This window comes from Dipodomys merriami, unplaced genomic scaffold (assembly GCF_024711535.1).
Source record: "Dipodomys merriami isolate MVZ:Mamm:240054 unplaced genomic scaffold, mDipMer1.0.p SCAF_201, whole genome shotgun sequence".
Taxonomy (NCBI): domain Eukaryota; kingdom Metazoa; phylum Chordata; class Mammalia; order Rodentia; family Heteromyidae; genus Dipodomys; species Dipodomys merriami.
The window spans coordinates 1607909-1729804 of record NW_027203394.1 but is presented as its reverse complement, the minus strand read 5'-3'; the positions used below and the strand labels follow the sequence as shown (position 1 = coordinate 1729804).

Genomic DNA, 121896 nt, shown 5'->3' with positions numbered 1-121896 from the left:
TGAAAATTCACATATATGCATACCATTTTATACTTATCTACACATTTCAATTATTTTTATTCCCACCTGTTGTGAATAACACCACCTATTAAGTAAAAGACTAGAAAAGAAACAAGGAACAAGAGGGTCTTTGAGGAACTACCTTGGTGAAATGTGAACATAGAAACTTTCCATTTGAAAGTGTCACATACTCAAAGTCAACTAAAGTGGCACAAGTATTACTTAAAACAATAGCATGCCAAAAAAGTAACTGCATGATTATTTATTTAAAATATTATGACTCTGAATGTAAATACATATGATCTTACATAATTTATGGTTTATTCATATAAATCCTCATTAAAATGCTTCATAGTTTCTTTCCCAATGCCTTTTGTTCTAGCAAGCACAACAGTAAAATGTCTATCTCATTGAACAATAGTGTTTAAAGCCTTTTGAATCTTGATTTGTGAAGAAATCACAGAAAAATACCTTAAGCTAACTACAGCAAACAGCAGAATTGTTTGCGATGTTGTCACAGATTTCCCCATGGAATATGCTAGTGCGTGACCCACAGGTGCAGCTTTTTCTGTGCAAATGAACTCTCTGTATAATGACAGTGTTATCACTGCAACCTGCTCAATACATTTAAAATTATGAAATACAATTTACAAAATCTTTAGCAATATACTTTTATAACAAAAGTATCCTGAGGATATTACAAAATTCATTTTGCCAGCCCTTCATTTCTTTGCTTTATTTGACTCTTTCATTTTCAATATAACAACTGTCCATATTTCATTACATAAAAATGCTCTTAATTTATAGTTCCAACTAAACAAAATAAATTTAGGCTAAACAGCATACAATACTTCCATATATACTTAGTTGTTTCTACCTCAGTCTCCTTTGTTAAGATCAAGTATTTATCAAGTTTCCTAAAATTCTGAATCAGAAAGGGAATAGCACAAAACAGACAGAATAAGCATAGTTAAGTTAAAAACATTGTGCATTTTAAATATTTTGGTCATATTTAATAATAAAATAATATATTTTGGCAAAATAATAAAATATAAGGTTTATTTTCTATTAATGGTAGCTCTGGGGGGCATTTTACATTTGTGAATACTATCTACTGACTCTTTTCACATTTGTTTCTAAAAACACTGCTATAAGGTTTTCAGAACTGTGAGAATAAAAGCACCTAAAAATGTGAGAAATAAGGTAAAAATAAAATTTAAGTGTTTGATGCTCAAAACTCTGACAAACTCACAAACTTACTTGTAAGTATAAGTATCAACAGAAAATATTTCCTAGTAAGATTTGTTTTACTCAATGTAATCTTTAAAATAATACTCTTGGAAGTCTGAAGATTTATTTTAATAAAATTAGGATGGGAATTCAAAAAAAGTAATGGAAAAACATAGTTGCTAAAGAAGTTGTTATTCTGATAGCAGTCATTATGGCACAAAAACACATGAAAATCTTGTAGATCTGTATATATAGATATACACACACGTATATATGTGTGTGTGTGTATATATATATATATATATGTGTGTGTGTGTGTATATACTATATGAAACTAAATTCAAATAAGATGTGTAACACACACACACACACACACAAACATTTACACACATACAGCTGGGCTCCTGAGGGCACTGGTGAGAACCTGACACAATAAACCATTTGGCTCCTTAATCACCGAAGTCCCAAGGACAGTTTCAACAGAGATTTAATTATGTGTTTGATTCTTACTCAAATATTGATCCGTCACTAATCAAGGGAAGAGTTAGAGAGGTATAAGTCCGATAAAAGAAGTGAGAACATTGCAAATTAAGTGATATGGATTATGTGCAACTGCCTTTACTTAATGTCATGCAGAGGTATTTGCAGAAGTGTGTCACCAGTAAGAAAACAGAATTCCTTTAACTCTAACACACTATAATAGACTATAAACAGGAATGGTTACCGCACTGCTTATTCATCCTATGTTAGGCAATATGATCTAATTTGAGTGACTTTGTTAATTGTTAAGGCATCAGTGCGTGGGAGAAAGCTCCATAGATACAGAAACACGGAAGCAGTGGCTTATCTGTGGCACAGTGGACATTACTTTTGTTGGCCACATCCATCAAACAAGTAATAAGTTATAAGCTTTTCTGCTACAGCACAAGTTTTGCATCATTTTTTAACACCTCATTAAAGGGACTAAACTGGTCTGGCAGTATCCTCATCTTCATTGTCCCATCAGCTCCACAAGAGAAAATGTGATTTGCTGGTCCCGTCTCAATCTGCATCACACCAGTCCCAATATTCCTAAAAATGGACTGCCGAGCATGTTCACTGATAAAAGTGTGGAGAAGACCAAAGGTAGAAAGACTCCAGATCTGAAAGACATAAAAAACAAAAGGAGAACTGACTTAAGGATCCAAATGAAAACTTAAGCCTGCCTTTCTGTGCGGATAAACAAAGACGGAAGAAAAATCTGTACAGCTTTATGATGACACCTTAACTGTGAACAGGGTGTTGCAATTTACCAATTGCTTTAATATTAAATACTTAAAAATACCCATTCAGTGAAAGAGTACGTTAATATTAGCGCAATATTGGAAATGAGAAAGACACAAGGAACAAAATCTTGGAACACTGCAGGGACATTTTCTCTCTCAGCAGAGCTTTTGCTGAGAGGATGCTGCAGCCTGGGGTACAGTGGGATGATCCTCTGCTACAGGAGGGAGCACGCACGCAAGAGATCAGAGCAGCTGCCAGAGGCTCTACCTGACATCTAGAAGCCCTGCAGCCTAGAAAAGCAACGTTCTAATCACAAGACATGTCAACTTCAGAATGCTTAATTTACTAAGAGTTTCCTGTTTTCAGCTCTATCAAAATAAATGTCCTCTCCTCTCCCTCTTTCTTTTTTTGTTGTTTTTGGCAGTTAACGGCAAGAACTCTGTACACCTTGAACTTTCTCGCCAAGTGGTATTCATTTGAGCCACACCTCCAATCCCATTTTTTAACATAGGTAGAAGATCTATGCCTTTAGGACGCTGGCTTCAGGTTTATCAAGGCCTGTTTATTTCCTAATGATATTTACAACACTTGGAAGGAAACTTGTCTCTCCAAAATTTTTTTACTCATACTGCTCTGTATATGAATTTGTGAAATTATAGCTTCTGAATACATTGTGTATTTTCTATTTTTTTTTTTGCATGGTAAAAGAATGAACCTCAGAATCAGTATACAAAAACTAAAGAGTTGATCTATACCAAACTACATTTCATTCTAAAGGCCAGATACGAAACTTGCTGCAAACCAAAGAACAATAACTGTGCTAACAATTGTATTTCATTTTGAGAAATGCCTTTTCAAAATTCTACAATTTTAGGTTTTCTGGGCTAAGAATTATGAAAACAATATGCCAGTTATAACAAAGAAGTCCACCTAACTGCACTAAATACGCTACTAGTGCTTAATGAATTCTAAACGAGAACCCCTCAAATCCAGGGCTGCTGACCTTAAAATAGCATGGAGAATCTACTCATCATCAGAGTAGTCTGCTCTGACCTAACCCATTAAGAGAGTATTCTACCCTGCCCTACCCTTGATCCCATTAGGAGAGTAGTCTTGCCTTACCCGTCAGAGGAAAGCAGCATCCACTGTCCTACCTATTACCTGACAAGGTCAAGGGGCCCTCCATCCACACTACTGTGTGGGCATACTGCAGCCCTGGACTTCACAATCCAGTGTTTCTTAGGTGAGATCCTTAGCAGTTTGTTAACATTTTGAACAATTTCTCTAAATCTTAAACACAATAGAGTTTGAAAAAGCCTGCTATAGGCAAGGCTTCTCCAGGTACAGATTTCTTGAATAGGGAAGAATATGGATTAAAATTAAAATGATAGCATACTATTCAGTACACCAGAAAATTAAATTCAGTAAATTATATAAGAATATGGAGTCAAGACTTTTTTGGCATACCAGGACTTGCTCAAGAACTTGTGCCTGGTAGGGAGGTACTTTACCACTTGAGCCAAGTCCCCAGACCTTTTTGCTTTTAGTTATTTTGAATAGGGTCATGAATTCATTGCCTGTGATAGACTCAAACCATGAGTGATCTTCCTGATCTTTGCCTCTCAAGAAGCTGGGATTACAGGCATGAGCCATCATGGCCAGACTAAACTAACATCTGAAACATCTTTATATCCATGAAAAATTTTGTCCTTAAGAATGAATAAAACATATTTTAAAACAATTGAGAAATAATAGAAAGTTTTCAAGTTAAATATAATCACACTCAAGCAAGGCACTGGTGGCTCACACCTAGAATCCTAGCTACTCAGGAGGCAGAGTTCTGAGGATTGAAGATTTGAAGCCAACTTGGACAGGAAGTCCAAGAGACTTATCTCCAATTAATCACAGAAAAGACTGCAGGTGGAGCAGTGGCTAATGGAGCTAAGGAATAGCACCCAGCACCCAGGCTAAGTTCAAGCCCCAGGGCTGGCAAAAAATTAAAAAAAAAAAAAAAACCCAATTACTTTATATGTATGTATGTATATATAAATATAAAAATCATACTCAGAAGATTTATTAAATAGCAGTTAGTACTGCTGACTACAATAGTAGACTAGTGTCATTAACATGACTTAAAGGCAAAGTTTTCTGAAGAGGTTTTTTGTTTTTGGCATCAGTCCTGGGGCTTAAACTCAAGGCCTGGGTGTTATCCCTGAGCTTTTTTGCTCAAGGCTGGCACTCTTGAATCAACAGTTCTACTTCTGGCTTTTTTTGTTGTTCAACTGGAGATGAGTCTCACAGAGTTTCCTGCCCAGGCTGGCTTTTAACCAAGATCCTCAACTCTCAGCCTCCTGAGTAGTTAGGAAGACAGGCGTGAGCCACCGGTGCTGGGCCTTGAGTCTTCCAAGTTGTAGACACTGGGATATCAATTGTGTTTACCTTTATATTGCCTTCTGCCGACCCTGTAACAAAGTACTCTTCAGTTGGATCAATAGCAATAGCTTTAACAGGAGAATCATGACTCTGAAAGAGTTGCCGTTGCTGGCGTTGTCGAAGGTCAAATACACACGTGAAGCCTTTTCTGCCACCGGATATCAGTAGTTGATGTTTGGGAGCATATGCTAAAACAGTGGCTCCACTATCATGGCAGGTAAAAGCTGAAAAATTTTAAAATGAAGTTAAAACCACTGAGCAGTAAATGAAACAGACTTCTGTGCTTGTGGGTGAAACAGAGTAATACACCAGGTTTACTTATGCGCGTGAAACAATTTAAAAACAAAACCAAATGAAATCTGAAGAAGCATGGTGTGAGATACAGGACACTAGGCACTGAAGAATGATCTGTGGGAGGTGCCCAGAGAGCTTGCTGGCAATAGCACAGGGGGGCCTGGCTGAACTGCAGCTGAGCAGTGCTGCTACAGGTAAGTGTTGTTACATGCAGCTTCCTGAGGGACAGCTGTGTTGCTGCCCATCTTTTGTCTGCAACAAATAAAGCCTACATAAGCCTTTTCTTAGCACACATTTTCATTTATCTCAGGTACATGTAACACTTTACGCAGGTGTATCACGCTCGGTTTCTCTAACTTTACTAGAAGTTTCAAAGTAACTACACCAGTTTCTGATACTAAATCCTGGTAAGGGTTTTCAGGGCTAGAGGCATGGTTCAAGTGGTAGAACAATGGCCTAGCAACCACAGACCCCATGTTCAAACCTCAGTATCACCACCAAAACAACACAAAACACTTTAAAAACTTACCATGAACTAAGCTATTGGCAGGTGCTACAAGAGTATCCCACAAACATATGTTTCTGAAAAAAACAACAACAACTTTTTGAGAGCTATATCAAATTCACAGAAAAACATGTCTCATTCTTATTTTTATAGTGATAGTATAACATTTGAACCTTGCTCTCAAAGAAAGATCTTAAATTTATGGAAGCTCCCAAGTACAATTAATCAACAAATTCATATATGAATTTTACCCAAAATTTAAAAACTAGTATCCTACAAAACAACTTTAGACTAATGTCACATGTAGTTTATTTAGTAATACCAAATGAGGGCTGAATACAGAAACTACTTTTTGTATTCACTCACTGTCTAATAACTGATCGAAACACCCAAATGACAGAAGACACTGAATTTTCCTGAGTATGAAGGAAACTGATTTGTATTATATGTATGGAATTTTTATGGAAGATGGTTGAAGACTTCAGAAGTCAGTTGTCTGTATGAGGAGATGGGGGCTGGAAGACAGACACTGTTTCCAAAACCTGGCCTTTGTTGGAAAGATGAGGTTGCTGTTAACCTGCCACTGTGTAGCTAATAACTCATCCTGAGTTTGTTTTCTTGTAAAAGCAATAACATGGACCTAATTAGAGCCATAGTGAGAATGAACTAAGTTAACTAAATAGTATATCCAATAAATAATAATTCCTTCTGGGCCCAGGCTTTTTGAATACCTATGAAATAATACCAAGAAACATTCGGCCCACTAACAACCATATTCTTCCCTTTTACCCTGAAGTCTTAACATTAGAACATTAAACTACAGAAAGGATGCATATGAATTTTAGTGGCACCAGAATTTCTTTAGCCTTGCAATCAGGACACTATAAATACTCTAGTGAACAGGTCTTTATAGAAAAAAAATCCCTTAAGGCATAATTTTCTTTCTTTTTTTGGTCGGCCGTGGGGCTTGAACTCTGGGCCTCGGTGCTGTCCCTCAGCTCTTCAGCTCAAGGCGAGTGCTCTACCACTTGAGCTACAGCACCACTTCCGGTTTTCTGGTGGTTTATTGGAGATAGGAGTCTCACGGTCTCTCCTGCCAGGGCTGGCTTTGAACCACGATCCTCAGATCCCAGCCTCCTGAGTAGCTAGGATTACAGGTGTGAGCCACCAGCGCCCGGCCATAATTTTCTTTTTCTTTATTTCCTTTTTTTTTTTTTTTGTCAGTCCTGGGGCTTGAACTCAGGGCCTGGGCACTGTCCCCGAACTTCTTTGACTCAAGGATAGCACTCTACCACCTGAGCCACAGCTCCATTTCCAGCCTTTTCTGTTTATGTGGTACCGTGAAATCGAATCCAGGACTTCATATGCATGCTAGGCACGCAGTCCAAGGAATAATTATGAGACTCAGCTCTCCATGGGTGCTTCAGTGTCTTACCTGTTGTCGGTGGAGAGGCCAGCTGTAGCTATCAGAGAGGAAGAGCTAACGAAGACAAAGTCATTGGCCGTCTTGTTATGACACTGCCAGGTCTGAAATAGTTGTAAACACACTGTCACAAGAGCTCTCACACCCAGTATATGTTCTATGTGCTCATACACTTCATGGCTTTCTTACATCCTTTGTGTCTCTTTATTGCCTGAACTTCAGAACAGTTGCAGAGGTAATACAGAGCATTTCCCATAAGTTCTGTCCAGATTTGGCAGTCTTATCATGTTGCTGCGTCTGTTTTGCCTAACCACCCTCCCTTCTTCCCCACCCCTCCATCCCTGCCACCTCTCTGCCTGGGACTGAACGCCACCCAGGTCCTCAACATTCTGAGAATGTGCTCTGCCATGGGCCACACCCCAGATCTTTCCTCTGTCAAACAGATGTACATAAACACACACACACACACACACACACACACACACACAGTGTTCAGAACCACTTCAATGAAGTGGCTGCCTACATCGCCCTTCTTTACAAAGCTCTTCACTTTCATTCAAATGGAACTTCAGAGGAGAACAGGAGGGTAGCTAAACTTCAAGTATTTCCCTTGGCATATTCAGTACAAATTCTGTCTTAGGAGATGACAGAAACCAGGATTTTACATTATTTTAGACTTCATTTTTTTGTTGTTGAACTCATATTTACCTTTTTTTTTTGGTCCTGTCATAGGGCCTGAACTCTGGGCCTGGGCGCTGTCCCTCAGCTCTTCAGCTCAAGGCTAGCGCTCTACCACTTGAGCCACAGCGCCACTTCGGCTTTTTTCATTTTGCTTATGTGGTGCTGAGGAATCGAACCCAGGGCCTGAGGCATGCAAAGCAAGCGCTCTACCACTGAGCCAACTTCCCAGCCCTTACTTTTCTCTCCAGTTTTGTTTCGTTTTGTTTATGCTAGTCCTGAGGCTTGAATACAGGGCTTAGGCGCTGTCCTTGAGCTTCTTTATTTTTATTTTATTGTGAAAATACTGTACAGAGGGGTTACAATTACATGGGCAAGATAATGAGTACATTTCTTATCAAGCATTGTAGCCTCCTCCTTTGTTTCCCCTTCCCATCCTCCTCCCGCCCCCCTTACAATCGTCCCCTCACCCCCTTGAGCTTCTTTTGCTCAAGACTAACACTTTACCACTTGAGCCACAGCACCACTTCTACCTTTCTCTGGGTAGTTTAATGGATATGAGTCTCATGGAATTTCCTGCCCCAGTTGGCTTCAAATTGTGATCCTCAGAGTAACTAGGATTATAGGCATGAACCACAAGCAGCCTGCTGATACTTACTTTTCAGAAATAAATTTGCATATTACTGTTCAAATATGTAAGTAAAAAATGAGTTATCAATGTTAGAATACTTATGGAACTTCCCAATATTTCAAAGTAACTTAATAAATTGATATATTTAAGTAAATTTAGAAAAAAAAGAAAGGCAGTGTCTTGGGCAACATGAGCTTGCATTTAAACTTGTTGCTTTAATGAAAATATGAGAAATACGCTTTAAAGGTAACCTAACCTTGCTCTCCCTTAGATCAATCTTATATTCTAGCATTTACTCATAGGTGAATTCCTAGAATCATAATCTATACCTGTTACTTCTCCCTGATTGGTATTGCTTAGCTCTGCAAAGGAGAGACTTCCCTAGAGAATATATTAAATATTATGTCACTATTCACTGAAGCCAAAGAAAGTTGACTAAATCTGAAGAGACTTAAACCAATCTATGTCTAGCTGAAAAAAATATAGGTAAAACCAAAACCAAAAGCCAGTATTAATAATACCAGGTACAGGATGTCCTTTCTACTTTGTTCATAAAGGTTTAAGGCTAATAGCAAGAAAACAGCCTGTCAGGAGCCAGTGACTCATGTCTGTCATCCTAGCTACTCAAGAGGATGAGATCTGAGGATCATAATCGAAAGCCAGCCCAGGCAGGAAAGTCTGTGAGAGTCTTATCTCCAAGTAATAACCAAAAAACAAGCAGAAACAGAGCTGTGGCTCAAGTGGTAGAGGGCCACCCTTGAGCAAAAGAAGCTCAGTGACAGGCCCAGGTTCAAGCCCCAGGTCAGGACGGCACCCTCTCCACACCACCCCTCCCCCCAAAAAAGACAATGATTTCATATATTGGTATGATCATTATTTTCTTCAGGGAAAGAGCTGACTCCCAGCTCAGTGAAGGTTGCATGGGAAGTCCATACACAGGTCAACGTTCCAAATTACCAGAGTCTAGGGATTCTTACGACCCCCTGGCGAGTTTTCATTGAAGGCTAGACAGACTTACTCAGGTGCTTTACTCTTTCTTGCTTCCAATACTTTCTTGGTTTCTTTAAAATAAAAAATTAGAATGTATAACAAATTGAATTGGCTTACCAGGTATGGCTTAGGCATGCTCCCAGTAACCGGACAACATTTCCAGTTTGTTTGATACAAACTTAAATATCCATCAGCATCCACTATTCCAAACTTAAAGAAAGACATACTTTAATGTAAATGCAAAAGCCCATTTTTATTCCTACCCACACTGTAACACCACACTTTCAATCTTAAACATTCGGATATATGACTTTTTACTTCACTTGTGCATGGATCTAGCTCACAGAAACATTTAGCTGCTGCTTAAAAAGAAACTCCAGGGTAGATGTAATGGAAGCAAACATCAAATAACCCTTTAGTGACAATAATCTGCATCACTGGTAATCTACATCACATGTGCTCTAGAAGTATTTCAAAAGTAGAATACTGGATTAAGCTATGCATTAAACTATATAATAAAGCTTTATCAAGTATGATAAAAAAACTTCAATCATTTTGAAAAAAAATTAACACTCAAGAAGAAAAATACATAAAGATAAGGATTATCTTGGCAAAACAATTCAACTGTAGAAATGAGGTTATTTTGACTCCATTATAATTTCTATGAATATTCAAGCATTCATATATAGCTCTTTTGTACAAACAGGATCATAATAGATCCATAGTTACATTTTAAACTTATGGTAACTATCCATGTCAAAACATAAATTTAGCTCATACTTTAAAAAAAAATTTTTTTTGGTGGGTAATGGGGTTTGAACTCTGGGGCTGGGCACTAATCTTCAGCTCTTCAGCTCAAGGCTAGTGCTCTACCACTTGTGCCACAGTGTCGCTTCCAATTTTCTAGTGGTTAACTGGAGATAAGAATCTCATGGACAGTCCTGCCCACACTGGTTTTGAACTATGATCCTCAGATCTTAGTTTCCTGAGTAGTTAGGCTTACAGGCATGAGCCACCAGGGTCTGGCTAGCTCATTCTGGTGCTGTATAGGATTATACTATACCGATTAAGTTTTCATTGGTAAGCTGTTTTTACTTTACCCTAAAAGAGATGAGTTGAACATTCTTATACATATAGTTTGCATAATTATATAGTATAAATATCTAGAAAGGGGAAAGCTTGGGCAATGAACATTACTTAAAATTGGCAGATGAAGGCAAACATAAACTCAAAGTAGTAATACACATTTTGTACCCACTTTACTTACACATTAACTTTGGATACTACTAGAATTTAAATTACATGCTAATTTTTAATTTTTTTTTGTTGTAAAGATACTGTACAAAGGGCATGAGTAAGGTAATATATTTGTTAATTTTATTCAGCAAAAGTTTTAATGTAATTTCCTCAATTACTAGGAAAGATTAATGACCTAAGACTTTTGGCTGGAGGCGTGGCCTAGTGGTATCATACTAGCCTAGCAAGAACAGATGTTTGGTAAAGTGTTCATATCATTTGTCTTAAAAATGTCTTTTGGAAAATTGAGTAGGGTTAATATGAGAAATACCAACCTATTATTTGTGTGTCTCTTATGCTTTTCCAATATAGGTTTGTTTTTCTTGTTTGTCCTACATTCTCTGAAATAGACCTACGTATGTTCTCCATAGAAGAGATAATCATGGAATGTACACCTAAGAGGGTCTGTAACAGTTTGGGCAGATAAAACTCCGTTCCCATTCCTGGTCCATCAGGACTCTGTGGATACTGCTCTACTGCTTGTCATCTTTTTCTTTTTTTTTCTTTCTGATGGACTTTGATTCAACTCAGGGATTCAGGCTTTCTGGGTTTGCTTACTCATCCAGCACTCTACCTCTTGAGCCCATGGCTGGTTGTTGTTGTTGTTCTTCTTATTATTATTTATTATTATTATTACTAGCTGGTTATTTTGGAGATGGAGTGTCAAGTACTTTTCTGCCTGGCCTGCTTCAAACTGGACCTCCCAGATCTCAACCTCTTGTATTACAGGTGTGAGCCACTTGGGCCCAACATCATCTTAATTTTTGAGTCGAGTCATACATGAATTTGAAAGAGGGGGTTTTAAATAACCTATTCCTTCCTAGTTTTTAGGCAGGACAAGCACAGTGTAAAACACAAGCACCTGACAGAACATGATGGTTTGGGTTGCGTTTCCCTTCTAAAATCTGAAACTTCTTTTTTTCTTTTTTCTTTTTATTGTGAAGATACTGTACAGATGGGTTACAATTACATGGGCAAGATAATGAGTACATTTCTTATCAAGCATTGTAGCCTCCTCCTTTGAAATCTGAAACTTCTTGAGCTTTAAAATTGTTCAAAAGTACTTTGAAAGCATTTCACATTTTTAGATTAGGTTCACTAAACCAGTATTATCAAACTCTAAAGGCTTCTGTGTTAAATCTCCTTAATATCCATTAAGGAACAGACCTACTAATTAATGTTGTTTTGAAATAAACTCTCAAAATTTGGTTTTATAAGCAAATGAGAAAGCATCCACTTTTGTGAAATGCAAACTGTGCATGTGATAGAAACAGTCAGTGGGATGCAGCACACCGTGACGAGCAACACGTAAAGAGGGGAGGAAAGGCAAGCTGCACCACCGCTAAGACCTGCGACGGAGAGGCAGGCACAGCATCAGGTAGGCTGTGTGTGTGAGGGAGAGGCAGGCACAGCATCAGGTAGGCTGTGTGTGTGAGGGAGAGGCACAGCATCAGGTAGGCTGTGTGTGTGAGGGAGAGGCACAGCATCAGGTAGGCTGTGTGTGTGAGGGAGAGGCACAGCATCAGGTAGGCTGTGTGTGTGAGGGAGAGGCAGGCACAGCATCAGGTAGGCTGTGTGTGTGAGGGACAGGCACAGCATCAGGTAGGCTGTGTGTGTGAGGGAGAGGCAGGCACAGCATCAGCTAGGCCTTATGGGGGAAAGGAAAATTACACCATCAGCTAGACCATGTGAGTAACTTTCTGTGCAAAGAACAAGTGGGTGATTCACTATTTAGTCATTGTTTAAAGTGGTAGTCGATGTGACGTGCCTCGGGAAACAACCTGAAGAAAGCTGGAATATGGTAAGCTAAGAGAGAGAGATGATCGCAAGCAGGGTCAGCTAATGTTTCCCGTAAAGAACTTTTTTTGGCTTGCTCACTCTAAGGTCTTTGTACTGTTGTAGTGAGCTATACCCAAAGAAAGTAGGATGAATGCAAAAAGACAACAGGGAGCCAGGCTGTACTTTGCATCCAAAACAGGTACACAAATCTCAAATGGAGATGCTGGTTTGGGAGGTCTGCACATTGAACAAAGCTTCCCGGTGTGATTTGCTGGGTGATTCTGAATCACAATCAGAGTACATTCCAGGGATAAAGAAGTTGACACTTGTCATTCAACTATGAATTACAGTCATTTGGTCCTTAAGCAATATTTTAACCTAATTTTAGTGGAGACATACACTTACCCCACTGCGTGATAACCAAATGAATTTAAATGTATTTTGAGACACATTTTAAGAAAATAATTTGTATGAATTAGACACTTTACTGTCAGCCCACTGAGCTACTCTTAAAAGCCCAAACAAGTAATAATTATAACTTTCAACACAGTTATCTTTTCTCATTAACATTTTTACATAGTACCTTGTTTCCTTGGTAGTTGAATCTCATTCTTGTAATTCTTGAATTGCCACCAGACCGAAAGCAAGTTATCTGCTGAGAATGTCCCCATTCAAACATTCTGACACTGCCATCCTGAGCTCCTGTCAGGTCTACATCATGAGAAGACAAATTATACATTTAAGATTCCTTGGGAAAATTTATTTCCTTTTTCTTGTTGTTTTTTTGTTTCTTTGTTGGTCATGGGGCCGGCCTGAACTCTGGGCCTGGTGCTGTCCCTCAGCTCTTCAGCTCAAGGCTAGTGCTCTACCACTTGAGCCACAGCACCACTTCCAGCTTTCTGGAGACAAGAGTCATGACTTTCCTGCCGGGGCTGGCTTTGAACTGTGATCCTCAGATCTCAGCCTCCTCCTGAGTAGCTAGGCATGAGCCACCTTTTCCTTTTTGAAAAACTTTTTTGTAGTGGTATCAGGGCTTGAACTTGGAGCCCTGAGCTTGACCTGTTATGTCCTGGTAGAATGCTGTCATTTATTCTTTTAGCTATATTACATTGTTGTACATTGTAGAACAATCAAACCTCAGTGACAAGTACTAATAACTATTACAATGAGTTGCCAGAGTAACTATCCACATTGTAATTGTAACTATGACAGTGAGTCATCATAGTAACTATTACAATGATAACTGTAACTATTACAATGAATTCTCATCTTTAACCACAGCCATGTTGGATCTTTTGCTATCAACAGAGTGATATTACTCTGATGCTGTTCTGAAAGCTTTAAAGGTATCCTATTGGCAAAGAAATTTATGGAATAGACTGAAAAGCACAGGCTTCTGAAAACTTCTTACTACTGGAGTAGGAGAGAATGACTAGAATTCTAACCAAGATCAAACAGAATGAGAATTAAAATAGATTGACTAAAGAATTTTAATTTATATATTTTGTTTGAAACTGTTTGTACTCTTTAATGACTTGTTTTCAGGATTTAAGGCAACCTTTCATTTCTCTCAAGCTATTTACAACATAAAACAATTTGGTAATTGGTGAGTAAAGATAAAAATAATTATTATTTGTGTGTGTGCCATTCCCGGAGTTTGAACTCAGGCCCTGGGTACTATCCCTGGAGGTTTTGTGCTTAAGGCTAGTGCTCTACTACTTGAGCCACAGCGCCACTTCTCTTTTGGTAGTTAATTTGGAAATAAGAGTTTTACAGGCTTTCCTGCCCAGTCTGGCTTCAATTGTGATTCTCAGATCTCAGCCTCCTGAGTAACTAGGATTACAGGGAGCCAACAGTACCTAGCAAAAAATCATTTTTCTTGTTATCTGACTAGTCCAGAATTTGGACAGTTCTTAATGAGCATTTTTACTTTAATTTGCATGGTAATATAGTTATTTACGTATGTTCAGTAGGAACTCTGTGAACCTAGTGATGTGACTCAGTGGTACAGCACATGTCCAAATAAAAGTAAAAAATATGTAGTTAAAATACTAAAACTTTATTGCATTAAGTTGGTCTTCTCTATTAATTCAAGCAGGTTTTTTTCTTTCTTTTAAAAATCTAATTGTGAAATTAAGATTTTATTTAGTAACATTCTTTATGAAAAATGTAGAAAAATTGCTGCCTTCTAATAAAAATGAAAAATTTACCATAAGTCCCTTATATTAAAAATCACTAAGAGTAGATATTAAAAATGAGAAAAAATCATTGCTAATTGTTATTAACTTACAGTAAGGAAGAGTTGGGTGAGAAGTCATTCTTCTGACATTATTAATGGGTTTCTTAATCATCTGGTGAAAAGAAAAATTATTTTAGAGTCACGGAAAATAGGATTAAATATTTAAAATGTAGGGTGGAGGTATATGCATAGTTCAACACTGGAGAACTTGCCTAGCATATACAATACCTTAGGCTGAAGCTCCAGCACTACACAGAAACAACGAAGTTATGATAGGAAACTTATGTAAGTACTACACACACTAAGTATGTCAATAGAAATTGAATAGTGCAGCTCTCCTAGTTAAATTGGTATCCATTTCCTGCTTCACTGACTAGGATGTAAAAACTAATTCTCCTTAAGAATGTAGTCTTAACTCCTTTCTTACCATTTATTTTCTGATCCCATTAAACTTACTGGAATCATAAATGGCATTAGGTTAGACAGAAATTAAATACAATTCTTAGGACTGGGAAGGTGGCTAAGTGGTAAAGTGCTTGCCTCACATGCATGAGGCCCTAGGTTCGATTCCTCAGGACCACAGAAACAGAAAAAGATGGAAGTGGTGCTGTGGCTCAAGTGGTAGAGCACTAGCCTTGAGCTGAAGAGCTGAAGGACAGGGCCCAGGCCCTGAGTTCAAGCCCCACAATCGACAAAAAAAAAAATATTAAATGCAATTTTAATAGTGTATGACTGTTTATTCTTAATTCATTCACTGAAAGATTTGACGAGCCAATCAATAAAAGTAAAGAAATACACTAAATTAAGGGAAAAGTTGTGACTTATAGAATATTTTGTTTATATAGCAGTGCAGAACTAGCTTTGTTATCTTAAATTTAAGTACAAATCTCAAGGTAAGCCTTTTAGCTATTCTGGGAATCTAACTTTGTGAAGAGCATGAACTTGTAGAGAAGAAAGAGCAGGTGTGGGGAGGAGAGGTCAGACCAGTAGAACTGATTAGTGATAGAAAGACTGAAAGATACATGCACATGCAGTTATCTTAAGCAATAGCAAGTATATTGCTTCCAAACAAGTCTACTTGTTATACTACTAGTCATCAATCAATAAAACGATGGGACAATAAAATGTTTAGCCAGGCATGATGGAAATGCCTATACCCCCAGCACCTGGGAGGCTCATGGAGGAGGATCACTAGTCTACTGGGCTACTTAGTCAGACCCTGTCACACACAGGAGGAGAGGGAGGGAGAGAGGGAAGGAAAGAGGACAGAGAGAGATAGGACAGAGAAGAGGGAGAAGACAGAAACGAATATTTCAAATACATTTTCAAGTAAATTTCAAATAAATTTTCAAATAAAATTTTAAAAGACAATATTTTATCCATTTCCAGAAAGAAAAAAAAAAACCTGATGAAGATTAGTTGCATCAAGCTCAGAAATTCTTTTGTTCTAGATATGCCTTTCTTTCTTTGTGTCCTGGTGGCAGGCATTGAAATCAGGGCCTTGAGTCCTCACCATTGGTACCCAACTTAACTAGGGAATTTTTTTTTTAATATTTTTTGTCAGTCATGGGGCTTGAACTCAGGGCCTGGGTGCTGTCCCTGAGCTTTTGTGCCCAAGGCTAGCACTCTACCACTTTAAGCCATAGCTCTATTTTTGGTTTTCCACAGGCGCCTGGCTTGAAAACAGTTTTTGTTCCTTTTCAAATGAAGATGTTATTGCTCATGATCAAAATATACAATTCCAGAATGTAAGACCTTCCTAAAACTTTAGAAATTAAAAAAGTTTTCAAGTAAGGCACCAGTGTCACGCCTGTAATTCTAGCTACTCATGAGGCTAAGATCGAAGGATTGTGGTTGGAAAACAGCACAGGCATCAAAGTCCGTGAGACTGTTATCTCCAACTACCACCAAAAGGCCAGAAATGAACTATGCCTTAAGTGTCAGAGCATTAGCCTTGGGAAAAGAAGCTTAACAGACAGCACTCAGGCCCTGAGTTCAAGCCCAGGATTGGTACATACATACACATACACAGTTTTCAAACATCTTTTATCCAGTAACTTAACAGGAAAAGTACAATAGCAGACAAACCCAGGCATCTTTAACCTTACATACCACCGATGCTCCTCTGCCAGTCTGGGTACTACCAAGCCATGGCATGTTGATTGGGGTGCCAGGATTGCTATGTGTATATGGAGTTGTACCTTGAACAGCTGTTAAGTCATCATGAGCATGGATGACCAAGAAATCTTCTGACCTGCAATGGATTATTAACCAGAATAACAATTCCTCAGTTCTTTATTCAATCCTTAACATTCAAACATTTGATCTTATTAAATTAATTAATCTTTTAAACATTCTTGAACTCTTATTGCTAGTGACTGGTAAATTTCATATCCAAATACTTCTATTATCTTCACTTTCTAGATCTCTCATTTTACTTTTCTTTTGTGCAAGTCCTGGGCCTTCAACTCTGGGCCTGGGCACTGTCCCTAAGCTCCTTTTGCTCAAGGCTAGCATTCTACCACCTGAGCTACAGCACTACTTGCCCCTTTTTCTGTGATTAATTGGAGATAAGAGCCTCACAGACTTTCCTGCCTGATCTGGCTTCAAACCATGATCCTCTGATCTCATCTCAGCCTCCTGAGTAGCTAGGATTACAGGTGTGATCCATTAGCATCTGGCTAGTTTTTTTTTTCCTCTCAAGGCTAGCTCTACCACTTGAGCCACAGTTCCACTTCGAGCTATTTTGATAGCTTGCTGAAGGTATGAATATCACAGAATTTCCTGACTGGGCAGGCTTTAAACTGTAATCCTCTGATCTCAGCCTCCTGAGTAGCTAGGATTACAGGTGTGAGCCATTGCCACTTGGCCTCATTTTACTTTTTAAAGTCCTGCCATCCCTTAGCCACATCAGTGTATATTCTGTTTATAATTTAGATCTTTTAAAGAATTTTCTGACAGTTATACATCCTTACATATGTGCACACACATACACATATATACATATACATATATAGGTTATATATGTATATGCACACAAACATTTGTAGGTATAATCATTTGCAATATCACTGAATAAAAACAAAGTAAAAGTACCCTTTGGGTTCCATTTCTACATCATCATCTACCCAAGTATATATCTGTGTAGCCAGAATTCCAGAAACATCCAGTTCTTGAACATCATGGCTAGAGGCGATAGCTATGCAATTTCTATTTGCCTGAAAAATAATGCATGAGACAGATTTTTAACAAGGAAAGCCACAATGGATATATTCTGCAAATAATCTCCAGAGAGCTAAGGTACAAAACATATTGAACTTACAAATTAATATTTTAAATTAACTTTACCAATTAAATTGATAATTTGATATTTTTGAGATATTTTTATACTCTAGAAATTATAGAACAACTAGAGATATTTTTATGCTCTAGAAATTGTAGAACAACTAACAGGAAGCTATTAACAACAATGCATATACTATTTAATATCACACTACCTTTTCAATCTAATAAAATCCTATGATTTCTCCAAGATTTGTACCAGATACAATAGCTCACATTTGCAGTACTAGGTCCCTGGGGGGGGCTGATGCAGAACAATCACTTGAGTCCAGGGGTCTGAGGCCAGTCAGACCATCTCTCAAAACAAAACAACAAAAAATGCAGAGCAAGATATTGAGGAAGCCAGAAGCCAGAAAAGCAGAGGAATGAGAGGGAGATAATAAACTCAAACTAGTGAGAGAAATACACCAGAATAAATGAAAAACTGGTCAGATTAAATGACATAAAATTTTAAGTATAGATGGAATTAAAAATATACATCTTGACCTGAAGATGCAGTTTAGAAGCAGTGACTAATTGACATTAAAAATATACATATTTCAAGCTGGGTGCTGGTGGCTCACGCCTATAAATCCTAGCTACTCATGAGGGTGAGATTTGAGGATCGAGGTTCAAAGCCAGCCTGGGCAGGAAAGTCTGTGAGACACTTATCTCCCATTAACCACCCAAAAACCGGATGTAGTGCTTGATGTGGCTCAAGTGAGCTGAAACGCTGAGGGACAGTGCTCAGGCCCAGAGTTCAAGCCCCACAACTGACAAAAAATTTTTTTTTTAATTTTAAAAAATATACATTTCAAACTGAAAAGATACTGACAGTGAAGAAAAACGTAGAATATTACTATTATTTAAAGTGCTATAATTAGCTCTCCAGTTGGTTTACTGGTTGGGTTGTTTATTACAGACACAAATGTAGTCTTTGGTTAATAAGAAAGGAGGCAATTCTCTAAAGGTGTCTCCAATAGGTATGTCTTGTGAGCCACTGACTATACTTTGCTCCAAGGATGTCTGTGTAGCTAGTCACTGGAGCCAAGAACATGCATGCTTACTGTCCATTAGAAGAGAAATGGTTCCCAACCTCAGGGATCCCTTTCTGCACCATAACCTTCTGCAGGTCATACGACTGGGCCTTCGCTGTCTCTCTGGAAGCTGGTATGAAAATACTGATCTGGCTGCTGCTCTTGCTGTTAGTAATACACTGCCTTGGTGGTCTAGGATTCTTGTGTCTTCAAACAGTATCCATTACTGTTCTTGTTGTTAGTAATAAATACATTGCCTTGGTGGTCTAGGATTCTTGTGTTTTCAAACAGTATCCATTGAGCTTTGAAAATTAACTGTTAGCTTGAATGTAAATTTTAGATCTTTCACAATTCTTGATACAGATAGTTCCCAACCATACAAATGGGAAAAAGTTCAACCTCAATGGTATTTTTTTTTTTTCCTGCTGGTTGTGGGGCTTGAACTCTGGGCCTGGGCGCTGTCCCTCCGCTCTTCAGCTCAAAGCGAGCACTCTACCACTTGTGCCACAGCACCACTTCTGGCTTTTTTTTTTCTGCTTATGTGGTGCTGAGGAATCGAACCCAGGGCCTCATGCATGTAAGGCAAGCACTCTTACCATTGAGTCACCTTCCTAGCCCCTTTCAATGGTATTTTAAAAGAAATTTTCAAATTTTAAATATTTTAAAAGAAAAAAGGCAGTATTTCCTATCTATAAATTTAACAAGGATATAAAAACATCAAATCTGAGAAATAATTAAGTGTACCAGTAAAAAGCAGATTTTATATATTTTGATTATTCTTTTATAGTTACTTTTATAAGATCCCTCCCACAAAGAAAAAAGGCAGTTTTATAAAATATTTAAAATGGTATTTTCTTCAGAGGAAAGGAAGTACTGCAGATATGACAATTTGGGGCTAACTCCAGATCTGCTTGCATTAAAAGCAGAGCTCATCAAGCATGTCTATGAGGGAAATGAGATGAAGGATACAGAGAGATCTGAGGAAGAATGATAAAAGAACTGTTTGGAAGATATCAAGAGAATACAGGCATAACATACAAAGATGAATTCAAGATATACACCTGAATAATACTGTAAAACTTCTGCAGGGTGTGGTGACATGCCCGGGGTCACGGCTACTTAGTAGCTTAGAGTAGCAGAACATTTTAGTTCAGGAATTTGAGACCAGCCTACACACAAGATACTGTCTCAAGAAAACAAAGCAAACCATGAAACAATGTTAATTAGAAACATATGTATACGAACATATACACATGGACACACACAAATGGATATATACACCCCTTCTTTAAAATGTCCATTAGAAACACACAAGAAACTGTAACTTCTATATTTTGTGTTATAGAAAGAAATGTAGGGGCTGGGAAGGTGGCTCAGTGGTAGAGTGCTTGCCTTGCATGCATGAGGCCCTGGGTTCGATTCCTCAGCACCACATAAACAAAAAGAAAAAAGCCGGAAGTGGCGCTGTGGCTTAAGTGGTAGAGCGCTAGCCTTGAGCTGAAGAGCTGAGGGACAGCGCCCAGGCCCAGAGTTCAGGCCCCACGACCGGACCCAAAAAAAAATGTAAAAAAAAAAGAAAGAAATGTAAACAAAACGGAAGTGGTGCTGTGGCTCAAGTGGTAAGGTGCTGGCCTTAAGCTAAAGAGCTGAGGGACAGCACCCAGTTCAAGCCCCAGGACCAAAAAAAAAAAAAAGAAAAAAAGAAATGTAAACCAAAAAAATAATTAGATGTCACTAGAAATTATGCAGTAAAGAGATTAAGAAGCAGGAAATTATTAGCAGAAATTTTAACTTAAGACTATTAAACCTAAGGCAACCCTCTTTTCTTAGAGCTTAGATGTATCTCTAAGGAGGCTGTTAACATAAGAGTACAAAAAAAATAAAAAAATAAAACAAAACCTAACACATTATGTAGCTACTTAAGGTCTAAGTCAATGAGGGAGAATTCCTGAGTCACACATAAACTTAAGTTTTTATCAGATATTAGGAATCATACCCAATGTACTTGAATAGGGCATACAAAAAACCTCTGAGTTAACTTCTATAATATCTTATATATAAATTCTAAAGTGATTTATATGTAATTCCTTATTACTTTCCTTGTGTAATAAGAAAACATTGTACTGGCTAAATTGCCCAAATTACATAATAATAAAAACACATTATGGTTTAATCACTCATAAAATAGGAAAAATCTTATGCAGGTGGTAATTTAAACAGTGGGAAGCCACTTTGGGAAAGAGAAATACTGACACAGGATAAACTGGTAAAACAAGATATTCTCCACCCATGAGTTATTAATAATCAAAGAAAAGTACTTACTTTATTAACAGCAAAGGCAGTAATGATATCAGATTCCTTATGGATAATTCTTGCTTTACCTCCAGGATATCCCAAGTCTGCTTCTATCTAAATGGAAAAAAATGAAGTCTGAAAAATAATGCTTTTAGTAATAGAACAAATAACAGTTGTCACCAATCAGTGAGCACTTTCATAAGTTACTTAAAATTACTATTAAAAAGCTATTTCTATCCTAAAGGTACAGAATATATTTCACAAGGGAAATGTAAATTTCTGAACTTGGCTTTTTCATGTATCAAAAGATAGTTGAAATAATATATAACTTCACTCATTATTTACCCTCCAAGCAACACTAAATTAATTTTAAAGATCTAGGCACTTTCATTATTGAAGTTAGGTTTATTTACCAGGTTTCCATGTAGTACAGTTTTGCAGAGGGTGGCACTAAGGTTTGAACTCAGGGCATTTTGCCTGCTAGTTAGACTTTTATCGTCTATTTTGCTTTGGTTATTTTTTGTGTATGTATGTGCCAATCCTGGGGCCTTAGCTCTGTCCCTGAGCTTTTATGCTCAAGGCTACCACTTCAACCACAGCTTGACCTCTGGCTTTTTGCTGGTTAATTGGAGATACAAGTCTCATGGACTTTCCTGCCTGGGCTAGCTTCAAACAATAATCCTCAGATTTCAGCTTCCTGAGTAGTGAGGATTACAGGCATGAACCACTGGTACCTGGATGCTTTGGCTATTTTTGAGATAGGGTTTCACTTTCTGCTTATGCCACACTGGACCACAATTTTCCTATTTATGCTTCCTGCATAACAGACATTTAACACTATGGCCCAGCCGTTTCTGTTGAGATGGGGTTAAGAAATTTTGGTTGGGCTGGGAAGGTGGCTCTGTGGTAGAGTAGCTTGCCTTGCATGCATGAGGCCCTGGGTTCAATTCCTCAGCACCACATAAGCAGAAAAAGCTGGAAATGGCGCTAGCCTTGAGCTGAAGAGCTGAGGGACAGTGCCCAGGCCCAAAGTTCAGGCCCCACGGCCAACCAAAAAAACAAAAAAATAAAAAACTTTTTGTTCATGCTGGCCTTGAACCATGATCCTTTCCAGCTGCTAGAATTACAGGTGTAAAAGCTATTCTTCACTCACAGGCCATATAAAAACAGGTAGAATTTGACCAATTCATGTCATATATTTATGACAATCATGCATAGTAATTTAGCCAAGGCAGTGCTCTTTGTAGAAACAAAGTAAAGCTTTATTCTATGTAGTTTACATGAGGAACAAACATCTGACATTCTGCCCTTCCTAGAGAAGGTACATGCATCTCTGAACGAAAGTACTAAAATATACTGCAAAGAGGAAGGAATAATCAAGAACTAGACACATTGCTCAATGTAGAATATTACTTTATTTACCATCTTCCTTAACCCTTCAGCCTATTAAAATGAATTACTATGCTTCATAGTTCATTATGAAATGTAGAAATTATTAATCTGAAAGTCATACAAATTTGTTTCCTGTAAAACTTAAAGAAAACCAACATTAATGCCTGTCATGGACACAGAACCCACCAGAATTAGCAATGTTTTTTTAAAATAGCAATTAAGGTAGCTTCTATTGTAGAGTTGAAAAAGAGGCTTATACAGTAACAAAAACAAACAAGAATCAGCAACTGGATGTAAACAGGTCACTATTTACTTATTTATATATTTGGTGCTGCTACTAAATGAACTTATAGCCTCACGCTTCTGCTTGGCCTTTCTGCTCATCTCCACTGGTGGCCTGCTACAGGACTCATGCCTCCAATTCCAAGAGAATCAATTGTCTAAGGACAGTTTTAACTCTAGTCCATAAAGAGGCTCGTCATGCAGTAAGAATGTGTAAGTCAAACTCCATAATTTTTTTTTTTTTTTTGGTCCGGTTGTGGGGCCTGAACTCTGGGCCTGGGCACTGTCCCTCAGCTCTTCAGCTCAAGGCTAGCGCTCTACCACTTGAGCCACAGCGCCACTTCCGGCTTATTTCTTTTTGCTTATGTGGTGCTGAGGAATTGAACCCAGGGCCTCAGGCATGCAAGGCAAGTGCTCTACCACTGAGCCACCTTCCCAGCCCCAAACTCCATAATTTTTTAACAATATCCCACTTTATGCGCCCATTTACTAGGTGTCCAAGGTACACTGTGTTCACTACAAAGTTTTGAAGAAAGGGAGAGAGAGATTTCCATGCAACAGAGATATATTATTTGCTGGTGATGGTTGGAGGAAAGATGTCAGTTTCATGTGGGGAGTTTTTCAGACTTTGTATGTATATGAAGTAAGCCCATGTAGTCATGAACTTCAAAAATCTTTATGAATGCAGGAATACATTCTTGTCCTCTCGTCAAAAACAACATTTCTTGATGGTGTGGTATCAAGATGACCTGCATGAGAATCAACTGAGGTGACTTGGTTTCCCCTTCATCCTAACTAGGTAAACACTTTATGACTTAATTCCGATCACTAGCTCAAAGAACGGATTTTATCTGAATCCTATGATAAACAGTTAGAATTCCATAGTAGTAAGGCAAATAAATTCCAAAGAAAGAGTGGTTAGCCTCTCAATAGTTTTTGTTTCACTAAACTTGAGAATGAAAATATGCTATAAGAGGACTGCATAAACAGGCAGGGTTCAGTTCACACACAGGCTTCCGCTCACTATAGCATAAAAGCCATAATCAAGAGTTCAATATTACTCTAGGCTGAGAAATCATGGAGGAAATTTAGAAAATTCTGACTGTTGTGAGCTAAAATATGAAAGGTGGATAGATGTAGTGGTACACATCTATGATCCTGACGTCAGAAAGCTGAGGCAGAAGTACCCAGAGTGCAGTGAAGGTAAGGTAAGGTAGGCTAAATAATGAGCTGTAAAACAAAACCTTGTGTCAAAAAGCCAAAAACCACTGGGCACTGGTGGCTCATGCCTGTCATCCTAGCTACTCAGAAGGCTGCGATCTGAGGACTGCCAGCCTGGGCAGCAACATCTTATCTCCAAATAACTACCAGAAAACCAGAAGTGGCACTATGGCTCAAGTGGCAGAGCGCCAGCCTTGCGCTGAAGAGCTGAGGGACAGCACCCAGGCCCAGAGTTCATGACTGACAAAAAAAAGGAGGAAAAAAAAGCCCCTAACAACCTCTCCAAACAAAACTAACAAAAGAAAAAACAAAACAGGATGTGAAAATGGCTGCCAGAAAAGCAGGCAAGCTGAAGTAAGAGGTGGTGGCGATACTGATAGTGGATGGAACCAGGACACTTTCTGCTAATGAACTGTAATCTGAGTGTGACTAATACTAAGGATGGTTTCCTAGCTTTTAGGCCAGATAAATGGTAAGTGAAGTACTGTTTACGGAAACAGGCACAAGTGAAGCAAGAGTGGTTTTAGGTGGGGATCAGGGAATGTCTGGAGTGCAACACATGAGCTGGAACTCAACGGAATTCAGTTACCATTATATAGGTTTTTGTTGTTGTTGTTGGTCATGGGGCTTAGACTCTAGGCCTGGGCACTGTCCCTCAGCTCTTCAGCTCAAGGCTAGCGCTCTACCACTTGAGCCACAGCGCCACTTCCAGCTTTTTCTACTTATGTGGTACTGAGGAATTGAACCCAGGGCCTTATGAATGCAAGGCAAGCACTCTTACCACTGAGCCACCTTCCCAGCCCTATATAGGTGATATTTAAGCCATAAGACAAACCAAAGAGAAAGTAAGGGCAGGGAAGAAAAAAGTTAGAGAAACAACCTCTGGACACCAATATTTTTAAGGACAGATAAAGATGTGGCAACCCAGCAATTGGCTGACATCAGAAATAAAGAGTTTGATGTTACAGAAAGAGAACACTTGTAAGAAAATATGAGGGGCCAATCAATTCACACAAGACTGAAAAGCTAAATCAGAGCTCAGAACTCACTACTGGGTTTAGCTACTAAAGCCACCATGACAAGGACTGCTTCAGTGGAGTGGACTAGAGACAAGACCCACGGAGAGAGGACATGACATCGGGGTCTTCTCCAGGGTGCTTGAAACATTAATTTTTAAATCTTGTGTGACTTACAAGACAAGTCAACGAATATATTTCTCTCCACAGAAGAATAGGAAATATACTTGTTGTTAAGGTATATATCGTAAAATGTATTTGCTCCTGCCAATACTACTACCACTACTACTACTAATCTTAAAAAAGGTAAAAATTTTTGAAGCAGCCAGGTGCCAGTGGCTCACACCTGTCATCCTAGCTACTCAGGAGGCTGAGATCTGAGGATAGTGGGTTAAAGCCAGCTTGGGCAGGAAAGTCCATGAGATGCTTATCTACAACTAACCAGCAAAAACTGGAAGTAGAACTGTAGCTCAAGTGGCAGAGCCACTGATCCTAAGCCAAAGAGCTCAGGGACAGCTCCCAGGCCCTGAGTTCAAATCCTAGGACTGTCCCTTTACCCTGCAAAAAAAAAAAATATGAGCAGGAGTGGTGGGTAGAGGGGGGATAAAAACTGGAGCAAAGACCCAGGGTAGGAAAGAAATGACAGGGACAGTGCACGAGTGAAAGGAAGATCTGGATCCGAGTGGCAGCTCCTCCACGGGGCAGGACAGCTGCCAGAAGCCAGATCTGGTGGTGAGAGTAGTAAGTGACATCTGTGCTGACTACGTTTATTTTGACAGCAAAATATGATGAGCTTGAAGGGAGTGGGAAAGAGATTGAAAAATAAAATTCACCATAAAATAATTTATTAAAAAGAAGGTTAACTTGAGATCTGTGCTTTCTTCGTGTTTAACTGCTTAGAGAGACATAAAGAGGTGTGTTTAAACAGATGTGGAGATACTCACGGAAAGTACAACGCAGTAAGCACAGAGCAAGGGGCTGAGGACGTTTGATCCTAAGAGTCTAAGCAGCTTGAGAAAGGAGACCGACTTTAAGACTGACTGCCAGGGAAGATCAGGAAATATTTGATGGAATTAATTCCTGGCATCAAAGCAGAACCCATTCTGTTCACTGCAGGCCTCAGGAGTCTGCCTTCAAGGGACAGACTTCACATGTGGGCACTCTTCCTGAAGTGGCGTCAGTAACAGCACAGGTTCACTTCATAAATACATCTTCATAAAACAGTTGCACTGGGAAGAATATGTTTAGATATTTTGGAAGACAACCTGTCCCCAGGATCCACAATTCGGCCACTAATCCAGGCCAAGTATTCTAATTCAAATGATCCCGCAGCAAATGTTGAAACAGGACAGGGGAAAATCAACAAAACCCAAGCCATAGTGATATTCGGAACACAGACTAGGGCATCTGCCACAAATAATATTTAAATCAATCTTTCATCACACACACATCACTTCTGCTCCACAGTGAGTTTTTTGTACACATTTCATATAGTCTTAGAAATATTACAGAATAGAAGCTAAGACAGCCTCTTCTGTTGATTAAACACACATTAGAAAATCTATTACTTGTCCGCATCAACTTCTGCAAAGCATGAACAAAGGCTAGAATTATTTGGATTGTTGTGAAAGGCTTAAAAGCAACCCTGGGGAAATATGGCACAGTGTGTGGAGATGAAGAATAAAGCACAGTAAATGAGGGTAGCTGTTAGGGTAAGTGGCAGACCAGTTTTCTCTATTTTCCTGGTTTTGAGGGTATAGGCAGAAATTTCATGGGCTCCTTCCCTACTTTCTATGTTGATCTAATTACACTGATTACAAACAGTGAACTAGTTCTTTAGAATATATTCTCTAGGTAAACCTAACTTTATTAAGAAACTGTAAACAAACAAGTGTGATTGTTTGAACCAAAATGGTAACATTAAACAAAATCCCTTCCCTAATAACACTGTGACAAATAGAATGACTACATTTTAATGTAGCATGGACATGATTTTAAAAATAAATGTTGCTGGGCATCAGTGGCTCAGGCCTGTAATCCTAGCTACTTAGGAAGCTGAGATCTGAGGACTGTGGTTCAAAGCTACCCTGGCAGGAAAGTCCATGAAACTCTTACCTCCAATTAACCACAAGAAAATGAGAAGTGGCGCTGTGCATCCCTGAAAAAGTTCAGGGACAGCACCCAGGCCCTGAGTTCAAGCCCCACAACTGACAATAAAACAAACACACAACAAATAAAAAACACAACACTAATTATTTACACTGCAGAAGCGGCATTAAAAGCAAAGTCTTTGGGACAAGAATGACTAATAGTTTATAGAAAGTAATTAGTGATCAAATCCAAACAAAGAAATGTTTACATTAATATTTGAATTAAAAATGTGGATATTTTCTCAAAACCAAAAACCATTAGGAAATTTCAAAGTATAGACCACATGTATTTATTTTATCAAATATAATGTATACTTGATATCAAGTCAGTCTTTTTTTTTTACTAATTGCACAGAATTATTTCTTCTATTTTACCAAAAGATTCCTTTAGGAAAGAATAAGAAGTAGGGGCTGGGAAGGTGGCTCAGTGGTAGAGTGCTTGCCTTGCATGCCTGAGGCCCTGGGTTCAATTCCTCAGCACCATATAAGCAAAAAGAAAAAAGCCAGAAGTGGTGCTGTGGCTCAAGTGGTAGCGTGCTAGCCTTGAGCTGAAGAGCTGAGGGACAGCGCCCAGGCCCAGAGTTCAGGCCCCACGACTGGACCCAAAAAAAAAAAAAAAAAAAAAAAGAAGAAGAAGAAATGGCATTAGTACACTCATTAAAAAAAAATCTTTTCAATTACTTAAAAAAATTAAAAAAGCAAAACTTTTGAGCAATTTCTTGCTTAAAGATCACTCAGCCTGTGGATTGAAAAATTAGTTAAATATCAGTCATATTCAATGTACCTAAAAAGTCTAAGAATTTTTCATGAGTATACTAATTCTTACCCTTCTTGTTTTAGTTCTCAAGCACTCTGTATACATACATGTATAGGCATTATGCTAGATAGTTCTCCCAACAAAACAAATGCTCCTTCCTTCCTTCCTTCCTTCCTTCCTTCCTTCCTTCCTTCCTTCCTTCCTTCCTTCCTTCCTTCCTTCCCTCCCTCCCTCCCTCCCTCCCTTCCTTCCTTTGTCAGTTGTGGGACCTCAACTCTGGGCCTGTCCCTCAGTTATTCAGCTCAAGGCGAGCACTCTACCACTTGAGCCACAGTGCTACTTCTGGCTTTTTCTGCTTATGTGATACTAAGAATCAAACCCAGGGCCTCATGCATGCAAGGCAAGCACTCTACCACTGAGCTACCTTCCCAGCCCCAAACACTGTATTTCTTAGGAATTAATATCATAGGAGAAATTCTAACTTCTAAAATGACACTGGCAGAAATGGAATAATGTATTATACTTTTATAACTGCTAGTGTAATCACATTTACTAAGAACTTTAGTTGTATTTACTCAGAAAAATCTGTAGCCAGCACAAGACACATTCAACTCCCTTTGAAACTGCATTCTTTTATTTGACAAAAGAGAATCATTTTTATGACTCCAATACAAAAATTTTTTTAATAAAAGAAGAACTTAAGGGAATAATATTGTTAACTCTACTGGAAACATATCAAGTAAAGAACTAAAATGTAACTTTTTGTTCTGGTTAAGAATGCAATTTCAAGTTTCAGTTGAATGATATTGGTACCTTATTGATGTTTGGCTCCTCCATCATAGAATTTTTGATGGTTTCACTGTTGTCCTCTAATGACTTCATCAAGAAAGAATAACCACATGACAAAGAGTAAAAGATGAGATACAACATGCAGAATACTGGGGTTACTTTTTAAAGTTTTATTTTTGACAAAATTTACTAAAAAGGAGTAAGGAACTGAATTACTGTTCTTAAATTTCATATACCATAGAAAAGTATATGTAAGAGTGGATGGAGAGGGGTTGAGAAAACTTAATAGCTCAAACGTATTTAACTACATATGGGTTTTTTTTTTTCTTTTTTTTTTTTTGCAGGTCGTGGGGTTTGAACTCTGGGCCTGTGCACTGTCCCTCAGCTCTTCAGCTCAAGGCGAGCGCTCTACCACTTGAGCCACAACACCACAACACTTCTGGTTTTCTGAGTGGTTTATTGGAGGAGATAAGAGTCTCATAGTCTCTCCTGCCTGGGCTGGCTTTGAACCGAGATCCTCAGATCTCAGCCTCCTGAATAGCTAGGATTACAGGTGTGAGCCACCGATGCCCGGCACGTATATATATATTTTAACTACATAAAAAATTTTTAGTCACTTATTTTGAATGTTGACAGCAAAACTAAACCTGTTAAAGGTTGAGTCTAAGGTACTTTATATTTAAAAAGTCAGAGCTACTGGTACCAGAGTACAATATTAAAAATCAGAGTCAGATTTTCTTTCATATACTACTGTCTTATTTCCACAATGCATGACCCCCTTTAGGAAAACCTTCTGATTAGAAATTTCTGTTTCTATTTAATTCTCTCTGCTGATGTTGCCACTAACAATCAAAAATGGGTTAATGTCCCCTTTTTATGAGGGGACACTAGGATTTGCTAATTCTCTGGGATTTTTCCACAAAATGAAAGCAAACAGAGAAGCAAGTAGTTACAAAGATAGAAGCTGTCAGATACACTCTGTTTGGGAATGGCTCAGATAGTCTATCTCCTCATCTGTCATTAATTTCCAGATAAATATAAGCAGGGAAGACATTTTATTTTTTTAATGTATATAACAGTAAGCTATAATATATATGAAAAGAAAATATCTAAAGATACATCAAGATTTTAAAGTATGTTTAGGAAATAAAGCCAGATTGAGAAAGGATAAAATTTCATTCTCGAGACATAAAGGAATAATGAATCAGAAATCGTAGAAACATTACCCATCACGTCCCATCCAAAATATACAACTGTTATAATATGGCTATCTCGTAATTGGCTAAAAAGTACAATGACTTCAACATAGTCATGATGTTATAAAAACAAGAGATGAAAGGAAGTTTTGTTAATCCAACAGGCTACTCAACTTTCTAGTAGACATTAAACAATTTTATAACAACTCTATAACATTAAGATTCTATTGCATACCATCTATTGTACCACATAAAAATTTTCATTTCAAAATCCCTTTACAAAAATTTTGTCTCTTGTAAGAGTATTATTACAGCTGGGCACCAGTGACTCATGCCTGTAATCCTAGCTACTCAGGAGGCTGAGATCTGAGGATCGAGGTTCAAAGCCAGCCTGGGTAGGAAAGCCTATGAGACTCTTATCTCCAATTAACCACCAGAAAACCAGAAGTGGCGCTGTGGCTTAAGTGGTAGAGCGCTCGCCTTGAGCTGAAGAGCTGAGGGACAGTACCCAGGCCCAGAGTTCAAGCCCCATGAGTGACAAAAAGGATCATTAAATCAAGTAGTACCAACAAATTTCTCATAACTACTAATGATTAGGCCAATGTTTAAGAAAGTTAAATCAACTAACTAAAAAACATCTGAGCCAGGCACTGGTGACTCATGTCTATAATCCTAGCTATTCAGGAGGATGAAATCTTGAAGATCATGGTTTGAAGCCAGCCCAGTCAGAAAAGTCCATGAGACTCTTATCTTTAGTTAACCACCAAAAAAAGGTGGAAGTGGAGGTGTGGCTTAAATGATACAGTACTACCTTTGAGTAAAAAAATCTCAGTGACAGAGCCCAGGCCATGAGTTCAAGAACCAGGACTGGCACTAAAACCAACCAACCAACCAACCAACCAACCAACAAACAAACAACAACAACAAAACCCATAAGGAATGAAATAGTTATTTTGCAGATAAAAATCACTAGTAGTTTTTGCAGAGAAAATCACTAGTAGTTACAAAGTTGTTCATGAACCGAATTGTTCAAAACCACTTAGGTTCATGCTTTTGTTTAAAACAATTGGCAGTAACAATAATTTAAATTTTTTTTCTAAAAGTATCATGAAACTCTGAATAAAATAACAAATAGGAACTCATTATCTGTTATTCTGCACTCTGGCTTGGTTATATAGTACTCTGAAATCACCTAGATAAAATTTTAACATTCATATCAAAAGATGCATTAGAGAAAGCACAGTAACAAGCAAAAGCAAGCGTTTTTGTATAGAATAACACATCAGTGCTTTGTGTATAACATCAGAATACTGTAAGTTGTAATAAATTACTGTAGGCAAAGCCATATTTTAAATAAAATAGGGAAAATTACTTTTCCATTGCACATATCCTAATAAGTCTTTTACTTCTAGAGCTCTAGCACATTAATGAATGATATATTTCCTTGAATTGTTTAATGTTAATTCACACACTAAATATTATTTTAATAAATTTAAATGAAATACTTTCAGATTCCCCAGGTTTCAATGTAACACCAAGGGACACGAATCCCTCTTAAATCAGCCATAATAATATATATTCTGCTTCCTACTGTGGTCAATCCGAGTGTATGTACAAAATCAGCAAACAGTAAATAATAAGACAGTTAGTTGCCTACTACAAATCAATACTTAAACTGAAAGACAACAATGTATGGGTGAGAAAACAGTTTATATGTGTATGTGTGTGTAGTCTTCCTTTTATTCAAGAGTCTGAAACCATCTTGTAACATAGTTTGCATGTGTACATGTGTGTAGTTTTCCTTCTGATGTCATCTTGCGTTTTGCTTGTCTGTTGTGAAGGTACTTATTTCCTTACTTCCCCAACTGAAACAGATCTCCTCCTACTTGAAAAATAGTACAAAACTTGCTTTCAGAATAGTACTGTGCTACTCAAAATGTGGTTCACAGGCTAGCTGCCAGTTCTTAACTCTGTTATTGATTCATGGGAGATAATCAATTACACAACTATGTCCACTTTTTATATTATCTGCTAATTTTTAGTAGCAAACTTCCTCAATAAAGAAAGCAAGACATTCATTAACATTTAGATACAAGTTTCCCATGTTACTAACCCGGTACTTTTTATCACTGAACTAAATGACAAAAAAGTTACAATTATAATGATACTATCAAGAGATAATCAATCTGCTACAGTATAATTATTAGTCTGTACATTTCAATTATTTAAACCTAATCCATGTAAAAAGAAGAAAATGTACATTAAGAAAGTATCTTCACACCCCAAACTCAGTCAACCAGGCTGTCTGTCTGTCTCCCTCTCTCTCTTAGCTTCTTGTCAGTAGTGAGATCTGAACTCTGGGCCTTGTGCTCTGGCTTGACTTTTTCTGCTCACGGTTGCTCTACCATTTGAGTGGCTCCAGTCCCATCTTTTTGTTGGTTTAATAGAGGTAAAAGTTTTGTGGTTTTGTCTGCCTGTGTTGACTTCAAACCTCGAATCTTGAATCTCTGCACAGCTAGTGTCATAGGCATGAGCCACCAGCACCTGATCCCAGTTTCCATTAAACTGCTAAGACATCTTTTTACTGTCACTTGAACGTAACAGGAATGTCACTTATACAATGATCACAACAATTCAACACACAAGAAATAAGATGCAGAATCTTAGCTCAAACAATATTCACTTGAGAAAAATGTCAAGCACATCGAATTACAATAAATGAGACTGAATAAAAATATACTGTTTCGTTCTTTTGAACCACTTTTCTAATCATTAACGGCACATGGATATAATATAGAAATGGGTTTCAAAGTCTGTAAGATACATCTCATCATGATAAAAGATATCAATAATAAAGTACTAACGTTTTAGCTTATAAAATTTAATAAAATATTAAAGTTTTAGCTTATACTGACCTCATTCAGACATCGTTTCTTTGTGAATATATTTCTGATAAACGTTTCTTGAACTTCTTCCTGCTTCACCAAATACTGCCAAAGCCTTTTCACAGACAGTGCTAGATGATGTTTGGATCTACAGAGGGATAGTAAATTAAATGATGTGCTTTGAGATTTCTGACTTACCTGACAAGTCCTGGGTTCTATACCAATGTTTACTGCAATTAAGTAGAACCACAGTCATCCAGTAGAACAGTTCACAAGCTTTTTCTTTAAAGGACCAGAGAGTAAGTAAATATTTAGGCTTTATAAACAATATGGTTTCCATCACAAAAACACAGCTCTCCGGTGTATTGGGAAAAGCAGCCATACAGCCCTGATGCAAAATGCTCCAAAATATGAAACTGTTAAGTTGCTGACATAGTACTTGGAAACTTTCTTTCAGATTCTGGAGCACTCTGGATTTTTGATTAGGGTGGTTCACTAGTAAAGTCTACAGAAATATCCCCAAATCCCAAGCATTTTGGATAAGGACATCCAATCTTAACATGCAAATGACCAGTATGGATATGATAAAACAAACAAACAAAAAGCTTTATTTGCAAGAGCATGAGCAAAAGGGCTAGACTGGGCCTGAGTGGCCGGCCACTGTGTGACGACCCCTAAGATGGACATGGGATGTTCTAGGCTTCCTACAAGTGGGTCAGAATCAGAGCTGCTCAAAAGTGCTTTTGGTAAACATACCTCCAGGTTGTCTAATATTTTATCATTATTATCTCAAAATATTTCATCTAGTTTTGAGGATATTTCAAGAAGGAGGGCCTCAAAATATGACTTTATAATAGCATTTTGTAGCAACACAAATGTAGGCATTCTATTCAGTATACATTATGTTAAAATTGAACTTTGTAACCTGAGGATAGAAATGGAAAGGGGAATAATGGGAGAGAGTGATGGAAGGAGTGATGTTGATCAAGGTGCATTGTACACAGAATTGACATGGAATTTTAACCTCTCTGAACAACTTCTAAATCATAAATTATTTTTTAATTAAAAAGTATTTTCTGTAGACACATAGTAGTCCAGAAACTCCGCCACTAATCAGCAGTGAGTTGACTTGGGCAACAACATTGACTATAACATTAAGAGACTAGACACTGCTTAGCTTTTTTGGCACAACTTCCTAGAGGAAGCGATTACTGTACTGATTTGACTTTTGCTTCAAACTTTCTCTTTTATGGACAGTAAAACACTTGCTGAATGGCTATATTCCTCTACCAAAAGTGTCAATAAGCTGTGGCCCAAATGCCAAATAGAATCTGCCTCATTATTTACAAAGAATAAAGTTTAATAGACTATAGCCCAGTTGCCCTCTTTACATACTGTCTACGTTTGCCTTAATCCTACATTGGCAGAGTTAAACAGAAAGGAGAAAGATGATCCTCAAAGCCTAGAATATTTACACTCCACCCTTGCCAGGAAAGCTTGTACCACATTACACAAAGGCACAAATTTGGACCTACAATTGAAAATTAAGCATGATTCTTAAAAACATCTTTTCTCTCTTTTTTAGCAGTCACCTGGTTTAGTAAAGTTTCTACTTAAGAACAGTATCTACAGGAAAACATACTTGAAAGGAGTATTTGTAGGTTCCAGTAAAGCTTTATGGCGGAGAATTGCAGGGCCTGCAGACAAACTCTCTTCAGACGTATGACTCGAGATATAGTTTTGAGGTGGTCCACCATGAATTTCAAGACGTCGGAGAAGAACCTGTTCCCAACACTGAAGAGTTTTCAGAACTGCGTGACAAAGAGGTGAACTGACTGGAAGCTCTGAAAAGGTAAAATATAAGTGAATCAGTTATTTTCTGCAGTAAAATGTTAATTCAATGGTTAGAACCTTGAGATAGGAAACTAACACAATTTAGCGTGGAGAAGTGGACATAGACTCTTGTAGAGGGATAAAAAGATGTCATAAATCTGTATAAACATTTGAACACTACTGCCTCTCACTTTAGTTTCAGATAAAATGTACCTGAAGATTGCAAAAATATATGTGCAAGGAAAATTAATTACCTGAAACTGTTATATCAGTCCAGAGGCTAAGAGGGGGAAAATGAATCGCTTTCACTTTTGGATTAGTTATGACATATAGATCTTCTATCTGTAACTTTAAAACTTGATTAGAGGGGCTGAGAAATGGCTCAGTGGTAGAGCGCTTGCCTTCCATGCATGAGGCCCTGGGTTCCATTCCTCAGCACCACATAATCAAAAAAAGCCAAAGTGGCGCTATAGCTGAAGTGGCAGAGCACTAGCCTTGAGCTGAAGAGCGCAGGCCCAGAGTTAAAAACCAAAACCAAAACCAAACTTGGTTAGAAAATGAAAATAAACTTTTGTGAAAAGTTAAAATAAGGGTGCATTGTCCAAAAGGAAATGTACTCTTTCCCTAACCTACGTATCCTCTGTGTACATCACCTTTATCCTTTATAATAACAAATAAAAGATTAAGAAAATAATTTTTAAGAAGTTAACAATATTTGCCATGAAACTCAGCACTTTTCATACTTCTGACTTCTGGTCCACTTTCAACTTTAATTTCTACCTCCTCATATCTAAATATGCTTATACTGTTAGCTCTTGTTTTTGTTTTTAGTTCTGAAAATGATCTGCTGATTCATTACAATAGAACAGGATTCTTTCCATCATTCCAACACAATCACAAAAAATTTCTGGTTGATGTGTTAGTGTTTAACTCATTATATGTTCATTATACATATGAAAAAACAGTTCTCAGCTGAATCTCTAAAAAGGTAAAATGTAAGTGAGCCAGCTGTTTTCTTCAGTAAAATGCTCTCTTCTCCTATATACCCAGTTCCTCCTTTGCAGTTAGTAACTACGTTCTAGGTCTGCTTAGTTTCTGTGTCCTCCATTATGAAATCTCCAAACACTGAAAGAGATGAGAAAATCCTACTATCATTATCCACATAAGATTCAGTGTCTGATTTCAGACATTATCTTCTTCATGTATCTAATATTACAATGCACTAATTTAAAGGTAATTTCTTTAGTTAAAAGAAATCTGTCTCTTACTATAGGAAGTTTTTAAGCTTTTCCTTCAATATTTAACCCAAATCACTATCACATTATTCATATAAAGGCATTTATTACCTGCAAGATCATGACCTGCAGAGGGATAGAAAGTCTTCAAATTGTTGAGCACCAATTGTACCATAGCCAACCGCATCAAAGACCAACTACAAATAAAAAAAAGGTAGCTCGATGAAAGATCTAGGGACTTATAAGAAGATGCCACCCTTTCAACTAACAATTTCACTTCTAGACTGTACTCTAAAGAGGAAACATACATACACAAAAAGAAAATAATATATACATACAGTTATTCATGCCAGCATTACCTAAAATAGCACAGTAATAAAAAATATAGGTCAAACTGTCCACCTACCAGTAGAGTACTGGCTAAATGTAATTTTAAAGTATGGAATTTTAAGGTAATCATAACTAAGAAAGCTCTAAGTGTTAATATGGAAAGAATGATGAATTAAATAATTTTTATTAACTATAACAGGTTTCAGAAATTATGTATGGTGTGACATTTTCTATGCAAGAAAACAGGAGAAAGCTGAGCACTGGCAGCTCCTGCCTATTCTCCCAGCTCCTCAGAAGGCTGAGACTGGAGGATAGAGGTTCAAAGCCAGACCAGGCAGAAAAGTTCATGAGACTCCATCTTCAATTAACTAGAAAAAAAAGCCTGACTGGAGGCAAGGCTCAAATGATAGAGTATCAGCCCTAAAGAAGAAAGCTAAGCAAGATCATGAGGCTTTGAAGTCAAGAACAGAACTGGCACAAAGGAAGAAAAGAATGGGAGAGAGGGAGGGGAAACAAAATCACATAGATACATATATTTATTTTTGCAACCAGAAAGACAGCCACAGCCAGGAAATAACTAACTATCTGTAGAATTCTGTAGAAGCTATAGAGAAAAAAACCTGAGTGGAGAATACAAAAACATAACACTTTTTTTTTTTTTTTGGTTGGTCATGGGGCTTGAACTCTGGGCTTGGGCGCTGTCCCTGCGCTTGAGCCACAGTGCCACTTCCAGTTTTCTAGTGGTTTATTAGAGATAAGAGTCTCATAGGCTTTCATGCCCAGGCTGGCTTTGAACCGCAGTCCTCAGATCTCAGCCTCCTAAGTAGCTAGGTTTACAGGCATGAGCCACTGGCACCCGGCAAAAATATAAGATTTTTTATTTCATATTTCTACACACTGATGTGTTTTAAGAAGCAGGCAACCAGGGAGATTGACTGAGTGGGTGAGCTTGATAGGTTGGTTACACTGTATGCATGTAGGGAAAAATGTCATAATAAAATTCCCCTTGTACAACTAATATATGCTAATAAAATCTTAAGTAAGTTAAAAAGTTTTTATTTCCATTTCTCTTTAATTTCGAGTGGAACACACTGCTTAAGGTATGGGCTTTTCTTTCTTAATTGTGTTTACATTTACCATTTATTTCCCACCTTATTTGCAACATCTTCAACATCTTGCAAAACTAAAATCTACATTAACTCAATAATAACCACCCTCTTCCCTCTAGTCCTGCTCTTGGCAACTGCCATTTCACTTTTATTCTCCATGCATCCAGAACCATATGAAACTTTTTAGGACTGGCTTTCTTCACTTAGCACAATGTCTTTCAGACTCATCCTTGTTGGACCATGTGTTAAATTTTTTTCTTTTTTTCTTTTTTCTTTTTTTTGGTGTCAGTACTAGGGCATAAACTAAGAACATTAGCTTTTTCTATCAGGGCTGATATGCTACCATTTAAGCCTCAGGAAATAAAAGTCTCAGACTTTCCTGCCTGGGCTGGCTTCAAACTACAATTCTCCGATCTCACATACCTGAGTAGATAGGATTACAGGTGTGAGCCACTGGCATCTGGTACTTACTAATATCTTACTGTACTATTGTTCTATTAAAGACATTAGATTTTGTAGGCTGAAATCATTTATCTTAGGCCCAAATAGCAAAGCACAATCCAAGAGCAAGATTTGTGGGAATTGATACATATGCAAACAATCTATTTATCAATAATCAAAACTTGAGAAATTACTAAGGAATTTACAATTTCAACTATATAAATGTTGAGTTATATTATAATTCACCAATAATTAATTAATTTTACATGCATACATTATATAGGCCATAAAGATGTTTAAAAAGTTATGAAATATTCCATACCTATATGAATTTGAGTTAGAATGCTCTTGAAGGTGAAAATCTGAAGCTAACACATCATCTTCGTTATCATCATCATCACTTTCCAGACTCTCCTCTGAGTCATATTCTGGTCTACTTTGGGAAGGGGGTAGAAAAGGCTGAAACAAAAAAAGTTAAGCAATTTATCTAAACATCTGATTTAATACATTGAAACACCTAGTGTAATAGTAACAGTTCACTCCATCTACAGATATTTCAATTTAGGGAAGCTGCCTTTGATGTAACTTAGTTCTACTTCTTTATTCACCCTGAAATTCAGCAAAAACTTTAACTATCCATTATGTACCACAAAGTGTACTTGATATGAAGAATTTTTGTTTGTTTATTTCAGACAGGGTCTCTCTATGTAACCCAGCTTGGTGTTTTACCCTGTGATTTTCTTCCCTCAACCTTCTAGTTTTATGATTACAAACCTCTGAGATGTAAGAATATTTTAGATGGATACAGCCACTGCCCTAGGAGAGTTTTTACTGGAGTGGTAAACAGAAACAAAAAACAAAAAACTAAATAAAAATTACATTAAATACTATGAAGAAAAAAAAAGTAGAGATAAAGAAAAACATGAACTAAAATATGCTCATCATAGAAACCTTTTTGAAAAGTGGCACTTAGTGAGACCTAAAGGAGCGAACAAGCCGTATAACAAGTAGGAAAAAAATCATTTTAGGCAATGGAAATAGTACACAGAAGCAGTTTGGCAGAAGAGGACAAATGTTAAAGCTAATAGTAGATGAACACACCAGCAGTGTCACGCAGGCCATGGTACAGAAGTGTAATGTGTTGCCAATACTGAATTTTAGAGAAAGGGTATTGAGACTTATCATTCAGATATACTAAAATCACTTTTTTATGAGAAAAAAAGTCATATATCAAGAGTAGAAATAAATAGCAACTGATTCAAGATCTAGAAAGCAAGAAAATGTAAGGAAAAATCCCAGCACTCCAGAGACTGGGGTAGGAGGATTTCTGAGTTGAAAGCCAGTTTGGACAATATAGTGTGACTCTGTTAAAAAAAAAAAAAAAAAGAACAAACAGTGATAGAGGCAATTAGGCAAAGGAAGGGAGAAAGAAAGGGAAGAAAAAGAGAAAAAGCAAATCACTCCTAGGCTTCTGGCTTAAGCCAGCTATAAAGATGAGGCTACCATTATTAAAATTAGAAGACTTTGGACATGAAAAGGGAGATTTTGCTGGAGGCATGGTTCAAGTGGTAGAGTGCCAGCCAAATGAACAAACAAGCTACACAGCATAAGACCCTGAGTTCAAACCCCAGTTCCACAAAAAAAAAAGAAAGAAAGAAAAGGAGGTGTTAGGGAAAATGAATATCAATAGCCTGCATCTGAGGCCAATATTCTTGGGTCAAGTAGAAGAGGAAAGATAAAGAGAAAATGGAAAATTAAGAAGGAATAAACAGCGGGGTGCTAGTGGCTCACGCATGTAATCCTAACTATTCAGGAGGCTGAGATCTGAGGATTGTAGTTCAAAGCCAGCCCGGGCAGGAAAGTTCCTGAGACTCTTATCTCCAATAAACCATTCAGAAAACTGGAAGTGGCTCAAGTGGTAGAGTACTCCCCTTGAGCTGAAGAGCTGAGGGACAGTGTTCAGGCCCATGACAAAAAAAAAAAAAAGGAATAAACAGTAAACGGGAGAAAAAAAGTAAGAAGACACAGACATCAGTGGACAAAAGTAGAAAAAAATTTCAAGGAGAAAACGGCAAACACATTAAGTATTACTAGGAGGTCAGATAAGAGTGATAGTAAAAAAAAAAAAAAGGGAGCTGGGCGCCAGTGGCTCACGCCTGTAATCCTAGCTACTCAGGAGGCTGAGATCTGAGAATTGCGGTTCAAAGCCAGCCCAGGCAAGAAAGACTGTGAGACTCCTATCTCCAATAAACCACTAGAAAACCAGAAGTGGTGCTGTGGCTCAAGTGGTAGAGCGCTCGCCTTGAGCTGAAGAGCTGAGGGACAGCGCCCAGGCCCAGAGTTCAAGCCCCATGACCGACAAAAAAAAGGGGGGGGGGCTATTTGCCATGGATATCACCTGAATCTCATAAAAGCTGTTCCAGTGGGAGAAACACACTGTAAGTTAGAAAAAATTAGGGAAATATTGCGAGGTAGTAGGAAGAAATGTGGATGGCTGGAAAAGCTGACTCTACATAGAAAGCAGAAGTCATACAGGGAGGGACACAGTTTTGGAGTCAAAGCAGGTGATCAGAGGGAGAAATCATGCACACCTCTGCCCTAATGGAAAAGAGCAAGAGCGAGAGAGAGAATGTACTGAAACAGAAGAGAACAGAAAAGAAAAATGAGAGGATTCGGAATAGACTGAAGTGAATGGTCTTTGATAGGAAGAATTCTTGCTCCACTTTTACAGGAGGAAAGAGCAGGATGGGAGTAAATGCAGACTGCATTACATACAGCTTTATGATGCAATGATAAAAGACTAGTGTGATTGCTGTGAAGTGACTTCCGAGTGAGGTCAAGTTGAGGGTAACGGTCTGGGGTGTGGCTCAATGTAGGGCATTTGCCTAGCATGCAGGGCCCTGGGCTCCAGCCCAGCACCAGAGAGACCATGGGGGAAAGGCTGGAGAAACGCTGTGGGAATTTCAAAAGAACATTATAAAATCTTGGCTGTAGGCAAAACCAATAAAAACATACAAGAAACAGCAAGGAGGGTGGAACTTCAGCAACAGCTCAGAAAGAAACTTGGAAGTCTTCCACTCGAAAGGCAATGAACTAGACGGTTTTCAAAACAACTTGGTTTATAATAAGGAAGTCTTATTATTCCCAATATTAATTGAGGATTCTTACTACTACCAATATTAATAAATTTTATTGAAAATATAAAAATGCTGGGAATTAGTGTTTTTATTTTTTTTATTTTTTTTTTATAGAGCCTGGGTGCTGTCCCTCAGCTCTTCAGCTCAAGGCTAGTGCTCTCCCACTTGAGCCACAGCACCACTTCCGGCTTTTTTCTTTTTGCTTATATGGTGCTGAGGAATCGAACCCAGGGCCTCAGGCTTGCAAGGCAAGCGCTCTACCACTGAGCCACCTTCCCAGCCCCAGTGTTTTTATTCTTAAATTATTACCAATCTGTTGCTTGAATAGTGTTTGTGTTGTAACTGTATCTTAGATAAGAATATATTCTTTATATGTATTAATAAACTGACAGACATATCTGTTTCTATCAGCTTCTACCTTTGCTCACTTTGCGTTTTCAATTCTGAAAAATCTAATGTGGTTTTTGCCAAGGTCACAAGCTAAAATATCCTCATGCTTTGTCCGTAACTTTGTGAATTTATGTTGGCACGCTTAGGTTCACTAAATTCATCTATTTATAATTCTATATTCTTTCACATGGCAGTAATAGCCACATTTCCAGTTAGCTATTTTCCCCCACAATTCCATCTATATTCAACATGAATTTCCCTCATAGTACTATCATTTTTTTCTTTTTGTTGCACTTTTTCTCTTTCGATTATCCAATTTTGTAAGGATCACAGGTTTACTGTGGAGACAAGAGAACAAAAATTATGTGCTATGTTGTGTGTAAATGAAGAGCAGGTGCTAAATGACAAGTCACAAGCTGACTTGGAAAGAACCAATGTCACTTGACTCTTATCCAAGGTGTATCTGTTACTGACACAGTGATCTGTGAATGAAGATAGAGCAGGGAACCTTGCATTTTATGCAGGTACTTACACTTAGTATACAGTACTGGTAACTTAAATCTGAGCCACACTCTTGAGGGAATGATGCTATTTAACTCCAGGAATAGAAATCTGTGCCTATCCAAACACTGCCATTGTGTTACACATGGTATAACACGGCACGCTGTATTACACACCAGAAGGGGCTGGGGATGCAGTTCAGGGGCACAGTGCTTTCCTAACATGGATGAGTCTCTGGATTTGACCTTCAGGGTCTACAATATTCAACCCTAACAACATTGTTCTGCTTAAAACACAAAACTCAAAATTTAGCAAAAACATTGTCAAGGTTCATGTCTATAATCTTAATTACTCAGGATACTAAGACTTGCAGGATTAAAGTTCAAATCTAGCCAGAGAGAAAAATCCAGGGGACTCCACTACAGACACTGCTCACATTTGGTGAGCTCAAGCCCCAGAACTGGCACATTAAAAAAAAAAAATCCCCTCCCCAACAAAAACCAAACATGTTGACCAACCAACCAACCAACCAAATAAATGCATGGCTTAAGTAGTAACTAGATATATGATCAAAATATCTCGCGGTTGTTTTATTTTCCTCACCAAAATATGGCCTGATACAAATGATAATTCTCTAAATCCAAGTGGAGAAATATTTGGAAGCACTAATAACTGGAATTAAGTTCCTTCATTTACACTTGGCTAAATGTACTCTTATTACCTTGGCTATGAAATAGTCCCAGATACTGAGCTCTGGGGGGATGAACTTCTCTTTAACGGCCGGTGACTCTGGGTCTATGGGTGGTGAGGATGAGGTCAGAAGAGCAGATTCTTGGCAAGGTGTTTTGGATGGCCTAAAATGTTTGTTTTGTTTTTCTCCTTCTTCCACCAGGGAGGACACTAAGTAGGAAATAAAGCATTATTAAACCATTATTTTCCTTATACTTATCTCATCGGCCTTTATACAAAATCTAAGGTTAACTACAATTAAGTACATACAAAAGGCTGGGACAGGATTATAGAAGGTAAAACAAAAATAACTTTGTAAACCAATCTCTGCTTTTATATCTAATTTCTCCAACTTTTTGTTGTTGTTGTTGTTGTTGGGCCTGAACTCTGGGCGCTGTCCCTCAGCTCTTCAGCTCAAGGCTAACACGCTCTACCACTTGAGCCAGAGCGCCACTTCCAGATTTTTCTGCTTATGTGGCACTGAAGAATCAAACCCAGGGCCTCATGCATGTGAGGCAAGCGCTCTACCACTGAGCCACCTTCCCAGCCCCAACTTCTTCAACTTTTTGAACACTGACTTACCTGTGGTCTATGTAAGATAACAACATATAATGTCTACCTATATGTCATCCATATTTTAGCTATGATCAGGATAGGAAATTTTCTAAATCCTTATACTTGGGAGTTTTGGGGGGAGAAATGGATGCTGAGGAATGAACCTAGGGCCTCACATTAGCTAATAAGCATTTCTACATTATTAAATCAGTATTTCTCTGCATGTTAACCTTGAACTCTAAAGATATTTAGCATTTAAAAAGTCATAAATACTTTAACATTACAGACACAGGCCTTATTTGATAAACTTACAAACAGTTCACATTAAGGAACATCAACTTTTTTGTTCAATGTTTCCAATCAGATGCAAATATTTGTGCTATAATACAATTTTGTTTTGTTGAAAGCTATTCAGCTTGTAGACTCAACATACACACACTACATTTATCCAGCTACAATAATGCCAAATTCATTTGGTTGTTTCAGAATAAAACTGCTTCTAATAGGACTCTTACATATGATGACACACATTCTAAAACTAAAGTGAAAAGAGGGCTGGATAAAGAGTTTATGAATTACAACAGTAGGGAGAGGGTAAAAAGTGTTTAAGAAGACTGAAGGCATGCATACTGCAGACTGACAGAACCAAGTCTTGCTGCCCTGATGCAAAGAAATGATCTTTAAAAGTAGGCTTCAGTGTAGCATCTCAGAGGCAGACTGGCAGACGAAAACATCTTCCCAAGAACCCCCTCCTCACCCTTACCACCTCTCCACTGTGGCGTTTTTAGAGCTAGGCAAGTGGCTCCAAAAGAGTTCAGAAGGGAAACGAGAGGTCTTTAACACACTTCATCTAAGGAACAAAAATGGGAAGTGCAGAGGAGTAAGAAATTCACTGTTGCTTTTTATAATCTTTCTCTGTATTACTGCACTTGTTAATTTGAACAAATTACTCACTAAAATTAAAATCCAAGAAGAGAAAGGTTATTAAACTAGCATTTATTGTTTCAGTTTACTACTTAATGCTAATTTAATTCAATTGCTTGGTGGTTGAACTACAGACACTTGTGAGAGGCCCTTGTTTTGGGGCAGGGGGTGGGGGTGGGGTTGTTTGTTTTGCAGGTCCTTGGGGCTTGAACTCAGGGGCCTGGGCACTGTCCCTGAACCTCTTTGTGCTCAAGGCTAGCGCTCTACCATTTTGAGCCACAGTACCACTTCTGACTCTTAATAGTTTACTGGAGATAAAAGTCGCGCAGAATTTCTGGCCAGGACTGGCTACGAATCACAATCTTCAGATCTCAGCCTCCTGAGTAGCTAGAATTACAGGTGTGAGCCACCAGTGCCCAGCTTAGAGGCCCTGGTTTTGATCCTTATTACTCACCACCGCCACCCCCCCAAACCTAGAATGCTGGAAATATATTCAAAATACTCTTCATATAAGACTTGAGACTACTACAACTATTAGAAAAGAAGACTGGAGAGAGATCATGTGCTTAGCTTCAGTAAATTACATAGAAATTCTGAATGAGGGAATCTTGGTAAAACAGAAGACATGCTTCTTATAGTTAACTGCTTTGTTATTAAAAGCTTTAGGAGTGACATAAAGAAAAAAACTATCCGTAGGACATACATGTGAATTATTTGGAAGGTTTAAGTCTGTGCTTTCTCTATTTTTTTGGGGGGGGGGGTTGGGGCTTGAACTCAGGTCTGGACACTGTCCCTGAACTTTGAATCATAATTTTTCAACCTGCTGAGATTATAGGCATGAGCCTCGAGTGCCCAGCTTGCTTTCTCTGCTTTTTTAATAGAAAACTATGATTCTGTAGTAATTAACAAGATGTATGAATGCTTTTTAATTTTATCATATAGTCCTTAACAAACAGTTAAGACATTAACAAAAATGTATTATATTATCCTTGAAAGAAAAACGTTCCATTAGGATCCACAGCTTTTTGCAAGGTCTTTAATAAGCTACAGAACCTGGAAAAGCCATTGATTCATAACACAGTCCTGGTTTTGGTCTATATACATACAAACATAAATACACTATGTATAAAACGTAATTTTTTTGGGGGGGTCCGGTCGTGGGGCCTATACTCTGGGCCTGGGCGCTGTCCCTCAGCTCTTCAGCTCAAGGCTAGTGCTCTACCCCTTGAACCACAGTGCCACTTCCGGCTTTCTTCTTTTTGCTTATGTGGTGCTGAGGAAGTGAACCCAGGGCCTCAGGCATGCAAGGCAAGCGCTCTACCACTGAGCCACCTTTCCAGCCCTAAAACATAAATTTTTTGAAATTTAGACATGCTGCCAACTTTGGGGGAAAAAAAAGAAACTGAGTTTATGTTGTTAGCTGGCAACACACAGAAATTAACAACTATATTGGTTTAGAAATGTTAAATTTAGCCAGGTGCCGTGGCTCACGCCTATAATCCTAGCTACTCAGGAGGCTGAGATCTGAGGATCACAGTCCAAAGCCAGCCGAAGCAGGAAAGTCCATGAGACTCTTATCTCCAATAAACCACTAGAAAACCGGAAGTGGCGCTGTGGCTCAAGCGGTAGATCACTCGCCTTGAGCTGAAGAGCTGAGGGATAGCGCCCAAGCCCAGAGTTCAAGCCCCATGACCGACAGAAAAAAGAAATGTTAAATTTAATTTTTTTTCCATTTGTAAGTACTCCATCAAATATGAAAGGTCTTACCTACATGGGTCTATTACAGAAAGTGCTAAAATATTCTCTAACTAATGAAAGAAGTTCTCTACAATTAATCACCTGTAAAAAAGTGTTTGGAATGGCTGGGCACTAGGGGCTCACATCTAGAATCCTACCTATTCAGGAGGCTGAAATCTGAGGGTCGCAGTTAGAAGGTAGCTAGGTCTGTGAGACTCCCAAAGCTGGAAGTGAAGCTGTGTCTCAAATGGTAGAACACTATCCTTGAGCAAAAGATCTCAGAGACAGCATCTAGGCCCTGAGTTCAAACCCCAGTACCACCCTTCCTCCCCCTCCTCTCTCTCTCTCATACACACACATATACACAGTGTTTGGAATGTTTGGTTACATTATAAATACCTAACTCTTTATTTTTTAAATTTTTTGCAAAGGTGACTACAGAGGAGTTACAGTTACATAAGTCAGGTGTTGAGTACATTTCTTTTTGAACCCTGCCACCCCTTCCCTCATTTTCTTTCCCTCCCAACTCCCCCCCACCAAGTTGTACAGTTCATTTCCAACATAGCACCTAGTGAGTATCACTGCTGAATTAGTTCACCCTTTGTCCCACCATTTCTGTACTTCCCCTTCTAATTTTGTTTTTTATTTTAACTATACTCATCTTACCTTTTCAAGCAAGACATTTTGCTATTTTGCTAAAGAAATTATAGCAATCATGTGATAATCACTAAATACTAAGCACAGAGCTCCTTATTTTTATGCATCTTGCATAACGGGAACACTATTCATAATGAACACATTGAGTCTACGTTTAGCACAAATAATAAAATGTCAGAGATATTTAAAAATGTCTTTAAAATATGTCATTAGCAGCCTTATGACATAAAAGCTGACATACCAACTGCAAACAAAATATTCACTTTTTATTTCATTCCTCAATTTGGAAAGAAACAGTCTTTACTGCAAATCTATTAAAAGTACAGCTACAGTTCTGCAAATCTATTAAAAGAATAGTTACAGTTCTTGTAATAGAAAATATTCTCAAAAATGCAATAAAAATTCTTGAAACAAAGTTATTTTGTCTTGCTTTAAAATATGCAATGAAAAGCAAAAGTATGGATTTCTAACTGTTGGCAGAAGTGTATTTTTTGAAAATTGCTAATGTTTAGCTGATTCTCAACTTAAAAAGTTAACCGTAACAACGTAATTTAGAACACCATGAACATCCACAAAAATACTATGGTTTAGCTATTAGAAAAAGCAAATTCTTCATTAATATGTGCTGTAAAATTCACAAACAAAATTAAACTTGATTAAACAGGAAACTGCAAAAAGAAATGTACTATTTACTGTTTTATGTAACTGTAACCTCTCTGTATATCACCTTCATAATTTTTTTTAAAAATACAAAAAAGGAAATGCTAATTTCTGTAGTTTTACATTTTTGTTAAGAATTCTGACCTGCAAAGCTATGCTTTATTGTTTTTTTTAAAGTACTGTTTTTAAAGCTCAAAGTACATTTTAAAATCATGCCACTGAAAATATTTATTCAATGGATATGAGGTAAAATATAATGTAGTTTAGAGGCTATTGTTACAAAGAAAATTTAAAAATCAGAATTTACACCAGGAAAAAAAACCCAATATTATCTTTCAAACTTATTCACTAGCATTAAGCTTTCAAAAACACTTTTCTATACAAGTCAGTTTTCATTTAGCTAAATTGGTCTCCTTGGACGTTGAAGGTTTTTCTTGATTTTAGATATCTGAAGTGTACAGTTTATACTTATTTTACAAACGTAAACTAATCTTGACTGAGTTTCATTACTTTTTCTTTTTTATTAGCACATGTTAATTATACCAGATTTCTTCCATACAGGTAAAGGTGGTGGACAATGTATATTGTTGGTGGACAATGTATGCTGTATATTTACTGCACCTAGACTTGTAGGGCATTGTGATTGTATATACAGTGTTGTTTACCTACAACCTATAACATCAGTCTGCTCTGTAGTATTGGTATCTTTAAAAACATAATCATGCCTAATTTTACTTAACATTGAAAGGCACCACTGCTAGTCCAGGATCCGAATAATTACATTCTCAGATTTTTTTTCTCTCGTTTTCAGTGGCTCTACTTCATAGAACTGCTGCTTCTAGCCGACACTACTGCTGACGCTCTCTCCTATCATATCCCCTTCTCCCTCTCCTGGCTCTCTCTCTCTTTTGGAACCAAGCATCTGGCTTCCTCATTCACCGGGGACTCTTTCTGGCTAGCCAACGGATGAGTCAGGTTGTGCACATTTTCTGAGAGTACCTTTACCGTTACTTTCCTGATCATATTCAGGTGACTTCTGGGTTCTCACAGACAGGTATTATAACTACATCCAGCCCTACCAGGGAAGTGAAAGAGCTTTAAAAATTCAATAGCTTAAAAGAGCCAAAACTGCATCAGCTCCAGACTTTATTCAAGGAACAAGGAGCCATGGAGGGAAGACTGCAAATTATTCCTCTGCTGCTACTTGTCCAATTTTACAAGTACTGCTTTGTGCGCAGCTCACAAACTGATAAGGGACCCAATGTGATGCCCATGCTAGCCCTGAAAACGGTATCTACAGTCCTTATAAACTAGAATTTGTCTAATAGAAAAGGCAAATGCCCTATTCCAAATGAAGCAACAACAAACTGATTCTACCTCTAAAGCAGAGGTTTTTCACAATGTGACTTATTTCTGTAATTACTATTTTACTGGAACAGAGCTATGCTTTTGTTAACATATATTATCAATGACTACTTTTGTGCCACAGGGACAGAATAGAACAGTTAGGAGACGCCAAAAGCTCTTAAGTCCCAACAAAACTGAATGATTTTGGCTCCAAACTATAAACTAAATCTATTTGACGTATTCTAAGCATTAAACAGAAGGGATTGAATCTATGGTCTGTTTTTGTTTGATGAGCGAAGTAAAGGACTCTGGACTAGAAATAAGAACAATGCTTGATAACTGAAGGAACAGTTTCAATTAATGTAATGCAAACTATGACACCAGTATTTGATTGTAAAAACCTCTGCAATTAATGGTTAGTAGAAACAGCTTTTAGAATGCATAATGCAAGCCAGTGGTGCTCTTAATAATTTTTTTTGGGTGGGTCTGGTCCTGGGGCCTGACCTCTGGGCCTGGGTGCTGTCCTTCAGCTCTTCAGCTCAAGGCTAGTGCTCTACCACTTGAGCCACAGCGCCACTTCCGGCTTTTTCTGCTTACATGGTGCTGAGGAATCGAACCCAGGGCCTCATGCATGCAAGGCAAGCGCTCTACCACTGAGCCACCTTTCCAGCCCGCTCTTAATAATTTTTCAGTACTTTAACAAGATAATAATTTTTTAAACTTTTTTTTTGGTCAGTCATGGGGCTTGAACTCTGGGCCTGGGCACTGTCTCTCAGCTCTTCAGCTCAAAGCGAGCGCTCTAGCACTTGAGCCACAGCACCACTTTTTCTTGCCAAGGCTGACTTTGAACCGCAGTCCTCAGGTCTCAGCCTCCTGAGTAGCTAGGAGTACAGGCATGAGCCACTGGTATCCAGCTAAACTTTGTTTTAACGTACTTTTACTTAAAGAACATTGGTCATTCCTGGTATAGATTATGGCAATATTTTCCTATATCACAAAACTGAGTGTAAGTTGTTCTTAGCTATTCTCTGCCAACCATCTGACTTCTCACACAAAGGTACTCATATCTTGTAAAAAACAAAAATACTCTCATAGGTAACATGTTATCCTGAGTGTATATAAGAGGGAGGAAGTGTAATAAAGTTCAAAGAGATAAAGCATCTTGTTGGGCTCCTCAAATGTATGCATAGAGCTTAGTTTTGGAAAAGCATTTAAAATACTTTTAATTTAGTCTGTCTGTATAGAATACAATGGCCTTTCTAGTACTACATACTAATTCTTACATCTACTCCATATCATCTTAAAAACCTCGAAACCCAACATTACCATGTATGGGTCAATAAATCACTGAAACAGGTACAAAGCATAATGGCAATTCTTTTCTTTTCTTTTCTTTTTTTTTTTGGGGGGGGTAGTCCGGTCGTGGGGCCTGAACTCTGGGCCTGGGCACTGTCCCTCAGCTCTTCAGCGCAAGGCTAGCACTCTACCACTTGAGCCACAGCACCACTTCCGGCTTTTTTCTTTTTGCTTATGTGGTGCTGAGGAATCGAACCCAGGGCCTCAGGCATGCAAGGCAAGCGCTCTACCAATGAGCCACCTTCCTAGCCCTGGCAATTCTTTTCAAGTTGAGAAAGTTTGCTGTTTCAATTTTTTTGTTTTTTTGGTGGGGGGTGGGCGCCTTGGTCAAGGGGCTTGAACTCAGGGCCTGGGCACTGTCCCTGAGCCTCTTTATACTCAAGGCTAGTGCTCTCTACCACTTGAGTGCAGCACCGCTTCTGGCTTTCTCTGAGTATTTTACTAGAAATACCAGTTAACTCATGGACTTTTCCTGCCTGGGCTGGCTTCAAACTGTGATCCTCAGATCTCAGCCTTCTGAGTAGCTAGGATTACAGGTGTGAGCCACCACCAGCACCTGGTTGCTGTTTCAATCTTTAAATAAACATAGTATAGTTTTAGCAGTAGTGGATAGATTTTAATATTAACTTTCATGGCATTATGAACACTTAGAAATCCAAAAATTCTCACAGCCAGTCATTATACACAAATCACAAAGCAGCCTTTTAAAAAATATTTTCAAGACACTTCAAGCCATAGTCTGATTTCATATGATCAGCACTGACATCTTTATATTTTCCATACTTAAAAATGTAAGAGTTAGAACACATTTTAAAATGGAGAATTTCAAAGCAAAAGTAGTTTTGTAAAATGCAAATCATTGTTATAAACCAAAAGTATGGCTTGGTTAAAGGCAATTTGTCAATTTTCCATTAAGTGCCAGGCAAAATAAAATCATTCCACTCTTCCAACCCCTTGAAACAAACACACAGCAAGGAAAATTGTAAAAGCCTATTTCTAAAGCTAGTATCTTGCCTGCAAAACTGGGAGGACTATGGGAACTGATGGCTGAAAGAGCTTTGGAAAAGCCCACACATTCCATGGAGAACACCACTACCTGGTGGGGGCTAGGCATAGCAAATGGCCTTCCTGCCAAAGAAAGAAGAGAGAATGTGTATTTGGCACAGAACAAAAAGCGTAGTTCAAAGAAATAAAAATTATGATAGCAAAATATTTTAAAAAATTAAAACTGATTTTTTAAATCATTGATACTGGAATACCTTACAGATTAAAAACCACACCAGAAACTTTTAATACTTCATTTTCACCAGAAAACTATTTATTAAAAAAAAAAACTCCGGGACAAGAGCTTTCTATGACTAAATTAAAATTAATTAGATATGATAAAGTTACCACTCACATGAATAAAAGGAAAAAAAAAAAAAGATTGAAAACTGACCATGTAAAGCTTTTGCATGAGTCTGTTCTTTGCTGGACACACGGGCCCCGCCACCAAATACTGCAGACCACATTTTTTCATTTAGAGGATGGGCCACAATCCGAAAGAGTTCATTGCTGGAATGTGTGGCCAGGCCATGGATGAAGAGACTAAGGTAGACTGCCGTGAGAATTTCACAGAGCAAGATCGTAAGTCCTGACTGGGCTTCCTCACCAGAAGAGGTCAAAAGGCGAATTAGACAAGTTATTCCTAAAATAAACAACAAACACAGAAGCTATTGACTATACATTTTGTTTTGGGGGGAAGTACTAGGGATGTAAACTCAGGGCCTTGGGCTTACAAGGCTCTACACTAGAGCCACACCACCGACCTTTTTTTTTTTTTTTTTTAATGGTTATTTTCATCATAAGATCTCCCAAACTGACTGACTGGGCTATTCTTGAACCATGATTCTGTTCTTAGTTTCCCAAATAGCTGTAATTTTAAGGGTAAGCCAACAGTACTTGACACAAATACATTTTTGTCTGTCTCTCTGTCTTGATTAGGTTATATTAGTTAAACAGAAGGGAATTTCATATTTACATTTCCATGTTTACATTATGTTCCAATCAATCAATCTTACCCCCTCTATCATTTCACTTCCTAATTTTTGAAATTTTCTTAGTTTTTGAGAAAAAAAGACTATACTATATCCATTAGGATTAAGTCTTTTCTTCTCAAGTGTCATAACTAGTAGTACATACTAGAGTTAATGAGTAAATGTTGAGCTATTTGTTCAACTAGGTAAACACTGAAAATTTGCAGTTTGTCTCAAATCTCATATGTAAACTTTTTTTTTGGTAGCACTGGGATTTGAACTCAGGGCTTTATGCTTCCTCTTACTGCTGGATCCTAGCCTTCAGCTCTTTTATAGGCCAGAGCAAACAGGCCCTGCCTAGGAGCCTGTCAAAGCACAGCCCACTTTAAGTTAGGCTTTCTGACATTGACAGGATAATTATGTGCCACAGTGCCCACCTCTCCACTGAGAAAGGGCCTCCAAATTTTTCCTCCCACTTCAAATAACACAAACTTTTGACGCATGCTTTAAAATTTTTAAATGTGACAAAACACTTTGATATAATCAATATAGTTTTAGAGAATCAAGGAAATAATACAGAATTAAGTAATTACAGAATTTGTCATTATAGACGAATACAGAATTGGTATCAATTCTAGCAACATTAAGTGATTACTATATACTAAGCAATAATTTAAAAAAATCAAGCTTTTTGCTTAATATTTTCAATAAACACTGAAGAAATTAATATCAAAGAATATTAAGAAGACCTCATATACATTACTTATACCTGGCCATTGAGCTGGTGCTGTGTTGGGAGTGACTGCTTCTTCTAAGCTTCCTGTTCTCAAAGAATGTCGATGGGGAAGCAGTACTGTTTGATAGACCATTCCAGTAAACTGATTTGTCTGAAATGAACTAAGAGAAGAATGCAATACGTAAATCTACCATGAATTTCACATGAATATTTCTAAATTTGAGATCTAATTTCTAGGGTAATTTAAATACTAATATTTACTTATTATTATATTTAGGTTGTATATTCTGTAATTTGGCGCTATTTAAAATAAACTATCCTATAAAGTATAAATACATACATCTTTTTAAACCAAAACACACTTAAAAGACTAGGAATATTCATTAGTAGTGATTACATAGAACAGGTACAAATGGAATAAAAACTACATCACCATGAACAAGTAGCAAACTCATATATAGGACTTGGGGGAGGGGTTGGAGGGGGGAGGGGAGAGGGTGTTTGATGGTTCATGAACTCAGGGCCTAGGCACTGTCCTTGAGCCTTTTTGCTCAAGACTAGTGCCCTATCACTTGAGCCACAGCTCCACTTCCAGCTTCTGGGTAGTTAGCTAAAAATGGACTTTTCCTTTCTGGGCTGGCTTTAAACTAAGATCCTCAGACCTTTGCTTCCTGAGTAGAAAGGATTACAGGTGTGAGCCACCAACACTTGGATTTACTCATAGGACTTTAAAACAGCCTATCTGATGGGGGCAGGAGGTAAGCACATTCAGTTTCAATTCCATATTTAATGGCACTGAACAAGGTGCCAAGCACACAGGCTCCTGTAAGAGAATCAGGCAGGTTGTTCTGAAGATGAAACTATGCCTATGGCATGACTAAAGTTACCCGTTTGAGTTCAGGATAAGTCTCACCAAGCAAAGGATACAGTGAAGCATGATCTCATTGGAGGTACTACACCACAGGAAGTTGGGAAAGGAAACCCCAACACTGTATCTCTTGTGGAGAGGACTATTTAGACCTCATCTATAAGGCCCCAAACCTAGTTTACCTATTAAGCCTAAATAGAAAGCAAGACATTGCAGAAGAATAAACCAATGTCAGGAAAACAAAGCTAGGATTTTTGTTTGAATGAAACAAAGAGATAAAGAAAAATGAGATGGACTTACAAGTTCCAGTGTCTGGACAGAAAACTTCAAAGAATTAAAGATAGATACAATGTAGACAGAATGACAGCTATTAGTTGAGAAGGGGGTCTCCTGAAGTTATTTTCCTGGGATTGCCTTAACCCAGGACCTTCCTGATTCACGTTTTTTTTTTTTTTTTTTGGGGGGGGTCCGGTCATGGGGCTTGAACTCTGGGCCTGGGCGCTGTCCTTCAGTTCTTCAGCTCTAGGCTAGCGCTCTACTGGTTGAGCCACAGCGCCACTTCCAGCTTTTTTTTTTTCTGCTTATGTGGTGCTGAGGAATTGAACCCAGTGCCTCATGCATGCAAGGCAAGCGCTCTACCACTGAGCCACCTTCCCAGCCCCTGATCCACGTTTTTAAGAATAACCTTTCTCTTCTTATTAGCAAGGGGCTGAGGGGGGGAGGGGTAAAGGAGGGAGGTCAGAGGAAGAGGAGTGGATGAATGAAGACGGAAGGAGAGGAGAACACTTTTAGATAAGAATCATTGTACATGGCACAAAATTAAGAAAAGTAAGGGGAGTGAAAATGCTGAAAGGGTGACGCTGATCTTGAGGCACTGCATTCATAACGTGCTGTATTAAATGGTTCTTCCTTTGTACAACTACTTAAGATAATAAGAATATTGAAAAAGAAAGAAAAAAGATAGCTATAAAAAGACTTCACAGAATATCAAACAGTATTTTTAAAGCCTATATTATGGTGAAACTTTACAAAATAAAGAGAATACCCTAAAAATTATACTGTCTGTGAAATTCCTCTCAATTCCAAGCCAATCACTTCCTATCCTGTGCTCCTTAGGTTCCTAACTACCAAATTACAGTGCTCAGTTTAAATGCTATGCCTTGTTGTCATATATCAGTTCATATTACTTTTCTCTAACCAAACTGGTCTTAAGGAAGGAGTTCTTACCCTATTCATTCTAAAATTATCAGCATCTCTCACAATGTCCAGCAAAAGCCAGTGATCAATAATAAGATGCTAAATAAGTTATACTGACAAGGTTTACTTGAGATCGTTTATTATGAAGTCATATGCTAAATTTCAAAGATTAAAAACAAGTACTCAATACCTCAGCCATATGTTTTTTGCATTATTGAAAGGACTGCTATATATAGTTCTAAATTAATAATGTATAAAATATGATACCTCAGAGGTTACAGTAAACATTCTTACATTTCAAAAAGACATTTACCTGTAGTTATGACTACCACAAAGGCACTGATAAATACAAGCAGAAAGTGAGGCTGCTAAAGTATGCATTACATATACCTGGAAAAAATAAAACAAAATTAAGTATAGGATTTTAAAGTACAATTTTTATTAAGACTAAATATAACATTTTTTATGGTAGTCCTGGGGCTTGAATTCAGGGCCTGGGCACTGTCCCTGATCTTCTTTTGCTCAAGGCTAGTACTGTACCACTGAGCCACACCCTACTTCCAGCTTTTTCTGGTATGTGGTACTAAGGAATCGAACCCAGGGCTTTATGCATGCTAGGCAAGCTCTCTACCACTGAGCCACCTTCCCAGGCCCTAGTTGGCATTTTTTTTTTAAGTAAAAAAAAAAAAAAAATCTTTTGCTTACACTGATTTCCACCTAAAGAGAAATTTTTTTTCAAAAAAAAAACCCACAAAAAAACAAAAAAACAAAACTCAGAGTCTTCTGGCAGAATTATAAAATACATAGGTGCTATGTATAATTATTTTTCAAGAAGGGAATAAAGGGAAAATGTCAGCTCTCAGCTCTCCAGTAGAGAATGAGCCACATCACTAAAAGCATGTCCTTTAACACTAAAGCTGCTCTTTCCTTAAAATATGGAAGCACACACTAATAATTGCCAGTTCACCTATAGACAATTCATAGAGGAAAATGCACCATGTATTCTAGCTACCATAAAAAACAATGGCAAGAGACTAATACCGGGGCTGGGAAGGTGGCTCAGTGGTAGAGCGCTTGCCTTGCATGCATGAGGCCCTGGGTTCGATTCCTCAGAGCCACATAAGCAAAAAGAAAAAAAAAAGCCGGAAGTGGCGCTGTGGCTCAAGTGGTAGGGCGCTAGCCTTGAGCTGAAGAGCTGAGGGACAGCGCCCAGGCCCAGAGTTCAGGCCTCACGATCGGACACCCCCCCCCCCAAAAAAAAGAGACTAATACCTAGAAAGGAGTGTGGAAGACAGTAATCAAAAGGCACTGGAGCCAAGCATTTGTTTTAAGCAAGACCTACAGTAGTAGACCCAATGACTGGAAGAAGCTTAAGCTAGGTAAGAAAGTAGACCAGATGAGAATATTGACTCTCAACTGTCAATAAAATATGTGATTACAAGGTATCTTATAACTGAAAATGGTAAAGATCATGGATGAGAGATCACAATTTGTTTTTTCTCCAATAAGAATTCCATTTCTATTGCTCTTAAACCCCTGCAACCATCATATGAAATAACAGCAACAAAATAGGTGTGCCTGAGTGACATGTACAGTCAAACATTATTCTGAAGGGGTTTCTGGTTTAGCTTAATATTGAGATGAGCAGACTAACTGAAGCAGATTGGGGGAGGGGGGCACCCTCCCATCAACTAAGAGGCCTGGAGAAAGCACGAGGCTGACCCAGAGGAAACTGCTACCTAATTGCACTGAGCTGGGACACAGTCCTTTCTCATGTCCTAACTCAGATGGAAATACGACCTCTTGTTGGGTCTTAAGCCTATTTACCTTTAGATTAAAATTTACACAACAGACTTTCATGGTTCTTGGGACCTTAAACCTGACGTGGAATTAGACCAAATGCAAACACTGGAGCTTTACAGCCTCCACAGTCACTTGAGGCAAGCCCTTATACTCAAGCAATCTGTCTGTATGACTCTCCTTTCTCTCACTCCCTATATATACTATCCAGCCTGATATGGGGGGCTGGTATGCTGGAGGAAGAGATACATAGGATCTGGATTTTCCTGTCATACTTTATCAACCATCACTGCCTAGGATGAATGAGTCTAGAGATGAGCCAAACTGCCCAAACCATGGAACTGATAAGCCAACTCATGAAACCACAAGAAAAACAAATGATGTTTTTTAAAGCTAGCTATGTTTCAGGGTTTTTTGTTTTGTTTTGTTTTTTGTGGGTTATGGGACTTGAACTCTGGGCCTGGGCACTGTCCCTGAACTCTTCAGCTCAATGCAAGTGCTCTACCTCCTGAGCCACAGAGCCACTTCCAGTTTCACGGACTTTTCTGCCCGAGCTGGCTTTGACCCATGAGGAGACCTCAGCTTCCTGATGGCTAGGATTACAGGCATGAGCCACCGGCACCCGGCTCAGGGTAGTATTGAAGCAGCAAATGCTACTTACTAAGAGCTAGTGTGACATATCGTAACCATGCTATAATTTAAATATGGAATATGATTTTCTAAAATGGGCACAATATGAAGGAAATTAAATTTCAAACTGTGTAATATGCACTATGGACACATAACTATAGAGCAATACAGCAAAAGAAATGACAAAATTAAGTTACAAAAGTTTCCTGAGAGGACAAAACTATGGAAGTAGTATCCACTATCACACAAACAGAATCAAACTGGTGTGACATCATAACCTGTGACATGAACAAGAACCACATGATAGACCATGAGGGAAAAATCCAAAAGATATAAAAATGATCAAATTCAAAGCCATATTTCAAAGGACAGTAAAGATATCAACTGATAAAGTGGAAGGATATGGGGCATGAGATTGATAATTTTTTTTGTCAGTTGTGGGGCTTGAACTCTGGGCTTGGGCACCATCCCTGAGCTCTTCAGCTCAAGGCGAGCGCTCTACCACTTAAGCCACAGCGCCACCTCTGGTTTTCTGGCGGTTCAGTGGAAATCAGAATGTCTCACAGGCTTTCCTGCCCGGGCTGGCTTTGAATCGCAATCCTCAGATCTCAGCCTCCTGAGTGGCAGGAATTACAGGTATGAGCTACCAGCACCCAACTTTCCTTTTTTTTTTTTTCAGTTGGTCATGGGGTCTGAACTCTGGGCCTAGGCGCTGCCACTCAGCTCTTCAGCTCAAGGCTAGCACTCTTATCATTTGAGCTACAGCGCCACTGCTGGCTTTTTCTATGTATGTGGTGCTGAGGAATCAAACCCAGGGCCCCATGCTCTACCTTCCCAGGCCCCACCCCCCAGCTTTCCATTTTTTTAATACAATTTTATTGTTATTATTATAGTCAGAAAATTATTCTACTGAGTTTAAGTAACACAATAAGATAAACCTGATCCATAACTGGCTTTCTTTAAACAGAATATAAAGGTAGTAATGGAACAATTGGCTCTCTACTCTGGCCATAACTGCTTTCAACCAAGGTTAAACATACATCTTTTAGGCTTTTTATCCTATATAAGCAAATCAAAAGTATGAAGCCAAACATACTTACTTTATTGCTTTGGCTATCCGGATGAGGTGGTGAATCCAAGTTTATAATGGCATGTAGAATATCGTGTGTCAGATTACTAAGGTGCAATAATGGATTGGCAACTACTGTTTTGGCACTGGCTGTACAAGCAAAGAGGAGAGGCACTGAGGTTTGCTCTGACAGAGGGCTAGGAAACAGTGGGTCTGATGTTTCCTTAAAAACATACAAGAAAAAAAGTCGATAATCCATAGGTTAAACAATTCAGAAAATTCTTTGAGAAACTCCAAAAGTATTAAAAACTTTCTATTTTTATAAATATAGAAACTTAAAAACCTAGAAAGGATCTTAGGAGCTCAACATTTTATCAAACACAATTTAAAACACAACAAGGAGAAGCTCCACCCATTACAAGGCATTCATTTAACGCTATAGCAGAGTGAATTAAGCAAGGCATACAGCCTGATACAGAACTGCCCTCCAATGATAATACATACACAACTCTACAAGTTCCTAACACGATGGGCTACGTACAAAGGAGAATGCTTTAAAAAGCAATGGTCATAAAGAAAATCAAGTTTTAGTATTTAAAACAGGAAGATAGAACACCAAAAGCTGCTTCATGCATGTTCTATAATTTTTTTTTAATTAGTACAAGTTGCATACCTGCTGACATTCTTGTAAAAGCAAAATCAATTCCATTCTTACAGATGCAAGACCCCCACCATGGGAGCCGTGAAGTATACAGTAACTAAGAAACATTCTCAGGAGTGACTGATATTTCAAGAGCCACTGTCTCTTTTCCTGAAAACTCTCTCTCAGTTGTTTCGCTTTTGTTTGGTGGTGCAGACCATCAGCGTCCTTGCTGAATCCAAATTCATCTCTATTTCTGCCATCTGCGGTGGGCAGCTCTTCCACATCTGAGCAAAAGTCACATGTCCTCTGAAGAGCTACCACCTCTTTCTCAAGCCAGTGGTATAATTGGTAACGTAATTTTCCACCATCTATTTCATAGCCAGTAGATAAAGTACGAAGTTCTACTGTGAGAATCTTTAAACATGCTCTAAATTTTAACTGAACAGCAATTATATCTTCAGATGGATTTAAAATGTCATTTTCATCTAGGGTGCTAAAAGAGTCTGTATAACTGCTTACTTCATCTAATTTTGCATCTACTTTTCTCTGTAATGGTTTCAGTTCTTTCATGCAAATAGGGAGATCCTCATTTTCTTCATCATTATCACTGTCCCATTTTAACTCTAAAGAATCATCCTGAAATACAACACTTGGCTGGCTCCAATCAAAAGAAAGAGTGGAGTTGGATTGCTTCTCCGAAGAGCCCTCTGAAGAAGAGTCAAAACCATTTGTCAGTGACTGGGACCAGTTAATTGCAGAAGATTTATCTTCTTTTGCATCCAGTTTCACTGGAGAAGAATCTTTACTACTATCCAGAAAACCAGATGCTCTACAAAAAGGTTTTATTTTCTTGATGACTCTGGGCATCTTTGATAATACTTCCAAGGCCAACATAGGACAGCCAGCTTTTAGATGAGCACTAGCAGTAGTAAAGAATAACCTTCTTTCACTCAAACTAATGGTTCCTGCCAATCCACTCTGTCCTGGTAAACCCAGCTGTGCGGAAAACGTATCAGATGATCCAAAATGACGTCTCAGCAAAACAGGGTGTGTCCTTAGGTAATTATAAAAATTAAAAACTGCAGGATTACAGGCTGACACCAAGACTTGATCTGAAAGTAAATGTAAATTCATCTTCAGAATTGAAAAGTTTAAGATCTGAATTGAGTGTATTATATTGTACTTTATCTCTACTATGTTACCTTTATCCATCTGGTCTTCTGACCAATTTTATAATAGGCCACACCAATCCATAGCATTGAACAAACAAGAACACATTTATAAAGAAAAGTGTTTCAACAAGATAGGAAAACAAAAGTTATGCTTTTTTTCCCCACTGCAACACATCTTTTCAGGTAACATTCTTAATTCTTGTTCTGTCATTTATCTCATGATCAAAACACTTATGAATTGAGCTTTCACATAATTTTTAAACCAGGTGCTGCTGCCTCACATATGTAGTCCTCAATACTCAGGAGACTGAGTTCTGGAGGACAAGTTTTCAAGCCAGCCCAGGTAGGAAAGTCAGCGAGACTCTTATCTCCAAAGAGCCGCAAGTGGAACTGTGGCACATGGGGTAGAGTTAGCCTTGAGCAAAAAATGCTCAGGGACGGTGCTGAGTTCAAGCACCACAACCAAATACCCAAACACACACACCCAAACACACACACCCAAACAGACACACCCAAACAGACACACACACACACACACACACACACACACACACACACACACAATTTCTAATCTTATCAACTTAAGTCAACCTTCTTTAAAAGTGTGTATAAGTTTTACAGTAAGAATTATAAAGTTTTTTAAACAGCAATAGATAGAACCTAAGGTACAAAGCTGATTTTATATTAGTATTTCTTCAAACTCTTTTAGTCAAATGTTAGTATTATTTATGTTTAAAAAATCTATGTCAGGGCTGGGAAGGTGGCTCAGTGGTAGAGCGCTTGCCTTGCATGCCTGAGGCCCTGAGTTCGATTCCTCAGCACCACATAAGCAAAAAGAAAAAAAGCCGGAAGTGGCACTGTGGCTCAAGTGGTAGAGTGCTAGCCTTGAGCTGAAGAGCTGAGGGACAGCGCCCAGGCCCAGAGTTCAGGCCCCATGACTGAATCCCCCCCCCCAAAAAAAAACAAAGAAAAACTATTTCATAACAGTAGAAAACTCTGAATTCTTCATTTTCAAATGATTTAACACTCTGAAAATAAATTTAAATACATAGCCTATATTCCCAATCCACAAAGCCACAAAAACTCTAAATTCAAAAAAAAAAAATTTTTTTTTTGTCAGTCATGGGGCTTGAACACTGGGTCTGAGCGCTGACCCTAAGACACTTTGTGCTAAGGCTAGTGCTGTACCATTTGAACCACAGCACCACTTCCAGTTTTTGAGTAATTAATTGGAGATAAGAGTCTCAGGGGGACTTCTCTGCCTGGGCTGGCTTCAAACCGCTATCCTCATAATTCAGCCTCCTAAATAGCTAGGATTATAGGTGTGAACACTGGTGCCCAACTATAAATTCAATTTTTTATGTATCACCCTTGATACCCAACAATTGTCTGCACAATTAGCAAGCATTAATATACTTATTCATTAACCACTTGGAAATACAGCTTACCATCATCTTCTCTCACTGGTTGCTTTATTAATGTTTCCAGAGCATCACTGTAATCTTCCAAAATCCAGTATGCCATACTCCGAAGGAAAGGATCACAATGCACACTTATGTCCGATGAACTGAGTTCACTGACACGAGAATCAATGCCCAAAACTTTTTTCCGTAAAATTGATTTGTATGTTGTAGATTTATCAAATTCAGACTCATATAGTCTTGCTATTACAAGAGCTAACTGAATGTCATTCAGTTTCTCAAGACATACCTTAAAAAAATATTACCCATTAATAAGCATCTTTCATTGCAGTATAAATTTAATTAGCTTACTAACAACTAGTGTAACACAGGGCTTTATTAGTCTCCAAAATTAACAAACACAGGTATGAGAATCAAATATATACAGCTTGGCTTACTTTAGCCAATTTGCTTGGGAACATTTATACTAACATTTGCAAATATGCTTCCAAATATTAAATATGTGTTTCCAAAAACATTTAGACTAATAAGGATATATCAGATAAAAACTCTAAACAGTGTCAGTTTGAGCAATTTTATTTTATTCCTGAACCACTAGTCTTTTCTATCAGTGGCAGCAAGTATGGCATTTCCAAATTAAAGGCTGTTTTGAATTTCCTGTTATGAGAATGTGAACAAAGGGCAAATTGAGGGCTGGGAAGGTGGCTCAGTGGTAGAGCGCTTGCCTTGCATGCCTGAGGCCCTGGGTTCGATTCCTCAGCACCATATAAGCAAAAAGAAAAAAAAGCTGGAAGTGGTGCTGTGGCTCAAGTGATAGAGCGCTAGCCTTGAGCTGAAGAGCTGAGGGACAGCGGCCAGGCCCAGAGTTCAGGCCCCACGACCAGACCCAAAAAAAAAAAAAGAAAAGGGCAAATTGATGCAGAAATGTTACATCTGAAATGTTCATAATTTTTTTCACACTTACTGAAAAACAATCACCGAAAAATTTTCTAATGTTCATTAAGACAAAGCCAGACATATTCAACTATGTTTAAACAAGCAGAACAAGCCAGGCACTAGTGGCTCACACCTATAATTCTAACTACTCAGATGTGATCTGAAGATCGAGGTTCAGAGCCAGCCCGGAAGGAAAGTCCCTGAAACTCTTATCTCTAACTAATAAAAAAGCTGGGAGTAAAGGTGTGGATCAAGGGGGAGACTACTAGCCTTGAGCCCAAAAGTAAAGGGACAGCACGCAGGCCCTGAGTTTAAGCCCCAGGATCTGCACAAACCAAAACAACAACAAAAAACAACAAATAGAACAGATCTTTTTATTTTTTAACTTGTTCATGAAAAGAGTCATGAACTATCATTCTACCAATCATTCAAACTAAATGACAGCTTTTAAAGGCTACTATATTAACAGATACTTCAGATATTTAGCCTTGTTATTTCTAAGGTGAAAATAAAATTAAAACTAAGAGCTTAGAAAGATGATAGTGCTATTTTTAAAAGTTTTTTTCATTACCTCAACTGCATCTCTCAGACAACCAGCCAAAAGAAAAAATGCTGCAGAATGTTCAAATCTTTGTTTGCCTAGCAAAGAAAATGCATTCTTCAGAGCTGCTTTACGCCACCTCTCTTCCTCAAAATTGTGTCCAAAAAATTGTGTCATTCTAGTGTCCTTTTGAGATCTATAAAGAAAAGTATAAAAAAGAATAAATTTTTGGAATTAATCTCCTAAAAGTTATGACTTAAAAATTAGGACTGAGGCAGGTGGATTGCAAATTTGAGTCCGGCCTACACTAAATAACAAAATCTGTTTCAAAATAACCCCTAAACTATACCCCAACCCAGAGTTGGGACTCAACAGAAACATTTGCTAGTTCATAAGTTATTATATATCCACTAATTTTTCCAGTAAAAGCAGAGTAATACTTCCCCATGAAAATCTCAGAAGTTATTTAAAATCTGTCAAATTAGAAAGAGAAATTACTATTGAACTCATGCAAAACAATTATATCAATATACTTAATAAAAAATAATTTATTGATAACACAGATAATATCTGTGCTTCCAATTTAAACCTCACCAATAACCTTTCCTTCTTGCCTATTGAACATGATTTTGGTGATCAAAGTAATTCCTTGGATCCTGAATTAGTCTTATAGAAAACTGATTTGGAAACATGAACCAAAAACAAATGACAAACTACCTGTTTTGTTCATCAAGTACTACTGAGGAAAAGAGAGAAAGGAATGAACTCAGGGCCCCAGGAGGAGACAGCTTTGGGGAAGTCTGGTCCATGGGCTCTCAATAGAGCCAAAGATGGGTGCTTATCCTAGACTCCGCCAACTCATCTTCTTTCCCAACTCAAATGCCAGTTTCTGGTTTAGTGACTTTTGTACAGAAACGTCGTAAGAAACTCTTAATGATATTATCTGGAATGTTCCCCTGTGGAAAACACCCAAGCATTCTCCCTATAAAATCATTCGTTAATCACAAAAACAGGCAAGACTCTACATAACTCAACAGCAAGTAAAACACATCTTACTATACACAGTTATGCCTATAATATCATTCCTTAATCACAAAAACAGGCAAAACTCTATGTAACTCAACAGCAAGTAAAACACATCTTACCATACACAGTTATGCGTTATAGAAAGTTTTTAACCTACCTGTACAATCCCCAGATAACAGCTTTCTTTTTCATTGCAAGGTAAAAAATGGCAGCATCTAAAGGATCATTATTTCTATAAAAGGCTGCTTTGGCTACCTACAATTAGAAAATACTGGTCAAATTTTCATAGAAAGTCTCTAAGTGAACAAATAATTTTATGTCTATTTAGCACTGACACATATAGAGAAGAATACAAAGAGAAGGTAATAATAAGACTACCTTTTATCACAAGCTCATCTATACTGATTTACTTTGCTATACAAACTTCTCTTGGTAAAAACCAGAAATATATTATTAAATGAACTATAATTTTTGGAGTTACTTTTAAAAATTCCTTCACTGTTGTAAAAATTAAAACTCCCAAAGCAAATTTCTGCTCCAAAACAAAAGGGAGTAAATAACAACAGAGGAGATATGGTATGAAATTTAAACAAACATCCAAAATATATTCTGTTTTTACACCAAAATAAATACACTCACTTTTTCTATGCATGTGCGTAAGATTCGCTTATTCCGGACCCACCACCCCACACCCATGGCTCTTAATTCAGACCAGGTGGGGTCATGCTTCTGCATTGCAGGCAACATGGTCAGCAGTTCTTCTTCTGCTACCGAGTGAAATGCCCAAGCAAAATGACTGGTAGACAGGCCTGAAAAAGGGGAAAAAGTAATGTTAATAATGATTACCACAAACTAGTGCTACATCTATTTGCAATGAAAGTACATAAACTTTTATAAAATACACAATCACACTTAATTTTTAAGTTTCCTGAAGGGCTACTTTTTAATCGTTGGTTCTCCAAAGAACTCTACTACTTTAATGTGCAATATATCTTGTAGAATTAATACACATTTACTTGAGAAGATATGCAAAATGCTTATAGCAAATGCCACTGTGATGAAGGAATTCTATTCTCTGGTTGTAAACTATGACTCACTTTAGGAGATGAGAAATACTTGAAGCATTCCTACAGAAGGGAAGGCATTCCTCTTGAAGCTGCTTCCCCTTCCTTTGGCCACTATTTGTTTTATGGATATAACTCCCATGAATTAAAGAACATCAAAAAGCATAACTGAATGGAATAAGTGCTAGCACTACAGAACCTCCAGAACCAAAACATATATATTCAATTTCACTCGCAAAACTGAAATATATAACTTCAGACTAGTTTTTTAGTTTCCTAGTGCCTGTTTTTTCATTTGTAAAATGTGAGTCATCCAGCCGGGTGCCAGTGGCGCATGCCTATAATTCTAGTTACTCAGGAAGCTGAGAGATCTGAGGATCGCAGTTCAAAGCCAGCCCAGGCAGGAGAGTCTGTGAGACTCTTATCTCCAATAAATCATCAGAAAACCGGAAGTGGTGCTGTGGTTCAAGTGGTAGCACGCTCGCCAAGAGCTGAAGGACAACAACCTAGGCCCAGAGTTCAAGCCCTACAACCGCCAAAAAAAACAAAAAAAAAAAAAAGGGGGTTTGGGAATTTGGCTTAGTAGTAGAGTACTTAGCTAGTATGCATGAAGCCGTGGGTCTGATTCCTCAGTACCACATAAACAGAAAAAGCCGGAAGTGGCGCTGTGGCTCAAATACTAGAGAGCTAGCCTTGAGCAAAAGGAGCTCAGGGACAGGGCCCAGGCCCTGAGTTCAAGCCCCAAACAAACAAAAAAAATTACAGAAGATAAAATAATACTAATTTCCCTCAAATATACAAAATATTCAACTGTCCAATATACTTCTTCCTTAAGTCTATTTTTACAATTAAAACTTCCAATGCCCCGGGGTGCTGGTGACTTACACCTGTAATGCTAGCTAAATTGAGTTAGGATATGGTTCAAAGCCATCTTGGGCAGGAAAGTCCGTGAGATTCACATAATTAACCACCAGAAAACCAGAAGTGGTGCTGTGGCTCAATGTGGTAGAGCATTAGCCTTAAGCAAAATAGGTAAGGGACAGCACCCAGGCCCTGAGTTCAAGACCCATGACAAAAAAAAAATCCAAGGCTGTATGAAAGAAAAATGAGGAAAGTTAAAAAATAAACTCTGAATGTGTCAAATTTGTCAACATTCTCACATGTGCTTGCCTTACTTCTCCTGGAACAGACTAATATAAAAATCACCTTGGCGAAGGAGTTGGGCTCGACAGGCTGGAAGGGAAGTTGTAAGGAAGGTATGGAGCCGAACAGCCAGAAGAAACTTTAACCCACATTCATCAAGCGTTTCTCCACCTACAATCAGGAGATAAGTATTATTTTCACACATAAAAGCATTTTATAAGCAAATCACAGAACTAAGTTTCTGATAGCGCATAGCATAGCATAGCATAGCATAGCATAGCATAGCATAGCATAGCATAGCACAGCACAGCACAGCACAACACAGCACAGCACAGCACAACACAGCACATCATAGCATCACATAAAGGATAAAGCATTCTAAAACTGACAGAAGTGGTTATAATCCCAAATACTGTGTAATATTAATCTTACCTACACAATTTTAAAAAGGGAAAAAGAGAATATAGGTATATAATTTAGAAAATGAAGGTTAGGGAAGTAGAGCTGTAGCTCAAGTGGTAGAGCACTACCCTTGAGCTGAAGAGCTGAGGGACAGCGCCAGGCCCAGAGTTCAAGCCCCACGACCGACCAAAAAAAAAAAAAAAAAAAAAAGGTTTAGAATGAATTGACTCCGTGTCTATTAACATTATAATCTGAATTCATCTGAAATGACTCAAACATAACTGAACTTTCAAACTATCTTTTCTACAATATATGTTACAGTGATATTTTCTTTTCTTTTCTTTGTTTTTGGTCAGTCATGGTGCTTGAACTTGGGACGTGGGTGCTGTCCTTGAGCCTCTTTGTACTCAAGGCTAGCACTCTACCACTTGAGCATAGCACCATTGCTGGCTTTTTTCTGAGTAGTTTACTGGAGAAAAGAGTCTCACAGACCCCTCTGGTGGATTCAAACCACAATCCTCAGATCTCAGCCTCCTGAGTAGCTAGGATTACAGGCAAGAGCTATCAGCATCTGGCAGCAAGATTTTCTGTATTGATTGAAATCATGTATCCATCCCAATAATCTGTTAATAATGGTTAAATAGTACTTGGACCTGATTTTACTTCATATGATCAAAACTATAAAATATCTCTACCAAACTCACCTCAAAAATAGTTACCCATAGTCCTCTTAAAAGGATCAACTAATTTTCTGAAAAATGATAACTTTTTAAATTATATTAGTTTTGTCTTCATTTTCCTTTTAGTTCCGTTAATTTAAAGGGTACAAGGCTACTGACCTATACCTTCTATGACCAGTGTTTCCTTCCATTTAATTTTACCTTGGCTTTTGTCTCTGCTTTCTCCAATATCAGTGCTTGTTGTTGCAATTGTGTCAGCCAAGGCCATCAGAGACATCTGCTCCATCCGGCTGAGTCCTGGTAGACTGGAATGCAGTAAGTGGCCAGAAAGAACCTGAGCATGCTCAGGTCCAAAGTAAGTCGGATTGTACTGCGAAAGGTCAATGACTCTGGGCTTTGTATTTTCTTCCCCTGATTCTAACACATGAATATCAGGCATTAGAGCGGAAGTCTGAAAAAGCTCATCATAACTTTCTTTGGACAACTGGTTTGATTTATTGAAGGAACTCTCATTACTGGATTTCTCCAAAGATGAGTAACATCGATCATCATCTGCTGCAAGCAAGGCATATAAAGGAAGTGGAGGAACAGAATCTATTTCTGTGTAATCCGTACTTTCAGTCTTGTTGAACGCCTGGGGGTCTCTGGTAGTGCTTCCACTAGCACTGATGGTGAGAGACCTTAGACGGCGATCATGATTGGACTCAGCTTCACTCAGAGCCACAACCTCCCCAGCAATGCACTTGACCAGATGTGACAAGATGGCCTTTGCTCTCCGAACCTTGCCAAGGTCCATGAGTTCCAAAAGCTGCAAGGGATGGTACTGAGGCAAGGTTGGGGAAAGTACATGAGCTGCTTCAAAGAGTCCTGAATCTTCCATATCCACTGAAGGATCCAGGGCAGTCTTCTTCCCACAGATTTTCTGAGCAAGACTAGTCATGGATCGAGTCAGAGTTTTCTTTGTAGGCTGTAGCCCAGAACTTGATGAGTTGCTCTGTCTGACTAAGCTGAGTACAGAAGGAGTGCTCCCACCGTACGAATCTGTCCTGGCAGGTTCTTGTTTAGAAGATGGCTGCCACTGGGAATATACATGCATTTCACAATCCATTCCTACCACCAGGATGCCATCCCGGACCCACGACAAAGAAACAGGAAAAGGGGGGGAGCCCTCCACAGAAGAAACCAAGTCCACACTTCGTAAGAGGACAAATTTAGAAAGAGGCACAACTTTAGTACTCTCCCACAGAGGAAATGCTAGGCTCTCCTTACCAATATGTTCTTGTACCTTGCCAGACAGAGGTCCATACATAAAAAGTTTTGATCCAATTCCAACAGTCAGGATATGAGAACCATCTTCTCTAGACATCCAGTCCAAGTGAACTAAATGTTTTGTGTTTGTTGTGATACTTTCTTTACTGAATAAATAGGTCTCTTGCTTATTATAGGCCACTAAATTGCTATCTATGCTAATGCCAGAATCCAACATTGTGCTTAAATCATCTAAATGAATTGTCTGTTCAAGGACCCAACATGAGCCTCCAGTAGACTCACATTCAAAAATACTCACGTGCATCACAACGTCCTGAGAAGATCTACTATTAGATGCAAGATGCTTATATGCCACTGCTAAACGGTTTGTATGTGCACAGCTAACTTCTACAGGCCTACCCGGTACAGATATACTACTATTGCTCTGAAGTCCATCTTCAATAAGCAATGGCCATTCTTCCCAAATGTACGTAAGATCTATTTTTCCATTCTTTGAGGTAGCAGGTTCTCCATCTGTTACTCGGCATCTCCAAAACCTTACTTTCTCATCCGAGCACGAAGTGGCCAATAAGTAAGGGGCACTGCATACAGGATATATAGAAGAAGAACTCAGATGTCCTAAAAGGAAAATAATCCATTAACAAAACATCAAATGTTGTTGAAGAATTTTTACAGGCTGGGCTTTAGTCCTTTAGTATGAACTACTAAGAATATGACTATCTAAGGATACAATAAAATCGGAAAGAGGCTTTTAATGATATCAAAAAAGTATATAAAAGAAAATATTTACTAGGGAAGGCATAGAATTAGTACCATATCCAGGCGCCGGTGGCTCAGGCCTATAATCCTAGCTACTCAGGAGGCTAAGATCTGAGGATCAAGATTCAAAGCCAGCTTGGGCAGGAAAGTCTGTGAGGCTCTTATCTCCAATCAACTACCAAGAAACCAGAAGTGGCCCTGGTTTGAAGTAGTAGAGCACTAGCCTTAAGTGAAAAAACTCAGGGATAGCACCCAAGCCCTGAGTTGAAGCCCATGACTAATTAAAAAAAGAAAACATTGCCAAAAACTATAGCTAAAATCTAACTGCAATAACAGGTACTTTAATTTCTGCATTTTACAGGTAGGGATACTTTACTAGATACACTGCCTTGTGCCTAAGTAAAAAGACTAAGACAATTAAAAACCTGAATTCTGGATCAGTGGTGGAGCGCTTGCTTTGCATGCAAGAGGCCCTGGGTCTGATTCCTCAGTACCACATAAGCAGAAAAAGCCGGAAGTGGTACTGTGGCTCAAGTAGTAGAGCACTAGCCTTGAGTTGAAGAGCTGAGGGACAGCACCGAGGCCCAGAGTTCAGGCCCCACAAGCAACAAAAAGACAAAAACAAAACAAAACAAACTGAATTCTTTGCTAGTTTATCCAATTCAACACATCTGTAACAATGTGTCAGCTTTCCCTGGCTTCTCTGTCTTTCTGATTTTTTATACAAATGTGAATGGCCTATTTCACTAAGTATTGAATGGTACTTTTAAACATCCTACACAACTAAGGTGTGTGTAATATCACTGATGCTGAGATGATTCCTCAGTGGACCTTACCAATTGTGCATGCTCAATCATATACTATCAACTTCCTAGAGTGGGTGAGCGAGTGAGAACAAGAGAGAGATCACCACCTCAAGCTCTGCGAGGTGCGCTGTGGTCGCAATGCTCTGGAGCACTGCTGAGTCTAGTATGAACACACAGGTATGGCTCTGTTCTAATCCAAGTATCTCTGACAAGTGTACTTCTGTCCTGAACTATGACAATAAAAAATGCTACATGAACACTTGAAAGAACATGTTAAAAGTAAATCTTATGTACATTAAGTTTCCCTGAATTAAAGTTCTCATTATATTAATAGGTTGAATAAAAGTTACGTATGCTACTTTACATATGCTATGCTTTTTGTCAAACAAACAAAACCATATGTTTTCACAGGAGTTCTTTCAAACAACTTTGCCCAAAGTTAAATAGAGTTACCTTGATAAATATTTTTGGATTCTGTACAATTATTGTGTTATTTTCTTTAGAATTTAGTAGTGAATACCAGCTAATAACAATAGCTCCTTTCTTTTGCCCTTACTTTTCATTTGTTTTGTGACAGAGTATCTATATATAGACTAGTTTGGCTTCAAACTAACCATATTGGCCAAGTGAGACTTGAATTCACGATCCTCCTGCCTCAGCTTTCCAGTGCTGGTTTTATAGGTATGTACAACACCTTGCTTAGCTTTTCAACAAGCTTTACTTTTCCCAGTATTTTAAATTAAAATATACAATGGAACCAGAATTTAAAAGTTGGAACACTGTCAATACTCCCAACTCCTGTGAACTTCACCATTCAGAAATTCTTAAATACTTAATAACAACATGGGATTCTGAATAGCATTCAAAGCCATCCAGAAAAATAATTAAATGAACAGACTGTCAGATGCCAGTGCTGCATATCTGCAATACTAGCTACTTGGGAAGCAGTTCGATCCCAGCCCGGGCAAAAGTAAAAAGTTATTGAGACCCCATCTCAACAATACCAGGTACAGTGGTATGCATCTGTTCTTGCAGCAATGACAAAGGTTGAAACTGGGAAGATCACAGTTCCAGGTCACTCCAGACAGACAAGACCATGCAACACCATCTCAAAGGGAAGAGGCTGGGTCTAGTGGAGCACACTTGTTATTCCAGCTATGATGGGAGGTCCAAAATAGGAGGATCACAGGCTAAGTACAAACCTGGACAAAAAGTGAGACCCTGGGGCTGGGAAGGTGGCTCAGTGGTAGAGCGCTTGCCTTGCATGCATAAGGCCCTGAGTTCGATTCCTCAGCACCACATAAGCAAAAAGAAAAAAGCCGGAAGTGGTGCTGTGGCTCAAGTGGTAGAGCGCTAGCCTTGAGCTGAAGAGCTGAGGGACAGCACCCAGGTCCAGAATTCAGGCCCCACAACCGGACCCCCCCCCAAAAAAAAAAGTGAGACCCTATCTCAAAAATAACCAGTGCAAAAAAGGGCTAGGGGTGTGGCTCAAAGGGAAAGGACCTGTCTAGCAAGTCCTCACGTTCAAACTCTAGGATATCAAGAAAGAAAATAAGACAGAAAAGCAGAAAAGAACCAAGACACAGTTGACCATGAAAATAAAATAATCAGTAATAAAGAACATGGATGCTATATTTGTATTCTTGATACCCTAGAATAAGTGGTTCTCGATCTCTAGTGTATACAAAAATCATCTTGTTCACTAATTAGAACAAACTGCTAGCCTCTATCCTAGAGTTTGTGACTAACAACCACATTTTGGCTATGAAAATGAAATAATTCGGTGATATGAAAATTGAAGTTTCAGAGCCTAGTCAGGGTACATATTTTTAGACCCAAGGCAGAAGGAATGTTTGAACTCAAGTTCAAGACCAGCCTGGAGAATATAGAGAGAATCCATCTCAAAATCGTAAGTAACAAAAGATTTCTTTATTTCTTCTCTGTATTCTTGACACGAGTGCATGAGAACCACCTGGAAGGCTGCAGATTTCAGGGGTACTAGAAACATTCATGGCTGTAAAGTATCTTTGCATAAAATTCACACACCTGCTGATGGCTTCACACTTATGATCTCAACTCCTTCAGGCAACTGCAACTCCTGGCTGTACACCATTTCAGAACACAGAGACAACTTGCTGGTGCTCTGGAGATTGGCTCTGCAAGCCTGAAACTTCTGTGCAAATGGAGTTGGGATCCTCTCCGGAGAAGAAGAATAATGTTCTTCTGGTTGCCAAACTACTTCAGAAATTTTCATATCTATTCTTTCATCTACAAAACATAAGAAAAAGAGCAAAAACTGGGAGGGAACCCTATATAGATTACAATAGCTACTTAAAAATCCAGTAAGGCACCAGTGGCTCTTGCCTATAATCCTGGCTACTCAGAAGGCTGAGACTGAGGATCACAGTTTGCAATCAGTCCAGGCAAGAAAGTCTATTAGTTTGTTATCTCCATAACTATCCCCAAAAAGCCACAAATGGAGCTCTGGCTCAAGTGGTAGTATATTAGCCCTGGGTAAAAAGAAAGCAAAAAGACAGCACCCAGGTCATAATTTCAAACCACAGAACCAGCATGCATGTGTGCGCGTACACACACACAGTTCAAAAGATAAACTTGTAGACATGTCAACACAATTCTTTTTTTTTTTTTTTTTTTGGGTCCGGTCGTGGGGCTTGAACTCTGGGCCTGGGCGCTGTCCCTCAGCTCTTCAGCTCAAGGCTAGCGCTCTACCACTTGAGCCACAGCGCCACTTCCGGCTTTTTTCTTTTTGCTTATGTGGTGCTGAGGAATCGAACCCAGGGCCTCGAGCATGCAAGGCAAGCACTCTACCACTGAGCCACCTTCCCAGCCCATCAACACAATTCTTTACAGAAAGAAAATGAGAGAATTATTTTGTTTCTTACTGAATAAACCATAATAATCACTACTACATAAAATGACTGTAGGTAATATGCCCTGAACTGTCTAATTATGCAAAATTTGTTAGTAATTAGGCCAATTTAAAGTTAAGTAAAAAACCCAAACTCACCCAACGAGACAGGAATTGATTTTAAATGTAAATTCCACATGCGTAACAGTGAACGGTTGTCCTGAGTACACTCTATCACAACCAGGTAGAATTTTTCAGAAAATCCATTAGATAAGCTGCCTGTTGGCATCAGTGATATTTTTCATGTTAGATAATAGAGACAATTACTAATATTAACATAAATGGCTCTTTTAGAGAAAGAAAATGATAATTTTATCTAGAGTTCTAAGTGGACAGTGACATTATAGAGTATGTTCAACTTCTTCACCAAATGAATTTGTATTAACATTTTAACAATTATATGCAGGCTATGCTTAAATTTCATTTTTATCTGATATGCTTTAAAAGTCACGTATTACAGTTATCACTACCAACTATTCAGAGAGTAAAACATATTAACCAAAAAATGTCTAAAAGGAAAGGAACCATATGATAACATACATATCAAAATATATCACGATGGAAATTATGTGGCCAAAGTCTTTCAAAGTAATTAACTTTCGTAACAGAAACACTTCTATTCATGTTTCTTATCTAAGGATCAAAATATAAGTATTCATAACAGATATTATTCAAAAAGATCTTAACTCATACTACATAATTTATACAACATTAATGTTGCACAAATCAAAAAATGCACATAAAACCACTATTTCATTATTTCCTTTTAACAATAAATTTTAGTACAAGTTTTTTTGATTATATACAAAACTATGTAAAAAAATTATAAAATGATATAAATCAAAATATGTAAAAACTGAAAGCAACTAATATTAGGGGAAAAAGTTTTGAAACAACATTAGAAATGATAACCATATCTTAAATTACCTTGTAACAAGAGATTTAAATGAAGAGGTAAGTTTGATAATGCCTTCTAGATGGGTCAGGCATTCAAATCATAAGAATTAAGAGGAAGGAAGAATTATGGGAAAAGAAAAAGACCAATTCAATCTACTTGTGATAACTTCACCAAAACAAAATACCTTAATAATGTCTGTAAAGTACCTTTCTTCTTGACAAAAGAACAAAAGAATATAAAAATATAACTCCATGGGAATTTTCTGGGAAACTCTAATAATAAAATAATGGTAAGATGGGTACTAGTGGCTCACGCTTGTCATCCTAGCTACTCAGCAGGCTGAGATTTGAGGATCATAGTTCAAAGCCAGCCCGGAAGCAAAGTTCATGAGAATCTTATCCCCAATGAGCCACCAGAAAACCAGAAGTGGCACTGTGGTTCAAGTGGCAGAGCACTAGCCTTGAGCAATAAAAGCTCAGGGACAGTGCCCAGGCCCTGAGTTCAAACCCCAGAACTGGTACATATACACAAAAAGCCAAAACCCTACACATTAGTAATAAACACATGCAACTAAGAAAATACTTTTAATTTTTTTTCTACTTCCTGGTTAAGAATAAAAAGATGAGCTGGGTAGGCTGGCACACACCTTTCACACCAACTGCTTGGGAGGCTAAGATTAGAAGGATTGTGGAAAGTCCACAAGACTCAGTTTCAAGAGAAAAACGCTGGACAGGGTGGTATATACTAGCTATAGTGGGAAGTACAAACAGGAAGAATGCAGTCCGGTCCAGCCCAGGCTACACAATGAGACTATGTTTCAAACAAAAACAAAAAATAGCACAAATGCCAGCTCAGTTGCTCATGCCTACAATTCTATTTGCTTGGGAGGTGAAGGTCAGGAAAAGATTGTTGATCAGGGCCAGCTTGGTGACAATCAAGCTGAACATGGTGGCTGATGCCTGTAATGCCCTCTACGAGTAGTGCAGGTTAGAAGACTACAGTCAGACACTAGGCCAGGCAAAAAATGTACCCTATCTGAAAAATAACCTAAGAGCAAAAAAGCCTTTACAGGCATAGCTCAAGTGGGAGAGTCTCTGCCTGCCTAATAAGAGCAAAGTCATGCGTTGAAAGGCCAAAAATAAAATTAAGCATATACAGAACAATTTTAAACTTCAATACATTTTGAAACCATCTTTATTAACTTTGATCCATCATTGTTAACCATCTTTATCAGCATGGATCCATCTTTATTAATTGCCTAACATACTCTGATATTTTTCTTTACCTGTATCAGATGGAATGCTATCTTTCCCCAGACTTTTCTTCTCCAAGTTATTCAAAATGAAGTCTTCTTGAAACACATGAAGAAGCTGGGTTTTTCGGCCATGCTGAATGTAAATAAATAATACCATAAGTTGATGTGATGTGTGTACTGTTTACCTAATGCTACAGAGCAGCATATAATACTTACAAGTTTGGTAATGGGATCTAATGCAATAATGCATCCTGGCCTGGCTGTTGACTGCTGACTGACAATGTTAAACACTTCACCAACATATTTCTATTTAAAAAAATAAAACAAATGAAAATGTTAATTCAGTAAGTTAAGCATAAACATGAAATTTCAAGCACAACAATAAAAATAATTTTCAAGTGGGCTGCACACAGTTCAAGTATTAATACTCTAGGATTTTACCTCACTAGGAATTAAAAAGGCCTGAGTAATAGTTACATCTCAGCTGAGTACTGACATCCCAAAGCTACCATCCTAGCTAATGGGGAGGCTGAGAATGAGATGTTGGATGAGACTTCTTTTCAACCCTAGGTGAGTGAAGCGGTGGGTGCCTGTCAACCTAAGTTATGTCGAAAGTTGATACTGGGAGGATTGAGGCCCCAGGTCAGCACAGGCAGAAAAGTCAGACTCCAGTAGCAGGTGCCTATCATTCCAACGCAGAAAGAACATTTAAAACAGGCAGATCAGGGGCTGGGAAGGTGGCTCAGTGGTAGAGCGCTTGCCTCGCATGCATGAGGCCCTGGGTTCAATTCCTCAGCACCACATAAGCAGAAAAAGCTGGAAGTGGCGCTGTGGCTCAAGTGGTAGAGCGCTAGCCTTGAGCTGAAGAGCTGAGAGACAGTGCCCAGGCCCAGAATTCGGGCACCATGACCAGACCCAAAAAAAAAAAAAAAAAAAAAAGTCTCATGGACTTTCCTGCCCTGGCTGGCTTTGAACCTCGATCCTCAGATCTCAGCCTCCTATGTAGCTAGGATTACAGGCATGAGCCACCGGCAGTTGGCTTGCATGCAACTTTTCTAGGAAAGTAAGAAATATCTTTGTTTTCACTGCTGAATACTAGGTGTTAGAACTATGCTTAGCAATAGAAGTACTTAATAAATGTTCCTTAGTGAAAAGTTTTGGTGTGTTTAATTTTTTTTAATTTGGCTATCATGAATACTTCCTTCTAAAAACATATTCTCACAAGTTGATGTGAGTATATATGAGTGTGTTATGTCTATTCTCTTAAGATAAATTCCAATATCATAATTTAAAATGTGGGCCTGGCCAGGCGCCAGTGGTTCATGCCTGTAATCCTAGCTACTAAGGAGGCTGAGACCTGAGAATAAGGTTCAAAGCCAGTGGGGAGAGGAAAGTCTGTGAGACTCTTATCTCCAATAAAACCACCAGAAAACCGGAAGTGGCACTGTGGCTCAAGAGGTAGAGTGATAGCCTTGAGTTGAAAGGCTGAGGGACAGTGCGCAGGCCCAGAGTTCAAGCCCCACAACCTACAAAAAAAGTGGGCCTAAGCCAGGCGCCAGTGGCTCACGCCTGTAATCCTAACTACTCAGGAGGCTGAGATCTGAGGGTCACAGTTCAAAGCCAGCCTGAGCAAGGAAAGTCCGTGAGACTCTTATCCCCAATAAACCACCAGAAAACCAGAAGTGGTGCTGTGGCTCAAGCGGTAGAGTGATCACCTTGAGCTGAAGAGCTGAGGGATAGTGCCCAAGCCCAGAGTTCAAGCCCCATGACCGACCACCCCCCCAAAAAAGTGGGCTTGGAAGCATGGCTCAGTAATACAGCACCTGTATAGCAAATACAAGACACCAGGTACAAACCCCAGCACTTCCCCTACCTCAAAAAAATTACAGCTTTTGAATTGGTACAGGCAAAAGCAGAGTAACACTGATGGGAAGAATATTGAATATGCATGGACTGAAAGACTGGAAGACACCTCAATCTCCTAAACAGCTAAAGTCTGCCTCAGGGATAGTAAAAACACTAGCCTTGTGTGTTGGCACATGTCTGTGAATCCAGCATCTAGGAACCTGAGGTAGGCACACTGTGAGTTTAAGACTAGTCTGGGCTAAAAAAAAAAAAAAGAGGAGGAAAGGGAAGAAGAGGAAAGAGAAGAAAATGAACAAACAACAACCAAAAAAAAAAAACACACATTTAAGGCACCAACATTAGAAAACTTTAAATCCTGAGGTGCTAAGAGACAATGCAATGAGTAGACTGTTCTTAGTCAACACAGCAGGAGTGCAGCTACCTCTCATGGTGAAAGCCTTATAGTGTCATAGTTAGGACTCCTACCTGCCTGTTTTCCTTTTCATGCTTAAGATTAAACTTTTAGGGGCTGGGAAGGTGGCTCAGTGGTAGAGCGCTTGCCTTGCATGCCTGAGGCCCTGGGTTCCATTCCTCAGCACCACATAAGCAAAAAGAAAAAAACTGGAAGTGGCGCTGTGGCTCAAGTGGTAGAACGCTAGCCTTGAGCTGAAGAGTTGAGGGATAGTGCCCAGCCCCAGAGTTTAGGCCCCACGACTGGACCAAAAAAAAAGATTAAACTTTTACTCCTTTTGTTCTAGCACTACTTTTATCTAGAAAAAGAACTAACAACTTACACGCAATGCTCCCATTAGTCTCCATTTATCTATGAGCAAAGAAGTGTTACAGAAGCACATATTGTAGTAGAGCAGACTCTTAGTTTTATTGTGTGTATGCTATGAATTGAATGTGTTCTGGCACTGAGCTATATCCCTGGCTTAGATTCTAATTTTTAAATGAATGACAGTTTCTTCAGCATAAAATCATTGTAAATAGATATAATACAAATGTGAAAATAGTAACAAAGACATATTGATCATGACTTACATGTCAGAAACCTAGGCATGCCCAGCAAGAACAGTTAAGTATTTGAAAATATCATTTAATACTTAGACCAGTTTTAAAAAGCAGTAACGTACAGAAATTTCTGGGTTGGAGAGCTCACACAGAAGTTTCTTGGCATCAATGACTGCTTCATATAACCTCAGATACTGTCCATCACTAGCCACAAAGCAAGCACTAGGAGAGTCACAGTATGCACCTAGAAAGCATTTACAACATTTGTAACTTGGCCTTCGGTAACAGTGTCAGAAAATCTAAATACTGAAATGAAAATCAGAATGCTTACCGAGACAGTAACTGGGTATAAGAGTAGGAAGCCATGCCACATTGGAAAAGGCAGAAACATGAAGAGAATTGATCCGGGCAAGCTCAGACACTCCTCCCGAAAAGGACAATGGCCCAACTGGATCAACCCTCCAAAGAATAAGCTCACTATAAACTGCATTGGGATCCTGAAATGCCACATCAGCAGTGCTTTTATTTTGGTGTACCAGAGAACATTCTTCAATATTTACACTATCATGAGGTTTCTTTTGGTTATCAACATCTGGTGTCCTTAATGCATTATGGTGCGATGTTGTCAGTAATAATGGCAATACTGAGTGGCAAGCTAAGTCATTAAGATGAAAACGATGACCACAGTATCTGGATTTGTGAGAAATACTAAGAACTGTAGAAAAAGCAGATTCCTCAGCAAAACTTACTAGCCACTGATTCAGAGAGCCATCAGCATGCTTTGAAATCATCATAACATTAGGGGTAAAAATACTTAATTTTAAGCTATTAGATGATTTATTTTGACCAGAAGAGATAAGCATTGATGTAGATCGAGTGAGGCCAGAGGGCTTTTGTCGCCCTTGCTGAATAGCCAAGTCAACATTCTTGGTACAAGCATACATTACTATGCTTTTACAGAGAGAGTTTGCATCACCTGTAGGGAAAGCTACAGGAATTCTCGAAACAAAGGACACCTAGAATTAAGAAAGCAAGAATTAGAACAAATAGAATTGTACAAAACAACTACAAAACAGTATAACTCCTCAGAGGTCATAATAATTGTACCTGTACTTGGCGAAACATTCCAGGCTGGTATTCATCCAGCCAATCTACGTGCCAAACTAGTAAAGAACCATCCATGGGATGGATACTGAAAAGCATGTCTGCATTTTTGCTCCATTCAGACAGAAGTACTTCAATCTCATGATCAATGGCAGCTGATGGTAATGGTGCAAAACTTGAGTTTGGTACCATTTTATCTTCTCCCAGTTCCTTCTTTTCATGATTTATTTTCAGATCATCAGCACCATCATCCATTTCTATAAGCAAAACGTTCATGAGCCAAGTAAATAAACTGAGACTATTACTACAAGAAAAAGCTTTAAGTTGGGTGCCAGTGGCTCATGATTGGAATCCTAGCTATCCAGGAGGTTGAGATCTCAAATCATGATTCGAAGACAACCTGGGCAGGGAAGCCTGTGAACCTCTTATTTCCACTAAAACTATCAAAAAAGCTGGAAGTAGAGCTGTGGCTCAAGTGGCAGGGTGTTAACCTTGAGCAAAAAGTTCAAGGACAGTGCCTAGGTTCTGAGTTCAAGCCCCAGACCACGTGTACACGCGCGCACGCACACACACACGCACGCACGCACGCACGCACACAAAAGAGCTTTATATATGCCTTCAGGATGGAAAACAGAATTTTAACATTAACAAGAAATGGTCTGCCTTTCAAAAACTTTATCCCAAAAGCAGAAAGTCACCAGTTACCTCAGAAATCTGATGTCTATAGGAAAGAGTCAAGGCATTACTAGTAGAAGGACAAATAGAACTGGAAAAAGAGGTAAACTGGTTTCTAAATCCAGATGTCCATAGCTAACCTTCACTAAGATAAGCTACTTTTCTAAACTTGAAATTTCCTCATGGAAAAAATGAGAGAACTGCAACTGGGATTATAACCTGGGGTTTAATTTTTTTATTTTATTTTTTTTCTTGTCGGTCGTGGGGCTTGAACTCTGGGCCTGGGCGCTGTTCCTCAGCTCTTCAGCTCAAGACTAGTGCTCTACCACTTGAGCTACAGTGCCACTTCTGGTTTTCTGGTGGTTCATTGGAGATAAAGAGTCTCACGGACTTTCCTGCATGGGCTGGCTTTGAACTGTGATCCTCAAATCTCAGCCTCCTGAGTAGATAGGATTATAGGCATGAGCCACCAGTGACTGACTTCAGCGTTTAATTTTTAAAGCATGTTTTTTACTTTATTCTTTGTTCATAGTACAAGATTTACTCAAATCTGAATGTGAAAAACTTAACTTGTGGGGCTGGGAAGGTGGCTCAGTGGTAGAGCGCTTGCCTTGCAATGCATGAGGCCCTGGGTTCGATTCTTCAGCACCACATAAGCAAAAAGAAAAAAAGCCGGAAGTGGCACTGTAGCTCAAGTGGTAGAGCGCTAGCCTTGAGCTGAAGAGCTGAGGGAGAGTACCCAGGCCCCGAGTTCAGGCCCCACAACTGGACCCAAAAAAAAAAAAAAAAAGAAAAACTTAACTTGTCCTCTAGATGCATGTGCTTGTAATTAACATGACACCTTAAAGCAATCACTTCAAAGAATTACATTTATAGGGCCCATGTTTCAGATTTCCCTTTATACATCAGTAAATTAAACATAAATTTTAACACAGGTAAACACGCATACATCCTTAACCTCTTTCAATAATCCCAGCTTCCTTTACTCCCCTCCTCAAATTTTGGCTACAAATATAGAGCCTTTCTTAGAGAGATACACTTAAAAATGTTTTGACTATGTACCAGATTTAAAGGAAAATAAGGAAAGATATACAAATAAGGAAATGAAAGACAACAGAAAATTGGGTAAAAAACATGAACAGTCAGCCACAAAAAAAACCTAAAACATAGAAGAACTGCATATAGTGGCACCTCTAATCATGGCAGTTAGTCTGAGGCAAAAGAATTACAAGTTCAAGACCAGATTGAGTTGCACACTGAATTTGAGGCTAATTTTGGATATATATGACCTTGCCACAGGGGCTGGGAAGGTGGCTCAGTGGTAGAGTGCTTGCCTTGCATGCATGAGGCCCTGGGTTTGATTCCTCAGCACCACATAAGCAAAAAGAAAAAAAGCCAGAAGTGGCGCTGTGGCTCAAGTGGTAGGGCGCTAGCTTTGAGCTAAATAGCTGAGGGACAGAGCCCAGGACCAGAGATCAGGCCCATAACCGGACCCCCTCTCCCCCCCAAAAAAAGACCTTGCCACAAAAAATAAAACAAAATAAAAGAAATTAACTATCTAAATGATTATCATTAAGTGCTAAAAGTTTCTTCTTAGAGAAAGAATACTAAAATTAGTAAGAAAGTTGAAAAGTTCTAGCTGGGCACTGGTGGATCAGACCATTTTCCTAACTACTTGGAAAGCTGTGAGTAGGAACATTGTGTTTCAAAGCCAACAAAAGCAAAAAAGTTCATAGACAACTTTCTCAACTCATAGCTAGGTATAGTAGTGTATGCCTGTTATCCTCACTTATGCAGGAGGCCGAAATTGACAAGATCACGGTTCCAGGTCAGCCAGGGCATTTTCTTACAGAAATACCCACAAGACTGCCTCACGGAGAGAAGCTAAACCCAGCAATGTGCAGCCCCAGTCATCCTAGCTATGACAGGAAGCCTAAAATAGGCAGAATGAGGTCCAGGTTTGTACCTGGCAGGACATGAGAACAAAAACAGGGCTGGCTCAAAGTGTGGCTCAGTGGTAGAGCACCTGCCTAGCAACCACAAGGCCCTGAGTTCAAACCTCAGTATAACCAAAGCAAAAAGCTGAAGAACAAGCCAGGTGCCGGTGGCTCATGTATAAAGCCTAGCTACTCAGGAGGCTGAGACCTGAGGACTGCAATCCAAAACCAGCCAGGGCAGGAAAGTCCATGAGACTCTTATCTCCCCTGGGGGCTGGGAAGGTAGCTCAGTGGTAGAGCGCTTGCCTTGCATGCATGAGGCCCTGGGTTCAACTCCTCAGCACCATATAAGCAAAAGGAAAAAAGCCAGAAGTGGCGCTATGGCTCAAGTGGTAGAGCACTAGCCTTGAGCTGAAGAGCTGAGGGACAGCGCTCAGGCCCAGAGTTCAGGCCCCACGACCAGACACACAAAAAAAAATGAAAGTGGTGCTGTGGCTCAAGCGGTAAAGCGCTTGCCTTGAACTGAAAAGCTGACAGTGCCCAGGCCCAGAGTTCAAGCTCCAAGACTGACAAAAAAATTGAAGAATACTATTTTTATTTAAAAATGAATACCCATTGTTCCATTTAAAACAATTGTCTCTTTACACTGAAAAGAATCAGTCTGTCCCTAAAACTGTCTATAACAAGCTATGAAAAAGTAGTAATAAAGCCTCCCAACAAAAGCTCAGGCACCCAAAATCATACACCATTATCAACATGGTTTCATTCTAGGGATGCAAGGATTTGATTCAACATTTGCAAATCAAGAATGTAACAAATATGGCACACACATAGAATAAAGAACAAAAATAATATGTGCATCTCAATACATGCAGAAAAATCTTCTGACAAAATTCAGCCTGCCTTCAAGACTGATAAACTCCCTGAACAAATAAGCAATAAAAAGAATGTATTTCAACATAACACAGGTTATATATGATAAACCTACAATTAACACCATAAAAAAATGGGGAAAACTCTCTATAAAGACAGGAACAAGACAAGGGCATTCACTCTTTCCATTCTTTTCTCTTTCTCTTTTAGGGCCAGTACTGGGACTTAAACTCAGGGCCTCACACTCTTGCTTGGCTTTTTCACTAAAGGATGATGCTCTACCACTTGACACAAACTTCCATTTCTGGCTGTTTGCTGGTGAATTGGACGTAAGAGTCTCACGACTTCTTTGCCCATGCTGGTTTTACAGTGGTATCCTCAGATCTCAGCCTCCTGAGAGCGTGATGCACCAGCTCCCAGCTTGAGATTATGCACTCCTAAAACACTCCGGGTAATCCTGATCCTGCCAGTCTACAGACAGCAATTTGGGCAGTTCGGTCTTAAGGGCCGAAAAATTCACAAGAACGGAGATCCTTTGAGGTCTTAAACCACCATGTAGAAGGAAGAAAAGCAAAAAAGGAACATCTAGTCCACATCTGTATTATCCATTGTAATCTTGGACTTATATTTCTAACAATAGCTAGTTTTACCCTAACATAAAAGCTATGTCTCAAGCGGCAGAGCAGCTGCCTAGCAAGCATAGGGCAAGTTCAAACACCAGTAGCACCAAAAACAAAACAAAAACCTGTTTCTATTTTTAATACAATTTTAAAATACTCATTTTTCTTAATGCTTTACCTTCATCAGATTTTACATCTGCCTGATTGGAGTCTTCCATACTGGCCTCAGAAGATGGCTGTTCAAAACTTTTTCTAAGTTGCTGTAAGAAGACTTCCATAGACAAAGTAAAATGCAGCTCTTTATTGTTTAACCAGTGTACTACAAAAGGTCCACTCTCTTCTTGATTTTCCCTTAAACTCAGAGATGTTATAGATGGAAGAAGTGGAATGTCTATAAAGAAAAAATCCACAAAATTAAAATTGTTATCATTCTGGTATACAAAACATTGAGATCTCCTGTTCTGCACTTATCTTCTGTCTGAGAAACATTTCTCCACTTTTTAATTAGATTTAATTTTAGTTTCTGTTAACCGAAATGACTACTTTAAAGCAGTTTTAGACTTACAGCAAAACTGACAGAAGAGTACAGAAATTGCTATCTGCATTCCATATTAAGCACAGTCTCTACCATTATCAACGGTGACCACAAGTGGTGTGTTTGTTATAACTGATAAACACATTCTGACATATCACCAGCATTCAGAGTCCACAGATTACCTTAAGATTCACCCTTGGGGTTGTACAGTCTATGAATTTGGACAAATTTAAAGTGGTATTACACTTATGTTTCAACTTCTCAAATTCATTCCTCTTTTTTAGTTTATGTGGTTCATTGGTGATAAGAGTATCATGGACTTTTTTTGCCCTGACTGGCTTCAAATCATGATCTAAGTGTCAATATTATTTTCAACAGACACATTTAAGTAGCAAACTCAATATGCTTATTATGAAAGAGATAAAATTAGATATTCTAGGTCATATATCATAATTTAACTATTCATGTTTACTTTAGTCCTAAAAAATACTCTCCTGAGGAAAAATGTCTACAATACACACACATATTTAAAAGTTTCAGTCTCGGGCTAGGAACATAAACCACCACTGCCCAACTCAACAGCAACAACTTTTTCACCTGCCATGCTGACATTAACTTTCCTTTGTCTATAAACTCTCAGGCCTTTCCATTAATGACAAAATTCAAGCTTCCTTGCTTTTCTCTTTCTTTTTTTCGTTGGTCATTAATTCAACGCTTGAATTCAAGGCTCAGGCACTGTTGCTAAGCTTTTCTGCTCAAAGCTAGCACTCTATCACTTGAAACCATAGCTCCACTTCTGATTTTCTGGTAGTTAACTGGAGATAACAGTCTCATGGACATTCCTTCTGGGGCTGGCTTTGAACTGTGATCCTTAGATCTCAGCCTTCTGAGAAGCTAGGATTATAGTCATGAGCCACCAGTGTGCAGCTAAAATATTTTTTTTTAATTTTTAGCCGGTCCTGGACCTGGACACTGTCCCCGAGCCTTTCTGTGCTCAAGGCTAGCACTCTATCACTTGAGCCACAGTGCCCCTTCCATTAAGCTGTATTTTCAAAATCTTGCCATTATTTATTTTGAGGTGCTAAAAAACTATACCTCCTCTCCCATATTATCCTTTACCTAACATGGATCTTAAAAATTAATCCAATGACCTTACAGCTAACTGTGTATTATAACCACTTTCATTATGTTTTGATAATGATGACTGATCTTTCCCAAGCCTAGAAAATTTTTAACAAAAATTATTCTATACTCTGCTAGTTATATTTGTTGGCTCATGGATACCTTATTGACTTCAATCTAGTACATCCTAAGAAGACAAGAAACACCTTTCATTACTACTATACATTTACCAACACTTTGACCTAGCAGAGTACATCTCACATTGATGAACAGAATTTTATTCAAGTAACTAAAAGACAATGCTTATTGCTATGTCCCCCTAAATAATTGTCATTTCCAGCTCTTAGCAAGCAGGTTACACTCAATTAATGCTTAGGAATATTGTACAATGTACTGTCATTAATAGTGACCATTTTCTAGAGAGAGGACTATGGGGAAGTAAGGTAGAAGAGGAAGCTTTTATTTCCCACTTTTTATACACACAGTATTTATCATGTATAAATGTTGCAGTAATTTTTAAGTAATTTTTCAAGATTCTACTTTAAAAGCCTCGACTGTGCCACTGAGTTTTCTACTCATATAAAATATTTGCTAAAGGGATAAATACAAATTTCCAAACTCAAAGACCTTTCACTTTTCTTTTCTTTTCCTTTTTGTCAGTCGTGGGACTTGACCTCTGGGTCTGGGCGCTGTTCCTAAGCTCTTCAGCTCAAGGCCAGTGCTCTACCACTTGAGCCACAGCACCACTTCTGGTTTTCTAGTGGTTTATTGGAGATAAGAGTCTCACGAACTTTCCTGCCCGGGTTGGCTTTGAACCATGATCCTCAGATCTCAGCCTCCTGAGTTGCTAGGATTGCAGGCGTGAGCCATCAGCGCCTGGCACCTTTCACTTTTTCTACTAATACAAATTTCAGTGTAGTTTCTTAATTCTTCCAGCTATAACTTTTACATATTTCGTATTTCTTTATGAAATAAATCCGAAGAATAAGTACCAAACACAATAGTTTCAACTACAAAATGACTATAAAGTATTATTTCTGTGGTACTAATCTCTAATAGGTAATAGTTCCAATCTTAACTGTTGAATAAGCTAACAATGAATCTCAATGACTTATAAAGATGTGTATTATGAATCAAATCGTGGCTTTAAAAAGCAAATAAACTAGGTGCTGGTGGACTCTACCTATAATCCTATTCAAGAGGGTGAGACCTGAATGACTGCCATTGAAATCTAGCCTGAGAAGAAAAGCCTGGAGACTCTCCAATTAATCAGCAAAATGCCAGACTGGGAAGTGTGGCTTAATTGGAAGAGTGCCAGACATGAGCAAGAAAGTTGAGCACAAGGCCCTGAATCCAAACTCTGGTACTAGAAAAGAAAAAGCAAATAAAAATTTAAAAAAAGAAAAAGCAACAAAAACAAACAGAAACTAGTCAACTTGCTACAATGAAAAACTGTCAAAGAAAATCATCTCCAGAAACTAAATGTATTATTTACATTAAAAAAAAAAAAAGAAAACATACTTTAGTTGTAACAATAAAATCAATTCACTAAATTTCCAAACTACGTCTTGGCTGTGCTTCACTACCTGTGGCTGGGTTGATGCTGGCCGCAATATGAAAGTGGCAGAGTGCATTGGCGTGCAGTGGAGTGTTCCTGTGGACCTGGTGTGCATCCTGCTGGTGAGGCAGATAGCCAGTATGCGCCACAAGTGCAAGTGACCTCCTCCGACCTCTCCGAAAATGCCTCAGGTTTATCTGTGCAAATAACAACAAACTAATGAATGCCTATATTAATTAAGTCATATACACTGACACAAGTTACATATATTCTATTCCAGATCATTTTTTTGGGGGGGTCCGGTCGTGGGCCTGAACTCTGGGCCTGGGCGCTATCCCTCAGCTCTTCAGCTCAAGGCTAGTGCTCTACCACTTGAGCCACAGCGCCACTTCCGGCTTTTTTCTTTTTTGCTTATGTGGTGCTGAGGAATTGAACCCAGGGCCTCATGCATGCAAGGCAAGCGCTCTACCACTGAGCCACCTTCCCAGCCCCTCCAGATAATTTTATATACAAAACTATCTTTCAATATGTTGTGTAGCAAATTTGTTTTGCCAGCCCTGGGGTCTGAACTCTGGGCCTGGGTGCTGTCCCTAAGCTGTGCTCTAAGCTAGCGCTCTACCACGTGAGCCATAGTTCTTTCAGCTTTATATGGTTAATTGGATGTAAGAGTCTCACAGACTCTACTGCTGGGTTGGCTTTGAATCTTGATCCTCAGATCGCAGCCTTCTGAGTTGCTAGGATTGCAGGCTTGAACCATGGGTGCTCAGTCTTTGTAGCAATTTGAATCTTGAAGAATATGGTCAGCACTTACAGAACCTGGGCTCCTCTCTTAATCTTCATACAGAACTTGGCAATTTTTTTTGGGGGGGGGTCTGGTCATGGGGCCTGAACTCTGGGCCTGGGTGCTGTCCCTCAACTCTTCAACTAAAGGCTAGCGCTCTACCACTTGAGCCACAGCGCCACTTTCGGCTTTTTTCTTATGTGGTGCTGAGGAATTGAACCCAGGGCCTCAGGCATGCAAGACAAGCGCTCTACCACTGAGCCACCTTCCCAGCCCGAACTTGGCAATTTTTATCTGTTCTCTTTTCTTAAAATATTTTCATTATCTTTAGTTGTACAAATGAGTTGCCATCCAACAAAGCAGCTTATGAATACAGTGTTTCTTGACCACTGTCGTCTTTTTTAACATTCTTACCCATCCCTCCCAACCTACCCTCTTTCCCTCACTTTTCTCAATTTTGTAAGGTATACATTGAATTTTGTTTTTTGCCAGTCCTGGGGCTTGAACTTGGGACATGGGTGCTGTCCCTGGGCTCCTTCTGCTCAAGGCTAGTGCTCTATCACTTGATGGCAGCCCACTTCCTGCTTTTTCTGAGTAGTTTACTGGAGGTAAGTCTTGTGGACTTTCTGCCTGGTCTGGCTTCAAACTGCAATCCTCAGATCTGAGTAGCTAGGATTACAGGCGTGAGCCACTAGTGCCTGGCTTCGTCTAATTTCTGATCGTGTTTTCCCCGCTTTTCTTAATTTGTCTACCCCTCCTCTTGGCTCCATACCTACTCCTTTCAAGCACCTATTTTCTGGAGTTTATTTTGTTGAACTATGACTTTGCCTTTTTAAGGAATAACATTATTTGAGTTCTCCCATGAATCTTCGTTTTCCCCGCTTTTCTTAATTTGTCTACCCCCCTCCTCTTGGCTCCATACCTACTCCTTTCAAGCACCTATTTTCTGGAGTTTATTTTGTTGAACTATGACTTTGCCTTTTTAAGGAATAACATTATTTGAGTTCTTCCATGAATCTTCAAAATTTTCAGTTAATACATTTGTGTACATTTGAATACCACCCAAGGTATTTACTAATAAACTAATTTTAGCTAATTTTAACATGAGAGAAAACATGCAATGGTTTATTTTCTTAAAATTAATTCTCTGGCTTGAAAGTATAAAAAATTTTCTAACGATGTTTCAATGAGCACTAAAGTCTCTATATATACTATCCTCTCTGTCCACAACTCACTCGCATGACTGTAAAGTACTGAATATTACCACATATTATAGTATTTCAAAATTTACAAGTATTCCAAGATCATACCATGAGGTACTTTGAAAATATTGTCAGTTCATCTTTCATACAGTAACACAGTTTAATAGAACCCAAGGTCATACAGCTAACAAGAAACAGAACTTAAGAGCCAGGTGCCAGTGGCTCACTCCCGTAACCTCAGCTACTTGAAAGACTGTGATCGGAGGGCTGCAGTTTGAAGCCCACAGGACTAGGAAAGTCTGTGAGACTCTAATAAACTTTAAAAAAAAAAAAAAGACGGAGCTACATGTAGAACACTCTTCAAATTCCTAGTCTGGGGCTTCAGGCAGTCATTATTGTAGTCATTTTATCTATTGTGGACTATACGATATAATACACACTTGGTTATATTCTGAGCCATTTTAGATACCATTCAGATTTCAATAATAAATGCTCTGCAGTCACACAAAGATTCACACACATATAATTTATTTAAATTTTATTTTACTTTTGGTGCAGGTCCTAGGGTTGAACTCGGGGCCTGGGTGCCATCCTTGAGCTTCTTGTGCTCAAGGCTAGCACTTGAGGAACAGCTCCACTTCTAGCTTTTTTGGTAGTTTAAGTGGAGATCAGAGTCCTCAGACTGATTGTGGTTTTAAGCTAGTCTATGAAGGAAAGTCCGAGAAATTCTCATCTCCAATTACCACCAGAAAACCAAAAGTAGTGCTGGGGTTCAAAGTGGTAGAGCACTAGCCTGGCAAAAACCCAGGGACAGCACCCAGGCCCTGAGATCAAGTCCAAACATTTAAAAACTTACCTTGTTCTTCAAAACTCACTAGTAAAATAAAGACTAGCAGACCAAGTTCTGGTAGAACAGACTATGACAAACTAGTCTACTGTAAGTCTTAAGAGAAAATAAATCTTAACAGTCAAATTTTTACATTCTCAAATGGGAATTTAAGTTATCAGCAAAGTAAACAGAATCATTCTTTTGTTATCATTAGTTAAGCTAAAAGTAACACTGTAAGTATAGGCAGTTGGGGAAACAAAGGAGGAGGCTAAAATGCTTGATAAGAAATGTACTCATTATCTTGCCCATGTAATTGTAACCCCTCTGTACAGTATTTTCATAATAAAAAATAAGAAAAAAAATAAGTACAGGCAGTTTTATGAACTTAGAAAAAAAAATTTTAGGCCGGGCGCTGGTGGCTCACGCCTGTAATCCTAGCTACTCAGGAGGCTGAGATCTGAGGATCAAGGTTCAAAGCCAGCCCGGGCAGGAGAGACCGTGAGACTCCTATCTCCAATAAACCACCAGAAAACCGGAAGTGGCGCTGTAGCTCAAGTGGTAGAGTGCTCGCCTTGAGCTGAAGAGCTGAGGGACAGCGCCCAGGCCCAGAGTTCAAGCCCCATGACCGACAAAAAAAAAAAACAAAAAAAGAAAAAAAAATTTTAGAGTAATACTTTTAATTCCAACATTCTCCAAATTATATTACTGTTGTAGTTTATGCACTTAATACACAGGACCAATAATTTCAATGAAACCTCACCATGAATTGTTATTGTATGATTGATAGCAAGTATTTTATAGGACAGTACTTTTTTCTGAATATCAAAATTTGTTTACACTCATTTAAAACTAGTGTAGCCAATTTTAAACAATTTCACATGCATCATTCAATACTTGCTAATTTTCCACGTTGAAATGATCAATGACTTTGAAAATTAAGATATCTTTTAAAAAATCATCTCAGAGAAATCATTATGCCTTTAACACATATTATGAATAAAAAAACCAACTCTGGTATTCCATTTAGATTTTAGAGTTTTAGATTGCTCATAGAATATGTTAACACCACACAGTACCATATCAATTAGCAAAAACACCTACAAAGGCCCATTGAAAAGGAGTGATCTTAAAATGTACATATGGTACATATGGTAAACCCAAGATTCTGACAACCTGACATGCAAGCTGCAGACAGAGAAACTGATGAAAATGTAGTAATTTTGAATTTTAATATAAACCATGTCAGCAACATTTAGAAAAATTCTTGTGTATATTTTGAACAAGACAAAATTTCTGAGGGAGAACATTATAACTGATCAAAATGTGCTGTATTCATAAATCTAACTTGTTGAACTGAAACCCCTTTGTATAACCACTTAAAATTAAAAACAAAATTCTGGGACTTGTTTTTCTTAAGACAAAAATTTCTAGGTTACAAAAAAGTCAACATACAGTAGGTTGTAAAATTTGTAGGAAATAACAAAAACACTTACTTCTAGAGCATTGTGAACTCTTTCTTTACTGGAAGCATTTCTTTTGAAATTATTTGTTAAATTAATCGGTTCAGACCAACGGTTGCAGTCTCCTCCGTACAACAAACAATCATTTGGTAAAAATGTTTCTACCCAAAGTCGACACACATTATCTTTGCAGCAGGTCAATAGTACATTACATACAGAAGCCCTAAGGAGAAAAAGATTTTAGAAGCAAGAACAGACATTGTAAAGAGTACCCTAAATATTCTACAGTGTTTTTCTAAATATTTAGGTGCAAAAACTAATTTAACAATGAAGAAAATACATACATATACAGTAAATATTCCCCACCTTTATAGTAGCTCAGTTTAATAATTTAAGATTATTCCCACAAATAAAGAACAGAGATCAAACCACAATTTCTCAGTTGATAAGCAAGAAAAAAAAACTACATCGTGTAATAAAAATTCTGATTTATTCAGAGGATGGCTATTACTTCATATGGGTTCATATTTTACTTTCTGTAAAAGCACTGGCACACTGACCCCTAACAAGTGGCAAGGACTACTCCTTGCCCGCCTAGGCCAAGGCAACGCAGTGCAAGACAAGTCACAATAAAATCAACACTCAATACCTCCTTTCTTAGCCATCTTTAATTTCCACTTCATTTCCTTCTTCAGACCTCCTCAACTTAAATGTACAAATCAATTACATATACATTAACAAACCCCATAAGCATCAGAATTCAACTGTTCAAATCCTATCAACAAAAAGCTTCTACTAGTAACTCAGCAAGTCTGAAAAAGACAAAGAAAAAAGTCACAATATCTTGCAGTCAGCACTAGATTCCACAACATCTACCTGATTTTAAACAATCAGGTTAAGGCTTTATCAGGAAAGTTGATGAGTTACAGAAAGAAAAATTAAAAAAAAAAAATCAGTGCTAGAGCATTTGCCAAACATGTACAAGGCCTTGGGTCCAATATCCGAGTGAAAGAAAAAGCCAGGAAAAAGGAAATCTAATATTTTATATTAGATTGATAAAGAAGTCTATCTGATTAAAAAAAACAACAACAACAAGTAGTTTTTAACTCCCATGTCCTACATGGGGAGCAGGAAATGTTTCTCTCCCTTTTTCTATTTCTCCCCACTTTAATCCTGTTATACTAGAAGCAAAAGAAAAGAAATGAGAAAACAGCATAGCATGTCTGTCTTGGTTCCTTTTCCTTTAAACTTCAAATCGAGAGTTAACCCATGGCATGACCTCATTCCATTTTTATATAGGACTTAGAAGGGACCAGAGTAGTAGTATTCAGTGAAACAGTATAGATTGTCCAGGCAATGACCTTAATTAGCCCAAGGACACATCCTCTTAAAAATATAAACAGTTGCAACAAAGAAAGAAAGAAAGAAAGAAAGAGAGAGAGAGAGAGAAAGAGAGAGGGAGGGAGGGAGGGAGGGAAGGAAGGAAAGGTAGGAAGGAAGGAAAGAAGGAAGGAAGGAAGGAAGGAAGGAAGGAAGGAAGGAAGGAAGGAAGGAAGGAAGGAAGCAAAGCGAGCAAGCCAGCAAAGTGAGCGAGCCAACAAGCAAAGCGTGAGAGAGAAAGAGAGAGAGAAATGGTCAACCCTTTTGGGATTTGAGGCATGGCTCAGTTGGTAAAGCACCAGCCAATGAGCAAATCATCAAGTTCTAATCTTGGTCCCAGAACAAAAGAAGGAAAAGAAAAAGAGAAAGAAAAAACAAGAAACATTCTCCTGGAGTGTTGTTCCCTCTTAAGTTAGGCTAAGTAATGACAGAAATTACTGCACTATGGCCTAAAAAAAAAATCTATATCTATAGAACAAAATAGAGTTAACAAATCATCTAGATACACTACCACAAATCAGCTTAGAATGTCTCAGGTGACAAAACCAGCAGAATAGTGAAATGGTAAACCTACACGGTGTAACAAGAGTGAAAACTGACATGAAGTCTATTTACTTAAGTAACAGGCCTCTCTAACTTCACACAGACATAGACAAAATTCAGCGTGGTAGTGTCTTTCAAGGACTAAGACAAAGAAAGGAAATACAGTAGTATGCACATATGTGTTTGTGTGGGTTAAACTAATACCTAATTCCATAGAAGAAATCATAAGGTATGAACCTACTCTATTCCCTCAGAGATGCTGGGAATAGTCAAATGCTTGAGGACTTATACTATATCTTCTGAATAAAGCTATCTTTAAGAAAGGAAACCAGGGCTGGGAAGGTGGCTCAGTGGTAGAGCGCTTGCCTTGCATGCCTGAGGCTCTGGGTTCAATTCCTCAGCACCACATAAGAAAAAAGCCAGAAGTGGCGCTGTGGCTCAAGTGGTAGAGCACTAGCCTTGAGCTGAAGAGCTGAGGGACAGCGCCCAGGCCCAGAGTTCAGGCCCCACAACTGGACCCAAAAAAAAAAAAAAAAAGGAAACCAGAGGGTACTAGAAAGTACCAAATGCAAGAAGGGACAAAAAAAAAAGTAGACACAAAACAGAGAAAAAATTATACACAATTCTGACAGAATCTGACATAGAGGTAAGTTGTCATAGTTTGAGTTCAGATGTACGCAGGTCACAAGGGGTCACATAGTCATCTGTCTCTCATCATCCAAGGCTCAGAAGTCTTAAGAGGTTCGGACACAAGTGAGAAAAGCAAAGTCGCAATGAAGATGTTGTCTAAACATACAGAAGGAAATAACCAATCCACTGACCTAGGCATGTATTTGCTTGTTTTACGCCAGGAAAATCCATCTACTGCTCGAGGATGAGCCAGATATACAAAAGAAAAGTCAATTTCTCCTTGGGATTGTTTTTCTGAACTTCTATCTGGAGAGGTAACAGCTGTCCGCCAGTTTTCTACATTATACCAAACTTTTAAGAGACAGTCATCCTAAGGGAAAACAAAAACAAAAATATCCAGATCAGAATTAAGCCTAAAGTCAAACAGCAGGCTGGGCACAATGATGTATGCTTGTAATCCCAGCACTCAGATGATGAAAGTCGGAGGGATCAGCAGTTTAAGCCCAGCAGAGGCTACCTGGTGAATTCCAGGCCAACTTGGACTATGTGACAAGACCTGTCTCAAAAAACAAACAACAACAACAAAAAATAAACCACAAAACCAAAGTCAAATAGCAAAAGTGTGATTCTCCTCAACAGCAAGAAGTTGGGGACAAGAAAAAGGGTTGGGCATAAAAAAATGAGAAGATGTATGATTATGATACATTTAAATCAGCATTACTTAATTTTGCTTTGAGAATCAAAATGAACGAATATATGTATTTTGTGTTCCAAATACAATATTTGCTAATTAGCACATAGTATGGAAAATACAGTTTTAAGAAAGACTGAAAGATGAAAGAGTTTATTTTCCCTTAAGTCAAATATCAAAGAAGAAAGCCACAACAGCAACAGAGTTATAGATATATCTAATTCCTGAAAAGGCTATTTTGTGAATTATCATGACTCCTATTTAGGAAGATAAAACAAAGGAAGACAAGTACTAGGTACTGCTTTTAAATTATAATTGAGTTTCCATCTCTAAAGTCAATCAGAATACAGCTTTACTGCTCTCTAAAAAAAAATAATAATAATAACAATAAGAAAACCTTGAAGGGTTAGAGTATCTCATACTGTTTGCAGAAGGCTTTGAGCCATGAGAACTCTTAATTTGAGACCACTAAAGGTTCACAAACTGCTCTGTGAACCAATGATTAAAAAGAAAATAATTTCAAGGAATTAAAGTATTCTGAAACCAACAATTATTAACAAGGCATATGAAGTGAAAAATGTTCACAAATGTCTCTGTAGCAAGCTTAGAAAGTCTTACATTTTAAATACAGCCTTCTACACAGGTCAGCTATAAAGTAATATAAATAGGAGCCACAACTTCTTGGTTACATACTATAGTTGCTTTGTATATACTATCTAAATTCACCCAATAATTAGTAATCTATAAAGTAGGTGATATTACCCTAATTTTACATGAGAGCAGAAATAGGCTCAAAGCGACTAACTATCCTGTGACCATGATAAAGCTGATACAGTTATACATAGACCAGCCTTTAGGCCTAAGCTATTTTTCCATTATATCATACAGCCTTAACACTGCAATATCTAGCTGCTCTTTTCTATTTAACATTTTCAGTATAAAATAATGTTTTCAAGTGCAATAAAAGGATGAAGCTGGCTAATGTAGTTACATTTTTTAAATAAAGTATAAACACATAATTTGACAGTAGTATTTTCACAATTTACCTTCCCAGCAGTGGCAAAAAATTCTCCATCTGGTGAGAATTTCATCAAATGAACTTGTGAAGCAGTTCTGTAAATTAAACAGATAAGGAATGATTTGCAAGAAAAATCAGTTCAAAAATTCAATAGTCTTGAAATTATGCTTGTAATTTCTTTCGATAGAAAAAAATCGTGGTAAGTTTCACAGCCTAGGCTGTCTCTAAACTCCCAGAAGCAAGCTGTCCTCCAGCCTCAGCCTCCCAATGAGCTAGGACTCAACGTAGGCCGCTCTCAGCTGGTGCTGAGGACTGAATTAACTAAGCACATGCTCTATCACAGAACAACATTCCAGTTCCCAAAATCCTACACCTTTTTTAAACAGGATCTTCCTATGTAGCTCATGCTGGCCTCAAACTCATGGTCCTCCTGTCTCATACACTGAGAAATACACGTCACCACGCCCGGCCAAGGACACCCCTCAATTTTTTTTTTTCTGGTCCTGGGGCTTGAACACAGGGCATAGGCTCTGTTCCTCAGCCTGTCTGTACTCAAGACTAGCACTTGAGCCACAGCACCATTCTGGCTTTTTCTGATTATGTGGTACTGAGGAAGTGAACCCAGAGTTCTAAGCATGCTAGGTAAGGACTCTACTCCTAAGCCACATTCCCAGCCCACTCCTCACTTTTAGGCAAACTTCATAAGTGGTTAGCCAGATAAATTTTAAGTATTAAAAAAAAACTATTTCCTAAGCCAGGAGCCAGTGGCTCATACCTGTAATCCTGGCTACTAAGGAAGCTGAGATCTGAGGATCAAGGTTCAAAGCCAGCCTGGGCAGGAAAGTCTGTGAAATTCTTATCTCCAATAAACCACGCAGAAAACCAGAAGTGGTGCTGTGGCTCAAGTGATAGAGCACTAGCGTTGAGCTGAAGAGTTCAGGGACAGCGCCCAGACCCAGAGTTCAAGCCCCATGACTGACCAAAAAAAAAAAATCTTTACAGCCTTATAGTGCAAGAAAAAAATTCTTTCATTCTTAAATCTGGAAATGGAATTTCCAGAGCCATGGATCCCTATATTGTAATACCATTTTAAGAGAACAAACTAGTATGAATTTCAGTTTCAACTGGGAAATGTTACGTATCCATTGATAAAGAACTTAGAGTAATCATATTCTCAACTGGCTACCTTCACCTACCTGCTGGGCATACATTTGCCTTTCCTCTAAAAGGAACATTGGCTCATCACCCTACAATGCCCTCCTTCTCACTGCAGCACATACAGTGATGTCAAAGCACTTCACTGTTACTGCTTTTTCTTTATCCAAGTTCATACTTAGATGAATCTTTACTAAATGTATTAGCAAAACAGGTCAAAGAGGAACGTCATATTTCAAATTAATTTTTTCTCTTTGACTTCTAAAAAATATATATGGTTGGTAGGCACTGGTGGCTCATACCTGTAATCATCATTACTCAGGAGACTAAAATCTGAGGATCCTATTTGAAGCCAGCATCAACAGAAAAGCCCACAACTCTTAGCTCCAATTAACCACCAAAAAAACCTGGAAGTAGAGCCGTGGCTCAAGTGGAAGAGCACTGACCTTAAGCATAGCACACAGGCCCTGAGTTCAAGCTCCAGGAATGGCACAAAATAAAAAGTGTGTGTGTGTGTATCTTTTTGGCACATGAGAAATGGTTTAAAAGAAAAGACATATCACAGACTTTTTAAAAATAAGCTAGGTTTTATACAAATAAAATATATTTATAAAATAACAAAACTATTATTTTTGGGGGAGGAGTCCGGTTGTGGGGCCTGAACTCTGGGCCTGGGCGTTGACCCTTAGCTCTTCAGCTCAAGGCTAGCGCTCTACCACTTGAGCCACAGCGCCACTTCTGGCTTTTTTCTTTTTTGCTTACGTGGTGCTGAGGAATCGAACCCAGGGCCTCAGGCATGCAAGACACGTGCTCTACCACTGAGCCACCTTCCCAGCCCCAAAATAACAAAACTACTATAGAGAACAGGCATATCAGTTTAATCTTCTAATTACTTACTTGCAATGCCAAATGCACCTCCAATCCTCAAAGTTACTATCTGTTCCATCTGGATTTTCATCTTCAGTTTGTTTTGGTAAGTTAGTATTGGACCAGAGTTGCAAACAGCTGGAACCAGTTAACAGACGACTGCCTAAAAACAAAAGAAAAAAAGGATCACCATTATATAGGTAAATAACACTAAGTTACATGCTCAAGAGTTTCATATAATACTATAAAAAGAATATAACTTCACACAAAAACTAAAATAAAAGGGTACTTGGGGAAAAGGAAAAGGCTGCTGAATTTTAGTTTTGTTCAAACAACTTGGAGGCAAAGGGAAACCTCTTTTGTTTTCTCTACTGACTTATATTCACCACAACCTGATGCATTAATTACATGAGCAGTAAAAACAATAGCCCAAGCCAAGCGTCGGTGGCTCACGCCTTTACTTCTAGCTACTCAAGAGGCTGAGATCTGAGGATTGCGGTTCAAAGCCAGCCTGGGCAGAAAAGTCCGTGAGACTCTTATCTCCAATAAACCACTAGAGAACCAGAAATGGTGCTGTAGCTCAAGCAGTAGAGCACTCACCTTGAGCTGAAGAGCTGAGGGACAGCGCCCAGGCCCTGAGTTCAAGCCCCATGACCAACAACAACAACAACAACAAATAGCCCAACCAATGTTATTTCATTTGTGGTTAATCCTGTTTATTTTCTTACCTGTGGGATCCCAAGTTATATTGTGTGCTATTGATTCCAGAAAAAACTGACCACTTTTCTGCCACTGACTATAAAATTCCTAAAATTAGAAAAAATTAGTCAATTATGATTAGCATCTTTTCTGCCAAATATATTTTCATATTTATTATTCTTTTAAAATACTCTTTTTGTAGTTGCTGTTGGTTGTGGGACTTGAACTCAGGACCTAGGCACTGTCCCTGAGCTCTTTGGCTCAAGGCAAGCACTCTATCACTTTGAGCCCCAGTGCCATTTACAGGTTTCTGGTGGTTAATTGAAGATAAGAGTCTCATGGGAACTTTTCAGCCTAGAATGGCTTCAAACCATGATCTCAGTCTCCTATGCAGCTTGGATTATAGGCAACAGACACCAGCACCGGGTTTTTAAAGTATTCTTTTAAAAATATTGTTTTTAAAAAATGACAGGAGGAGCTGGGCACCGGTGGCTAATGCCTGTCATCCTACCTACTCAGGAGGCTGAGATCTGAGGATCACGGTTCAAAGCCAGCCCGGGCAGGAGTGTCCATGAGACTCTTATTTCCAATAAACCACTCAGAAAACCAGAAGTGGCGCTGTGGCTCAAGTGGTAGAGCGCTTGCCTTGAGCTGAAGAGTTGAAGGACAACGCCCAGGCACAGAGTTTCCAAGTCCCACAACCGGGGGGAAAAAAAATGACAGCAGGAAAAGAAAACATTTCAAGGCATTTTTTTGGCACAATTTAGTATAATTCAATTCTAATAAAAAGTTGTTTTGGGTTTTTTTTTTGTCGATCCTGGGACCTGAACTCTGTCTTGGCCTGGGCACTGTCCCTCAGCTCTTCAGCCCAAGGCCAGTGCTCTACCACTTGAGCTACGGTGCCACTTTGGGTTTTCTGAGTGGTTTATTGGAGATAAGAGTCTCACAAAGTTTCCTGCCCCGGCTGGCTTTGAACTGTGATCCTCAGATCTCAGCCTCCTGAGTAGCTAGAATGACAGGCGTGAGCTACGGATGCCTGGCTTAATAAAAGTTTTAAATATATTCTGATATGGGAGTTGGATTTAACATGTAGTTTATTTGATTTAATATACTTTAAACAATAAAAAACATTTTAATTCCTAAAAGAAAAATTATAAATTACTGACCAAATTTTTCGTTTGTTTTGGCAGCTTAACTGGTTCAAAGATAGAGATAACATTTCCATAGGATGCTGCAATCTTTTAAAAGAAAATAGAAAAAATTAGTATGGATTAAAAGAAAAAATGAAGTACTGTAATTTTTAATATATCTGCATACACACAATTTCATTCAATAATGCTTGTGGTTTAGATTCCTACCTTCTGTATCTGGCAAGTTCATCTCTCTAAACCTATATAAAAGTTTCCCTATTTGTGTTTACAATACATACAATACTATCTTAACAGCAGTTGTATTTTGAGGACTGTAAAGATTTTTTGGGGGGGAGAGGGGGTCTGGTTGTGGGGCCTGAACTCTGGGCCTGGGCGCTGTCCCTCAGCTCTTCAGCTCAAGTCTAGCGCTTCCACCTTCCCAGCCCTGTAAAGAATATTTGTAAGACACTTAGCATATAGTAAATAACATATAACATGAATAGTAATACTAATTTTTTTCCTTCCAGGAGAAAACTTACCAATGTAATCCCTCCTAAATATGTAACTTCATAGCATTCAAACAATGGTTTTTGGGTAGTCTATCCTGAAAGTTCACAGTTCTGTTGCTATATAATAACTTCTAAAAATAATGAAATTTAAATCTATCCCTTTTGTGGATTTCTTGAGTATATTTTTAAACATCTTATTTATTTATTTTTTGAGTCAGTTGTGGGGCTTGAACTCTAGGCCTGGATCACTGTCCCTCAGCTCTTTAGCTCAAGGCTAGCACTCAACCACTTGAGCTACAGCGCAACTTCCAGTTTTCTGGTGGTTTATTGGAGATAAGAGTCTCATGGACTTTCCTGCTCGGACTGGCTTTGAACCGCGATCCTCAGATTTCAACCTCCTGAGTAGCGAGGATTACAGGCATGAGCCACCAGCACCCGGCCCAAATAGTAACTTTTCATGCTAGAAGATTTATTAGAAATTAGGATAGCTATTTTTTAAAAGTAATTAGATTCACATACTCTCATACAATTGTTATTCCTCACACAAAATGTTCTATGCGAGGCCAGGTGTCTTTTGCTTACGTGAGGCCTGAGTTTAACCTCAGGCACACACACAAAGTCAAAACTGTATCTACATCCCTAGGGAAAAATGAATTTGCAAAGCTCAATTGAGTCTGGGTACTACTGAAATAGGCCTGATAATCTATCATGTGTAGTTCTATTACAACCTATATATGCCTTCCATTCTCATTGGCCACAGATTTGTGTCTAAGCTGATCTACAAGAACTATGTATATGCTGTTTCTTGTCCTTTGTTATAGTTATTTTACTTTCAAGTTACAGTTTTACTTTCTTATACCAACAGAAGTCCAGGCAAAGTTTGTATCTTTCTTATAAACTTGGAAATTAATAAAACATCACACATTTTAGAAGACTATTAGGGACAAACTTTAAAAGTACAGGGAGAAAACTACCTACTTACAAAAAAATGACTATGTAAGAATTCATTTTCTGGGGAAAAAAGTTATAAACACGTTGAAGATCTAATGTCATTCCTTTTTCTCAATCGAATAATTTTCAAATATGTTAGGTTTGGTTTCGGTTTGATTTTACTTTGTTTTTTGTAGTACTAAATAAAATAAGCAGGGTTTAGACTTGAAATTATGTTTCTTAATTCAAAGGTAAAAATTGTGTAACATTTTTAAATTATGTAAGAACAATTCTGAACACACTCTACAATGTATCTTAGCCAAAGCAATTTGTCCTTGACACAAAGCAAGTCTCTAATGGAAAAGGAAGTCCAAACTTTACAAATTATCTTGACAAAAACAAATCTGTATATTGCCACAGATTACCAACCTTGCCTTGCTGCACTGAACAGTCAACACACCCCACTTGGATATTTCCGTGTTTCGTTCCTGGGATAATCTGTAATCTTTCAAAATCACTTCCCAGAATTACAATGTCACATCCAGAAGCATAAGCCTACACAAAATAAAGTGATGGAAGTGTTAGGTGGGATACTGGCTTTGAATATAGGGCTCATATATACAGGGTTTTAAACAGCTCATATTTTCTTTAAAAAAAAAAATATATAGAAGAAAAAAAACCCATTGATTTGAAAGCATTTCACTTTCTTCCCATAATACAGTCCAACAGCAAATTTTGCCAGCCTGTCTGCAAAACACATACCAGCTTACTCTGTCCACTCCCTTGTCTTCACTGAGAGCCACTACCCTTGTCTATGACACAAGCCTTGTGTGGCACAGCTATTAACGATGTCTGTTTCCGTTGTTGTCCCTCTAATTTCAGTGACTACTGGAAAATGTTTAATGTACCAAGTTATTTTCCTTGCTTAAACCTATTCACTAGTTTCCTATTGCAGTTGGAATGAAATCCAAGATGAGCATTCTATAAATCTTTCTCAAGCTATTCCCACTTCCTTTTCTTCCCTCACCTGTCCGCACATTGCCCTTCCTTCAGTTCTTTTTTTCCATTTCAAGGTAGCTCATCTGACCTTTATCTGTCTATAGTGTTTGCCTACCTAGCTTATTAATACCCAGGTCTAAGTTCCCTACCATTCTCTATTACTTTCCATCACATTACTTTTTGTTTTGCAGCAGTGTATTATAACTTATAAATACCTGCTCTTATGGTTATTTAGGTTAAATTCCAAGAGGGTAGGAACAGGTTCATCTCAGTCTCCTATTCCAATAGAGGGGAGTAGAATACAAGTGGTACTCTATAATATACCTATGGAATAAAGGGATTATTTAATCTCACAATAACAGCCACTGTAGCCAAAAAAAGGGGAATTGTTCAAGACTTGCTGGCAAGTATTTTAAAGCTATTTTCAAATTTAACAACAATGAGCAAAACTCTTCCAACTCAAATTCCATGTATGTTTTCTTCCATATATTCTTTGGCCACAGATGTTTCTTTCTTTATAAGACATATGGCTGTCCTAATATTTACATATATTACGGGCAGGCTGAGCATAACACCTTGACAGTAATTAACATCTGCCACAACTTTTCCCATATAAATTCTCAACATTTTTGTTTATATACATTTATGTAAAAGTTATACTTTATACTTTCTCCTTAATTCATACCAGAGCCAAAATAGCTCTACATAAATTTGAAAATATTATTAGAAAAGGGACTTCAGAGAACATACATATACATATGTTCATATTGCAGACAAAAAAAAAAAATCAAGGCCCAAATAATCTGGTGACTTCTCAGTGAGGGAGCTGACTTGAGAGAGAGAGAGAGAGAGAGAGAGAGAGAGAGTGTGTGTGTGTGTGTCTGTCTGTCTGTGTGTGTCTGTCTGTGTGTCTGTGTGTGTGTCTGTGTGTGTGTGTGTTTCATGCCTCTTTGTGCTCAAGGCTAGCACTCTACCACTTGAGCCACGGCACCACTCCTGGCTTTCTCTTAGTTTACTGGAGGTAAGAGTCTCATGGACTTTCCTGACTGGTCTGCTTTAAACTGTGATCCTCAGATCTCGGCCTCCTGAGTAGCTAGGATGACAGGCGTGAGCCACTGGCACCCAGCTATGTGTTGTTTCTTGACACAGGTGCTATTCCTATGCCTGCCCAATAAAACTCAATTACCTTGAAGCAGTCCTAAAAGGAATTTGGAATAACCTAGCTTGGTTACAGCAGTACCTTGTAGTGAACAAAATTGGTGCAGTAAACAAAAAAAGCTGAATAATGGTCTGCTCTCCTTCATAGGTATCTATAAAGGAGTCATAAGGCTTGGGACAAAAATTATCTCCAAAGGTGAATTTATGAGTTGTCTTTCATAAATAAACTCATATCTAGAAATTAATTTTCTTCATATTAACTTTTTTTGGGGGGGTCCAGTCGTGGGGTCTGAACTCTGGGTCTGGGCGCTGTCCCTCAGCTCTTCAGCTCAAGGCTAGCGCTCTACCACTTGGGCCACAGCGCCACTTCCGGCTTTTTTCTTTTTGCTTATGTGGTGCTGAGGAATCGAACCCAGGGCCTCAGGCACGCAAGGCAAGCACTCTACCACTGAGCCACCTTCTCAGCCCCATATTAACTTTTGATAAAATACTGATTGTCACTGATTCTCCAAATACGTATTAAATTTTGTATGTTTACAGCAGAGTGCTAGGGACTCACCCCTATAATTCTAGTTACTTTGAAGGTTTAAGATTCAGAACGTGGCAGTTCAAAGCTAGCCTAGGCAGAGAAGTTCAATAGCTCTCTTCTTTGTATAGTTGTGCATGAACACGCCTAGCAATAAAACTACCATTAGGTTTTTTACTTAGAAGGAAAGTTGGTAAGACTCTTATCTCTAATAAACTACTCAGAAAACCAGAAGTGGTGCTGTGGCTCAAGTGGTAGAATGTTAGCCTTGAGCTGAAGAGCTGAGGGACAATACCCAGGCCCAGAGCTCAAGCCCCATGACCCACCAAAAAAAAAAAAAAAAGTGTAATTAGGCATAGTAGCACATGCCTGCAATTTAGCACCTGAAAGACTGAGGCAAGAGGATTTCAGGTTAGAAGCCGGACTGGGCTACATAGTAAGTTTCAGGCCAGCCCGAGTTACATAGCAAATCCCTGCCCAAAGGAAAAGAATGTATTAGTGAATACGTTATTTTCATTCATACACAATTCATTTTATTTTTGCAGTTGTTAGAAATAAAACTTCCCACATTTAGGCAAATCCTGTATCTATGAGCTACATATACTCCCAGCACTCTCAGCTCATGTTCAACTTAACATTTTTCTGCTTGTTCTATGGATGTTACTTCTGTGCTTGCAATTTTATCATGATACAGAATTTCTAAGAAGTTGAACTAGTTTTAACAATCTATTAGAAATATCTATAACAACAAAAATTAAAAATTATAGTTAAACTAAAAGGTGGTTACATTATAAAAAAGTTTAGGAAGGAGAATGCTTATTCAGTCCTCATTTACCTACCAAGACCCACATGGCTGAAAAATAATTTTGGCTTAGTGTACCTGGTTTCCTCTAGCTTCTCACTCCATGATGAATGTAAAATTTCTAACAACTAATTGAGAAAAAAATTATAGAAACTTTAAGAGATTTTTATTTCTACTTAAATCTAAATTATTAAAGCTAAATTAAGACACAATAATAATTACATACTGCAGTAAGACTTCTTTACCCTATTTTTCATCAATTCAATCAGAATTTATAAAGCACTTTTTAGTGCCAGACTCTACAATGAATAGCAATTTTTACAACAGTTGACATTTTAGAATTTCATGCATACTAAACCATGAACTTATTAATACTTCTCATGTTTATACCCAATAAGTAACAATCTCGTTTCACGTTTTCTTGGTAGAGCTGAAAACCAAACTCTGAACCTTGCACCTGCCAGGTAAACGCTGTTCCACTGAGCGAAATCTCCAACTCCAAAAATGGTTTTTAGGGGTGACACTGAACTCAGATGCACTGTACTCATAATCTGATTTTTTTAAGTTGAAACCCTTTTGTTTATACAACTTAAAAAATTTTTAATTAAAAGGATCATCTTGATCCCATTTTACAGATGAGAAAAAAAGAAATTTAAAGACTGCTAAATAACTTGCTCAGAACAACTAACAGTGAGGCACACACTGGAAAGCAAAGCGACTATGAGGTATCACCATATCCTCAATCCCTCCTCTAATGCTCAAGATGAAGCCACGGAAGACACATACATTTGCAAGCTAATGAGAGCACAAATAAAGTATAAGAGAGATAGTCACTGTCAACTAGATGCTTTCTTACTAAGGGCAATCTAAAACTATAGTAACTTATTTTAGCAACTGCATAGTAAGACATGAAAACTAGAATTCAATTTCAGTTTTTTAAAATTTGTCAGACTTTATGCAAACAACAGGATTCTATCTTTTGTAATATTCCAAAGCAAGGTTATTTAAAAATGGAAAGAGACATTAACAAACACATGACTGTCCTAAGAGAAATCATAAAGCACATGAAATCATTTTCCAAGGAAAACTGCATGAAAATGATCTCACATCTCCACTTATAGTAAGACTGTAACTAAGAGGGATTTGGAGTCTTCCCACACTGTCTATTAATTTTTGCTATCTTTCTATCAAAGAAATAAGAAATGGAGCTGGGAATGTGGCTTAGTGGTAGAGTGCTTGCCTTGCATGCACAAAACCCTGGGTTCGATTCCTCAGGACCACATGGACAGAAAAAGCTGGTAGTGGTGCGGCGGCTCAAGTGGTAGAGTGCTAGCCTTGAGCAAAAGGAAGCTCAGGGACAGTACCTAAGCCCTGAGTTCAAGCCCCGGGGCTGGCAAAAAAAAAAAAAAAAAAAAAAACTAAAATAATAAGAAATCAAAATCTAGGCTGTGGTGCTAGCTCGGTCTAGCATGCCAACTGGGCTCAATCCCCAGAATAAGATAAAAAAAAAAAATCAAAAAAGGTTAAAAACAAGTCAATGAGAAACAACAGGTTGACTTTTCAGGTGAGAGAGAAAGAAGGGGAAATTTTAAAAGCAATATATGTTTCAGGAAACCAAGGACAAGAAATTTTGTAACAAAACTATTAATGTAAAGTTAAACAGTCAGGGAAGGACTGGCTAGAAAGCAAAAAAAATATCTTTTTTTCTTTTTTTGGATTCCAGTACTGGGACTTGAACTCACGGCCTCTAGCTCTTGATTAGGTTTTCAAGGTTGGAGCTCTACCACCAGCCAAACCTCCACTTCTGGTTTTCTGTTGGTTAATTAAAGATACAAGTCTCACAGACTGTTCTGCCCAGGCTAGCTTCAAACTAAAATCCTAAAATCTCAGCCTCCTACAGGTGTGAGGCACTAATGCCCAACTCTTGACTAGGTCCTTGAACTACCACTGAAATTGAAGAGATGGGATTTCTTTATACTTGATATGTACATGTATTTTTTTTTAATTTCCTAATCTATTTAGTGGTATGCTTCCAGAGATTTAAGAGAAATGTGCAGTAAACTTGGAAGGAGGCAAGTGAAACCTGCTTTAGGGAAATTTTTAAACAGAAGCTACATGCTGGTTGAGGCTGACCATGTAATACTGACCTCTCCTTAAAAATAAGATGGAAGAATTGGGTGCTGGAGGCGCATACCTGTAATCCTAGCTCCTCAAAAGGCTGAGATCTATGGATCACGGTGAAACCAGCCAGCACTGGAAGTGACATTCTTATCTCCAATTAACCACACACACACAAAAGTGGTAGAATGCTAGCTTTAAGTAAAAGAACTCAGAGATAGCATCCAGGTCTGGAGTTCAAGCCTCATTAATGGTACCAATAATAAACAAACAAATAAATAAGATGGTAAATAAATAAAACGGAGGCAGTTCGAGGTTTCACAGAGGAATGTCCCCAGTTGTATAAATAGGCCATCGCACTGTATATGCTTTGAAGGTCACACCACTGCTTTCTGAAGATTCTGAATGCCTTCTTTAAAAAGCTATTCGTTTTGACAGTGGAGAAAGCACTCACACAAGTTTAGGAGATGGCAGGGAATGCAAAGGTACTAGTCTATAAACTCCCCCAAGGAGAATCCCTGATGATAATGTTTATTTCCTTCCCTTAAGTAACATGAAACAAAGCAATGCCCAGCCTATAAGACTGCACTGGGGCTGGGAAGGTGGCTCAGTGGTAGAGTGCTTGCCTTGCATGCATGAGGCCCTGGGTTCGATTCCTCAGCACCACATAAGCAGAAAAAGCTGGAAGTGGCACTGAGGCTCAAGTGGTAGAGCACTTGCTTTGAGCTGAAAAGCTGAGGGACAGCGCCCAGGCCCAGAGTTCAGGCCCCTCGACCGACATGAGGGGGACGGGGGGAGAAGGGGAGAGGGGGAGAGGGGGAGAGGGGGAGAGGGGACGAGGGAGAGAAGGAGAGAAGGAGAGAAGGAGAGAGAGAGAGAGAGAGAGAGAGAGAGAGAGAGAGAGAGGGAGAGGGGGAGAGGGGAAGAGGGAGATGAGGAGGGGGGAGGGGGGAGATAGAGAGAGACTACACTAAGACCCATGGCTCACTCTACCCCAGACTATTTAGGCTAGGTAAACACTAAGAATTAGAATCCTGACAATTACTAGTATCAAGCACAAACTAAGGTATGCATGAGTCAGAGGCATTCTCTATTTGTAAGCAAAGTGCTTGGTTGGCAAAATTCTCAAAGTACAGTTTAGGCATTCATTAAGTGCCTACACTATGGTTACACACTGAGTATTATTTATTCTGACAAAGGCTTCACCCAAAAGTCAAAGATAGTGAGATCAGAAATACCAAATTCTGAAATCTGGAGTTCCGTTAGTCTGTTCACATTGTTTCACTCATATAAAATTGAGTCTTGCTTTTAACTACACTAGAGAGCTAAAAAACACAATCTATATAACAAATATCATTAGCTTTTCAAGTGTTTAAATGTGCTCAGCACTGGTTTGAAATTACTAGAAAAGCTAGTTAAGGTTAAAAATAAAAAAGACACTGTGCTGATGAACAGCAAATGTGGGGTCATATTTCTTACAATCAAAATCTGAGGAGACCAAGAAAAGCAAGTCACTTTGGATAAGCCTTAACCTGTAATTACTACTCCACAGCAAGAGGAGTTGTGCCAAATGATGGAACAACTCTAATTAACTTGAACAGTATTAAATAAAAGTTTTAAGAACTTCAAGACTGTTAACAACATATGGAATTCCAAGTACCTAGAGTTACTTTCAAGACATCTTTTTTCCTCTCCCAAAGTTATTCCTGCGTGAGTTTGGAGAACTATAAACCAAAAGGACTGTTTTCACTATACTCTTTACTATGCACTTGTGTTGACAGTGCACTGGCTTTTTAACTACAAACAACTCCAACGTGGAATTCAGGAAAACAATGAAATACCAACTATTCCTAAGTGTTTGTGGGGGAAGGAGGAAGAGAGGGACACTGCAACTCATTCCTCTGGATACATTACTTTGTCAAACTAAGGCAGACTGCATGCCATTATTTATTATTACTTATTATATAATTCTAAGGATACCCCAGCTTCTGGTTATTATTATTTCCCCAGAGCCAGTTTTCTCATTTGTCGGTCGTGGGGCTTGAACTCTGGGCCTGGGCGCTGTCCCTCAGCAATTCAGCTCAAGGCAAGCGCTCTACCACTTGAGCCACAGCGCCACTTCCGGCTTTTTCTGCTTATGTGGTGCTGAGAAATCAAACCCAGGGCCTCCTGCATGCAAGGCAAGCGCTCTACCACTGAGCCACCTTCCCAGCCCTCTGATTATTATTATTTTTATTTAATCCTAAGGATATCCCAAGTTCTAGTTATTATTATTTAATACTAAGGATATCCCAACTTCTGGTTATTATTATTAATCCTAAGGATATCTCAACTTCTGGTTATTATTATTATTAATCCTAAAGATATCCTAATTTCTGGTTATTATTAATCCTAAAGATATTCCAACTTCTGGTTATTATTAATCCTAAGGATATCCCAACTTCTGGTTATCACTATTATTATTATTTAATCCTAAGGACATCCCAACTTCTGGTTGTTATGTTATTACTACTATTATTATTTAATCCTAAGGATATCCCAACTTCTGGTTATTATTATTATTATTATTTAATCCTAAGGACATCCCAACTTCTGGTTATATTATTATTATTATTATTATTATTATTATTTAATCCTAAGGACCTCCCAGCTTCTGGTTATGTTATTATTATTATTATTATTTAATCCTAAGGACATCCCAACTTCTGGTTGTTATTATTATTATTATTATTATTATTATTATTATTATTATTTAATCCTAAGGACATCCCAGCTTCTGGTGGCTAGTGCTGTTATTATTATTTAGTCCTGAGGCTACCCCCTCCCCTCCCTCCGGCCCCGGTTTTCCCAGGTCGGCGGGGCCCCCGGGCGCCACTCACCGTGAAGCGCTGGTCGCCGACGCTGCCCACGGAGAAGCAGTGGTCGCCGGGGTTCACGGCGCCCGTCAGCACCTGGTGCAGGTTCATGTCGGCGCCTCAGACGCGCGGCGGCCGCGCCGGGCTCATGCCGCGGGGCCGGGGTCCGCGTCCGCCCCGCTCCCGTCAGGGGCCGCGGGGCCGGGGTCCGCGTCCGCCCCGCTCCCGTCAGGGGCCGGGGTCCGCGTCCGCCCCGCTCCCGTCAGGGCCCGGGGTCCGCGTCCGCCCCGCTCCCGTCAGGGCCCGGGGCCGGGGTCCGCGTCCGCCCCGCTCCCGTCAGGGCCCGGGGCCGGGGTCCGCGTCCGCCCCGCTCCCGTCAGGGGCCGCGGGGCCGGGGTCCGCGTCCGCCCCGCTCCCGTCAGGGGCCGCGGGGCCGGGGTCCGCGTCCGCCCCGCTCCCGTCAGGGCCCGGGGTCCGCGTCCGCCCCGCTCCCGTCAGGGGCCGCGCCTCGCGGGTTCGCGGCCGCCCCTCCGCGCCGCCGGCCGCGGTGACAGGCGCCGAGAGCCGGGGCCGCCCGGCCGCGGGCCTCGCATCCCGGGCCCGGCGGGCCAGGCCGGGCGCGGCGGGCGGACCGGCGCACCTGTCACCGCGCGGCCCGGGCTCGGCGTCCCCTCGCCCTCCCGCCGCGGCCGCGCCGCCTCACCGGCCCGCAGGCCGCGCTGCCGCTCGCTTCCCCCGCGACGGCCCCCGACGCCCGGGCCGCGCGCGCTCGCCCGCACCGCACCGCCCCGGCCCCCCAACCCGGCTCCGGCGCCGCCGCCGCCGCCGCCCCCACTGCCCTCCGCCGCCCACTACGCGTCTCCGGGTCCCGTCGGCAGAAACATCGCGAGACTTCCCCAGACGAGCCGAGGCCAGGGGTTCAGTCTTTTACTACTGTACACAAACCCCGCGAGTGGAGCGGGGGCCGCCGCCGCTGCCCAGAGACTGGCCAATCCTGAGCTTCGCTCCACTCGGAGCCCCGCCCAACACTGGAGGCTGACCAATCGCCTGGAGGCCGGGGAAGGCCTGCGCTCCGTCCGTTTGGTGAGGAACGCCCACCCGCCTAGCAAGAGTACAGTCCGCCCCGGGTGGGATTTACCGACTTGCGCTGTAGTTCGGGGCTTCATCTGACTGTCGGGCCAGAAAGCTGAAAGGAGGAAAGGTATGACCAGGGAAGCTGCGGTTTCCTTGGCCCCACCCCCTGTCGGACTACAAGTCCCAACATGCATCGCTCCGGAGGGGGTTGCTCGTGGAGACTCAAGTCCACGTGACTCGTGAAGGCTGTCGGCTTGCGCGGTTTCCTGGGGGTGGTGGGGAGCCCCTCTCGGTCGGACTACAAGTCCCAGCATGCACCGCTGTGCCGGACCCAGGCGCCTCCGCGCGATCTGGGCGCGGGTCCGGCGGTTCCGGCCTGGCGCGCTGCTCCACCTGCCCGGGCGGGCGACGCCCGACCTGGCCGGCCCAGCCTCGGTTTACCCGAACGTCGGTTCGGTAGCCGCCCGCGAGGACTTCCCACGCGAGCTTCTGCGTTACTAGGGACAGATAGTGCGCGTGCGCGTGCGGCCGGGGGCGCGGGGGTGGGGGGGACGGACAGACTGCGTCCAGTGTCCGGCGCCCCCCCCCGTGGTGTCGGAGATCGAAGCCAGCCTGGACCCCCGGCGCGCACCTCACTGCTTGGTCACTTCTGATGCCGACAGGGAAACGGGATGGTGGCCTCAGTGTCCAAGATGAGGAAGGGTCAGCGTCCAGCACAGCAGCCGGCCGGGCTCTGATTCCCCTGGAAGGCGGGGAGCCAGCTCAGACCGAAGGGTAATTAGGGTGCTGCTTCCTAGCTCCAAGAGATGCGGAGTTCTCGTAACATCGGGATACCTGCAGACCAAGAGCCTTCTGTGGAAACACGCAGATCCAGAGCACTGTGGTTCACATAGCCAGGTGAACAAGGCCCTGGGTCCCAGCCATCCCTTACACGTTATTACGTAGAAAAATTAACCGCAAGGCTTCAAAATTCAGCGGCTGCCGCCACGCACACTCAGGAGTTGGGTGGGAGGGGAGTTAAGGTCAGGAGTCGTTCGTTACACACCCCTTCCCCACGGTAATCACAGTTCTATCTCATTCCACCCATCAACACTTTAAGGGTTTCTTATTTTGTAAATAATGGAACGTGAAGTCCCAGAGACTGAATTCTGCACCCAAGGTCACAGGCAAGCCGGATCACTGGGCCACCCAATGGGAGGCCTGGGATGTGCAGCTCTTCTGCTGCAAATGAGCCCCAGCAGGAGAGCCAGATCTGCTCACAGGCCGGTTGGCTAATGTTTAAGCATCATTAGAAAACATGGATTGAAACTATTAATTTCCTGTTAAATTATTGTTCTAGGCACCCATTAATGTGTTGTCCCCCTTTTTTGTGTTGTCTTTGCTTTTGAGGCAGGGTCTGGCAAAGTAGCCTGGTTTGGCATTGAACTCGCCATGTGGTCGAGGCTGACCTTGTACTCACCAACCTCCTGATTCTGCCTCCCAAGAGCAGGGATTACAGGCAGGCAGCACCACACCTGGCATAGTATATTTTTCCTTCTATCCAACCCAGCCTGTCTGTGTGATTATCTGTCATCAGCCACTTCTCTGAACACTCCAGCCACTCAGGCCTAGCAGTAACAAGCAGCTCTGGTCATCCTAAGCACCACATACCCCCCCAGTGAGGTCCCGCTGAGCGGTATCCAGATACTTCTAGAAAAGTTTGAGGACTACCATGAGGTCACACATACAGGTTGTGTCTCTTCTCATACCTACCGAAGCTTGGTATTTCTGGGGAGGTGGCACCAAGTGTAACTGTGAAAGAGCACATGAAGCATGAAGGAGTTATGTTCAGCTGCAGCAAATTGAGGATAGCTACTTCCAGTTTCCCCTAGCTGAAAGGGCAGCAAGTTTGGGGAGATAATCTCACTGTGGCCACCACTCTGAGAGTTCTCTTTGCTTAATTAACACCCCAAACTCTAAAGAAAAGCTTCATTAAGTAATTGGGATGGTAACTACTAAATAATCCTCATTTAGAGTTATAGAGTCCTTCAAGATGTGTAACACCCTTCCTTCCTGGCGCATCAACCGGCACGAAGCACTTAAACGGATGTGATGGTGTGGAGACTTGTGGGAACGCAGGCCACACATGCAGAGGTGTCTCCAGCTCCAACTGGGAGGCAGAGGCAAGACGGTCTTAAGTTTAAGGCCAGCTTGAGAAAAGCCAGGGAGAGTCTGTCTCCCAAAACCTGCAAATAAAAGAGCTGGTGCACATGGCTTACGTCTGTGTTCAAGCTGTAGTATCACCAGAGAGAGAGAGAAAGACACACACACACACACACACACACACACACACACACACACACACACACACACACACACACACACACACACACACACACACACAGCCAGAGAGCGACAGAGAGAGAGAGAAGGGAGGGAGGGAGGAAGCAAGCAAGCAAGCTACCCGCTAAGTATGGGCTTTCTGGTAGGTTAACAGACAGACTTGGGTCTGGTATAGACTGAAGTACTAGAATGGTATATTCTGTCAGCAAAGAAATCAGAATTTCCATGCAGGGGAAAAAAATGTTTATACCTAACTAGATTACTGCACAGAAAATGTATCAGGAACTATGCCCACACTCACTAATGCATTATGGAGTGTCAGAGAGACGGAACATAAAATTCTCCAGCGAAAGAAGCAGCCTCTTTGCCAAGTCCCGAGCGAGTGCCTCGAGGCCATCTTTTCTTGGTCAGCGTCACTTGAGGGGCGCTTTTAGTTGTGTCACTGCGCGGAGGCCACCTTTGCGTAGATAGAAGAGCGGGGCTGGCTCACACACTCTGTCCTCCAACTTCGTAGGGGCTGAGAGTGTAGTTCAGTGGTAAACTGCTTTGCCTGCCTACCAAAGGCTCTGGGTTCGATTCCTAACACTGTAAATAAATAGATAAATTACCACACAATTTTCTTTGTAGCCCACAAACTTTGTTGGTAATATTCAAGTTAGGGAAGGAAGGAAACCTCACCTCATTAGCTATTGTGGGTTTGGATATGGAATGTCCTCCAGAAGCTTACATACTAAAGGCTCTGTCCCCCGTACAGCAGTGTTCAGAGGTGAACACTGGGAAGTGATTGATTGGATCTGGAGGGCTCTGACCTCATCAATGAATTAATTGATTAATAGAGTCATAGCTGGGCTGGGAAGGTAGCTCAGTGGTAGAGCGCTTGCCTTGCATGCCTGAGGCCCTGGGTTCCATTCCTCAGCACCACATAAGCAAAAAGAAAAAAAAGCTGGAAGTGGCGCTGTGGCTCAAGTGGTAGAGTGCTAGCCTTGAGCTGAAGAGCTGAGGGACAGCACCCAGACCCAGGGTTCAGGCCCCACGACCAGACCCCCCCCAAAAAAAATAGAGTCATAGCTTGTTGGGTTATTGGGAGATGATGGAAATTTAGGAGGTGACATTACCTCACTCATGTAACTGTAACCCTCTGTATAGTATCTCTACAATAAAAAAATTAAAAAAAAAAAAAAAAAAAAGAAATTTAGGAGGTGAGACAGGTGAAAGGACTGGGTCTCTCCTTTCCCCCTCCTCTCTCCCTCCCCCCTCCTCTCCCCCTCCCTCCTCCTCTCCCCCTCCCCCCTCCTCTCCCCCCTCTTCCCTCTCCTGCCCCTATCCCTTCCCCTCCTCCCCTTCTACCTCCTCCTCCTCCTCCTCTCTCATCTTGTGCAGAATCTCTTTGCTTCCTGGTTTCTATGAGATAAGTACTCTCCTTCATCACATGTTACATTTCTTAACCTCTTACATAATTATGCAGATGAATCCTCTGTCAGATGACTAACTAGCACCTACTGTGCCTTTGCTGGGCAGGTTTTTTTTTTTTTTTTAGTTTAATGAATTTCCCACATATTGTTGTTTTAAATTTTGTTCGTTGTGCTTTTGGGATTGTATCCAGAAAATTATTGCCCGTACCAACAACTATCAGTGTTTACCCTGTGTTTTCCTCTAATAATTTCAGAATGTCAGATCTAACATTAACATTTTTGATCCAGTTTGAGTTGACTTTGAGAGACTGGGTTCAGACGTCCATCTCCAGCATGTGGACATCACGTTTCTCAGCAGCATTTTTTTTTTGGGGGGGGGTGTCTAGTCGAGGGGCCTGAACTCTGGGCCTGGGCACTGTCCTTCAGCTCTTCAGGTCAAGGCTAGTGCTCTACCACTTGAGCCACAGCACCACTTCCGGCTTTTTTCATTTTGTTTATGAGGTGCTCAGGAATTGAACCCAGGACCTCATGCACGCAAGGCAAGCGCTCTACCACTGAGCCACCTTCCCAACCCCCTCTCAGCAGCATTCGTAAGAGAGAGGCTGTCCTTTCCTGCCTGTTTGTCGCCTCTTTGTCAAGAGCCAGCTGGCAGAAGGTATGTGGATTTACTGGACTCTCTGTCCCATTGGTCTGTGTGTTTGTATTTAATGTCCAAAGTGATATTCTTGCCTTGTTCCTTACATTCTGAAGTTTCTTTTCTTCTCATGTTGTTATTTTTTCATCTCATCTTTGAAGTTATAACCGAATTTGTATCATTACAGAGGAAATGTGGGTTTTTTTCCCTTTTTTTTTGTGGATCTAGGCTTTCTTCTTTCCTGCATTTTGCATGCTACATTTCTTCTCCTTTTCCTCTTTGATGCTTTTGTCCCCCTTGTGGTTCTGGGTTTGAATTCAGGACCTCATGCTTGCTCTATACCACTTAGGCCATGCCCACCCCCACCCCAACACTTTGTGTTTTATATATTTCTTGGGTTAGGGTCTGCACTTTTTCCAGTAGAGCATCATTAACACTTCTTCTCCACGTGTCTAGGCCATCTGACTGGTATGTAGGCTGGTGGACTTGCTGGTCACGTACCAGTTTGGGGATTCCATAAGATTTATGAAGTCTGTTACATCCATTGTAATCATTCCCAGGTGTGTGATCCTCTTTCCATGAGAACTGACACTGAAAGTGGAAGCATCCATCCACTGCCCTGTAGACTCCAGGGCCTGCATACCAGCAAGGGGACGTCAACACAGGGTGTGGCTCTTCTGATCGACTTCTCTAACATAGCTTCTCACACCACACACACGCGCACGCGCGCGCACACACACGCACACACACACACACACATGCACACACACGCATGCGTGCACACACGCATACGCACACGCGCGCACATGCGTACACACACGCGCGCGCACACACACACGTGCACACGCACGTACGCGCACACACACACACACACACACACTTGCTTAGTAGTCTCCCTAGAGGAGATTTTTAATCCTTACAAAAAGATATAGAATCATTTAGAAGGTTTCTCTTAAGAGAGTAAAGGTGGAGACTGGCCTCTGGATGAGAGAATTCTTCATCTAAGAGCACACCCCACCCCACCCCACTGCAAACTGTGTCCTGGAAGAAGAAAACAACAAAATCAATAGGCTCTGGATCCGGACAGAAAAAACTAAAGAAAATTACTAGGCTCTGCGTATTTTGCCCACCAGAAAGGATGCAGTCCTGCAGCCAGGCCCCGGAGCTGACCTGGACAGTGAGAGCTATTGAATAGGAGGAGACGCAGTACCTCTCTTCTAGCTTTTACGAAATCTTTTTTTTTTAGGAACAAGAAAGTTTTCAAACTGTCTGACTGCCTGACAGGAAGCGCTGCAGACCAGAGTGACACCTAGGTGACCAGGGTGAAGGACAACTGTGTGGCTGTGGCCCACCATCCCAAGGAGGCTGACTCGTTGGCATCCCTGTCCTTGATTGCTACTTTGGAAGCCCCATGGGCTTTCTAAACGTGCCAAGTCCTGCCGCTCTGTCTAGTCAACAGTCTTGCCTAACCCAAACCCCTTGTTGTCTGACCACACTGCTCAGTGAACGCACTGATGTCACACTTACTGCCTGTGCCTGTTTTGAGGAGAGCTTAGGTCAGAACCAGCTCCTGAGATAAGGATGTAGCACAGTGGTAAAGTGCCTTGTCTGGCAGGCATGAGCTTCTGCTTAGCACCAGACAAAAAGAGAATGAAGATTTTCAATGGTGTAAACCCCAAAGGAGATAGAGAATCAGGTCCAGAGGAGTCAGAATTAGAAATGGCACACATAGAAGTAGAAGTTGTGGGTAGAGAAGATGGAGGTGGGGTAAGAAAGATAAGTCTTCATCTTTTTTTTCCAAAGTAGGGTGCAAATTCTTTTTTCAAAGAATTGTACGGGGGGAGGGGGTGGAGGGGGGAGAGATGGGAAGGGATGGGAAGGGGAAACAAAGGAGGAGGCAACAATGCTTGATAAGAAATGTACTCATTACCTTGCCCATGTAATTGTAACCCCTCTGTACTGTATTTTCACAATTAAAAAAAAAAGAATTGTACAGTATGTGAAGTATATCTCAATAAGGTTGTTTTTTGGTTGTGTGTGTGTGTGTCTGTGTGTGTCTGTGTCTGTATGTCTGTGTGTGTGTATAGTACCAGTCCTGGGGCTTGAACTCAGGGCCTGGACACTGTCCCTGAGCTTTTTGGCTGAAGGCTAGCACCCAACACATGAGCCACATCTCCACTTACAGTGTTTTTGGTAGTTAATTGGAGATGAGTCTTGTAGACTTTACTACACAAGCTGGCTTTAAACCACGTTCCTCAGAATCTTAGCCACCTGACAGCTGAGATTACAGGCGTGAGCCACTTGTGCTCAGCAAGATTGGTGTGCATGTGTGTGTATGTGTGTGTGTTAAAGTAGTGAATGTAAGAAATGGAATTGTAAAAGTACTGAGTTTAAAAGTTACATTCATATTAGCATGGCAGTTCCAAGCTATGAATCCTTGGATATTTCTAAATAGTAACATTCTCATTTTCTACTTTTATTTTTATCAGTCAGAAAAAAAATCTTTTTAGGAAGCTACCAAGAAACTTCCTCTTCTCTCTCAGTGGCTAGCCCCACGCGCCCCACACGGAGAGCTCCTGGCTTCCAGGGAGCTGGGGAGTAAGTGCTGTGTTTACCTTTCTAGAGAAAGAAGCAAGCATTCGAAATAGCTGTTGGGTAGGCAAGCAAATGCCTGCAACATTGTTCCCAGGAAACAAGTACAATAAACCAAGAAATAACAGCTGGACATAAGCACACTTGAAGTCTCAGCTACTCAGGAATATAAGGTAGAAGAATCATTTAAGTCCATGTATTTGAGACTTGCCTGGGTAACATAGCAAGACTCCATCTTGGGGGGGGGGGGAGAGAGGGAGAGGGGAGAGAAAGAGAAAGGAAAAGAAAAAGAAAAGAAGAAAGAAAGGAAGGAAGAAAGAAAGAAGGGAGGGAGGGAGGGAAGGAGGGAAAGAAGGAAGGAAGGGAGGGAGGGAAGGAGGAAAGGAAGGAAGGAAATTCTATTAGCTTGACAAATGAGCAGAGGTCTCAAACTTGAGCAGACTTCAATTAAACTCAAAGTTTAAGAAAAAACAAACCCTGAAGATTTAGACTTGAGATGTGATCAGCACTCCTGGATAGCAAACAAACCTTCACCAACAAAAACATGAATGTAGTTGTGAAAATAAATCTCCTCCACCTCCTCCTTCCTGTTCCTCCTTTCTCCTCTACCTGGCCCCCAAGCAGAAAAAAAAAAAAAAAAGCCCAAATGGAAGAACTTCAGTAGAGCTTCTTAAGTTCAACAAGAGTGTTAACATTTACAAGATAGTAAATATGTGTTCTGGTTAGCCAGGGAATTTGAAGTGCTCTGAAGACAAACAGGATTCTTGACCTTAGGAGGGGTCCAATTAAGAGTCTCTATGTACGGGCTGGGAAGGTGGCTCAGTGGTAGAGCTCTTGCCTTATATGCCTTAGGCCCTGGGTTCGATTCCTCAGCACACATAAGCAAAGTGGCCGGGCGCTGGTGGCTCATGCCTGTAATCCTAGCTACTCAGGAGGCTGAGATCTGAGGATCGTGGTTCAAAGCCAGCCCGGGCAAGAGAGACCGTGAGACTCCTATCTCCAATAAACCACCAGAAAACCGGAAGTGGCGCTGTAGCTCAAGTGGTAGAGTGCTCGCCTTGAGCTGAAGAGCTGAGGGACAGCGCCCAGGCCCAGAGTTCAGGCCCCACGACTGGACCCCCCCCCAAAAAAAAAGAATCTATATATATAAAATAAAGAGAGGTGGGTTTTTTTTTTTTTTTTGTGTGTGTGTGTGTGTGTTTTTTTTGCCTATTTGTAGAGTGCCTCCTTAGCATGTACAAGGAAGTGGCTTTTAAAAAATAGCTAATAATTAATGAATTTGGAGTCGCCTACTATTTCTTTTTCTTTTTTTTGTTGGTCATTGGGCCTGGGCGCTGTCCCTCAGCTCTTCAGCTCAAGGTGAGCATTCTACCACTTCAGCCACAGCACCACTTCTGGCTTTTTCTGCTTATGTGGTGCTGAGGAATCGAACCCAGAACTCATGCATGCAAGGCAAGCACTCTACCGCCGAACCACCTTCCCAGCCCAAGTAGCCTAATGTTTCTTAAGGATGAAACTTTTATAAAATCAGGAGTGCAGGAGCTGGGAATACAACGCATAAACTCAACACTCAGCCCCAGGAAAAAAAATAATAAAGTAGGAGTGCAGACAAAATGCTAACAGAAACGCTGCGGCACTCAGCAAAGAAGAGTTTTGTGCTTGTAGAGTTTGAAGAATCTGTTGTCTAACGCCAGCATTGGCAGAGCCTCACAACCTCGCTGGGTGGAAAGAAGAAAACAAAGTGAGCTGGAGGGAAGGAAACGGGAGATCCAAAGGTAAAAGTGGACCAAGGGGAATGTCAGGGCTTCCCGGGCAAATCAAACAGCAGAAGCGAAGGCAACTCCAGCAAAGTTCACTGAACAGACCGGCCAGGACAGGCCCTGCAGACTCCCTGTGTGGCTAGAGCTGGTGGCCGATGACAATAAGAGAGGATTTGTATTGTGGAAAATGTCTGGACCTTAGTCCCTGCCTCAAATAGAGACATTGAGAGGAAAACAAATGATCTGATACACGTTTTAAGTCTTTTAACAGTCAATAGGATGCCTCATTTGAAAATATTTCCGGCTTTTCAAAAAAAATTCTGACTTTTTACCTTTGACAGGATCAATTCTATTAATACACTTTCTCTCACCATAACCTAGTTGCTGAAAGTTTTTAGAAACCGCACTTTGGTTAAAAAAAACTCATGCAGATAGGCCTAGTTCTAACCAGATCTCATGCAAGTGGAAAATCAGTTGTGTTCTGAAACTCAGAATATTTCTAGAGATGGCCTGACTTCTTTCAACTTGAACACAAACATGCATTGATTAGCTAGGTGTCTCTATGGCTGAATATCGGTGCCTGAAATATCTTTTCATAACCTAAACCACAGTCCACGCTCTCATCTCTAGACTAATGACTGTCAGGTAGCATTCTTGTTAGTAAATACAGTAGATGGAGAGAAGTAAACCAGTAGAAACAATTCAATACCCTTAACATTGTTGCTACTAAGTAATATGTGTATAAATCACACAAACAAGAACAGCCGTATAAACAGTATAAACATAGCCATTTCAGAACATAAGCAATGGAGAACCCGGTGAGAGTAACATGATAACCACACTACAAGCTTTCTTTTCTTTCTTTTTGATTTCTGGCTTAAAGAGCTCAGCAAATATCTAACCATACATCCTTGTTTAAGGGTCATGGCCCATTGTCGCTATTTATTTTATCTCAGATAAGGAGACTATTTTACATGTGCATTCCCATTCTATAGAGTTTAGGTGGAAGTGAATTCCTAGAAAGTTTCTGGAGTCAGAGAGGTCAGAGTTTGGATCTTGGGATCCCGTGCCACCTAATAAACCTGCAAGAGGAAATAACAAGCCTACAGTTTGGGGGACGTGATTCAGCTTCTGTGAGGGTACATGTTTCTCATTCCTCAATAAGAATGTGAATGCCCATAACCGCTATTAATTAATGAGATTGATTAATTAATTAATTAGAGCTGGAGCATGCCCTTTGGCGAATGGCTCGAGGTCTGGCTCCTGGTGAGTGAGAACCCTGAGCACTTTTGCAACTGTTACTTGTCTGTCAGCGGCACAAGTTAGGCCAGGCACCCACCCCTTCCCTCCTACACAACTTTAAACAGGTCACCTTGCTCCGGTGGGAGAGGAAGACCCTCACAAGTATTTGTAAATAAGGTTGGGAAAATGGTGCCGCTTTATGTGCCTCGTTAAATATCTCCTGTTATGTGTATAGTCCTGAAGATAAGGACAGTTAATATTTTGTGTTTATAGTGTTCCTTCCACCTGGGCATTAATAAGACATTTCATAAGTGAGCAAGCACACAGCCTTGAACCTACTGCCCAAGGTCACAGACCTGGGAAGACAGCAACATTAGCTGCCATTCCAGAACTTACAGACAATGAAAGAAAAGTTCATTCCCAAAGGCAAATAAGAGGTCTACCCGGCCTTACCCACCGCAGGAGGCTAAGAGGTGGATGGCACTCAGGGCCAGGCCCACACTGAGGGCTGGGTCTCCACGCTTGAACCACCATGGCCTTCTTGGCTTAACTGGAAATAAGTTATAAAGGTAATTACCATTAGCACAACGACTAGTATAATCCTAACTGCTTGGGAGGCTGAGAAGATTAAAGCTAGACACCAGCCAATCAGAAAAGCATCTGAGATCCCTTTCCCACCCGTAGCTGGGCAAAGTGGCATGTGCCTGCCATTCTACTTTAAGTGATGGCCTGAGATTTGGAAGATGGCAGTTCCAATATGGCCCAGATAAGAACGACTGCAAGAAAGCTGGGCGCTGATGGCTTACACCTGTCATCCTAGCTACTCAGGGGGCTAAGATCTGAGGATCACGGTTCAAAGCCAGCCTGAGCAGGAAAGTCCGTGAGACTCTTATCTCCAGTGAACCACTAGAAAACCAGAAGTGGTGCAGTGGCTCAAGCGGTAGAACACTCACCTTAAGCTGAAGACCGCAGAGTTCAAACCCAGAGTTCAAACCCCACAACTGACCAAAACAAAAACAAACAGAAAAGTCTGCAAGGCTCCTCAGTAGAAGAATCTATGTGCAGGATCCTCACAGCTCAGAGTATACTATCGCTGTTTCCTGATTCAGGCCCATTTAGCTGGGGGAGATTCCTTATCCCATCCTAAATAGGCTGTATCTAATCTAATCCTGATTGGAATACACTTGGAGCAGCTTCAAGAGGGTACAGCCAGTTAGCATCAGAATAGACGTGGAGAAAGTATGAGGGGTTGGGAACTAGTTTTAAGAATAAGAACAGAATGTTATGTTCTTGAATGTCAGTACCTTGTGTGTGTATTGGAGCTCGCGTTACCTTCTCTCTGGGTTAACTCTGGTAAAATTTCAGTTAGCATTTTCTCTTATCCAATTTACTCTGCCTAGAGCTCATTATTGTCTTAATAGATCAAAATTACTGTTGGAATTAGCTCAAGCAAAATGTAATAAGAGGAAAGAGGAAGTGTTTCTCCAGTCTTCCTCAAAGACATTTCGAAGTTAGCGTTTTACATCATGAATTGTCCTCAAGTATTTAAATCGCTGCCATCTATCATGCAAAGAGTTAAATGCTTTTAAAAATTGTATTAATAAGCTAGCAAACAATTTTAGCAAAACAGGTCATCAGTTCCCCCAGCGGGAGTAGAGTTGTATTTATCCATTAAGATACTTGCAACCCATCATTTATTGACTTTCCTTTCCCCTTCCGGAGACCTTAATCCAAGCTGTATCTCCTTCATCTGCAGTGGGTCAAGGGTGTTACACCAAAATGGGGCCGGGAGAGGGTACAGCCATCCGTACCTCTGGGTGTCTGTAGTGCTTTGAGTCTGAAGCTTGTCGTTTATTAGCTATCTGCTGTTTATTATTATTTAGTAGAACTTCTAGAACTCCCACTGCCTAGATGTTTTAATTGGAAGAGAGGGAGGGAGGAAGGGAAAGCAAGTGGGAGAGAGCAAACAGCTAGAAATAGGGTCAGAGGA

The 121896-nt window shown here is 39.7% G+C and overlaps 1 protein-coding gene across 4 annotated transcripts; it reads right to left on the bottom strand.

Moving 5' to 3' along the window:
- Positions 1-247: 247 nt before the first annotated feature.
- Dmxl1 (Dmx like 1) lies at positions 248-109042 on the bottom strand. 4 transcript variants are annotated; one of them, XM_070031528.1, is made up of 44 exons: positions 108895-109042; positions 100842-100967; positions 99010-99081; positions 97873-97951; positions 97175-97307; positions 95151-95217; positions 93605-93783; positions 90894-91083; positions 86617-86785; positions 83552-83764; positions 79272-79525; positions 78496-79180; positions 78287-78408; positions 75522-75611; positions 75336-75438; positions 73252-73371; positions 72270-72491; positions 67591-69276; positions 66371-66478; positions 64740-64909; positions 64258-64355; positions 63105-63270; positions 61625-61886; positions 59035-60116; positions 58393-58584; positions 55176-55252; positions 52831-52958; positions 51485-51733; positions 42803-42981; positions 38376-38512; positions 36285-36370; positions 34748-34949; positions 33136-33253; positions 29049-29111; positions 21445-21531; positions 17861-17982; positions 16868-17018; positions 14816-14876; positions 13109-13236; positions 9568-9660; positions 7164-7255; positions 5753-5805; positions 4936-5153; positions 248-2372 (listed from the first exon to the last, which is right to left on the bottom strand). In XM_070031528.1, exons 1-44 carry the CDS (start codon positions 108979-108981, stop codon positions 2148-2150), a joined length of 9144 nt encoding a protein of 3047 aa, XP_069887629.1. In that variant the 5' UTR covers positions 108982-109042; the 3' UTR covers positions 248-2147. The 4 variants fall into 4 exon arrangements, with proteins under 4 accessions (XP_069887629.1, XP_069887630.1, XP_069887631.1 ...); XM_070031529.1 differs by having other exon boundaries at positions 16877-17018; XM_070031530.1 differs by lacking the exon at positions 29049-29111.
- Between the last annotated feature and the right edge of the window lie 12854 nt (positions 109043-121896).

Bases quoted from the DNA above. Each gene is read 5' to 3' on its own strand.
- Dmxl1 (XM_070031528.1), bottom strand. From the start codon at position 108,981: ATGAACCTGCACCAGGTGCTGACGGGCGCCGTGAACCCCGGCGACCAC. The intron at 93,784-95,150 runs GTAAATTGTGAA...GTTTTCCCTTAG, and splicing joins TTTTTGCCACTGCTGGGAAG to GATGACTGTCTCTTAAAAGT. The intron at 79,526-83,551 runs GTAAAGCATTAA...TTTTGCTTATAG, and splicing joins AGATGTAAAATCTGATGAAG to AAATGGATGATGGTGCTGAT.